We start from the raw sequence: 130,850 nt of genomic DNA on the forward strand, positions 1-130,850 counted from the left end.
ACTCTTTAGCACATGAACATAATAGAGGAGGAACCAAATTTGTGTCTAAAATCTAAATTGAATTGATTCAAATATAATTCTTTTACTCTTTGACTTCTATAATGTTCTGTACCTTAGTATTAATTGTAACTATTAATTCTTCATAGAATTGTCATTTGACCATGCCAGTCTGCATCTATTGTGCCTTAATATGAAAAACAAAGCAATTTTTTAAATTTATAAAAGGTTTTCCATTGTTACATTTCATATGCATGAAAACCCAAACAAATAATATTAGCTTATTTTACTATAAGAAGATGTCTATATTATTGATAACATGGACAAATTATTTTGCAAGGTTACATATGCTTTTAGGAAAGAAGTCTCCTTAGATAATGGTTTTGAAAGCATTGGAAAAATATTTTGTCTATAGAAAGTACCAGGTGGTTAACAAAATTGCAACATCAAAATGAGTTCCGTCTTGGGAAATACGATTTTTATGTCAATCAAAATTGACATATATGTGTGTATACATATATGTCTGTGTATACATATGTGTATGTATGTATATGTATACACACACACATAGATTTTTCCATGAAATCATCCAGAGGTGTTCAGGAACATTGTTGCATTAAAGCAATGACTTGTATTTTGTTGTCCTTAAAATAGGAAAATTGACACTTTTTTGGTCTTAAGTCAAAAGGCATTCTGAATATAGTAAAAGCCTCCCTAATTGTTTATAAAATTTTGGGTTTATATTTAGTGTAGCAGTAATACAGAAGGTATCTTTATGGTCAACTCTTAATAAGTGCTTATTGCACTATATCTTTGAAACATTTATTCCTAAATAATTGAAAAAAGTACTCTTCCGGTAAATTTAATTAGCCATATGACAGTGCTATGACATGGCATGTAGTTACCGAGATTTGTATGTCTGTGTGTACGTATTTCAGGTCCCCTAAATTTCAGGAAACACTGCAGTTAAAACCAGATATGACAGAGTTAACCGCTAAAATGAGCATCAGCCTTGTCCCCACATATGCCATTGAGAGAACATGGTCTCTCCATAAATGCTGGGCCAGAATCATCAGAGGTGTGAAGGGCTGAGCTGTTCATCTGTGTTATTACTTTACTTGGAAACCTAGAAAAATCACTTCTTTAGGCTTTTCAGGAAGATGATTCTCCAACTTGTAAGAAATACTGACTGTAGTAAACCCCAAAATTAGCATAAAAGGGGAAAAGCTTACTAATAATGCAAACAGTGTGTCACAGAGGCATCCGGTCCCTGATGAGTGTTGTGCCAATTGATTGAAAAGGTTGTGCTCCGAGAGGAGCTGCTGTTGCTCCTAGAAAAGCTCCTTGCTTCCTTCTGCCAAAGATTCTTTGTGAAGTAAATGGCCTTCTTAAGATACACCTGTAGTGTTGGCCTCTCTTAATACAACTCATCTTCCTGAAGCTCTTGAAGTTACCTACTTTGACCATACCTGCTACCTCCATTTATTTGCTCACTGTGAAGCATACGGTGTATTTCGTATTTTCCACTGCTCTCCAGAGGCCCCATGGGAGTCATGAGAACTTCCCATAGGCAGTGGTGAGTGATCAGCTTTTTCAGGAGATTGAACATACAGTCAGGAGAAGAATAAAGAAACATTTTGTATGACTCTCTACCCAAATTTAAATCCTTTTCTCTGGATCTTTTCCCCAGCTGAGGTTCCAAAGACTTGCTTCTATAGCCCCTTCCTAAGGAACTATATTTTATGGGTTAAAAATTAGTCTCATAATTTTCTACTTTAGATTTGTGCCAGTAGAGTGCAAGGTAACAGGGGTGCCTGGGTGGCTCAGTCGGTTGAGTGTCCGACTTCAGCTCGGGTCACGATCTCACAGTCTGTGGGTTCAAGCCCCGCGTCGGGCTCTGTATTAACAGCTCAGAGCCTGGAGCCTGCTTCGGATTCTGTCTCCCCCTCTCTCTGCCCTTCTCCTGCTCGCACTCTGTCTCTCTCTGTCTCTCTCAAAAATAAATAAATGTAAAAAAAAATTGTTTTTAAAAGAATGCAAGGTAACAGATGGGTAACGTGTAGCTGCTTAAGGTACGCATTTAAAGTATATACCCTTTACCTCAGATAAAACTAGATTGTACACTCACTCCCAAGAAGCCATCCTATTTTATGTGGGCCCTCTTTAATTTCTTTCACTAAATATTACCTGCCCCAAATGTGAAATTAAACACAGAAGTTTTTGGAGATAGAAATTCTAATAAAGCCAAGCCTTCAGCAATGCAGAACAACGAACAGAGTTTAGCTGGAGATTGGCATGTGTGTCTCAGGATCCAGCATTAGTAATGCTCATCTTGGAAGTCAGATGAGACTGTTAATGAGAGAGCGTAACAACATGACTAATTACAGTTGAAGAAAATTTTCCAAATGTGAATGTAAAATTATAAGAATGCATGAAAGATAATCCATCTTTCAAGATATCGGCCAACTCTGGTTTCCCTCCACTAAAATTCTGGGGAGTGGCAGCAACCAGTAGAAATTTTTCAATTGAGCTAAATGGTTTGCTAAACACCAGAACCAAATTGCAAGTGAGGCACAATTTTTCCTCTCCCACAACTCCCTATCAACAAGAAGGACGATGCCTGTTTTTTAAAAATGTTTTAAGTCTAGCTATTTATGGGGGTGGGCAGTATTCTTTCCGGGCCAATGTGTGATAATCACCGTTCGGAATGCATTCTTTCTGAGTGCATGTGATGTGTAGATATGTATCAGGCAAAGTGGTTGCTCTTTTCATTTCTGATGAGGAAAACATAAAGCAGATCCACCATTGCTACAGAATTGATGAGAGAAAACTTTTACCTGTCATGGTGAATTATGTTTAACTGTACCTTTTAAAATGATTTTTGCTCCTTCTCTGTTGATTTTGCGTTTTCAACAGTACCTGGCACAGGTGTTTTAATACGTGGTTGTTGAATTGAAAAAAAAAAAAAAAAACAACACGTTTTGAGCCCAACTATGGATAAGACATCGCTTTAATTTACTTATATACCCACAACCAGGCGATTAGACCCTCTAGGATGGCAGGAGACGCTGCATTACATCTTCAAAGCCATTGGACACGTGCTTTTCAAGGTTACTTTTTCGTGTTTGTGATAGGGTTCATAGCAGATTCAAAAGAATATTTTCCAGCTTGTTTGACATGAATTCTTCTAAGTGGATTGCCAACAGTACCTGTATTTCCTGGCATATTTAAATAAACAACATTAAAATCAGTCTGTGGTTATTAAACATTTGCGCGATGATCAGTGTTTCTAACATACGGAACTTGCACAGGGATCAGCAACAGTCTGAACACAGGTTCATCTACATGCCTGGTAAGTAGAATATTTAAAGCACGCAGTGTAGTGGCCGTAAATAAAAAATCGGAATGCCCTCCACTTCCAAAAGCCATTAGCAGTGCCTAAAATACCCGGGGCTTAGTTCGGTGTATCTGATACTGAATATGACTCAACTATTTTTAGATGTTGTTTCAGAAAGCAGCTGAGGCCTCGATTCTAACAGTGCTGAGATTTGGCAAATACACATAATTCGCAGTTTAGTTTCTGGAACTCTGATTGCAATGAAGCGTCCAAACTGGCTGACTTTCCAGGTCGCTCAGTTCTCATGTAAGGGACCAGTGGCAGCTAAGAAATGTATTCTCCCTCGGCCCACGAGTTCACTAGATGCTAGGTTTAGGCAAACATAGGGAGGGACTTCAGTGTTAACAAAAAAACAAAGGCAACAACCTATCTTACAATTAATTTTTGCCACCCTATTTGAGAATTAGAAGCTTTTCAGGTGAACAGCCTGTGGATTTGGTGCCGTTACATGCCACGCAATCGTAGATGGCAAAATAGGATCCTGTTTTACCTGCGGCCTAGCTCTGCTCCCCTCCTTCCACTCACTCCAATTATGTTAGCTGACCTGACCTAAACACTCTGCTCTTTCAGTAGAAACAACTGAGATGGAATCCCTTGAGTTAATTTGGAAAAAATAAAATCTAGCAAAACAGCTCTCATCCATGTAATTACCAAAGTCAGCTGCACACCATTCATGAATTTCCGTTATGCCCAGACTAAGAGGATCCAAGTTTCTGGAATAGGATTGAGAGAAGTAGAGAGATAAAAGCATTTTTCTTCCCATCCTGATCTGTCCTGGTGATGTCTCGCTTAGCCCATCACCCACTTTGAAAAGGATGGAGACAGCCCACTGAAGTGAGGGGGACTCGTAGAAGAGCATGGAGAGAATAAAATGGGGGAGAAGTCACGTGCAGCAGTTGCTACGTCATTACAGTTGTAAAAGCAGGACTCCACTCTCCTTGGAGTTGTGATCCGATATGAGAGCATTATTTTTCTAAAAACTCATTTGTGACCTTGAAATGTTTCTGGAAAGATATAGGAATGTTCTTCAGCTCTTCAAGTATCAGTACCCATTGTGTGTGTGTGTGTGTGTGTGTGTGTGTGTGTACACACACACACACACACATATATATGGACACTTTGCATCTGTTTCACTTCTGTCGAGTTGAGTCATGCTGAGTACCATGCCTCAAGGATATGAGTTAGACCTTTTAATGGACTGTTCTAATGTCTAGATATTACAAAGTGTGCTCTTAGAAATGGTAGTTCTACCAGGCCATTAGCAAAACAAAACCAAATAAGAGTGATGTGTGATCAAATAGAGTTTGGAAAACACTTCCCTGGGTACCTCTCCTCTTCACTGTTTACAATGAGTATTAGCATATTAAAGGCTCTGAGAAATCACAAGTTTAAAAGGAGGAATCTGTTAACATTGCTTTTCCAGACCCTATATAAACAAAGGCCTGTGTCCCCCACCCCCCATGAAACCCTTAACATTTTAGGAATCCTGCCTTGTAGGACAGGTCCCCTAATATTTTCCATCAGAGCCCTGACAGTAAAAACAAAATATGGACACTCAGTTAAGTTTGAATTTCAGATGAGCAATGAATAATTTTCAATGAAAGTATGTCCTCAACATGTCCCTGTAATTATTGGTTTTATTGGTTATATCTGTTTTTATTCACTAAATCTAGAACGTACTTTGTGGGCAGCGACTCAGCCCTGCTTTTGTCGCGTAAAAGCAGCCCATAGACATGGCATGCGGAACGGTCCTGGCTGTGTTCCAGTACAACTTTATTTATGAACATAGAAATCTGAACTTCATACAATGCTCGTGCATCAGAAAATACCATTTTTCTTCTGATACACTGTTTGAACCGTTTAAAAATGTGAAAGCCATTCTTAACTTGCAGGCTCTACAAAAACAGGGTGGGAGACTGATTATGGCTTATGGGCTCTAGGTTGCTATGCTAGGAACACTTTCTGAACTCCCAGGATTTCAACTAGGGGCTTGTTGTAATACAAGTATGCAAGTATGAGTATCTGCCTTAGGGCTGATTCCTTACCTGCTGCTAGAGAATTGAGCTTTGAGCTCTGCACTGGCCTTCACCTGTTGCAGACCCACCTCTTTAAAGATACATCAGAGCTGAAGTGGGTCCTGTAGTTGGGGTGGGGCGGGGGGAACCTGGCTTGGAAACGTCCCCAATGTGACCGGTACTCAGCGGACCGTGTGGTCCCTCCACCTACCCAGAGCATGCCGACACCAGCCTAATACACAGCTTTAGACTGAATGCCTAGACCAACATTTTCACTGTTTAAAAAAATTCTAAGGAACCAAGTAGCAGCAAAAGGTTCAGTTCACAGGTAAAAAGTTAAGAATAAAACCACAGTAACAAAGACTCACGTAAAACAGGAGCAACTCTTTCCCTTGAAATCATGGAATTATATTTGCACCGAGAGCCATGGGTCGGAAGGTGGTCAAGAGTAAGTTCTCCCACTGTTGGTTTGACCTCAAACCATTCTATGAAATAGGAACACAAAAACTGTTAGAAAATCACTACGGCCAGGGCCAGAATAAGACCCTGTAATTTAAAAATTAGGCAAATTCTTTAGACATCTGTTTTATCATATTCTTAAGAGTGGTGTGAATATGAAGATTAACCTTCTCCCCACATTTTTCACATCTTTGATGCACAAGATAGTGGCTTTAAAAAAGTTATTTCAAAAAAAAACCCCGTTATTTTAAAGACTATCTTTATGTTCTTAGTTTTTTTGATAAGTTTTTATTCAGTAATAATATGTATACAGAAAGGTAAATAAATTATGTGTTTACAGCTTGATGAATTTTTGGAATGAATACACTTGGGGTAGCCATCACCCAGGTCAAGAGATCATATATTACTAGTAAGTACCCCCCAAATCCCCTGCTTGTCTCTCCTACACAGTATCCTAAAAAGAAAATACTGTATTGACTTCTGTCATCACAGGTTAAATGATTTCTTAAATATTATTTATATTTCATATGAACAATATGCAGTATCTGTTTTGCAAACCTATTTATGCTTTAAAAATAGTGACTTAAAATTATTTCTTCGTTTCCCCTATCTCTCATTAACTAATTCTATCTATCACACTTGGATATCAACTTCCCTGTGCTTCTAAAGATCACTTACTGCTCCTCTGCAGCTTGAAGAAGAGTCTAAGGTTATTTCTACTTATCAGCCAGACCCTGTTCATGCTAAATACAGCTCTGGTCAGCAGCATCCTCAGAACTATAATTATCACAGTTCATGACTTTGAGCTTCAAATCAGCAGCCTCAAAGATCAAGATGGGTGATAACAGAATACTGCTGCAGAATCTGAAGGGTTGAGGTGATCCACGGCTAAAGAGAAAGTATGCTCCCGGGAGGACAAGAGAGGTACAGGTTAACTTTGTGCAAAGATGGACTTTTAATTAGAAGATTAAATAGAATACTTGTGTTTGGCTCTAGAAATCCCGGTGAGAACCAGTGAGTGACAGTGATGGTGAGACTAAATATAAGCAAACATTCTGTATGAAAAGTAATCATATCTGATTTATGGTGTTAGAAATAAGGTAACTTGACAAAACTAAAATGCTGAAGTGCGGTAAGGGGCTGACAAGGAGCCGTCAGTGTTTTAGGGTCCTTATAGTTGGAGAAAGAGTAAAGACATTAATTTTAGACGAGGCTAAGTCTGCATGGTAAAATTTCTAGAATGGCACTACAAAGAGTAGAAATTTAAAATTTTCCAAGTCCGTTTGGGGGGTGGGGGGAGACAGTCTTTACAAAAAACTCAATCCAATCATTGCAAAAGAAGAAAAGATAGGTGAAACAATAACAAGAAACAGAAAAAGAATAAAAAGCACAAAACACCACGATAGACGTGAATGCAAATATAGCAGTAGGCAGTACTACTGAATTCCTAACAGTAAAAGTCACGGTGAGTGAAATAAATAGGTCCATGCAACAGGATACTTCATAGAGGGAAGAATGGCAGGACTTGTTTACCAAGTGCCAACACTTGCTATAAAGCCATAGTAACCAAGATCGTACGGGTGATGAAGTTGCACACATTTAGACAAAATCAGCTAGGATATATATATATATATATATATATATATATATATATATATATATATATATATATATATATATATATATATATATATATAGGAAACAGGCCCAGATATACACAGAAACTTGGAAAGTTTGAGACATAAGGATACTACAAATCAGTGGGGAAAGAACAGACTATTCAAAAAATGGTTCTGAGACCATTGGTTCTCCATTTCAGTTGCAGACAAATTAAGATCTTTTTTTCTTTTTCAAATTAACATCTTAAAAGAGACTAACCCCTTATCAGATACATGCTTTGCAAACATTTTTTCCCCATTTTATAGTTCCCTTTTCACTCTTGTTTCCTTTGCTATGCAGGAAGCACTTTAGTTTGATACAACCCCATGTATTTATTTTTGCTTCTGTTGCCTGTGTTTTGGATGTCATTTCCAAAAATTCATTGCCAATACCGAGAAGCTTTTTCCCTGTGTTTTCTTCTGGCAGTTATATGGTTTCAGGTCTCATGTTTAAGTTTTTTAATCCATTTGGGTTTGATTTGGGGTGTGAGATTCTTCAAGTGGATATCCAATTTTCTCAGCATGATTATTGAGGAGATAGATTGTCCTTTCCCTATTGTGTGTTCTTGGCATCCTTATTCAAGATCAGGTGACTGTAAATGCATGGGTTTATTTCTGGGCTCACTGTTCTGTTTCATTGGTTTACATGTCTGTTTTTTATGCCAGTACTTTACTGTTTTAATCTAGTTTGAAATCAGCAAGTGTGATGCTTCCAGCTTTGTTCTTTCAGAGAATTGCTTTGGGTTTTCAGGTTCTTTTGTGATTCCATGTGAAGTCAGGATTGTTTTTTCTATTTCTGTAAAGACTGCCATTCAGTTTTGCGAGCTTGCATTGACTCTATGGATCAATTTGGTAGTATGGACATTTTAACAATATTAATTCTTCTAATCCATGAACATGGGATGTCTTTCCATTTATCTGTGTCTTCTTCATCAGTGTTTAATACTTTATAAAGAAGTAATATCCAAAACGTATAAGGAATTCATACAACTCAATACTGAACAAAGCAAATAACCCAATTAAAAATGGGGCAAAGGACCTAAGTAGATGTTTCTCAAAATAAATACAAATGGCAAACAAGTGTATGAAAGGTGCCCGACATCACTAATGATGACCAATAATCAGGGACATGCAACCAAAACCACAATAATATATCATCATACATCTGTCAAAATGGCTGTTATCAAAAAAGACAAAAGATAAAAAGTGTTCATGAGGATGTGAGAGAAAAGAGAACCCTTCTACACTGTTGCTGGAATGTAAATTGGTACAGCCATCATGGAAGCAATATGGAGATTCTCTCCCAAATTAACTACCGTATGATTCAGCAATCCCACTTCTAGGTATATGTCCCAAGGAAACAGAATCAGTATCTCAGAGAAATATCTGCATCCCCATGTTCACTGCAGCAATATTCACATTAGCCAAAGATACAGAAACAACCTAAATGTCCAAAAATGGATGACCGTATAGAGAATATGTACATGTATACATACACACATGCACACACTCAAAATGGAATATTAATCTGCCTTTAAAAAGAAGGAAATTTGGGGGGTGCCTGGATGGCTCAGTTTGTTAAGCTTCCAACTCTTGGTTTGGGCTCAGGTTATGATCTCACGGTTCATGGTTAGTGAGGAGCCTGTTTAGGATTCTCTCTCTCCCCCTCTCTCTGCCCCTGCCCACTGGCACAGTCTCTTTCTCAAAATGAATAAATAATAAATGAAAAGGAAAATTTATCATTTGCAACAACACAGATAAAACTAGAGGACGTTATGCTAAGAGAAATAAGCCAGACATGGAAAAGCAAATACTGCATTTCCACTTCTATGTGGAATGTAAAACAGGCTCTTCGAAGCAGAGAGTGAAATGGTAATTTCTAGGGATGGGGTGGAGGGCCACGTGAGGAGATGCAGATCAGAGGTGCAAAGTCTCAGTTATGCAGGATGGGTAAGTTCTGCAGGTCTAATGTGTGGCATGGTGACTGCATCTAATTGTGTATTGTGTACCTGAAATTTGCTATGAGGGTAGACCTTAAGTGTACTCACTACACAGAGCAAGCAAGCAAGGAAAAAAGAAAAAGGAAGAAAGAAAGAAAATGGCAACCTTGTGAGGAGATGGATATTTTAATGTTTATTTTTGAGAGCGAGAGAGCCTGAGCAGGGGAGGGGCAGAGCGAGGGGAGACAGAGGATCCAAAGCGGCCTCTGCGCTGACAGCAGCAAGCCCAATTCAGAGCTTGAACTCAGGAACCGTGAGATCATGGCCTGAGCCAAAGTCAAACACTCAACTGATTGAGCCACCCAGGCGCTCTGAACATGGATATGTTTGATTGCAGTGATCATTGAACAATGTATATGTATATCGAAACACCAAGTTTTACACCTTAAATATATGTAATTTCTGTTTGTCACTTATACCTCAGTAAAGTTGAAAAATTATTTTAAGTGAAAGGCTAACATAGCAACATTTTTCTAGGTATGTCTCCTGAGGCAAGGGAAATAAAAACAGAAACTCTTTGGACTACATCAAAATTAAAAGCTTCTGCACAGCAAAGGAAACAGTCCACAAAACTAAAAGGCAGCCTGCTGAATGAGAAAGGATATTTGCAAATGACATATCCATTAAAGGGTTAGTATTCAAAATATATAAAGAACTGATACAACTCAAACCCAAAAAACAATCCAATTAAAAAATGAGCAGAGACATGAACAGATGTTTCTTCAAAGAAGACATCCAGATGGCCAACGGACACATGAAAAGATGCTCAATACCACTCGTCACCAGGGAAATGCAAATCAAAACTACAATGAGATACCACCTCACACCTTTAGTCAGAATGGCTAAAATAAAAAACACAAGAAACAACAAGTGGTGGTGAGGATGTGGAGAAAAAGGAACCCTTTTGCACCGTTGGTAGAAAGGCAAACTGGTGCAGTCACTCTGGAAAATGATATGGAGGTTCCTCAAAAGGTGAGAAGTAGAACTGCCCTACAATCCAGTAATTGCATTACTGGATATTTACCCAAGGACTACAAAAATACTAATTCAAAGGGCTACATCACCCTGATGTTTATAGCAGCATTATTTACAATAGCCAAATGATGGAAGCAGCCAAAGCATCCATCTATGGATGAATGGATAAAGACGATATGGTGTGTATGTTTATATGTATATAAACATAACGTGTATATATACATATATAGGTATATATGTATATATAACGTGTATATATACATATGTAGGTATATATGTATATATACATACAATGAGTTATCATTCAGCCATAAGAAAGAACGAAATCCTACTGTTTGCAACATGGGTGGAGCTCGATAGTACAATGCTAAGCAAAATAAGTCACCCAGAGAAAGGCAAATAAATACTGTATGATTTCACTCATATGTGGAATTTAAAAAACAAAAAAAAAAAATGAGCAAAGGGGAAGAAAAGACAAAACAACCAAGAGACTCCTAACTACAAACAGATGGTCACCAGAAGGGAGGTGGGTGGAGGATGGGGAAATAGGTGATGCGGTTAAGGATGCACTTGCGATGAGCACTGGGCATTGTATGGAAGCAATCACTAAATCGTACACCTGAAACTAATAGAACGTTGTGTTAACTGGAATTAAAATTTAAAAAAAATGGAAAGGCTAAACCTTAGTCAAGGTAAGGATAGGATAATATTTTTATAACCTCATGATGCCAACAGTATTAATTATGAAGTTTGTTTTTCATTTCTGCCATAACAAATTACCATAAAGTTGGCGGCTTATGAACAATAGCCATCTTTACTCTCACAGTACAGAAGTCTATGGGCTTCTTTTTAGAGGCTCACCAGGCTGAAATCAAGATGTTAGCAGGGCCACATTCCTTCTGGAAGCTCTGGGGATGAATCCTCTCCCATGCTCATTCATGTTTTTGGCAGAATTTGGCTCCTTGCAATTCTAGGTCCAAAATCTGTCTTGTTGCTGGCTGTCCCTGAGAGTTGTTTGAGGCCATGCCCTCACTTTGTGCTCTGCAGGTGGCCTCTGTGGCAGGGGCAGGTTGAGGCTCTCCCACACTTCAAATCGTTCCTGCTTCTGCTGCACTCCTCTGAGTCCACTTGGAGAACGATCTCAGCTTTTAAGGGCTCGTGTGATTAGACTGGATCCGCCTGAATAATCCAGCATAAACTCCCTATTTCGAGGTCTGTGACTTCTGCAAAGCCTCTTTTGCCATGTAATACAACGTATTCACAGGTTCCAGGGATTGGGGCATGAACAACATGGGAGACATTCTACCTAGTACAGAGTTGGATAAAATCTTCTCAATTAAGAAATACATGTGAATGAAGTTAAGAAGAACGTAAGTTGTGCGCATAAACAAACTTTTTTAAATCAAGGCAATGACAAAGGCTGCAGGACAATGGTTACTCTCAGAGGCAAGTATGAAGAAGGCGGTAAGAGCAGGACACCAGGAGAATATAAAGCTATGGGTGATGTTCCACGTCATAGATTATGCAGTGATACACAAATATTTATTCATTGTCTTTTTAAAGTTGTACATCTACGTTATATGCATGCATGAATCACAGCAGAATTACAGTGTTTAAAAACCTACAAAAGAATTTGACTATATAATTCCACAACAGGATTAATGACCTCAGTTCTTTTCTACTCACAAATTCATGAGTAAGAGCAAAGAAGGAAGAGAAACAAAAAATGATAGGCAGTGGAAGATGAACAGAGCAACAGGATGAAAACCAAAATATCCAACTCACATTGTGAGGGGAAGTTACAGTTACTGCTCTCCTTCCTTCCAGAGACTAGAGAGAAAATGGCTCTTTTCTTCAGAAAGTGGGGGTTCAAATGAGGGAGAAATCCTGCTGACCTACAGCTGCCTCATTCTTGAATGGTTTTAGTGCCACGGTCATGATGAAGTCACTAAATGTCTGGAATCAAGGACTATAGAATTCTGAGACCAATGGTGTCAGAAGTTAAGTGTCAGTGAAGCAACAACAATGAAAGAAAGAAAGTTCACTTATTTTGTTTGTCATTTGTTGGGACTCTGATGGCAAATGCTTTGGATGCTTTGAGAATTATTTCAGTGATCTCTCTGGAAGATTGCCATGGGTTGCCTCCATCTGCCTTACCTTACGTACCCAGTCTACATACCGAGGCTACTACAGGACAACCATGACCATGGTCTGGAAATCATCTAGAGCAAATCATAGTAATCCAGGCTTTTCCTAAAGTACTTACATCCTGATGAAGTCTGAAATATTCTCATCCTCGTTAGTAACTTGATATTTGAACTTACTTCCCACAGAATTTTATGTGAACATAGTCACTCTTTTCTAAAAAGAAAAGTGTTAATATACTAAGTTAACCTATGCTTTCATTTAAAAAAAATATGCCGTAAACCACTCCAGTGATGATAAATCATTCCACTGCTAAGCATAAGAGAACCACTTTCCCTTTAAACCAGGGATAGAAAAAGCAGAGTTGGGACAGACAGTGGTCAACTTTTCTTTCATCTGTACTCAAGCATAGCCTCACTACGTTGGGAAGAATTCAGTTGACTATTTCCAAGGAAAACTTACTGGGATTCAATTTTCTCCTTAATTTTCTTTGCAACATTTGTAAAAGGAAGAGGAACTCTACTTTAAGTTCATTGCTGAGCGTGTTGGGATTGCTTTTTATCTCTGATGACCTAATGTTATCTTTAATCGACTTGGAAGCTGTGGAGCTAGGAACCAGGGGCAGACGCATCTGGTAACTGTAGTCTGTGAAATTCACGAGGTCATCCTGGATACTTTTAATTCTGGAAAGAAAAAAATATTGTTGACAAGCCATATTTTAGTAATGAGATTTATATTATCAAATTTTCATTTTAAGTTGTATCGCTAGAAGATTCCAAATGACTTACTCTCGATGCGTTAGCAAAGTATAAACCTCTTGTATTAGTATTTCAGGTACTCCAGCTTTGCAATGAATTGTTCCATGGATTAGCTCTTTAGGTAATTTAAGTCTTTTTCTTGCCAGGAACTTTAATAGTAGAAAGAAGGTATTTTCATTATAAGAAGTTACGTAAAAATCTTCAATTACTTTGTATTCACCTTAACCCCCTTTTTTTTGTCTGTCAACTAATAGTTTTTAATTTTAACATGTTAATTATTAAAAAATATCGTTCAGCAAGAAAAGCAACCATTCTATCCTACTCCAATTTGAAATGAGTTTCATAAGTGACTCCTGACAAACTTTAATAACATTCATTTTAATACACGGAAACAAGCTGCCAGCTTCGTGGCACAGCCACACGCACGTGTGTGTAGATATCCACGACATCAGGAGTACACCATTTAAAACACAAACTTCTTAAAGTCGATGACTGCTAATTTACCTTCTCCAACTGTGCCCAGTTATCCAACTTGACTTTCAAAGAAGTTCCATTTTCAAAGGATGACAATTTAAGGTCCCTGGGGTAATATATAGTGAATATTTCTGCAATCAGGAAGCCATTTGAAAAATCCCTGATCCATAATATTAAAGAAATGAAATAAAATGTGGTTACTTTTACAGTTTGTTTTATAATCAATTAACACCAATTTAATATTCCACACTGACAGCAAATAACTTATAAAATTAGTTTTGTTGGATCATTGCTCTAAGGAAGACCTGCTATGGAATAGAATTTTAATAAGATTAGATACACACTAAAGGCTTTCATGTTCTTTTTATGAACCCAAACTATTAATTTGTACTGAATCTTCATTTTAACAAGATCCCTAGGTGATTCCGATGCACATTGAAAATTTCAGGCATGTCTCTATTAAGGAATATTGAAATTAGTAAACCAGAGTCTGCAAAAAAGTCATCGTCTTCATATTTATGGAAATTAGTTCGCATTCCCAGAGCAGATATTAACCGCCCGTTACGTTCAGGGTGGCTGCAGCTCAGCAGCAACTTTTTTCCAGTCCCTGATTGGAAAAACTAGATGCCATCCAGAGGATAAACTGATCCCCACGATTATTAATGTCCGGTGTCTCTAAAGAAAGAGCCTTGACTATCAGTATTTTTTTGTAGTCACCGAGGCATTCTGTTTTAGCTTAAATCTAAAATGTGATGATTGAATGGGTAAATGAATAAGTGAGTGCTTCATCATGTATTTTCCAGGCCCGCTCCCTAAAGGAAGGGGTGTGTGTGTGTGCGCGTGCGCGCGCGCCGCGCGCTGAGCGGGTGGGGGTCGGGGTCTGAAACCTAAACCAGGGGAGTAGGCCGTCTGCGCCCAGTGCCGCGGCGGGGCAGGCGGGGCAGCCGAGTGGTCGGCGGGTCCCCGGGGTGCTCAGGCCCCGTCTAGGCGGCTTGCTCCTGCACCTGTTGACGTTCCTAGGAAAGAAGGTGAGATCCAGGCCCTGGAGCCAGCGCAGAACCGACGGGGACAGGCGGGAGCTCTTCGGTGGATGCGGATAGACCAGATATTTCTTAGGCTTCCCTCGGATGGGAGCTGCTGCCTGTAGCGAAAGTGACGGTGACTTGGGTAGGGCTGCCGCCGGTAGTGTCAAAAGCCTTCCTCCCAGGCCGGCGGCAGCCATGTCGCTTTCTGGGTTTCTATGGCAGCATCCGCGGCGGGGCGGGGCCTCGTGGGGGCGGGGTCTCCGCGCAGCTGGGCGGGGCCCGTGGGTGGGCGGGGCTTCGGCGGGGGCGGGGGCGGGCGCTGGGCCTGGCGCGATCTCCAGTTTGCAGAGCTGAGGCTCTGGTCTGGGGCGATTCCTGGCCCCAGTCTTGGTTGTAGTTAGCCTCTCTTCTCCCAACCCTTTGTCCTTCCAAATTTACTTTTTAGATATTGTGGATTCAGCCCAGCCAAAGGCCTATTGTCGGTCAAACATTTTGAGGATGGGAGAAGCTTCCAGAAGACAAGGTCAGTTTTTGTTTAGAAATCGGAAATGGTATAGTATTTGCTCCAAAACGCCAAAGAAAAAATTTTCCAAATTAAAGTGAATAAATGTCTAATATCTACAGATTTAACCTCTTTCCTTAATTATTATGTTGTTTATAAAAATTTGTAAGTTTTCCCATTTCACAAGGATGCCCTGGTATAGATGATTCATTCATTCAACAATTATTTGAGTCCCTAGTATGTGCCAGGCACTGACCTAGTTACCTGGGATTTATCAGTGAACAATGCAGAGGGGAAAAAAGCGTAGCATCGACAGTTATAAACTAAATACGCAACAGATTTGTTAAAATCCTTCAAAAAGTTTTGCAAAAAAACATCAGTGTGGCATGTAGATACATATTATGCAAGATAAAATATGGGATAGAGTTTGATAGTGAAGCTATATAATGTTTTGTGGCATGTTTATTCATATAGAGATTTATTAATAAAGCAAACCATGGGACGCCTGGGTGGCTCAGTTAAGCCTGGGACTTTGGCTCAGGTCATGATCTCGAGGTTCGTGGGTACGAGTCCCAAGTTGGGCTCTGTGCTGACAGCTCCGAGCCTGGAGCCTCTTTGGATTCTGTGTCTCCTCCTCTCTGCTTCTCCCTGCTCTGTCTCTCTCTCCCTCTCTCTTAAAAATAAATAAACATTAGGGGCACCTGGGTGGCTCAGCCGGTTAAGCATCCGACTTCAGCTCAGGTCATGATCTCACAGTTCATGCGTTTGAGCCCTGCATCAGGCTCTGTGCTGACAGCTCAGAGCTCAGAGCCTCGTTCGGATTCTTTATCTCCCTCTCTCTCTGCGCCTCCCCCGCTAATGCTCTGTCTCTCTCTCCTTCAAACACAAATAAAAAGCATTAATAAATAAATAAACATTAGAAAATTAATAATAAAGTCAGTGTGAGTCTGTATATGGTTTGAAAGAGAAGAACGAAGCTATGGAAGTATTTTCTCTTTGCCCAGTGAAGTTTTTCACGAATGACTAACTGTTCTGTCCTGTGTTACTCCATCTTCACAATCCAATATGGTGGCCCCTAGCCACCTGTGGCTATTTATATATAAATTTAAATAAAATAGAATAACATGAGTGACACTTGCTGTGTTTCATCTGTTCAATACCCACGTGTGGCTGCTGGCTGCCCATGTTGGACAGCACAGATACAATGCTGTCACCGCAGGGGGTTCTATTAGGCAGCTGGGCACTAGATTATTTATAGAAGGTGCACAGATATAAATACCAGTGAAAAGATCATGTACACTGAAAAGCTCCGCCATGGTAAAAATATATCAGGGAGGAAGCATGTAATTTGGATTGAGGGACTCTAGGAGTCTTTTCAGAGAAGGTGACATTTGATCTGGATTTTATGAGGCGATATTTTAAATTGTTTATGACAGGCATTGGAGGACCAGCTCTACTTTTTATTAGTTATGTGAGTTTGGGCAAGTTGTAAAATGTTTAAAAGGTGGAAATAAATAAGTTATACCCCACAGGGTTGTGTTAATGATTAAATAAAGTTAAATATGCAAAGAGCCTAGAAGGGTGTGCAGTACATAGTAAGATCTCAGTAAGAATAAGTTGTTTCTAAGACGATCATGGAAATCTGTGGGATGGGGGGGATGGGGACAATTCCACCCGGAATGACTAATGTGAACAAAAGTACAGATGATATAATCTGTGATATGTGAGGATTTTTAAGTTAAGTTTATTTATTTATTTTGAGAGAGAAAGCACAGGGGAGGGCAGAGAGAGGGAGGGAAAGAGAGAATCCCAAGCAGGCTCCACACTGGCTCAAACACAGGGCTCAAACCCACAAACCATGAGATCATGACCTGAGCCAAAATCAAGAGTCCGAGGCTTAACCGACTGAGCCACCCAGGCGTCCCGATATGTGAGTTTTTTATGAGTTTTGGGAAATAACGAAGTCATTAGGGTTAGAGAAAGAGTTTAGGTTTTAGCATGAGTGCTAACCCAAGATTTAGGTGGTAACAGCTAAGGAGCTAGATTAGGGCTACGGACTGGGGCTTAATTGAGCAAAGTTTTGCTAAGGGTTAAAGCCTTCCCATAATAAATGTTCTAGTTGATAAGCAGATACATCTCTGTTTCAAACACATTCTATATTTAGCCCGTCTTACCACCACAATGTGATTTCTCCTTTGCTGAAAGCTTTATTAAACTTTGCCAATAGGGGGAGCTAGAGGGAGGCCAGGAAGGAAAGGGAGGGGAAAAGGCGCTTGCTGTTTCCACATGAATTTGCAGGGGTGTTGCCGCAGCAACAAAGCATAACCTGGCAGGGGCAGGTGGTTGGATCTCCAACTTTCTTTGGCTCTCCTGGAGCAGATTTCATCTTAATGGTTCAGACGTTTACCAAGCCCTGAGAAGCGGCCCTCCTTAAAGAGTCCCGGATTTTACTCTGAGCTTCCGAAGCCTTGGCTCCAGCTGTGTACTCTCACCCTGCAAAAAGTCAGTCCATAGAAGTTTCCCTTCGAGTTCTCGGCTCTTACAGCCCGCACTTCTTAACTGTGTTCTCTAGCACGAGCAATTGCTTCCTGAATCGTCTATTTCTGTTAATTTGATGGCCCCATTTTAGTTTTTCAGTTCGCCGGCATCTGTTTAACCACTTCCTTAGATTAAGTTCTTGTTTAAATTGTGTAGTTACTTCCGTCTTCCCGACTGGATGCTGAGGGATCCGTTGCTTTATAGGTGGAGTGAGGTTTCCCTTTTCCACTAGTTGACCTGCTTCTTACTAAGGCGTCAAGATCCAGGTCCAGTCAGCATGGCATCATCCGTAGAGTGCACACGTGATGTTCTGTGGAACGTGAAGACGCTTAGAAACCTTGGCTCATCTTCCGGCAGAAAGCACGAAAACGGATTTGACCCTACGGCAAGATCGTGAGCGTGCATTATGGGTCCTGATAAATAAAAGCAAACTACTTTTGGTGGTTCTTGCAGATTGTGACAGAGGGGAAAGGTACTTTCCAGATGGGTAATGGCGTCACAGTTGCTAGGACTGTGGTGATTTATTCCAGTAAAGAGATGTCAAATGGTGGGGGGGGGGGAATGGCTATAATTGGAGTTACTGCCTGATGAAGTTTGCATTAATCCACAATCACCCTGTAAGATCCACCGAAGTTTTGTACCAGCCAGATAGCCATCAAAGTCGGTGGTGGTTTTTGATGGATCGCCTGCCGAGAGAAAATTCAGAGAGCTTTACTTCACAAGGATGTTTTGCTGAACAAGGAGCAAACCGTTCTCAAACGGAGATTACTTGCAACTCAAAGGGGAGGAGTAATTTTGTAGCCAGTGCGTGCCCGTATACAGCAATGACAGGATAGCAGGCGGAGCTTTCCAGGCAGAGGAACAGCAGGGGCAGGGGCAAGGAGGCAAGAGTACTTGAGGGAGAATCAAGTGTGCTTTCTGACTTTCCCACTGGGAGCTTCCCTGTAAAAGGCCCTTTGTGACGCAAACACTCGTTCCTCTGACACAGGAGTGTTCCTGGGGGCACACCCTGGCCAGTGAACACTCCCGCTGAAAAGTGGGTTTCACAGAATCTTTTGGAATTCAGATGCTACCCCAGAAAGAATGGGGAGGGAAGAAAAAAGACTGGCATTAACAGGCTCCATCTGAAGAGTGTAGCTGAGAGACTGAGAAAGCACTGAATTGAATGAGTTTACCCCAAAGTGGCCAGATTTCACTGGGTGAAACGGAAGCTCGCGATAAACGTGAAGTCCTACAAGAAGAATAAAGTTGGCTTTTATACGCCTGAATATGTGCTTTGTAAAATTTGTATCTATAAGGTAAGCCTCTTAGACACCAAAAATGTTTTGAAAAATGTATCTGAGGGGTGCCTACATGGCTCAGTCGGTTAAGCGTCTGACTTTGGCTCAGGTCATGATCTCACAGTGCCTGAGATTGAGCCCACATCACGCTCTGTACTGATAGCTCAGAGCCTGGAGCTTGCTGCAGCTTGTGTCTCCCTCACTCTCTCTCTCAAAAATAAATAAGCATTAAAAAAAATGTATCTGAATTTCAAAAGTTACTTATTAAAAGACTCCTTGAATTTGAGCATACTACTTAAAATGGGAAGATACCTATCATTTAAAAAAGGAGAAAACTGAGACCTCGAGAGCTGAAGTGAATTGTTTAAGGTCCTAGAGCAGATGGAGGGGTAGTAACTCAATTTTTTTTCCTTTTTTTTATTAAAAAAATTTTTTTAATGTTTATTTCAGAGACACAGCATGAGTGGGGGAGGGGCAGGGAGATAGGGAGACACAGAATCAGAAGCAGGTTCCAGGCTCTGAGCTGTCGGCACAGAGCCTGACGCGGGGCTCGAACTCAAAAACCGTGAGATCATGACCTGAGCTGAAGTCGGTTGCTCAGCCGACTGAGCCACCCAGGCTCCCCTTTTTTCCTTTTTTAAAAAATGTTTATTTATTTATTTTGAGAAGAGGGAGCATGCATGAGTAGGAGAGAGAGAGAGAGAGAGAGAGAATGCTAAGCAGACTCTGCACTGTCAGCACAGAGCCGGATGTGGGGCTCAATCCCATGAACCGTTGAGATCATGACCTGAACCAAAATCAGGAGTCTGACACTTAACCAACTGAGCCACCCAGGTGCCCTACACCTGAATTTTCTGAATAAATGTCCTGCCACCAACACTGAAAAATCTGATAACGATTGTTTAGGTTTTTAAGAGAGAAGGCAGGCCTTAAACTAATTATAAATGATAGTTAGAATAAGAAAGTTGAAAAATTAGAGTAAAAAAGTGAGACTAATCCGGGAGAGAGAATAATTTATAAAGTTATTTTGTAAACAGATAGCCACAGTCACTTGGGTTCAAGACCATCACAGAGCAATGAACACAGTACACTCAGACCTTCTTTTCCAAAGGGGCCATGTTTCACATAGTGTCTCTGTTCACTTCCTCGGAAACATCAAATATACTTTGTGGCTAAAACAAGAGTAGAAATTAAATACCTTTTCCTACAAAATAAATGTTTCAGCAGTGCCTTACTACAGTGATTAATTTCATGGTACTTTAATCTCATGTCAAATAGTTTGGTGTTGCTTGGTCTTTGCCTTTGTGGGATTTTGTCCTTAGATCTTTGTATGTGTGTGCGCGTGTGTGTGTGTGTGCGCACACAGTAAGATTTGGATTAGAAGGCCTTCAAAGTATCTGTTTCAGTCTGCACTACTCTCCTAATGCCCATAATACAGTGATTTGAAACTAGTGTTGAAAAAAATGAGGGCAACTGAATCTTATTCTCCATTACCTTCAATTATAAAACCAAATACTAATTAGAACAGAAAAAAAAAGTGTTTTATTCCAGTGATAATAGTCACACTTTAACATATTAACAAACACATGATACAGTTAAATTAGAACACTTCTTCGATAAGACAATCATACCCAAGCAAAGATAAAAGGTATCAGCATACTAAAATTTTAAAGTATCCGTTTTAATTTTAATATTGATGTGTACTTATTGGCACAAGCCCAGTGAAAAGGGACGGATTATATTACCTTACACCCTAAGCCTACATATGTCTAGCTCAGGGAAAATACTAGTCAACACCTGTTTTACTAAAAAAGCAGTCTGAATACCCAATTATATGTAATGAGGTTACTCTATAATTAAACAATTAAATGCACATTATTCATGAGGACATTATAAATTTGTTAGGCTGAGCTATTTAGTAGAATAGCCTCATTTAAAAGTCTCTAGGCACACAGAAGACATTTTTTTAACACACATGCTACAGCCTTATTTCTATTTTTGAAAATCTAAACACGACTTAACGACGTGATCTTAGTGACTTTGGGGTTACATTCAAGAATAGTTTATTTCCCATAGGTATCCAAAATTCAGCCAAGAACCGAGAAGAAAGGAAAAAATAGGCCCCTGGGCTTATTATTAAAATAGTGGTCAAAACACTTTATCAAACTTTGATAAATTTATAAAACTCATCAAAACATTTTCTACGTTACACTATAGTAAGTATCCTATCTTATTTCTCAGTCCACAATAGACTCAAACTTAGTCTAAATTACAAAGAAGACACAGTTTGTTTTATTATGTTTTATACCACGCTAAAGTATGTTTAAGGCAGAAGAAAATAAACACAGTAATAACCTTGCCGAAGACACTACTTTGTAATGCTATATACCCTCTTGCTAACACGGTCTAAGCCTCAACCGTTGCTTTGCAGAAGAAGGATTGGAAACAGCACTAGTAGGGTGTATGTATGGGGTAAATTTTGTAAGGTGTCTAAGTTTGCTAACTGGCGCAGCCTTTTTCTTTTCTTTGCACACCCCACAATCGAAGGAGATTTTATCTTCTGTTTTCCACAGCCTTGGACTTCCCTGATTCCTGAAGCATGGCCCAGGAAGGGCCTCTTTCGCAACTGGGTATGAAGTTCATGGTCTTCAGTCTGCAGGTACCACCAGCTAGTGACAGTTTCTGGATGGAAGAAGGCTGGAGTGCTTCGTACAAAAGCACTGTAGAGAGGCCTTATGAGGCTACCCTGGAGAAGGAGGAAGTCTTAAAATAGTCTTAGCAAAGGTGTAAGGTTCCAACCATCCCAGGAAGAGATGGAAGGAGCCATAACCTTAGTCCAACCCGTTTCTGGAATGGGGACATTTAAGGTGGCAAAGTGACTAGTGAGATCTTTGCAGGGAGGGGGCAGTTTATCTTTTCTTGATGAACTGATGATTATAATGACAAGTGCACATTCGACGCGGCGGGTTTCGTGAATGACAGCCATCTTTATTTCAAAAAGGGTAGTAGTTCTTTTCTAAACCATACTTGTATTTTGCATTAATATAAAAAATCCACAGAGATCACCAATTACAGCAGCTAAAATTTAAAAGTTAATGCATTATTGGCAGAATGGAGGCCTTTTAAAGTACGTAGTTTCAGTAAGAGTTCACATTTTTTTTCATAAAAAGAAACATTGAAATGAAAATTTCTCTTTTTTTCTACATCAAAAAGGGTACATGGGAATAGCTAACAATATATAGATATTTTAAATATGCTATAGTCCAAAAAAAAAAAACCAGTAAAAATGCATAAAACAGTAGTACTCACTAGTACACTTAAAATTTAAATTGACATTTCACTTCTTCCCCAGGGCCTCACAATCCCTTATATACTGTGTTTAGCATATTTTACTATGAAATATACACTATGCAGATGAGACAGAAATGTTTTGATTTCGCAAGTATTTAGCATTACTTCCCTGCCTTATCGGTACTGTAAGAAATTCTGCAACAACGTTGGCAGCTGGAGCTGGGGGATGAGGTGCAATCTCGGCCTCCCTATGTAGTTTCTGATACAGAGTCGGCAAAGTTGGCAAAGGCTGCTTGGAGTAGCTACAAAAGACAGGAAGGCATTTGTTAATTAAAATCCAAATGGATTTTTATATGTTGTAAGATGCACAAAACAAACCATAAGCTTCAGTGCTTTGAGGTAAATTAAATAGGGTAGTGCGACCGCTATGCTAGAGACATTTACATAAGCATTTCAGTGGCTTTTATTTATAAGCTCTTATTGTAATTGTGGTATATTCCATATGGGTTCTTTAAAACATTATAATCCTGAGGCTTATGAAATTGTTATTGCATGTAAAGCCTCAGAAATAAATTCTGCTTCTCAAAGAACATATAAATCAAAAGACCCAATAATGTTAGGCACTAAAGGGGGAAAGTTTTAAGTTGTATCTTTTTCTCAAATTAGGTCTACTAGTTAAGCCAAAACAAATTTTATTATAGTGTCTGAGCCATGCTTAAAAAATTCTGTTTTAAAATACCAAAAGTCTTGGGGAACCTGGGTGGCTCAGTCAGTTAGTTAAGCATCTGACTGTGGCTCACGACATGATCTCACAGCTCACGGGTTTGAGCCCCGTGTTGGGCTCTGTGCTCACAGCTCAGAGCCTGGAGCCTGCTTCAGATTCTGTGTCTCCCTCTCTCTCTCTCTCTCTCTGCCTCTCCCCTGCTCACATTCTATCTCTCTCTTTCTCTCAAAAAATAAACATTAACAATTTTTTTGAATAACAAAAGTCTTAGGTATGAAAGTATTTCCTGATTCTGTTTCTATAACATTATAGAAGCCATGTGCCCTTAGAAAAGGGGGCATGTTTCTAAATATTTATTACATTTTGCATATTGTCAAACAAACTGAATACATTTAACTTAACCAAACAAATACAGACTTTAGGTAAGATAAAAAAAAAAAAAAAGAAAATTGAGATCATTGCGCTATCTTCTTTACAGATAGAACCTAAGTTAAAAAATCATCTGCTTCAAAAAAATATTTTAAATGTTATGCCAGTATCATTTTACATGTCAACAAAAAGTCTTTACTTTGCATTGATTTCAGGCAAATGTATTTTTGTGGGTTTTTTTTTTCTTTTTGGTTGTTTTTTCTTTTATTTTTAGAGAGACAGCACAAGCTGGGGGTGGGGGCAGACGGAGAAAGAGAATGTTAACCAGGCTGCACCCTCAGCACAGAGCCCGATGCAGGGCTCTATCCCAAGACCCTGGGATCACGGCCTGAGCTGAAATCCAGAGTCAGAGGATCCACATACTGGCCACATAACTGGGCCACCCAGGCGCCCTGTGTTTTGAAGTGCCCACAAGTATTCCTACCTTCATGTTGAAGCAACAATCTTTCCACCAAACTGCTGGAAGTCGCTACATCTACAGGTCGAAGAAGCTCTGTATTTTTGGCATTGATATCCGCTCCAAATTCCAGCAGTAAGTTTACAACTTCCGTACTGGACTGCTGGGCAGCTGCATGCAGTGGGGTGTCCCAGTATTTGCCTTTTTGTACATCGGCACCTACGTGTAAATAAGGAATGATGAGAAATCTAAACAAAAACCCTTAGACCAGTCATTTACCTCGATGCACGCAGAAAAGGGTGATGCCAAATGGACCTCACCTCTGTCTGTAATGAGTTATTCCCCCCCCCTTACACACACACACTTCAAATGTACACATTAAAACTTGACACACATAGATGGAGAGTTCACGTTTGTTATGTTCTCTAATATTTTTCTCTACGCTTGAAAGAGCCCATAATACAAAATATTTTTAAATGCTTTAAAGCCCCCAAAGTAATCATATTAACTGGTATTACAAATAGAGCATGATGAGGCCCACTCATACCTGTTTTCATCATGATTGAGATTCCTTAGGATTATTCAAGAGTTTATTGCTCATATTCTTTTCATTTATTTTAAAGCAATAGAGCTCTTCGTGTTTCCTGGAAAACTCATGAATCTAGACGTGTGAGCTGTTTGGGGAAAATGTGTGCGGACTTCCTGTCACTTCTCTCTCATACAATGTAAGTCGATAAACATATAAAGGCATTGAGCCTCTTAAGTAGAAAGGCACATTGTATCTCCATGTGCAAAGTAAATTTTTTAAAAATCTTACATTAAAAAAAAAAACACCACCCTACCTATTAAATTATTTATTGCTTAGTTATTTTATCTGAGTACGAGTCATGGCACATGATGATCATTCAATACATGTGCAATGAATCAATACTGTGTAATACTGGAAAGAGCAATCTCATTTCCCAGTACCTAAGTGGTTATGACACCAAGAAATACCTATCGGTAAACATGTGTAAGTCCCTTTCAACTCTGCTTTCCGATACTATCAATAAAATGAACGATGTTTACGAGAAGCAGTACGTTTTAAGGGTCCCTTTAGGCCTTCCTGCTACTTTCACATTTCAATAAATGTAATTGTTTTCATATTCTTTCATCAAATACACAATGTTTAGTGAAAGAATGACAGTCCATGACAAAATCTCCATGGAGAAAGCATAAACTCTATTGGTCATGTTAGTTTTATGGGAGGACAGAGCCTGATAATAACAATCAGTCCACAATTACCAACAGCATTCTCTTTCTTACCCAATATAAAATGTCTGGTGGAAATAATAATATTCCTAGCAAAGTAAAAGAAAAGAAAAGAGAAGAAAAGAGGCAACAAAGAAGAAACTCTTCTAGTTCTATAAATTCGTGGGCGATCACAGCCAGAAAATAATAGTGTCTCAACGGTTATTAGCAGAAGTCATATTTAAGACTTAACAGATATGACGGGAGTGAACTAACGAAGCAGAAACTGCCTGCAAGAAGCTTATAATTTAGCTAAGATATTGTGAGTGTATCAGAGGCCAAATGATGGCAGAAACAGTAAAAAGCATGGAAATCCTTTTACTCATTTTACGTGTATTTTCAGCACCTACCACGTGGGAGGCGCTGTGGTAGGGAAAGGAGATGATGGGGAAAAAGACATAATCCACATCCTCAAAAGCTCCTGTTCCTGGGGTGCCTGGGTGGCTCAGTTAGTTAAGCATCTGACTTCGGCTCGGGTCATGATCTCACAGTCTGCGAGTTCGAGCCCTGCATCGGGCTCTGTGCTGACAGCTGAGCCTGGAGCCTGCTTCAGATTCTGTGTCTCCCTCTCTCTGACCCTCCCCCGTTCATGCTCTGTCTCTGTCTCAAAAACAAATAAACATTAAGAAAAAAAAATTTTTTTTAAAAAGCTCCTGTTCCTATAGGGGGAGACACCATTATGGTATCAAAAGATTAGGACAAGTTTTCAGGAGGCTAACACTGAACGCTGAGGCATAGGTTTGTTTCAAGTTAGAAGAAAAGGCCGTTAAGTCTTTGTAGATAAATGGGACAGGACAAAGTCGGGGCGAGCACATGAGCTCTTATGATTGGTAGAAGACAAGGTAGCTAAGCAGTTATTACCCCTCAAATTCCTTGTGATGGATTTATTCATGAAGAAATACATATTTGGCAACACTATATCAACCTTGAGGTTTACGCTGTATGATCTTTACAAGGGGGACTTTAGGACTTGAGAGATAAAGCTTGTGAATTATCAAGAATGCAATTCCTTTTTTTATGGGTTATGTACTTACATGCAACAATGCTTAGAATAAGAACATTTTTAGCAGGGAGATATCTTTACACAGTTTATTCAGAGAGATAAATATGGATCTGAATCGTTGCTTATGTGTACGGACAGAACGAGAGAGGTTTTAAAGAAAATTACCAGCATAAAGAAGCTTCCGGATGCAGTGGAACTGCTGTGACATACAAGCTACGTACAGAGGAGTTCCCAGATGAGGAATGTCTTGGTCAACGTCTATGCCCCAGGATATCAGTATCTCTAGGCACTCGTGATGGCCTGCCAACACAAAGTAGAGAGGAGCTTACTCTCGACACTGCCCACCTCCATGCGCCTCACCTCATGCTGTTCCCTGCAGTTACTCATTGAAAGCAAAATGCAGCACTCCACGTTGCTAAAGGGACTTCCTCCCCTTGTCACCTAATCCCATAACTAAGTCACCTTTGCTGGCGGCCTCATGTGTGGGAGAAGGAAGACAGGACTCCAGCTGGGGTTTGGCACCGTATTCCAGAAGAAGTTCTGTACAGCTGGCACTGCCTTGTGAGCACGCATTGAATAATGGAGTCACGCCATCTATCGTGATTGCGTTTACCTAAACCAAGCCAGAGTTCAGCAACGAGAGTCACAGAGCCGTACGAGATTAAACGCTAGGCGTTTCAAACAGTTCTACGACCCAACAGAAATCACTGGGATAATGTGTGCAGTAAATATGACAGAGGATATTTAGCTCATACGCATCAACAAGCAAAGCTTTTTTTTTATGTATTTTTTTCAATATATGAAATTTATTGTCAAATTGGTTTCCATACAACACCCAGTGCTCATCCCAAAAGGTGCCCTCCTCAATACCCATCACCCACCCTCCCCTCCCTCCCACCCCCCATGAACCCTCAGTTTGTTCTCAGTTTTTAAGAGTCTCTTATGCTTTGGCTCTCTCCCACTCTAACCTCTTTTTTTTTTTCCTTCCCCTCCCCCATGGGTTTCTGTTAAGTTTCTCAGGATCCACATAAGAGTGAAAACACATGGTATCTGTCTTTCTCTGTATGGCTTATTTCGCTTAGCATCACACTCTCCAGTTCCATCCACGTTGCTACAAAGGGCCATATTTCATTCTTTCTCATTGCCACGTAGTACTCCACTGTGTATATAAACCGCAATTTCTTTATCCATTCATCAGTTGATGGACATTGAGGCTCTTTCCATCATTTGGCTATTGTTGAGAGTGCTGCTATGAACATTGGGGTACAAGTGCCCCTATGCGTCATTACTCCTGTGTCCCTTGGGTAAATTCCTAGCAGTGCTACTGCTGGGTCATAGGGTAGGTCTATTTTTAGTTTTCTGAGGAGCCTCCACACTGCTTTCCAGAGCGGCTGCACCAATTAAGCAAAGCTTCTAAAAGTCAAGAGATAAACAGAAGTGTGATGTGGTAGATGAGTCAGTCACAGGAGTGGCCATGCAGCTAGTAAAAGCCATGGAAATCAACACATGCTCGCGAGTCAAACAAAAAGGAATTCAACGGTCAGGTGCCTTTCAACTAGGAAAAAAGTCCGGAAATGCGATGGTGACAAACGTTGTGGTGAGGCCACCTTGCTGGTGGTAAATCAGAGAAATGGGAAATTGTGTTTCTGAGAATTTATCTAAAGAAAAACATCCTGGGGCGCCTGGGTGGCTCAGTCAGTTGAGTGTCCGACTTCGACTCAGGTCAGCATGCTGACCGTTTTTGCAACGACTAGAAATCCTTCTTGGAGCTCACTGAGAACACTGAAGCAAAGTGATCTCTTACAATTCTGCAATTTTTGAAAACTACTAAGGAAAGAAACGCCACATGAGAACTTTGTGCGATTGTCTTAGTCAGTAGACGTGAAGTGATTAATGGTTTTAACCGGTACCTACATTAGCTCCAGCCTCCAGCAGAGTTCTGGCACATGCCACATGGTCTCCAAGGCAGGCTTCGTGCAGCGGGGTGATGTGGTCTATGGTAACTGCATTTACGTTGTAACCCTAAATACGACAGGGATGATTTGAAAAGGTGAGCAAGAAAGTATACGAAATCATCTTTATAAAGGTCATTAGCGAGTGATACAAAAGACCAAAGACTCAGGGAGGCAGGTATCAGTTCAGCAGGAAAGGCCAGTTCAAACACCATAGAGGCAGTCCGTTGCCAAAACTCGTCAATACTGTAACACCACCACCGTATCTAAACCCTGTAGCGGCTAAATTGTTTTGTTTAGTAGATTCTGAATATTTTCATAAAATTCCGCCTCCTTGACTTTCTGTGGTCTTTATGAATTGGTTTGATTACTATTATTGTTTTCTTTTTTACTTTGTAGAGGTGGAGACTGTTGATAGGCCGGGTCACTTGTTTCGATCTGGGGCTGTGAAATTACAGGTTAGCCCAGACCGGGGGGAAAATACTCTAAACTGTAGTGAGCCATGTTGTGAACTTTTGTCACTGGATAGGAGTGACTCGGTTCTATTCTTGTGGTTGACAGCTCTGATCATCAAGTCAGTCACACTTGGGCTTGAAGCCTTCTTCCAGAATGCAGTAATTATTTTAATTTGGGTGAGTACCTTAACCTCTAAGTTTTAGGGTCATCGTGAGGATTAAACAGCATCACGTATGTAAAGCAATCATTGTTACAGGGCCCCGCATATAGCAAGAGTTCCATCTTATTTTATTATCCAATCAAAACCAAGTACACACTTTAAAAATCAAATCAAAACCAATAAAACACTTTATTCCAGTTAAACTCATGATGTCGGACTGAACTAATTAAATATTAGGACACGAGATTCTGTGCTTTCCTGCTGTTTTTGGTAACTCACTGTCTATTGACCATCATACTAAACACTGTAAGAGGAAGATTTTCGTGGCCAAACCCCCATAACATGACGCACTGCCATGGCCTGGAATACTGGGATGAATCTTAAAATGAAGGCAAGAAAAGATTCACCCCCAATCTTTGTCGCTAGCAGGTGGCAACTTTTTAGATCCCTTAGGTTATCTTTTCACAGATTTCGAATTGTCTAGCCAGCAGTCAGACTTGAAGGAGCCAATTCCTTCCTAACTGCCACCCGCCGGGGTGACCAGGTGGCCGAGCGTCTGCAGAGGTCTGGATTCTGTTTCCCATCGGGCTCTGGGGGCAGCCTCGGACTCTTCCTGGCTGGCGTGTGGGTGGTATGAGATACATGTCGAAAAATATCCTGAGACTGCTCTCCTCTCAAAGAACTGCGTGAGGGTTTCTGTAGGTGGTTGGGGGGACCGAGTGGGTTACGTTTAGAAAATTACTGACTTTTCTGAGGGTGCGTTTTTTTTCCCCCCATCAAGTGATGAGCAAACAAAATGGTCACTCTGTTATCACAGGACAGCCCTACAAGAGCAGCTTGTCCTACATGTTCCCTTTATAGATGAAAAAAGGATGGTCAGGAAGGTTGTGATCCACTTTAAGAACCCGCCTGGCATGCAGGTGTCCTGAGTCCCAGGGCCATGTCCTGGAACCCGGGCATCACTGCCTTTCCTTCCCACACAGCCACCCGAGAGCATCCCTTTCTCCCGGATACCAGGAAGCACCAGGACAATGACTTCCAGATCTGGGTGTGCTTCTGAATCACGTCGTTCAATTTTAACAACGCACAGGCTAAACCAGAGTGCTCTGTGTTTCTGTAAGGAATCTATGCTTTTCATTTCTCCTCTGGTGAGTCTGAGGAGTGGGCAGGGAGAGAAGTGATCACTCTGTAGCATTCATGGGTAATTCGCCATCACAGAGGACAGATTAATGTAAAAAAGCTTGTTTGGGCATCTGCTCTGATTACCCCTTTTTGGATATTTTGTGACCAAACTTTCTCTGCAATTAGCTGCACACATTATATAGAGTAAAGCATAGTTGAAGTGCTAAATGAATAATACATACGTCCAGTGACTTCTTGCTGAAATATGTTTCAGTGAGCAAGTATACTGTATGAGAAACTCGGTATATTAAGACATAGGATTATACCCAAATATTTATAAAGAAATCTCAAAGCTAAATGCAAAGTAGAGAGCTGACTGATATAGGGGTTAAAACAAAAAAAAGACTGGTAGCATTTATTAAGCAGCTTTATTCTTTTTTCTTTGATTACTTTTGAAAGTTAATGTTCTGCGGTCATGGGACAGGGATGTATTTCCAGCCGTAGCTAATACGTCACCTGGGAGAGCAGTGTTCGCAGAGCAAGAAGACGACCTTGACTTGCTGCTTCATGTAGTGGTGACCGGTCTGCCCAGGAACCTGTTGGAAAAGAAGACGAGATCTGTGAGTAGAAGTGAACCCTGACGGACACACTCAGTTCCTGTGAAATACACACTCTTCAGAGTCTGTGTTCAACAAGGTGACTGAGACACCTGACCATATACCAGGAAGTCTGATTCTTGTCTAAAAGATCCAGCCTGGCAGTTTCAGAATGCCAAGGGCTATAAAGCATGTTCTGGAACTGACCAATCCCAGAACTACTGTACCTTTTGAACTGTCTTCCAAAGAAGGGGAGGATTAAGTTCCCTTAGATATGCCCCAAAAGTACCTGTTTCATGGTTTCTCAGAAGTCCAAAAAACTTTTTTTTTAATGTTTGTGTATTTTTGAGAGAGAGAAACAGTGCAAACAGGAGGGGGAGAGAGAGAGAGAGAGAGAGGGAGACACAGAATCCAAAGCAGGCTCCAGGCTCTGAGCTGTCAGCACAGAGCCCGATGTGGGGCTTGAACTCACCAGCCGTGAGATTGTGACCTGAGCCAAAGCCGGACGCTTAACAGACTGAGCCACCCGGGTGCCCCGCCCCCAAAAATCTTTTTTGGGCACTTTTAGGAAGGCTAGCAGCAGGAGCACCCCACCTCTCTACTTTCTACGCCCGCCCTGCCATGCCCCCCTCTCTCTGCACCCCCAGACTGTCCTCTCCTTACAGTTTGCCCTGAGGTGTAAAGGAGCTATGCCAGGTTGCCAAGGACAATGAGTAGCTGACCCCTACGTCCTGCGCCCTCGAACAAGCCCAGTGGGCCCTCGAAAGGGGTGTCGCGGTTTGGGAGGAGCAGACTATCATTGATGTTTGAAATGGTGCCGATAATGCCAAGGGCTCCCTCAGGGGTCGCGGATTCTCCACATACCAATGGTTGGCAACCCCTCCAACCCTACATCCTGAAGAAAAAGGCACTGACCCACCTTGTCCCCCAAGTTCCCCCTTCTTACATGCCTATGCGCCCCTCCCATTAGAAAATCAGTGCCCTCCCGTGTGGAAATCCCCATGTCCTTCTCTCCCCGAGAGCTATCTGGCATCCAACCACCCCTATCTCTCCAACCCTTGTGGTCCACCCAGGTGGTTCTATATGATACCGGCTTGGTGCCCGGTGATTTTCTTGTAATTTAAACAGGATCAGCATGGTTGATTCTATTTAATCTACACGAGAGATCACCTGTGGAGGTTTTTCAGTGATTAAACATGCAGACCGTGCCAATCAGGAAAACATTCCTTTAAGGGGTCTCATTGGCTGATAAGCTGAAGCACTGCTAGCTAGAGGGAGAGCCTTCCTGACGTAATGGGATTACGTTTGCTAGTATCTGTCTTCTTGTCTACTCCCTCTTCCTCCTTTCAAGGATCCACAGGACGCAATAAACAAAAATAATGTTTAAAAACCCTGCTGATCAGTCCTGGTACAATTTAAATAAAGTCACTTAGCTGTTAGAAACAGACATCTTATGAGAAGCATGTCTGAAGCTTTCTGAATAGGTCAGGAATGAGGGGAAATGCGGTAAGCTGTGGTACTTGAGAAACACGTCATTGCTCCTGTGGTTTCATACCTTTGGAGAAGTCTCACATGGACCCAGGCTTCCTCAATTATGGTCTCACAGAAGAACTCTGCCAGAACACCGTAAGGGAGGTCCAAACGATTTCACCGAATAAAATGTGGGCCACATATCGCAGGATTCATGAAATGACCGAGTGAACGTGGTAGAGAGGGCAGAAGGCAACTGCCCATCATCAGTCTTTTTTATATCCAGTGATATTATAGGATGTTGCGGAAGACACAAATCCCGAGGGCGAGGGGGCACAGCTTCTCTTCCCGTTACCCCTGATGTACCAGTAACGGTAATGGTGGCCGATGCCCAGCCTGCGCCGTGTGGGACATGCGGTGGGACATGGGACACCTGTGCCAGCACCGTGTGCATGATCCCCCTTCCTCCTCACACTCGCCGAGGCATAGACAACTATTCTAGTTTTTAAATTTTTCCTTTAAATTATTTATTTTTGAGAGAGAGAGAGTGCAAGTGGGGAAGGGGCAGAGAGAGACGGACAGCGAGAATCCCAAGCAGGCTCTGCGCTGACAGTGCAGAGCCCTACACAAGGCTCGATCTCATGAACGCCGAGATCATGACCTGAGCTGAAGCCAAGAGTCAGACGCTTAACTGAATGAGCCACCCACGCACCCCTATTTGTTCTATTTTAAAGCTGAGACATGAGAGCCAAGAGAAACATCATTTAAAGAGAGCTACATAATCTAACTGGAGTTGGTTATGACACTGCTCTGTTCTCCCTTTCCAGCCAGCATTATTTCTTGCTTATTCAGAAGATTAGCAAGCCAGACATCCAATTCTTTGAGCTGTCAACTGAAAGAAGATTTGCCGTTATTAGCTTTTGGGCATTCTTTCTTTCCCGTGTGCAACACTCCTATTATATGTTAAAAGTAGGATTGAAATGCACAGCAATAAATATTTGTTGATAGGACAATATTTGGCGACAAAGCAATCATTTCTAAGAAGTTAGAACGTTATGTTCTCGCTAAACAAAGTGCAAAGTCACCATCGTAAATAATATTATTTGGGGAAACGGCTATGTTTTGAGTTTCAGCTTCTGAGGTGAAACCTGATGCTTTAAAAATCATACACGTCAGAGCAGCTGGGTGGCTCAGTCCGTTAAGCATCCGACTCTTGATTTCAGCTCACGTCATGATCTCATGGTTCATTAGATCGAGCCCTGTATCGGGCTCTGTGCTGGCAATGAGAAGCCTGCTTGGGATTTCCTCTCTCCCTTGCCCTCTGCCCCTCCCCTGCTCAAAATAAATAAACTTTAAAAATAAAAATAAAAGTCATATACGTTTGTTTTATCATTAAAGTAAACTTGACTGCTGAGTGAAACTCTGGAGAACTTAAGAACACATATCAATTTCATTGTGAAGATTTAAATAAGGAAATTATAACAACTTTTCAAAGAGATCACATATGTGAAATCACTAAGTTCAGCTTGCTCAGAAGAGCAGTAGTAAATTAATAAAGTTTTAAGTAATCCTTGCTTAAATATATAAATTTAAATAATCATTTATAGTATTTATAATGATTGTAATGATCATGTTTTCTCTCCTGTATATTGGCTCAATAAATTCATTACCTTAATTTACCTCTAAAAGATATATGCTGAATTACATGATGCCGTTTCATTATTGCTGCCTATTCTTTCATTGTCACTAGCTAAATGGCAATTAACCAGATGTTGAGATTGGGAAAAGTTTAGAGAAATAGCCTTTTGGGTTCATTTTGGGCTCATTTCTATCTAGTATATTTATGAAGACCTTTAAGGGGCAGCAAAGCGAACAATATTTGTAGCTGGCGGCAATTTGATATCCCCCTTTTGCGAACTAATGTGTTTGCCCATCAAAATCGTTGTATTATACTTCTGAACAATTTCAGCATCGCTTGTTGGTGTTCATGAAAGAAGGCGGTGGGGGGAAGAAAGGAAAAGGATCATTTAGAAAACAGGCAACAGAAGGACCAAAATAAAGAGATGGAAGTATTTGAAGGTACCGCCCTGTACCCCAACCACCACTTGTTCCCCAGACTGTCACACAGCTTTCTGTGGCACCTTCAATTTCTTTTTCACCAAGACTTAGGTCTATTATGGTGGGGAGAGAAAAAGCTGAGCCAGGTTTTCCCTATGTGTCTTTGGTACTGTTTCTATTTACATGACCTCCAAAGGCATGACAATGGAATGAAACGTAATCTACAGGGCAGCGTGGTGGGAGGTCAGTTACAAAACCACTGGAAACATGCTGGATGAGGAATCTCTTGGCCCATCAGGCAGAGATCAAGCATGGGCCCCCTGCTGTCTGCCATTATTCCTACCAGAACTGGGTTGGGGATGGGGGAGTGGGTGGAAGGTTGGAGGAGGGGCTGGGAGCAGGAGAATTAAAGGAGACACAGATAAAGCTAGAGCACAGAAGCTCAGGAGGAAAGAGACGGAGGGGCCAGGCGGGCCACGATTCGCATCCCAGTTTAGGACAGTGGCTTCCATGAAGTCATCTAACTTTTCCAAGATTCGGTTTCCACCAAAAATGGGACAAGCACCAGCAACAGTCAGACAGGGTTGAGAGGGGGACTGGGAATGAGCAAGTACAGAGCCTGCTCTATAAGTAATAACCTGGTGGTCTTTGCTAAACAAACTGGTAAATAGGGGGGCTTCTAGTAGGAATTTTAGGGAAAAATACTTGTTTTCCAAAACTAGAGAAACTCGAACCATAAACAACAGCATTAAAATAATTTTCAGTGCTATCAGTTTAATAAACTAAAGCAACTGAATGATTTATAAATGTATTTAAGCCAACAAACAACACCTCATGCTACGTTTTTTTGAAGTGTAGGTATGTCCATCTACCGAAGGAGTGACCTATAGCACGTGCATGGGACTCGAGGCACCTTGTTTGTTTGAACTCTGCTTGCTTAACTCCCAAGCAACCCCACCTCATTCCCGGTAATGCTGGAGAGGAATCTCTGAAATGAATCCATAACGTGTGAGAATCACAGGTACGAGATCAAATTCCGGTTCCTGTTTTGACCTAAGCCTCCACCCCTCCGTATTTCCTGCCTTCACAATCTGAAATTCGGCAACTCCAAATTTCCATTCAGCTGTGTTGCCTATAAAATATCTTCCCTTTCAACATGGACATGCTATATTTATATTAGAACGGTTGACACACTTTCTCTCAAAACCAAGCAAAATTACACATAGCTTCATATACAACAGTTCAGGAACTTTACAATCTTGTCAGACTTTAACTGGGTAGCTAAGATTTTTTTAAGTGTCCACTTTAACTCTTTAGGATGAATTAGTGTGAAAATTAGTTTTACAAAACGCCTGTAACTTTCGCCAGGCTGATCGGGTGCCTTCTGTGAAGGCCGCGCTGTGCCACACGGAGGTAACTTGACTATATTTAGAAACAACACCAGTCCCCAGACATCTGGTATATAATTTACAGGCAGAGAGCCTACCCTGTTCTGTAAACATCGCATGGCTAGAGCAAAAACATTCTCTTTCTTAGATAAATACGGTTTGGTAAGAGTGTATACTGTACCTAAATCGCCATCTCCCCATGGCACTTCAAGCCAGCCACTGTTGAGGTAAATCCGACTCATATCTTTCTTTTATCAACATAAAAAAAAAACAAAACTCGCTTGTCGTTTGCTAGCTCTGTTCGGCCATCTTAAGGACCTCTAAGATCCTTGTAACATGACCTTTCACCACCCAAAACGAAACAGCTTTTAAAATCGGATTTATTTTTCAAAACTGCCTTTTCTTACCGATCATTCCTCTTTGACAAATTGCTTATCCTACCTAATTTTTTCTTTACAGTATGTGCCTTGCAATAAACTCCAAGCATTACAATGAGAGCTCTACCCATAGCGATGATGACACCAATCTGCTTCTTAAAGAGTCTGTGCCTGGCTCTCCTTAGTCCCACGTGCGGAAGTAGGATGTAGCCTCATTCCAGAGCTAACCTCGCACTGGCAGTGGTGCAGAGGGCTCTCTGTGTTTGGGTCACTCCCACTTTGCTCAGTTGGTCTCAAAATAGGAAAGTCAGGACACTTATCTCAAACAGGAAATTATAAGGACAGATGGGAAGCAATGACATCTTCCTATATGAATCGGTACCAAATGTTAATGCATTTTACAACTCCCTTTGCTATAAAGCATTAAATCAACTATCTTCTTCAAAATGGCAGTGGATTTACCATGAAGCCAGTGCAAACTTAAGTTCAGGACCCCTCCATTGCACAGACACTTTCTAAGACTCTGTAATTTTGTATTATTTTGTTTAAAGAAGATACCAAAATGCAGATAAGCTTCAGGCTCAACATCTGGCCCATCCCTCCTCACGGGTTTACAAAATAATTAAAAAATCACCAGGCATTTACTGACCTTGATGGTGTACTTTTCTGTTTAACCACATAAATAGAGCTACATAAACCCATGAGAACACGCCTGACAAGGAGGGAAGCATTACGCTGTTAAAACCAGTCCCTCCCAAGCTTGAGACCGTCCTCTTTTTCCATCACTGTTGCCTCTCTGAAATTTTCCTCAGAAAAATCTCATCCAGATCTGAAAACCACCAGCCACAGCTGTGCCTTGGAAACTTTAGGTCTAAGTGGTGAATTGCATGGGTATGCAACTTACTCTAATTGGTTTCTTGTTCACAGTCTAGGATCCCGTCATTATCTCCTAAGAAGACAGTGTCTGGTCCCGAACAGAAAAAGACAACAGGTAAATGAAAAAAGTGCTGGGGTTGAGCTCAAATTAAAAAAAAAAAAAAAAAAAAAAAAAAAAAGACTTGGGGCGCCTGGGTGGATCAGTCTGTTAAGCATCTGACTTCAGCTCAGGTCATGATCTTGTGGTTTGTGGGTTCAAGCCCCGCGTCGGACTCTGTGCTGACAGCTCAGAGCCTGGGGACTGCTTCAGATTCTGTGTCTGCCTCTCTCTCTGCCCCTCCACTGCCCCTCATGCTCTGTCTCTCTCTCAAAAAATAAGTAACATTAAAAAAAAAAGACTGGATTTCTAACAAAGTGAAGGCAGAGATTTCACTATGATATCCACGAATATCCAAAATCAAGAGAGAAAGAGACTGTAAGGCCTTGCTCAGGTAACAGTGCTGCTCTTGGAGGAGACTATCTAGTCGTTCCAATTACTTGTCACTGGTCACTGGGGCTGTGGGCAGAGCACGCCGGACATCTTCAGGTGGATCTGAGTTCAAATTCTGGCACAGATCCTACTTGTGAACTTGGTAGTAATTAACCTCTTGAACGTCAGTTTTCTCAACCATAATGGGAAGGATAAATCTCTATACATCACAGGGTTGGAGTCACTGCGAACTACTTAGCATAGTAGCAAACACATTTGAAATCTGTCAAAAACAATCCAAATTCCCTTTTCAACAATTATTTCCAAATATCTGCCCCATGAGCTTTTTGCGACCTGTTTTAAACAGGAGGGTAGAACAACTTAACTTACTTAAGGTTATGAAGCTTTAGCTCCTCTTACTTAGATATCTGTAGGGGGCTATAAATAGATAGAGAATGGTCAAAATTTAGGGACAATTATCTCCTAAGTCTCTTCCCTGGGCTTCCCAAAAATTTTTGTGCCAATTCTGAAATTTATTCCTGGATGTTCACCTAGGTCAATCATCTCGATACATTTCTAAAACTAAACTTGTCACCTTTCTCTCAAAATCAGTTATTTCTTTTTGCTTCTGTATGGTTTTAAACAATACCGTCCCCCCATCACCTGGCCCTAATAATATGGTCTTAAACGTAAGCACAACCATTTTTTGGGGCGCCTGGGTGGCGCAGTCGGTTAAGCGTCCGACTTCAGCCAGGTCACGATCTCGCGTTCTGTGAGTTCGAGCCCCGCGTCGGGCTCTGGGCTGATGGCTCAGAGCCTGGAGCCTGCTTCCGATTCTGTGTCTCCCTCTCTCTCTGCCCCTCCCCCGTTCATGCTCTGTCTCTCTCTGTCCCAAAAATAAATAAACGTTGAAAAAAAAATTTAAAAAACGTAAGCACAACCATTTTCAAGGAAACTTCATACATGGTCACTGTTTCATATGCTCCTCTGCAAGGAGGGAGTTAGTTATTATTGGCTTAGTACTTCTTTTTTTGTGAATTTTCTTCAACCCAAGCGGACTCCTAGCATCTGCCTACACTCGCTCTTAGGGGGAATCTCTTCTAGTCCCATCAGTATAAATATTATTCACGTGTTGATGAGCCCAAATTTGCATCTCCAGACCAGCTCTCGCCTCTAAATTCCAGACTTAAATTTCCAGCTGGCTCTTCCAACTTCTCCATTTGGGTATTTAAGTGGGCAATTCCACTTCACATGGAAAACTGAACTCGTGCCAGACTCCTGCTAGATCTCCTATCCACTTCCTGACAATGCCACTCATCCAGGTGCTGTGAGGCCAGAAGCTTCCGTGTAATCCTTCGTTTCTATTCCTGACATCCCACAGGCAGATACCAGTAAGTCTCCCGCCTCTCGCCTTCCAGTGTAAGCCAGACTTTGGCTGTTAGAACCCTCACTGCTGCTGCTCCACTACCGGCCACGATTTCCCTCACCTGATGTGCCGCAAAAGCCTGCTGACTGGTCTGTGTGCTTCTACTTGTGACCTTCCAATAGTCTGTTGTAACCACAGGAGCCAAAATGATTCTTCTTAAGTCACGGAGAATCCAGTGGCTTCCTTTCTTGCCCAAAGTAACATCTCATGTCGTCGTTGTGAGCCACCAGTGTCCCCAGGCTCCTCTCTGATCTCAGGTTCTACCTCTGACCCCTTCCATCGGCCACACTGGCCTCACTGTTTTTCCTCAAGCACACCTCATGGACTTCTGTTCACTCTGCCTGCCGTGCCTCTTTGTGAAATTTGCACATGGCTTTCTTTGTGACCTCTGTTCTGCCCTGGCACGTCACCTTCTCAGAGAGCCCTTCCTTGGCCATCTTCTAAGAAGTCCTGTTCTTCATTCTGTCTCTCTACCCTGCTTTATTTTTCTTCTTATAATTGCCGCTAGTATATAAGATCTTGGAAAGCAGGACTTGATGTATTTTATTCATTGCCATGCCCCCCAATACTTAGCCCATTAATAATGTTCGTTGATGAATAAATGTTCAAAATCACATGATGCTCTAGAGCTTGGGGGCCCTGACTCCTAAATTCATTGGTTCTTCCATTGCCCCAAGCCACTCCCCACCCCCCCATCAATGAGTCCTAAGAGTATTTCCTTAAGCAATAATCTTGCCCTTCACATTCACCCACTATTTGTTCATTTATTAAACGTTTATGGTGCTCTTCTAAGCAATTTTCACCCTTCTAGATGCCAGAGATACACAAAGATGAATTAAGTATGGCCCACTTCCTTTTGAATTCAGTTTGGATGGTCTTCCTGATGCCCATCTCTCTCCCACCATCCTTAATACTGTCATTGAATTAAACTTCCAAAAGCACCTAGAGTTCCAGCCAGCCCACAAGGTGCCTTGAGGAAAATTAGAAAAGGCCCCCGTTTCCATGGCAGTCACACCCCATGCTGGGCACACATGGTCGGGCTACACAACAGCGAGTGGCTGTTGTGAGCCCGAAAACACCTTTAGGACCGTGTTGCTCTCAGGCTCAAAACCTTGAATGGCTCGCCACTCACATGCCCATCCTAGAATAAAAGATTATCTGCCATGTGGATTAGGCTTTCTGTTTTTATCTTCTGTTACTTGCCTTCACATGCCCCATGCTTATGTTAAACTGGACTCTTGTACGCGTTCCCCCAATTTTTTCTTTTTTTGGATCATCTCCCCCAGCTCAATTTTCCTTCTTTTGTGGCTGTCTGTCTGCTTTGCTGGTCTGCCTGCTCTGATCCTTGGGGCTTAAGAAGTCCAAAAAGCAGAAGCGGTAGCTTCCCTTATGTGGAGAGTTAGACACTGGGTGGGGGAAGAGGGTAGAGGGTGGGGAGAGGGAGAAGAAGATAGCCAAGAGAAAGGAGGATAGAGAGGCAGGAGGGAGGTGTGAGAGGGGAGAGGCAAAGGAATGGAGGGAAGGAGAGGCAGAGAGCCACAGAGATGGTTTTTAATGCTGGTCCTGAGGCACCAGATGCCAGTGTCCAGGCCTTGGCCACACCCCTGAGAGGTGACAGGCAGAGGAAGAGAGGGGCCCTCGCCCTTGTGTCCCCACCTTCAGGACAAAGTTGCATGCTTTACATCTTAAGCTTTAAGATTTGCTGAACTTGTTTCAAGGGATTAATGGCTCAGCCAGCAGGCTCATCAGCAGGAAGCCTGGGGACTGGAGGCCAAGTGCACCTCCCTAGTGCACTGGCATTCAGCTCCCACCTCGGCACAAAGCCGAAGAAAAGGATGGGAGGGGACATTATTAAAATGATAAAGTTCTTGGGGTGCCTGGGGGGCTCAGTCGATTAAGCATCCGACCTCGACTCAGGTCATGATCTCACAGTTCGTGGGTTTGAGCCCCGCGTCAGGCTCTGTGCTCACAGCTCAGAGACTGGAGCCTGCTTTGGATCCTGTCTGTCTCTCCCCCACACCCCCCCCCCAACTCATATTCTGTCTCTTTCTCTCAAAAATAAGTAAACATAAAAAGGAAAGGAAAGGAAAGGAAAGGAAAGGAAAAGGAAAAGGAAAAGGAAAAGGAAAAGGAAAGGAAAAGATAAAGTTCCCATTCAGCCTGAGGGATGGGAGCTTGAGGCTAGGTTTAATGGGGAAGTTAAAGCAGGCTGTCGTCTTTTGACCATGCCAATTTTCAGAGTAAGGTTCTATCTCTCCAAACTAGACTGGTTTCTCCCTGACCTCCTCGCAGAGCCTGGCTCCACAGTTTTCTCCTCCAGAAAACCCTCGGAGTGCTCCAGCAGGAGTATAAGCCCTCTTTCTTCCACAGACCTCAGCTCCTTGAGAGTGAGCGTGAGTGGTGTGGCCATCCTGTGTTCCCAGCACCGACTCTGCACGTTTGCATTTTCTCAGTCTCCCTCGCCACTGCTCCACAGTGGGCTCTTCCTGCTTCCTCAGACACAGTCATGTTGATCTTCCTAAGAGCCCTGACAGGTCAGGTGGAGATGTGGAGGGGGCTTCAAACCGGGCTGTGGACGGAAGGTGTATCTACATTGGACATCTGACCATCATGTATTTGCTACTGCAAGTCGGTGAGTTTAAGTTGCTAAATTGGTTTCCTCATCTATAAAATGGGTGCAGCGGTATCTGCATTTTCCAGTTGTTATAAGGGTTAAATGGGCCTGTGTGAGAAGTGTTTGAACCTCAGTGTGTCTTTAATAGAACTCTGACTCTTATTTCCATTGTACTGAGATTCAGTGCTATGGACTGAATCGTGTCCTCCTAAAATTCGTATGTTGAAATCTGATGCCCAATGTGATGGTATTTGGAGGCGGGGCCTTTGAGAAATATTTAAGCCATAAGGGTGGAACCCTCATGAATTGGGGACTAGTACCCTTATAAAAATGGCTCCAGAGACATCTGAGCCCTTCTACCACAGGAGGACACAGTGAGAAGGTGCCAGCAATGAACCAGGAAGAGGGTCCTCATGTAACATGACTGTGCAGGCACCTTGATCTTGGACTTCCAGACTCCAGAGCTGTGAGAAATAAATTCTATTATAAGCTACTTAGTCTCTGGTATTTTTTTTTATAGCAGCACAAGTGGACTAAGACAGGATTATTTTGTCTGCCACCAAATTCCTACGCTGAAGCCCTAACACCCAATGTGGCTGACTATATTTGGAGATAGAGCTTTTAGGAAGGAATTAAGGGGAGGCAAGGTCATGAGGATGGGGCCCTAATCTGATAGGGTTGTTGGACTTATAAAAAGAGAGAGATCTTTCTCTCCACAAACATGCACCAAGAAAAGTCCATGTGAGCATATGGTGAGAAGGTGGCCAACTATAAGCTAGGAAGACAGTTCTCACCAAGACCTGATTATGTGGGCACTTTGAGCTTAGACTCTGAGCCTCCAGAACTATGAGAAACTTAATTTCTGTTGTTTAAGCCACCAGCCTGTGGTATTTTGTTACGGCAGCCCAAGAAGACTGAGACAGTGATTAAATGCTTTGCTTCAAGTTAAAATCAGTACCTGATCAATGCAGGAAGCAAACTCAGTCCTTTTGAATGTTCAGTGAAACTTTATCATATAATATTTTCTCTTCAACCACAGAGCATACAGTATACTTAGTAGGCTGTTAATCCATAATGGATCCATAATAAATACTACAAAACAAACTAATTAAACACACTAAGAAGTGTTACCTTCTAAAAATGAAAAAGAACGGTGGAATTGTTGTCTACATTCTCATATAATAATATGTATATTTGGAATAGTAGCAACAATAGCTGTACTCTCTTATTCAATTATAAAAGTGGGACATTAAATAAGACAATAAATACATTGTCAATCAAAATCAAAATACATTGTAATCAAAAACCAAAAATCACAATGCTGCTTTCCAAATATAACCAAACCTTTTGTTGTATATACTTCCTAATGTTTTTCTAAATGCATACTTTTTAATCAAGATGCAACCATACTGCTCAGATTATTTTTAACCTTTTGTTTTCACTTATAGATATAATTCTACAACATTTTAAATGGCTATAATGCATATGTCATTGTATAGGTATACCATTATTTATTTAGTTAATCTCCTACTGAATGTTTAGGTGGCTTTTAGTTTTGAGGAATTAATATTATTTCTCATTTTTGTGAATGTGTCTAATTATCTGCTTAGAGTGAATTCTTAAGATTCTGATATATGTCATCAAATTACCTTCAGCAAAATGGGCCTGTTTACATTCTCATTCACAGTGCTGGAAACATCTGAAGCTAAATTTAATGAAAGTTTGCCAAGACTTTTTTTTTTTTATTGAAGCATAGGACATTTCCTTTTTATTTTTAATATATTTAAACTATGTCAAGGAAAATTGTGTAAAACTCTATTTTCTCTACACGAAATTAGATTTTATTTTTTTATTTATTTTTTTTTTAATTTTTTTTTTTCCAACGTTTATTTATTTTTGGGACAGAGAGAGACAGAGCATGAACGGGGGAGGGGCAGAGAGAGAGGGAGACACAGAATCGGAAACAGGCTCCAGGCTCCGAGCCGTCAGCCCAGAGCCTGACGCGGGGCTCGAACTCAGGGACCGCGAGATCGTGACCTGGCTGAAGTCGGACGCTTAACCGACTGCGCCACCCAGGCGCCCCGAAATTAGATTTTAAAATATAATTTTACAGCTTATTTTCAACTTTCTCTGGAGTCTGTCTTAAGTGAAAATGTGTGAGACTCATCCAGTTGAATTAATATTTTTTGTTTGTTTTTAGCCACCTTGCTGAACTCTTGTATGCTGCTCGTACCTGTGGCCAAGTGCGTATTTAGGTAATTTAGTCTTCACTGAAGAAGGAACAAAATGCTCTTTATTCTACAATAATTGCCTAAATTCCTCCTGGATCTAAGGACCGTGCAAATGATGAGACTATTTATTACTGCTTTCCAACCTCTAACACAATGCCTAGCACACAGTAATCGCTCAATAAACACTTGCTCACTACTGTCTTCTTTGTAGTCAACTACTTTCTATTCATGCTAATCTATCCTTAATTTTTATTGATAATTGTACAGTTAAAAAAGTAACTGAAAGGCAATGTGTGCTGGGGAGGAAGCATTAGGGAGTTTTCTCAGTCTTTTAAAGAAGTGATAGTATTTCATCCTATTTAAAAGTATTCTTTTAGATTTTTAAAATTTGTAATACTTTATCAGTAATATTCTCAGATTTCATCTGTTACACAGTAAATGCAAGTCTTGCAGCGTTTTTGGAAATAGAGGTTTCCTGGAACAAGGGTCACCTTCGAGTCTGCATTCCCAACAGTTGGGTGTATTATTGACCATACTGGTGTTCCACTAAAATTTACATTTAGAGTATTCTTTTTAAAACTAATTTCCTCACAAAGCTCCCCTCTGGTACTGTGCTCATTCTCCTTTATACGTTTCACATTTTTTTATTCCTAAAATTAATGACTTTGTGTCAGCGTATTCTAAGGAACCCATTCTATTCATTTTCTTGCCTCCATCACCCTCCTACGTTCTGGTCCAATTTAAGTGATTCAAAATGTTCATCTTTGATGGCTTGTGAACAGTCTTTTCCTGCTTAACAGCATCTTTCTTTGTTTCCATACCAACTTGGAAGCACCTGCGGAAACAGAGAGGTAAACAACCCAGAGGCTAAGAGTTTACCGTTGTGTTTAATCTACAGTCATAGAAATGGGTCCACAGATGCATTCTCCATACACTAAAAAGTGAAAACAGTGCGGTCCTCTGCCATGCCATACATTTACATTTCAGAACCCGCGTTCTGGAAAGCACCCACAGCTTAAAGTTAGTATTTGCGAAAAACAGGTCAACATAGTTTACTGCAGGATACCAACGGATTTGCAATGGCCGCTATACTAACCTTGACTGGTCAGAATAGCCCAGCTAGCTTTTCGTTTAGTAGAACGTTCTTCTACACTCGCTAGCCTTCTTTTCGTGAGGATCTGCTGTACACAGTCCCTTTCAACAGCAATATCTGCGGGCATCGTGTCGTAGACGTTTCTGTCTGCGACAACCAGGTATCATAAGTGCAATTGCTCTAGGCAGAAGAAATACCAGCGACTGGATTTCTAACTACTTTTTCCTTCCCTTGAGACTTTCACAAAGATTCCTGTGTGCTAACTGGAGAATGGCCTGGATACTGAGCTCTATTCAGAAACACTTGGAGCGGGGTTAGTAAGGAGCAGGTGGGGGATGGGCCAGAAACGCAGTAGCATTTTCTATTTTTAAAGTGGAGACTCAGCAGTGGCCGGAAGTATTTAACTATTTGCACGATACAGAAAGGAAAAATGTGTAAAACTGCATTTCCTACTGGGAAACAGAACAGAAATGAATTCTACGTTTAAAATATGAAAGCCTATTTGAATTATTGACAGGTCAATCCCATGTAAAATTGCCCCTTGAAAACAGCTACAGACAGAACGGTAGAGCCAGAAAGCTCTGTTGTGATCCGTGAGTGGTTAGCCTTTCTTCTTCATCCTCGGGAGTAAACAGTGTTTGTGCATTAGGGTCAGCTGGTACATAGCTCATGTTCGTTTCGTAAGAATCTAACTTTAGAATTGGCTTTCCTACAAAATCACAGTCCTGTTATTATTTATATAGGCACAGCTCACTATTGTGATTTTTTTGGAGGTCATTTCTAGGCCAAAAGGCGTCAGCGGTCAATTTAAGTACAACAGATCTTTCACCCTAAAAGGCAGAGCAGAGCAGAGAGGAAAAACCGCACCTGTGCCTCGTATTTTTTGCTGGCATGTAAGTTAGAACAGGGTACGCTGTCCATGACTGAGTCAAGAGCAGCGACTGAACCATGGTTGGTCTCCAGGGATTAACTGAGCTGGCGGTCATGTTACACAGTATTAATATATTGAGATCTGTCTTGATGAAAAACGGTCATAGAGTCTGTTACCTACCTTTACTTTTTTATCACTATTTTTTAGACTCCACCTTCTGTTGGCATGTACAGAAAAAAAATTGTTGGGGTATTGCCTTTACATAACAAGCTGGGTAAGAACAAAAACATTTCATGCGTAAAATTATTTCCCATGCGCTACCCTGTTAATAGTTGCTGCCAGATTACCTTGCCAGTATTTACCTCCAAGTCATCACTAATAAACACCAATATCTTTCCCTTATCTTGAATTAAGCTTTAATCCTACGAACTATGTGATCTGAGGCAAGCAGCTTAATGATACTTCTTCTGTAAAATGAAGAACTTGGATAAGATGACCGTCTTCTGGCTCTAACATTCTTTGATCCCATTCTTTGATTGGGATTCTATGACTGACATACAAAGGGCAAGGGTATATGAGCTGGACGCATATTACATTACCACAAAGGAGGCCACACCTTCCCAGGAAAATGAGCTCAGGGCCAACTCAGCTGAGGCAGTCTGTATGGGGGGCACATTCCTAGGGGTCTGAGAAGGCTGAAGGGTGGTTGATGAAGGGGCTTATTCAGTCCGTTCTCTCTCCATGTCCAGTTGTCACTAACTGTAGGTTCTTTGTCCCCAGGTGGTGGCCACAGGGGAGTGTGCTGATCTATACAAGCCGCACGGTAAGAATAAATACTAATTTTTTGTTTAAAAAAAAATTCAGTTTTACGCTTTTGACTTTTTGGCTTTGTACTTTTATTGTTGCAAGATAAATATAGGAGGCTTTATTGTGAGAGTTGGGATAATTTTTGTTCTTGAAAAATTTTGGACACCAGATATTGTCATCATTTCCATGGCTGTCCCCTCTGGGTTGTGTGATCAGAGTGCATACCTCTGTTATTTCATAGACCTAGCACTGTACCTCTTGAACAGTGGGCTTGGTTCAAAGCAAACAAAAAAAGTTAAAGAGTGATTTGAATAATGGCATTCACAAGAATGCATCAGTACTTCAAGAAGGCTTTCTGTAGTCCGTGGGGGGTAATAAATTTCCAGTGCCGTGGGGAGAAAACAAGCCATCGGATCGCATCATAACTACACACGTTAACTCAGATGTGTGCTGGGCTGCAGAATACATATAATAATTCACACATATAATCAAATGGACTAAGGGAATAATAATCACTTCTTTCACAAATTTTCAGTGCATCCAAAGCGAAAGTAATTTTAAGAAATGACTGCAGGAGGGGCGCCTGGGTGGCTTGGTGGGTTAAGCGTCCGACTTCGGCTCAGGTCAGGATCTCACGGTCCGTGAGTTTGAGCCCCATGTCGGGCTCTGTGCTGACAGCTCAGAGCCTGGAGCCTGTTTCCGATTCTGTGTCTCCCTCTCTCTCTGCCCCTCCCCTGTTCATGCTCTGTCTCTCTCTGTCTCAAAAATAAATAAACGTTAAAAAAAAAAATTAAAAAAAAAAAAGAAAAAAAAAGAAATGACTGCAGGAAATGGAAGGAAAATGTTGTGACAATTAATTTAGTGGAAAAAATAAGGAACAAAATGCTAAATCTATGGAGTAGCTCAACTGTATGATTTCATTTAAAAAATGCACAGTGAAGTGAATGTGTTTCGGTCCAAATCACTTGAATGCTGGATGTCTGTCATTACATAAACATGAGCGCACTGTGAAATGTCTGGATATGTAGAAGAATCTAGCATCTTTCCTTGTGTCAGTGTAAAAGTGGACTGGATAGGCAGCAGGATATCATTGGGCAGAAGTTTTAAAGTAAACTAGTATTCGATACAACGCTGCTGGAAATAATAAAAATTACATTCCAAGTAAGATAACAGATTCTGCATTACTATGCCTCAGAAAAAGCATGTGAGTTCACTAGGGATCAGAGATGACATGCTATTACTCCCCACGAAGGCTAACGTAAAATTCTACATCTTTTAGGAAGGAGAAAGGAGACGAAACAGGGCCACTCTATTCCCATTTTAACCAACGCTGACGTGTCTGAAAAGTCGGGGACCTATGTTTGGGCTGGTTGCCAATCCTCAGTGAAAAAGTGCTGTGAAGATTGGAAAAATTTCAAAGAGCACTGGAAATCACCAAAAAGCTAAAGGCACTTCTACTGGAGAGCAATCTGAGTACCTTAGAAATTTCAAAATGAGAAGTTGAAATCTAAGAGGGATTATGCTAGAACTGTATACAATCATCCAAGACACCGTTGGGAGTGAATAAACTTTTTCAAGAAATTCTGAAAAACGAGATAGTGGGATCAACTTCTGACAGTTTTAAAATTCTATTTGGGACACAAATGGAAACTTTTTTTGGCTCGCACAACCAGTCACAAACTGCAGGACCTCACTGGTTCCAAAAGGCAGTGCTGGGCTACCACCTGAATCTTGGGAACAGACGCCCACTCGGATCCAGGTGGCAGTTTCCCCCACTTACGACTACGGAATATTTTAAACCCGGACGCTCTCCACCACCCGATTCAACAGTTAGCAACTCACAATTAGTCTTGTTCCTTCTGTCACCCATCCTACCCCACTCCTAGCATCACTTTGAAGCAAACCTCATTATACCATTTGATCCATAAATACTTCAGTCCACACCTCTAAAAGATGAAGACTCTTGGCGATCGATCAGAACTACAGCATCATAATCATACAAAACGCAGTCATGCTGATATATCATCAAATACATGTTGGCAATCTTTATTTTTCGAAGAACAGCTGAGTTCACAAATTGCCTTCTAGAATAATACCTAAATTGATCGTGTTTCCATCCTTTCTCTTAGGACAAAAGTCTGTGATCTCTCTGCTTTCTAAACGTCTTTTTAAAAACGTCCAGGTTCCCATCCCTGAAAAGAAAATGTTTGTCTTCTCTAAAGTACCAATGGCTTGTGAAGTACAAGAAAATATCTTCCTCTTAAATCATCACACAGATATGTTAGATTCCCTTGTACCTGTTACTGCCAAATTTCCACCCTTGCAAAGTTTCATCAGGAGCAGGGCATCGTTCAGTTCTGGGAGGCTGTTTTGCCAGGGGTGTCTTTGCCAGGCCACACGTACATGTGTCTCAGAAACATCGTCTCTGAGCCCCCCTCTTGTCGCTCCATTTTGTTTTCTCTTCTGTTTTACTGAAACATGAGTACCTAACCCTGTTGGCCTAGTGATGGGGAGTGAGGGCAGTTGAGGTCTGAGGGCAAACCTGACATGAGTGTCCTGGGGAAAAGCAGAGTGATTGTTATCTAACAGTTAACCTTTGTCCAAGGGTCATTCGCTGCTCCTCTAAAGGTTGCTGGGAGACCTAGAGTGACATCTTGTGGTCCAGGACAGCTCCTCTCTCAGTTGCAACTGAGTGGTTAGGTAAGGCCCCAGGGGTCTGAAAAATCGCAATTAGAGAATATACGGTTAGGACGGTGACACAGCCACACGTATAACACAGTGCCTAACCACAGTGGATACTTTATCAGCCTGGGTGTGCAAGACTTTGAGAATCAATATTATGGAAGGAGGTGTTTTCAACATTACCAACTTGTTTTGGTATGACTTTTTTTTAAAGTATAAGCGTAAATATAAAATCTGGTTAAATTATACCCTTGCGCAGAACATTTTATTGTAGATCCTGAAACAAAATGGAAGGGGCTTCTATTGAGGAAAATGTACCCGTCCCCAACGTCCAGGAAACTTAACAGTGAAGAGTAATTCTCTGTTAGCTGTCACTTACGGGTGATTTCTACCATACTCAAATGTTTATTAGTACTGAGAGTTAAAATCTTCTCAAAATATTTAAAATATCATTTTCAACATTCTAAAATAAAAGATGTCCCTGGATTTGGGATATTTTTCATTGTACCAAAAGATGTACATGATTTTCTTAAAGGCACAAGTAATCCCTATATGTGGAGAGAAAAAAGTAAAATTACAATTTAAATTCAAAATCCCTAAGATTTTAAACCATGAAAGGCTAGCATAAACTCAAACTAGTGAAGTATATTAATTTCTAGTTGCATAATGAAGGAGTAAGTTGATAAAATGTCATTCATTCATTCATTCATTCATTCATTCGCTCAGTATCTCCTAGGTGTCTACTAGATGCTGTATCCTGGGTACACAAAGATGAAAAGACAGTCGCCAACCGCTTGAACCTTAAACTCTAGATAGCATTTCAGAATTACATGAACCTCACTCACTGTCTAAGAAACCTCTGTATGTCCAGGAATCAAGGACTCCTAGAGTCATGACAATCTTGGAAGTTCCCATCTCTAGGTTGCAGTGATGCCCCTTAACTTCAAGAAGTGCCCACAAAATATCTGATTTGCATACAGTTTTCACTGAAGTTAAATAAATAGTAAGCGGTAGTGATTCCCAATAAAGAAGAAACGACATTACAGTAGAAGATGTCATTGAGAAAGGAAAAAAATAGAGAATCTAGCCAAAGACATCAATTCTGTCTTTGAAAACAGGATTCAATATTTCTCCAGACTTCTGTTGAACATATTTGTGCAAGAAGGTATATACACTTCTAATTTTGTTTTTCAGCCATAATAAACAGAACTAAAGTATTTAAAACTCCCACTGATGTAACTATTGTTTCCCATCTCCACATACGTCAGCAACGTATCTACACTTGGCTTAACAGATCTCAGGAGATCCACTTTCTAATAGAGCTATTCATTCCAACACAGAGCAGTAGTTAGGGGCCTCAATACTGCCCTCAAATGACCAAATCTGGGTCCATACCCCAGAGGGGGCAAACGATAAACGTGTTACCTTGAGAAAGTTACCTCATTTCTTTGTGCCTCAATTTCCTCATCTGGAAAATGGGATAACAGTCCTACCTCACAGGATTTCTGTAAGAATTAAATGAATTAATATATAAATCAGAACCATGCCTGGTATACACTTAGCCCTTAAATAATGTTAGTTTTTATGGTATCATCCTGGCTAATGTAGAATTTTACACATAAATGCATCATTCATGCCTTTTTCATCAAATCTTGCCTTTCCATTTAGTAGTAAAGTTAAAAAGCAAATTAAAAACTCACAATGCTCCAGCATTCACTTACTGGTAAACACCACAAATATTCACGGTAGACTAGTTGCTCAGTGTCTATGGTGTATACAAAACAGTTCTTGGTCTACTGGATATAACTTTGGTACTTTGTAAGCAAAACAAAATAAAACAACCAACCAAAGAAAATCAGCTAATAAAAATTAAGCAACAAAAAATGCAGACTAGAACAGCTGCGGACTCAAAAAATGTCTGTCCTGTGTCAGAGGTGAGTCTACTGGTCACAAAGAAAGAAATGCTGGTTGATATATAACTGATCAGCCATTTTCACATAAAAATTACAAAAAAATGAGAAAATACTTAAAATATTAGAAATGAGAAAATTTTTAAAAGAGAAGGAAAGAAGCCACAAATTTTGAAGTACAGTAAAACCTTGGATTGCAAGTAACTTGCTCTGCACGTGTTCCACAAGATGAGCAAACATTTCTAATTTTAACTTGATAAACAAGTGATGTCTTGCAATACGAGTAGTAAGTGACGCCCAATGTCACATGATCACAGCTGAGCCAATGGTCCTTGAAATTCGCTTTGATATAAGAGTGCTTTGAATTACAAGCATGTTTCTGGAACGAATTATGCCCGCAAACCAAGGTTTTACTGTAATTGCAAGCAGCATTATTCTGGAAACATAGAAGTCTCTCAAATATCCTTATCAACAGTCCTTAGGTTCTGGAAGGTTTTACCAGGGGTGATGAAGCTGGATGATTTGGACAGTCCCTGAGTACAGCTTTGTTCAGTTGAATTTTACTTCCTCTTTTCCCTAGGTAAGTGCCCGCTTAACGGACAAAGAAATGAATGACAATTCCTAGATGTGCAATAATGCATTTTAGTCTACACTGAAAATCCCTTGATAAAGTTAATTGCCATTAGCCCAGGGCATTCACATGCATAAGCTGATCCATTACTTCACCATGCCAAATTTCTTCCCCAGTTTCCTTTGATTATGTCCATATTCATTCATCTCCAATACCATCACCCTTGGGTCAAAGGCTTAGACCACGCTACTGGATATTCCTGTACTGTAACAGATACTAACTGTTCTCTCTACATCCATTCTGGCATCGTCCAATCTCTACTGATTAAGTGATATGTCTGGGTTTGCTTCAGAATAATCCCAGGGTGATTTTTGCAGGTTTGATTGTGTACTTCTGCCAAAGCAAGGTTGTATCTCGTAACAGGGTGTTATCTTTCCGCTCAATCTATGGGCCAGGATGTTATTTAAAACAGGCACCCTTATCATAAAAATTTCTTAGAAAGCTGATGCTTCATGCTAGATTTGGTTTGCTGATATTTATTTAAGATGTTTGCAGCTATGTTCATGAGTAAGATTGACTTCCTCTAATTTGCCTTTCCTTTACTGACTTTTTCAAGTTTGAGTAACGTATCCCTTAAACTCTGATCACTCGGAATGTTCTAGAATGAGGAATTTTTTGTAGCAGTTAGTTAACCTGCCTCTGTAGTTGCAGGTTAAGAATCTCTGTGAGGCTGCTGTCTTTGCAGGTGTGCTGGGCTTGAAGTTACCATAGGTTGTCTGGCTGACCATGGTAACAAGAGCCGAATGTGAAGTTGGGGAGAGCAAAGGTGTACTTGAAGCCTTGAGGAAAACCTGGAACAGAGTTTGTCTGTCTCTGGGGTAGACATCCCTGTCTCCTCAGGGATGTTGGTGCCCTGAGGAGAACTGGTGCCTTTCACCCCAGAACGCACACACAGCTGGCCTGGGACTCCGGAACCCAAGTGGACAACCTGGAGGGAGCTGAACTAGCTGTAGATCTGACATTGCCAGATGGCCAGTGACACGTACAAGCAGGGTGGCACAAACGTGGACTGTAAAAGCGGCAGCTCCTCTACTCTGCCATCCAATGTTCTACAAAGTTCTCCTCTGCCCAATCCCAACCCAGACCAACACTAGAAAGGGAATCCTGGGAAGCAGTTTTGGCATAACTAAGTTGACGTGGTACAAAGCCACTAGACGTAATGGTTACTAACTCCATGAAAGGAGCTGGGGACTTGTCCTTGGCTTTCTCTGCTGTCATGGTTCACCTACTAGAAATATTTCTACCTATAATGCTTGGTAGACATCCCAGGTTATATCCTCTGCTCTTGGATGTGTTTTGGAGGAAGTTTTTTTTTTGTTTAAGTTTAGTTTTGAGAGAGAGAGAGAGGGAGAGAAAGAGTGGGGGAGGGAAGATACAGAGAGCATGCAAGTAGAGAGGGGTAGAGAGACGGAGAGAGAGAATCCCAGCCTATCGGTGTGGAGCCTGATGTGGGGCTCAATCCCACGAAGATCCTGTGAGATCATGATCTGAGCCGCAATTAAGAGTCAGACGCTTAACCGACTGAGCCACCCAGGTGCCCCTGCCTGTAAGTCTTATCCCGCATTAATATGGTGATACACTTGCAGGTAATATTTCTCTTGGGTCTATTCAACTTTTCTGAATCCTTATTTTTTAGACGAGTCATTAAAAAATATATATTGCTGGCTATTACCTAAAAAATCTGAAAATGGTTATCTTTAAACAAGAGAACTCAACTTATTTATTTAAAATCATTATTTAAATTACTGATCCCTTTAGTTACTTATAGTTAGATTTATTTTTCCCATGTTAGTTCTGTACTTTGTCTTTTCCCCACCTTTTCTATGTTCCTTTGTTCTCTTTCTTTAGTTATTTTGGTTTGATTGATTTTATAATTCCATTTTCCCCTATTCTCCTCTGAAAGTTATATACTGTATTTTTTTTAACTCTGGGCCTATTATTTTATTCCAACTCCAACACTAAAGAAAGCTGCAATAAAATTATAGACCTAATCTTGTCTGCAGAAATGACATATTTCAAGTACAAGTTTGGAGGGACACATGTCTCATACCCCAAAGCACAAATTCCCTTGTTCCCTGGGGTACCAGCTGTAAACCACATGTACATCCATAGCTACTCACATCTGTAGCACAAAATACATACATTGCTAATCATTATCTGCCAATTATCACTCTACATTACTATATATGACTCATACCTAGAACCTCTCTTTAGAAACAAGACCTCATATCCAGTGCAGAGAAAAAGTCTTTCCCGAAAACTGGCTAGCTCTTTAATACACCTCAACCTTCTCTTGCTACCCAGTGAAAACAGCCAAACTGAACAGTCACTTCAGTGAAAATGACCCATGCCTCGCTTCAGCCACCACCCTCCTTATAGTTTGTCCTCTGAACCTGGCTTGTCAGGAGTTTCCAGATCACCTTAATTACTCCACAGTTCATTACCTGGAAGCAATAAGGCATATTAACAGAAAACTATGCAAACATAATAAAACACAGAAAGATCCCAAAGTTAACCTTGGCATAGATTTAATAAGGAGGGCACTTGTGACAGGCACTGAGTGTTGGATGTGAGTGATGAATCATTCAATTCTATACCTGAAACTAATATTACACGGTGTGTTAACTAACTTGGATTTAAATGAAAACTTGAAAAAGGAAAAAAAAATAATAATGGTTATTTAAACCTTTTATGGACACTTTGAAGACAGTTGATGGGCCAGGATGTAATAGGAGAAAGGAAGAATGATACTGCTAAATCAGGTTTTTCTGAGACAAGATTTTTAAAAGTTGAAAAAAACTCATCTTAAAAAAGAATAATTCTCCAGACCATCTAGCAGGCAGGTGCATTCCATGAGTCCAGGAAGTAAGGAATGGACGCTTTGAAAGATCAAATAGTTTAAACCAGTATGACTGCCCCAGACACAACCACAGAATGCCAGTGTGGGCAACACATGCCAGCGCATCACTTACGAGGTGAGTCTGGGCCCCGTGTACTGATAATTAGGCGAAAATGTGAACTCCATCATTGAGGATATGAGGAATGCTAAAAAAAAAAAAAAAAAAAAATGCATTTGCAGAAGTAAGTGCTCCTTAAGTAAACAGGATGCCCAGATGTATGCACAGTTAGAAACTGCTGGGTTAATAAAGACAGAACAACACTCAGCTAATGTAACAGAAATAATAAGGTACTTCCTTAAAAATGGTGAAGGTTGTCTACAAAACCAAAGAAACAAAAACCTTCAGGAAACATTATACTTAATGGCAAAATGTTGAAAACTTTCCCTCTGAATGGAAAAATTTAAAAACAGACACTAATTATCACTGCTCCGTCAAACACTGTACTGAAGGTTTTAATCCACAGAATAACTGAGGAAAAAGAAAGAATGGCGTAACAATTAGAAAGGAAGAAACACTACTGGCATTAGTCACAAATAATACGATTTTCTACCTAAAAAACCCCCACAGCACCTACAGACTCCTATTAGAATTAATGAAAGTTTGGCAGGTTCGCTGAGTATAAAATTAATATATCAAAATTAATTGTATTTCTCTACGCCTACAGTATAGAGATGGAAAATGAAACAATTTAACAAGACACTTTTCACAGTACCATAGAACAATTTAATACCCAGGAATGAATTCAACAAAAATATGTAAGACCTCCTCAGGGGATAATAATAAAACCTTACTGAGAGACATTAAAGAAAACCTGAATGAATGGGGAAATATATCATGTTTAGTCATTGGAAGGGCAAGTACTGCAAAGATATGAATATCCTTGTAATAAATGATTGACAGGTTAAATGAATCACAACAAAAAACCCGACAGGTGTTTTGTGAACCACAGAAGTTGCTTCTAAAATTTGGAATTACAAATTACTGAGGATGGTCAAAGCCACTGAGAAAACAGAACAAAACGGCGGGGGGAGAGGAAGGCTTGTCCAACCAGGTATCAAGGTATTTGAAAGCAGTAGAAACCAACGTAGTGTGGTTTAGGTCTGGAGAGATGTACCCAGGAAGAGAGCCCATAAACAGACCTTTGTATGAACAGACACTCTCCTTACACAGAAGGGCTGCGGCAGTGACCATGGTTGACAGAACGTGTGACTGACTTCCTACTAACTGGGAGGAATATAATTGGCTATCCACTTGGAAAAAAGGGGCTTACCACTCAAAAGGTCATTTGCAAATGGATAATTTGAAAGGAAAGCTTTAAGAAGAAAATACAGAAAAATACTTTCGGATGGCTCGGTTAAGTGTCGGGCTCTTGATTTCGGCTCGGGTCATGATCTCACGGTTCGTGGGATCGAGCCCCGTATGGATGCCCATGTCAGGCTCTGCACTGACAGTTCGGAGCCTACTTGGATTCTCTCTTCCTCTCTCTCTCTGTCCCTCCCCCATGCATGTGTGCATATGGGTGAGGGCACTCTCTCAAAAATAAATAAATTTAAAAGAAAAAAATATTTTCATTATCTTGAAGTATGGCAGGAATTTTCAAAGTAAATTACATAAAAAGTGTTAACCGAAATGGCAAATATTTATAAATTTGATTATTTAAAATTTTTTTTTAATGTTTTATGTTTATTTTTGAAAGAGACAGAACATGAGCAGGGAAGGGGCAGAGAGAGAGAGGGAGACTAAAGCAGGCTCCAGGCTCTGAGCTGTCAGCACGGAGCCCGACGCGGGGTTTGAACCTACAGACCGCGAGATTATGACATGAGCCGAAGTCAGACGCTCAGCCAACTGAGCCACCCAGGCACCCCTAAATTTGAGTATTTTTAAATAAAGAACATCTATTCACCAAAAGAAAAACCATAAAAAGTGGGAAGCTGAGCCACAAAAGATATTTGTAAGTAGTATCTTTAAGTTTTTTTCATTTTTGATTTAATTGTTAGAATATATAAATAACTTCTAAAATCCAAGAAAAACAGGGCAGAAGACCCAATAGAATAGATGGCAAAATATTTGGTACACACATCACAATAGTGGAAGCACAGATGGCCAATAAGCATATGAAAATGGCATTATTAGGGAAATGAAAATTAAGCCATACGGTTGCATTAGACCATACATAATCTGCGTGCCCGCTAGATTGGCAAAAATTAAGAATATGGACAGTACGACATGTTAACAGTAATGGGAGGGACTGTGAATTCTCATGCACTGCGGGTTTCACTGTAGATAAAATCACGTTGGAAAACAGTGTAACACCAACTAAAAAGCCAAAGTTATACATGCTGTATGACCTGGCGATTCTCCTCCTAGTGCTGCACAAACTTGCGTGTACTCGATGTTTATCTCCGTATGATTCCTAGTTAAGCCAAATTTGGAATTTACAGTGCTGAAGATGAATGAATTCCAGATACACATAGATAAATGCTTCTCTCATGCTGTTGGGTGAAGAAAGTAAATCAGGAACGTATATTTAGAGAATGGTTCAAATTTATATACAATTTAAAAGCAGGCTAAACCAAACTGTCTCTACTTGAAGTATATTCAGGGCAGTGAAGCCCTTAAAGAAAGACAAGAAGACGATCACCGGAAAAGTAGTCACCCTCTGTCCACCCACCCCCTGTCAGAATAAAACAGGATGTTCTGAATGGAAAGGGGACACCTGGATGCCTTCTGAGGTTCTAGGATGTTCTAGGATGTTCTATTTCTTGATGTAGATGGTGGTTAACAGGTGTCTACTAAACAATCTTTTACTTTTTTATTATTAAAAAATTTTTGTGAGAGCAAGAGAAAGAGAGAATCTTAGCACGTTCCATGCTCAGTGTGGAGCCTGATGCGGGGCTCGATCCCACGACTCAGAGATCATGCATGACCTGAGCAGAAATCAAGAGTTCGATGCTCAATTGCCTGGCCCACTCAGGTGCCCATCTGCTTTACAGTCATTTATAAATGTCTATAAATGTGTTCTCTTTCTTTTTTTTCCTGATGTAGTTTATTTTATGGTGACAAAAATACTAATCAACAAAAGGAGGCCAGCCAAAAGGATTTTAAGTAGAGGAGGGGGCTAGCAGCAAACCTAACGGTCCAATAAGAGAAAGGGTCGCACTTGGCTCCCGTCACTCTGAGCAGCAGGACCCGGGGGCCACCCCCTGCTCGCCCGCCTGCATGAATCTGCTCAGCGTCTGCTCCGTGCATGAGGCCAGTAAGGCTCTTCTCCCGTTTGTGCAGAAACGTTAGCCATTCGCCTCTCCGGGACAGAGTGCCCGAGATGACCCATGGGCTTTCTCTTCGAACCGCAAGTGTGCATGCCAGCCAGGGAGAGGAAGGGGACCACGGGACACAGCACTACCCCAGCGTGGCTGCAGAGGAAAGTCACTAACCATATGTTTCAGGGGACTTTGGGGGACCCCTGAAGTGACTCATTGAAAGCATGTCTGTCTGTAAGACCACAGGGACTGTTCTAAAATAATTGTCATTATGTGTTCTGTGGTGACTCATGACAGTTCTGAGCAGTTCAGTTGAGTACATTCTCCATGTTCTGGAATAGGGCAGGTGAGGTCACGGGTATGATAGATTCACAAAAGGTAACTCGGGTTCTCTGTGCTGAAAACTCCTCTGGTCAAAAATGATTCACCAACAGGCAAAATAACATGAAAGAATCATAGTGTTTCAGAGCGAAGAGAGGACTCAGATCCCACGGACTTCAGTGATTGACGGATGGTTTCAAAGGAGCCCCGTGAGGCCAGCAGACCCACCGTGGAGCATGCGGGCAAAGCCGGGGGCTCTGCCTTCAGACAGCACAGCGACCACTCTATCGGCTAAATTGAGCTTCTGGAGCATCAGAGAAAATGTCAGTGGCTTAAAAAAAAAAAAGCCTTCAAAACCCACTGATTTTGTCTAACTTCTTCATTTTGCAGGTATAGAAACCGAAGTTCAGAGAGGGTAGGTGCTGTCCTCAAGGTCATCCAGAACATTACCAGCGAAGCAAGACCGGAACCAGCCAGGATCGTCCGCTCCCCACCAGTGTTCTTTCCATCTGCCCTCGACATCGTGGGCACACACACTAAACCGGTGAGCGCAAAACCAGGAAGGCAAAAACAGATCTAACGACCTCTGGCCCCTACGCCGTAAGGTTTCTGTAAGGACTAAATGAGCTCATGATCGCAAGGGCTCCGGACAGCCCGTGGCGTCGGACGGAGACCGGAGTTGGTGTTTGCTCTCAGATTCTCATAAAACGACACTTTCCTCGTCCTTCCTTCTCTTTCCCCGCTTGGTTACAATGTTCTGTCCCTGCCGACTGCCAGCCTGAAATTTACACAGGTCCACAAACCCATACAAGGAATGAAATGGGCAACCCGTGTTCTCTAGTCTGAGCCCGACAGCTGCTGGGGAGAAAATCCGATATGCGCCACGGACAAGGACTTAACGTGAGAACAATTTTACACATAATCCTTCTCCTCCCCATAGTTCTAGCCACAAATGGTTTTACCCCCACGAACCGTGTGTTCACGGAAGGGTCAGGCGTCGGCAGCAGCTGCGGGTTTTACGTTGACATTGAAGGGAGAGGCGAGCTGACGTCCGTGTCTGCCATGTTGAACGTACTTGGAGGAGCAGGGCTTAGAGCAGGAAGCGCAGAAAGTCAGGAGTCCCAGGTGTGCTGGCCTCGGCTCGAGCTTGGTGTGAGCGGGCAGCCTCACATATGCTCGGGCTGGCCAGCTGCGGTGTCCCAGGGGCCGGTCTGTCCTTGTGTGTCTGTCCAATCTGTGTCTACCCCTGGCCGTAAGGGCCACTGCTCCGTTCTGCCCTTGTGCTTCCTTATCCTGACACCGACATAAACCAATCCCCCTGCCCCCTGCACTCCTTCAGCCGCCCCGGTACAAAGAAGCCACTCGCGTGATGGGCAAAAGCAAGATTTAAAAAAAAAAAAGTTTTATGTGTATCATTCCTACCACTTTGGTAACTAAAACAGACACGACAGAATTTGGGGCCCAGGCCTGAAGGGTGAAGAGCTAACATCCAGAGGTATTGTTTGCAGCACGTACTGATCTAAGTTTTATGTCAGCCAAACCCCTTCCCGTGATACCTTCTGACACTTGACAAGAGAAGACAAGAGAGTCATCTCCTCTCAGTTATAGTTCTGACGTATGGCGTTTCGGGTGTTTTCGGTTTGTGACACACGCTTCACGGTGCCCTAAGGAGCATCCGGTTTAAAATGAACAAAGGATGAACATTTAGTAACATTTGAAGTTTGGCTCAGAAAGTTAAAAATGTTAAGAATAAAAATGCATTCCCTGAAGGTGAAAAATCAAAGAGTAAACAGATAGCATCCCTCACCAGAAGGGAAGCGGTCTGGGTTCGTAGGCGATGATGAATAAGATACCTGAAGATAGGGACGCTGTACGAGTCAGTGAAAAAGAGACAAGGGAAAGGGTTTGTTTGGTTCAAGGAGGACAGTTGGTGGCAATCCAGGAGGTAAAAAGGAACCAGGGAAAAGGGACAGTAAGTCTGATTCAGCAGGACAAGGAGTGGAGGGCATTACTATAGATTTCGATTCTGCACAGTATTGATTTTCTGTCTTCATTTTTCCTTGAGAATTAACTCCCAGAGCCTCTCCACGAACATATACGTAGTGTCCATATGGGTCCACACCACTGGGCGAGGCCTGACAAGAACACGCAAAAGCCTGTGTGGAAAGCGGTAATAAAATCCATGGGCTTGAGTGATTGTGAATCCCCCTTTCTACCTTCCTTTTTGCCTCCTTCATTTGTTCCTTCCTTCCTTGATTATTTGAGTCCCTGCCACATGCTAGGCACTCTTCTGGGCTCCGAGGATGACACGAATCTGTGTCTCCAAGAGGCTTACAGGCTGGTAACGAACCGACCCGGTGGCAAAGTCAATGTTGAACCTGTTTAGGATATCCCATGGACGGTGAGGGCGGGGGCATGGTGGGGAGCAGCACAGGGCCCTAAGGGATTCTGTGTCTGGCCGGGATTATCTCAAAGACCCTGAAAGAGAAGCAGAGATAGTTCCGGAACAAGGACACCACTTGCTTCATACTATGAACCAAAGAAACAAAATCCCACAGAATGGTCAGGATGAGTGATGTCAGAAGCAACATCAAAATACCAGGGCTCGTGTTTTCACTTTCCTCTAACTAGATCAGGAACCTTGAGTGAGTTCCTCTACGCTTTCAACGGTTTCCTTCTTTGCAAAAGAAGCATTAACGCCATCGACTTTGTAGAGGACAGTTATGAGGATGACAAGGGATAGAATGTATGGAAAGACTTGGTGAATTACAAGAAAAATAGACCATATTATCATCAGAAAGTGTAAGACAGGTCACGCAGAGTCAAAGCTGGGAACAGAAAAGGTCAAGAGACGTGCTAACCACCCCTATTAGGTCCAATTACAGGGAATTTGAGAAACAAGAGATTCACTTTTTTTCCATTTCTCATCTTCTCCTCCTTCTCCAACATTAACCACATAATATCTACTAGGAAAGCATCTCAATTTAAGAAAATGTGGTATATGAAACATTTATACTTACAAAATAAATAGTTTCTTTCCAAAGGAACTCCTTTAAGTGACAAGTTTACATGGTGAGACAAAATCCAGTGATTTACTAAGAGCTGTTTTGTACCCAACTTATAAAGTACAACTGTGCCCCTCTCTCTCCCTCTCTCTTTATGTATACATATACATATACATATATACACACACACACACACACACATAAGTATATATATATATATCGGTATATATATATATATATATATATCGGTATATATATATATATATATATATCGGTATATATATATATATATATGTGTGTGTGTGTGTATATATATATATATATATATATCGATTGGTATTTTACCAAGTTTTAAAGCTTCAAAAGCACCTAGGATATGGCTATTAGGAAAAATAGCATGTGTGTTAGAACATTACAATTCTGTATTATAACATGGAACTGATGTCTATCGTCTCATGAAACAGAAGGCCAGTATCGTAGCAGTGTCATTATTCCTTAAACAGCCTACGGCAAACCAGGCTAGACTCAAGACACCTCATGAAAATGTCGGGGTCGTCAAACACTGCTTTGTTACTCAAAAACGCTGCTCTCCAGTTAGGGATATCGCGGTTAGACATTCCATTTTGAGAAAGTTCTTTGTCCATTATCATATTCCTGCCAAATTTCAGTAGCAAGGCCTCATTTCTGATTTGAGGTTGAGGTCCACACCGGGCCATGTACACTGTAGGTCCATGCCGGGCCATGTATATTGCAGGACAGCAACTGGTCCCTCAGAGCTTGCAACTAACAGCCTTCATATCCCTACGGCTTACATCACTACTTTGTTCCCAGGTTATAACGCATACAGTTTAATGGTCTCTTACTCAAGAGGCAAGACGAAATCATTATTTGTGATTTATTATTTTCTCAACAGAGGCATAGCCACCTTCAGATAACCTCTGCACTAACCTCATAAAGAAGCAAGTGTTCCAGGAAGCTCGTGGAGGGATATTTTGCAAACCTGTGCCCAGGGCCCCAGACAATCTAAAATACTGATAGGCTCTGAGCTTTTTCAGTGAGTCTATGAAATAATCCTGCATCCGTATTTCCAGTTATAATCTGCTTCGTTTTTTTTATAAAAGGGTTATTTTTCTCCCTTCTGATGAGAAAGAAAGAAAAACAAATGCTTTTTATAAGATATGTCCAGTGAAAACCTATGTTTTGCTAGCTTCCTGGAGAGGCTGGCTGGCAGAGAGAAACAGAAAATAAAGGAACAAAGCCGAATCCCTCCACAAACTGACTCAGCCCTTCACGGCTAGTGTTGTCATTATTGTTTTTTGTCTTCCCTTTTCAGCTGCCAGGGATTAAGAGGAAAGAAAATAAAAGGGCAAGAAAGTTTGGCAGAGAAAGTCAGTATCTGGTGCTGTGATACTTTGGAGGTGAAGCAGCTTCAGCTCCTTCCATGGCCCTCACTCCAGAAAAACAAAGAGAAATTTGTGATATGCCATTGTGCTTTTACAGCAATGCCTTTGCGGGAAAGGTGAGGTTTTCCTACAGCAGAGCCGTGAGCAGGTTGGCCCAGGAACATTCCCGTCTGAAGGATTTCTGTCAACAAGAGTTCCTTTGACAGAGTAAGATGGCAGAAGAAATGTCTGCAAGTAATTCATTTTTTTCATATTTATTCATTTTTGAGAGAGAGAGAGAGAGAGAGAGTGAGCGAGTGAGCGGAGGAGGGGCGGAAAGAGGCGGGGGCCAGAGGATCCAAAGCGGGTTCTGTGCTGATAGCAGTGAGTCCCATACAGGGCTCAAACTCATGAACTGTGAGGTCATGACCAGAGCTGAAATCAAGACCCGGATGCTTAACAGACTGAGCCACCCAGGCGCCCTTCAGTTGGTTATTCTTAAATAAACACGTGAATAAAGCCAACCACTTAAGTTTCTGAGACCATCTACCTGAAGAGCTAATGCGACGGTGGGCAGATTGCCCAAGCATTACTGTGTGCTTACCGCAACTGTTCAGCAAACACCATTTATTATAATTTCACCATGGGGCGCCCGGGTGACTCAGTTATTAAGCATCTGACTTCGGCTCAGGTCATAACCCACAGTCTGTGAGTTCAGGCCCAGCGTCAGGCTCTGTGCCGACAGCTCCGAGCCTGGAGCCTGCTTCGGATTCTGTGTCTCCCCCTCTCTCTGCCCCTCCCCTGTTCACACGGTCTCTCTCTCTCTCAAAAACAAATAAACATTAAAAAAATTTATAATTTCACTATCTTTTTTTATTGATGCCTCTCTGAGCTACTAAACTGTGGGCAGTTTTGTACCGTTTTTGAAGAACTGTAAAGTAGCGTACAAAGAGCTCACTGTTACAGAGTAACTATAGTCCACAACACTGTGACGAATGGTTTAAGTAATTAAAGTATATCTCATAGAAAATGTACAATAACCCTCTGAAATAAATATTATTCTGTCTGTTTTACTAATGAAGACACTGAGGCTGCAGACTTTAAACAACTTTCCTAAGATCTCACAGCTGGAAGGTGCTAGAACCATGACAGAATAATTTATGTATGGCTAAATCACTGTTATCTGTAATGGGATTTGAAACTCCATTTCCCCCTGATTTAAGGTATTTTCTTTATTCCATTAGTCTTTGCCGAGTTTCTTCAATAGCCAAGGCATTGTTTTTCTTATATGCCACTGGCTGTTATTTCAAAGACCAAGTGACTTTTCGCTTAATAAAGAAGTATAATTGCCTGCAGTATTTCCCTGCAGTCTTGTTATAATTCAGTATCCAAGTATTTGGCAAGAATCATGTTTGCCTCTTGAGCCTCAGGTTAATTACAAACTTCTTTCCTTTTCCTTCTAGTTAAATCCCTTGTCCTTCAAAACTCTAATTTTTTTTTTTAATAATCAAAATATTTTGTTACAATGCTGTAGGACCAGGTTTGTGGTCATTTGTGTGTGCTATTTAAAACGAACCTTGAAATGATTATAAAAATCTCTAATATTGCATCTAATTAATTTTCATAAATCAAAATTCCTTTAAAAAATATTATTACTTGGGGGCGCCTGGGTGGCGCAGTCGGTTAAGCGTCCGACTTCAGCCAGGTCACGATCTTGCGGTCTGTGAGTTCAAGCCCCGCGTCGGGCTCTGGGCTGATGGCTCAGAGCCTGGAGCCTGTTTCCGATTCTGTGTCTCCCTCTCTCTCTGCCCCTCCCCCGTTCATGCTCTGTCTCTCTCTGTCCCAAAAATAAATAAACGTTGAAAAAAAAAATTAAAAAAAAAATATTATTACTTCCAACGGGCCCTAAACATCGAGCGCATTTAGACAGATTCCCCTTTCCTCCACATTCCTAGACCATCACGCCAGTTAGGTATACAAGTATTTTTTCAGGACTTAATATTCTCTATACAGGAGATAGTCTCTCCAACCCAAATCACTCTTAGTTTGTTGCTTTCTTTGAGTGACTGTAAGTAGCCATAAAACTTGGCTTCTAGACTAGATTTTACCAGATGAGCAATTTCATCATAATGGCGGAATGGAGAGAACAAAGCTCACATTTTTGTTTAGCGTCCTTTTTCTTCTTGGACAGTCACTATGAAGAAATATTCATTCCTTCCCAGACTCAACAGCTGTGTGATCCTGTGGGTTTGAACTCTGAAGGAACTAGCACTTTTTCCTTTTCCTAATTCCCCATTCCGGATAGAGAGGGAAGTCAGACCCAAAGCTTCCAAATTCAGAGATTCATTTGGTGCTCCACACTGTGCTGAACGTTCTGTATTACTTGCCCTTGATGGATGATAGGAATCATCATTACTCTAGTGAATGAGGTGGTGTGGAAAACAGACGGAGCTCATCAGTCTCCTCAGTAGATCATCAGAGATGTGTTTGGTTGTTACGAAGGGGTTCCGTTCCCCCCAGACTCACAACTTACGTGCTCCTTATTGACTGCCGCTGTGGTGTGTTGGGATCTCTTTAGAATAGCTTCCTCCCACGCTTTGGTAGCAGTCGACTCTACCAACTGACAAGGAATTGCGCGGCATTATGAGGGCGCAGAGGCTCCGCGGGCCTTAACTTCCGTGGCTCTCACCGTCCGTCTTCATTTAAACCAAGCTGCACACTTGATGACTGAGACTAAGCCAGCGTTTCTATTTAAGAGCATGAATGGCACTTCGGTATCACGTTTCAGTTTGTTTGTCCTCTGCCCATAGTTTAAGACTCTCAGCCTTCTGGAAAGAGTGGCTGTGTTTCTGAATGTTTCTATTTTGCTCAGTAGGTAACGGTGGCATGGAAATTTTAGCTGCCCTCACGGAGACAGGATGGCTGCCTGCCACTTCCCATGCTTGCCCACATTCCTGACGCGCCCAAAATGTTTACCGTTGTTGTGATCCTTAGGAAAGAATGCTGAAAGGTTGCTCAGTTGTGACTCATTTTATGAGAGGGTTAGGTTCCCTGAAGATGAATGTGACCTACATCCTATTTTAAACAAGCGGACACCGTTTATTTGTAAACACCATTTTATCCTTTCTTTAAAGAAAAATTCCTCTGAAAGTCCACCTTCTGAAACTTCATAAAAGTAGGGCTGTCCCGTTTAGAAGAAGGGGCCCCCCCGGGAACCCTGTCCCTGCACGCTGACACAGCCTCTCCATCCCACAGGCTCTTCTGGAAAACTCCTAAATCTACTTAGAGGGCAGATTTTTTTTTTTTTTTTTTTAAATCTGTCCCACAGTAACTAATGGAGAATTAGAAGATTCAGAAAAAAAATCATTCTAATAGATGTTGTCCCCAAACCTAAATTTCACAGAGTGGACTGGTTTAATCACAGGCCACCTGGAAGGGTTGGCAATTTAATAATTTATGAGACTCTCCTTCCCTGATCTGCTATCCGGTGGGCATCTGCAGTCTTAAAAGCCAACGGTCTCCTTTGTAGCGCTGCTGAGAAAAGGCTGGAAAGAGTGAATGATTTGTTCTTCATGCAGCTGGTAGAGAAGAAATGCCAAAAGTTCTACGGACTCCATAAGCAAACTCTTCTTTAAAAAAAAAAAAAACTTTGTGAGGGTGGTTTCAAATGAAGAGGCTTTCCAAATACCCCACCTGCTCTCAATGCCATGGTTCATCTATCACTGGGGACAAACCTTCCTGTCTTCTCCCTAGGTTGGAAAATGAGCTTAATGTGCTAAATTGTTGCCGGAATCCACAGAACCGCCAGAGAGCCACTCCGAAGACGTGTCCTGCTGATTCCACGAGGAGGAGGTATTTTTGTCTTCTCCGAGATGGAGTTTGCGAAATACACATAGGGACGTATTAACTCATTACACCAAGGATTCTGTAAAATACTTCCGGTGGTAATTATTTCCATCCTTAGGGAACGGCTCTTTTTTGTGTAGCCTGACTCTAGTCAAGGCAGCAGAAAGCTCTTACTAGAACTATTTACTTGTGGCTGTCTGATTTGAGAAGACGTGCCTTTAGTGTTCACACTGGCACCAACCGCCCCTCTATGGATCCTTACCTAACATTTACCCATCAAGCTTTGCCCCAGATGAACCAGGCTTGCTTAGTTCCACATTCTAAACGTCCTCTCTGCGCTTATCTCCAGCTTGGTGTCATCGCCACTCGTGCATAACAAGATGCGGTCTGCCTCTGAAATTGACGCTCAAGCCCCACCTTCTTGATGAAGGGCCTGATACTCTCAGGGCACTTCCTTAGAAAACACTCATTACGGAACTGAACCGTTTTTATCTTAGCACCGTATGGATTTCTACTTACTTGCTGTTTGACTGTTATATATGTGCCGTTTGGCCCCACATCACCGAGTCTCCTTTTGCTCATAAGGGAAGTCATGCCGCACATGTGGTAAATATATAAATCTCTCTGTAGGTGCACATACCTAATATACAGACACATGTATTCATCTATGTGCGTGTAGCAAGGACACTGGGCTGGAAATAGGCGTCCAAGTACTTATCGAACTGATTTAAATTCACAACTGTTATCAGTTATGCCAATTAACAAGAAAAAACTTACTTCATTAACTTACTATCTTCTAAAAGACAGAGTAAATTCAAAGACAGAAGGTCCAGACCTACTTTTTATTCTTCAACTGTCCTTATTATATAAAAACTATAGAACTGGTTATAACAATGCCTCCTATCAATATATGCAAAATTCATTTTGAAATTTTTTACTAAAATACCCGTTATTTTTCAAAAGCCTTAGTGGATAAATAATAAACATACTTATTCTTGCCTAAAAACACATTGTATTTTTTATTTAAAAAAAAATTTTTTTTTTTAACATTTATTTTTGAGACAGAGAGCGAGCATGAACAGGGGAGGGGCAGAGAGAGAGGGAGACACAGAATCTGAAACAGGCTCCAGGCTCTGAGCTGTCAGCACAGAGCCCGACACGGGGCTCGAACTCACGGACCGTGAGATCATGACCTGAGCCGAAGTCGGACGCTTAACCGACCAAGCCACCCAGGCGCCCCAAAAACACATTCTTTTAACAAGAAAACTTCGGGCTTTTAGGTAAAAATTTAGGCAAGACACATGTGAGTCAGAAATAATAATAATAATAATAATAATAATAATAATAGACTGAAAGATGAAACAGTGAATGGGGGAGTGAAATTGGGGAATTTGGATGGTTTTGAGCATTAAAAATAAGGATACATGCACGATTATGGGAGAGAAAATGCGTGCTGTTAGTACAACTTTATGTAACTGACATGTCCCAGGCAGAACTATTCTTATCCCTACGCTCTTGCCTCTTTGCTCCCCAAGCTCTTCTTTAGCCTTGTAAAATAGCACATCCCACGTTTTTAAACTACTCGGTTATCAATCTGTCTCCCAGTAGACTACACACACCTTTAGGAAAGGGACCGTGGTGCGTTCGTACAGTCTGTCCTTAATGCCTAGCCCAGTAAACACGGTAAGTAATAAAGGAACAAGTAATCGAATGACCTAAGGAAGGGAGAGGGAAACAAAAGGTACGAGAAGAATATTCCTAGGAAAACCAACCCCTCGCGAAGTTATGAGTAGGCCAAGTTCTTTAATTCCAAAATTCCATTCGTTTCTCCAAATACAGAGGAAGAGCAAAGATACTAACATTAAAAACACGACACTCTTTGTGAACCTGGAACTTTGTTCCCAGATTCCGTTTTTAATTCACAGTATTATAATGGTCTCTTCCCAGAAAAGTGCTCTGACATTTCCAAAAAATAGTAGAGCTTGGGCAAAATGAAAATTGCTTCAAATTTTTTTGTAGCACTTTTGATTATAATGCCGTGTCTTTTGTCACAGATAACAGTTCTATTGATTCAAGTTATTCTTACCTGGAGCTCCATCTAAGTATAGAAAATGTGCCCAAAGCTGTCACATCTTCACGGTATTTTTACACCTTTATATAATGCACACCATGAAAGAAGTCATCCTACAGATTTGCCTCTTGAAATTTTTCACTGCTGAGATTCTGAGGAAGTTCCTAACAAAACTAACCCCACACACAATCCACACGGCAGCACCGAAAACTACATAGAATAAGTTGCTCCTTGAGTACAGGTAAGATGAACATTACTGCTGCTGGAGTTGTTGGCATCTGACATATAGTTAAATTCCTAAAGCTGTTTTTAAACCTAGGATGGACTTTTTGATGGAGGAAAACATGACATTACATTGCATAAAATTCTAGCTGCTTTTCCTACCCAGCTGACGTTGTTCTCCAAGATTCCCGGCACTTTTGCCATTTGGCCTTTGGTGGCACATGGACACTGGAGCCTATTTTCAACAATAGATACGTCAAAAAAAAAAAAAAAAAAAAAGGGTTGCATGCTTAATGGTCACCCTAAAGCCAAATTCACGAAATCATAAGAACACAAAGCAATCCCTGAAGAGTCTGCATGTCATGAGACTGTGTTCCAAGCAGCCTCACAGGGAGACATTACTTTGGTGAATTTTTCCACAGTGCAAAATCCGGTCCGTGGCTTTGCACCCTCAGCAGCCCGATCTATCAGCAAAGTGGGAGGAAATGCACACGCCGGAGGCGGGCTTAGAACTCAAAGAGCACAAAACGCTAAAGACTGCTGTCAAGATCCAAATATGTTAATTTACAACAAGAAGCAGAGTGTCAGAGCACAACACCCGTGGGGGCAAGCCGGCTCATTCTCTTTCTGTAGACACACCTCCCGGAAGAGCCAGATCATAATGGCAAGGTCACTTGGTGATGAAAAAATGGAACAGAAGTCTTACGTAACTCAAATGGAAGGCCAGGATTCAGACTCCAGTTCCACCACTTCCTGATTTACCCTGATGTCTCACAGGAGGGAGCAGTGGCCCCGCAGACTCACCTAGCAGCGAGGGGTCCACCCCCCAGCCCCCACCCCCCACCCCCCACCCCTGCAGTGGCTTTGGCTGGGAACTGCAGGCTCACCTCCGTGGCTCATCAGTCCCTCTGCTGAATGACAGACGTTTCCTTTAGATGTGTCCATGTCTAACTCTGGGAGACAAACAGTTACCCTAAAGGAACCTCTGCCCTCTCTGCCAGTGCCATTTAAAGGTGTCATCGGATTCGTTTCTTTTTTCTTCTTATTTATTTGTATCATCATTCTTCTTTTCTGTTCACGCCACCACCACCAGGCAAGTCTGGCCCCACATCTCCCCAAGGCAGGAGCCTAACTGGCTTACGTCCCTCAAGCCTGTCTCATTGTCCAACTCCAAAGATCGCTACTACATGCACACGTACTTCAGGTTAAGGTTCTATACATGTGTTTTCCCATTTCCCCCTTTCACTCATAGCAGAAACTCCCAGTGAGTCCTAGTGCCTTCAAAGTTAAGTCTGAACTGCTTAACCTGCCATTCACATTCTTTTGTATCTGTGGGGCACCTGGGTGGCTCAGTCAGTTAAGAGTCTGACTCTTGATTTCTGCTCAGGTCATGATCTCATGGTTTGCAAGTCTGAACCCCACATCAGGCTCTGTGCTGATGGTGCGGAGCCTGCTTGGGATTCTCTCTCTCTCTCTCTCTCTCTCTCCCCCCTTCTCTCTGCCCCTTGACCCCCCCATCCTCTCTCTCTCAAATAAATAAATTTTTTAAAAAATTTTAAAAAATTCTTTCATATCTGTGCCCAATTTATTATCACTTTCCTACTATATGAACCTTGGCTCTAGTTAAATCTACTGTTTCTTAATATTCTATGAGCACCCCTAATCCATGTTTCCGCTTGCTCCTGGGGTCAACTCAACATCAGCCTCCTCAATTAGAATAAACTACCAGCAGGTGGAGAAAATACATCTTGCATTTTTTTAAGTTTACTTATTTTGAGAGAGAGAGAGAGAATGTGTGCACACAAGTAGGGGTAGGGGCAGAGAGGGAGAGAGAATCCCAAGAAGGCTCCATGCTGTCAGCACAGAGCCTCACACAGGGCTTGATCCCACGAACTGTGAGATCACTACCTGAGCCAAAAGTAAGAGTTGGATGCTTAATTGACTGAGCCACCCAGGCGCCCCACATTTTGCCTTTTTTATATCTTGCTTTCTCAGTGCCTTGCTACCAAAGGTGTTCAAAAACAGGTGCTTAGAACTGGCCCTATCCGCTAGTAGGTAAAATCTCTGAACTTTCTTCAGAGCCTAAGATAGAATGTGAAAAGTATTACCCTTAACGGAAGAGAGATGCCGTCTCTTGACGTGTCCTTGGGGCATTCGTTAGTAGTTTATGGCTTCTTCTAGGCCCTTGGAGTGATTTCGTAAAATCACTGTGCTCCCCCACACCCTCATTGGCTGCATTGGCTGTCTGTATTGTTTAATACCATAGCTGAAAACATCTGTCAACTCCTGTTAGCCTCACTGTTAGTCTCAAAGTATAGGGCTAGCTTTAAAAATAGACTAGTAGTCTCGTATTTTAGAAATTGCAACCAGAACATTTAACAGCTACAATGATACGGGGGGGGGGGGTGGCTATATAGAAAAGTACAATAAATAGGTCCCTTCAATGCGATGACGGAGTTGATAAAAGTCTTCAGTACAAAAGATGAAGAGGCAGATTTGTAAATTTCATTGGCATCGCAAAGAGATCAAGAAGGAAATAATCTTAAGCTATTTCATCTGCCATTGAGCCTTCAGCATTCTCGTTGTGTAATCACACCCTGGTCCCAAGCCTGACTGGAAAGTACTTGAAGAAAAAACTCTACCCTGCATTGCTCAAATACAATGAGCTGATTTGCAACAGCATCTAGTAAGACACAAGTTTTTTACTTCATACCAAAGTACTATGGCTCGTGGGGAGGACATCCAGAATGTTGTCAACAGAGTCCTCTGTGGTTGTGAAAGACATGAAAATACATACATCATCTCGTGTTTCATGGAATTTGGCAACTCTCCATCAGAAATGTTGGGGAACAATCTGGCTAAGTCTTGAAAGTAGGAATGAGAAGCCTAATTCAAAGTGGAATGAAGGTGATAATCTTTCCTAGGCAGGAGGAAATTGCTAGATGAAATGAAGGTAATTAAGCTTGATTAGTTAATTATGAAAATACAAACAAAATGAAAATAGTCTGATTGTAGGAAATAAAAGGAGGAGCTATGTTAAAGAGGAGAAATAAATAATTTCCTAGGCAAAGAAAAATTAACTCTTAGAGGTAGGAGGTCAAGAGTTAAAAAAAAAAAAAAAGTTCATTAGGTACCTGCCTATCCTCCTAATATCACAGTAAAATTTGAGACGAATTATGCTTGCACTGAATAAAAATTATAATGATATATTCTATTGTTTATAGATTAATACAAGATATGAGAAAGAAGAATTTTGTTAAATCGACATAATATTAAAACAACACAAAGCACAATTTTTCAAAACCTTACGTTTCCAATTAATATTCCCAGGAAAAGATTTTCCATTAATGAGTGTTGATTTCTTTCTTTTTTTAAAAAAAGTTTATTCATTTTTGAGAGAGGGAGACAGAGAAGGAAGAAGGACAGAGAGAATGCCAAGCAGGCTCCGTGCTGTCAGAACTCACAGACCGTGAGATTCTGACCTGAGCTGAAATCAAGAGCTGGACACTTAACTGACTGAGCCACCCAGGCGCCCCTCTTTCTTTCTTTTTTAGGGACATGATCCTAGAGTTCTAATAGATCTTCACGCAGGCTCATAAAACTAGACGGGAACATGGAAGGCTTGTCCTATATTCCTGTGACCTTCTGGCATAAGCACACTGAGATCACATTAAAGAGGAGACAATTGTCTCCACTTATTTATGACTGTGGACAAAAAGGAGCTACCATAGCTTTCTCTACACATCTACACTTTTTGTCACTCCACAAAAAGTGTAGGTGTTTAGCCAATATTTCACGTTATGTTATGTTCGGCAATTCTCCTAAGAGGTAGACAAGATTTGACTAGGAAGTAATGGGCTCCAGGCCGCCATGAGAAGAACTTTTATCACCTTACGATCGTGTACGATCGATTTAATCTTGTATCTAGAAATGCGGTTTGTGTTTTCAAATCTAGTTTCCTATGTTTGCTGCTCTCTAAACAAAATATTCCGTTTACCAACACAGCGTGCGCCGCATTTAAATAGTTACAGCCGGTCCAAAGCTGGGCTGCTGGGCAAGGAATTACGTGCTGCTTGTTCCCTCTGGAGCCCATCTTCTTGTGTGAGTTTCATACTGGCGTTTAGATTTTCCACACTTTGAACTGAGTACATAAATTTCTCACTTTGCATAAGAACACTCTTTCCCGGGAAAAAAAAGACTTCGTATCCACCTCACATACCAAAAAAGATTTTCTACCTTTATTCAGCTTTCCACGTACCTACAGAGTAACCTAGATTCTAAAATGAAGTATTCCACAAATGGAAAAGGTAGAAAAGCAGATTTTAAGAAGGCAGACTTTCCATTCTAAGTGCTCTTTTTTAAAAAACTAAGTTTTCTCATTCCTTGATGGTACATTTGGATTCTGAAAATTTAAGCTACTTCAGAGGTATCTGGGGTCTAAAGTGTGCATACTTGCCTGATGATGTTCAAACCAGAAATTAATCAAAAGGCTGTAAGGAAATTAAAATGTCACCCCGAAGCTCACCATAACAACTGTTTCACTGTATAGGATATCAGTCCAATAGAATAGAAATGGTTTTACAACCTTTAAATTTAGTCTATGGTTAAAATGACTTTCTCGTTTGGTCTCATACTTCAGTTTCTTCCTGAGAAACATGGGTAGACGTCCTTGGCTACACACACACAAATTTGTTAATTCATGTTCCTATCCCCTTATAATCAAGTTTCTACACCCTGGGGCAAAGCAATGACAGCTCCTTCCAGAAAAACACACGCCGTAAATCCTAGTATTCCGCAGGCCGTGTTTTATTTTCTAATCTTGGCAAAGTAAACGCTGTGAAAAACAAATACAACCTTCACCTTTCCCTTTTTCACAATCGACTAAAGAGTTGATTTAAAAATCATAAAAATCCGGGGACGTGTTAAAGGACAACTGAAGTACGATCGGTAATGGAAGCCTCTAGAATTACAGCGCGGCCAATGCAATGTTTAAGGTTTTCAAGAGTTGGGTTTTTTTTCTTCTTTCTTTTTTTTTAACAGAGAAATATATCCTCCATGGTAGGTTTCCACTAATCTCTGTGGCCAGGATGCCCCGATTTTATGAACCCAGGCCTTTGCACGGCAAAATGATTTTCTTTTTCCTGGAGCCGTGAGGTTAAGGAATGTTTTCGTAAGGGGTCTGGGGGGAGGGGGGTTGAATTTAACGACACAGTGGGCTTTGAAGCGGCCCCTAAAGCAAACACGCGAGGTTTCCTCGGGCTGCGGCTGGAGCATAACTAGCCTCCGCTCCAGACGGCAGAGCGTTATCGTAAACATACCTTGGCCTTGGGTGACTCCATAAAACTCAGCTGCTATCCTGGCCGCTTCCTTGCGGTTGCCTTTGACGATGTAGAAGTGGCTGAGGATGGCGAGGCTGATCTTCACAAAGAGCTTGAAGCAGAAGAGCGAAAGTATGGTGAAGTAGACATTGGAGAGCTGCTGCGCAAACGGCCGGCTGTCTTCTAACAGCGACATCGCCGCACCTGAACCCTGCGGGGCCGTCGGCGGCGCTGCGAGTCTCAACCGTACCCGGCTCTCCTCCGGATGCTCCCGAACAGCTGGTCCTGAGGAAGGAAAGCGTCAGCTGGTCACGATGCCCCGAGCTCAAAATATTTATACCGTCCGTAAAAGTTCTCCGCACGCTGCGATTGGCCTGACGCTGCTCGGTGGAAGCCAGGGCACGCACCACGTGCTCCGCCCGCTCGCCCGGCTCCTGACTTTCCGTGCTCCGCGTGGCACGACCCCCCGCAGCCCTGCTCCGGATTTCAAAACCCAGGCGCCGAAATCCGCTTGCAGATGATTTCCTTTTTCGGCGTCGAATGGTCACGAACGCTCCGAAGACTTCGCGCGTGCGGTTCCCGTTGTTAACGTAGACGATTTTCATCATAGGAAGATGAAATTGAGTCCGTGAATTCCAGGCCGTGGCTGCGTGATCTCAAGGACTCCTCATCAATTAGCTAACCATGTCGCTTTCACTTTATCAGAAAAAATTTTTTTTCGTATCAATGGACAGATTGGAAGGCCATCGAGTCATAATTTTAGACTGTTCATTCGTCTCGAGAACACTTTTTAAGCACCTACTTAGGTGTCAGATATTTTGCTGGACGCTGGGGAGACAAAGAAGAATGTAATGATGGGGCCATAAGGATCAGTAGTCTAGAGGAGCACAGGGGTAGGGGATAAATATCACATCACGGGAGCCCAAAGAGGAAGGGCCTGATCCTCCTAGGGAAGAGTCAGAAGAGACTTCTTGGAGGAGGTGGCATATGAAGAGACCTATCAGATAAACATAAGCGTTTTATATAGTCCGAAAACAAAACCACATAGGTCTGTCTTTTTTTTTTTTTTTTTTTTTTTTTTTTGGCCTGTAATCTTTAACCCTAACTTGAGTTAATTTGTGAATGAATTGCAAGTAGCTCTAAGGGCATTCTTAGGCAGGCTATATTTTTGAAAGACAAATAGAATAAATTATTAAGAAGAATAATGTAGAGTGGCAACCTTTTGGCACCTAAGTCAAAAAGAAAACACCAAAATAAAAAATGACACATTACACAGGGAGTTTATTCATACTTAAAAAAAATTATTTATTTATTCTGAGAGAGAGAGAGAAAGAGAGAGTGAGCGAGCACGACTGGGAAGGGGCAGAGAGGGAGAGAGAATCCTAAGCACGCTCTGAGCTGTCAGCAGTAGTCCATCCGGGGGCTCCAACTCATGAACGGTGAGATCGTGACCCGAGCCGAAATCAACAGTCAGATGCTTACCTGCATGAGCCATATGGGCGCCCCTATTCATACATTTTTATGACCAGGTTTGGTCATTGTTCAGTGTCGTATGCGTCCCAATCCTTCTGAGAAGCTCCAGAATAACACGTATTAACATACAGACTGAATAGAAGTGGATCGATACGATAAAGGAGCACATGGATGCCTGCACATATTGGTAAGTGTTCCATGCTTATCTGCCTTCGTCTATGGTTTTTATGCTGGTTATCTTATCTGATTGGAGTTACTACCATGAAACATTCCTAAGACAGAGGAGACATTGCTGTAAAATAAAGGTGCCCAATGAAGCAGGCTTCTTTCCCCAGTGACCGAGTGGCTCCCAGAAAAATAAATTAGGTCAACACATTAGAAAGAAACGACTGAGCTCTCTCTGAGCTGGTATTGTTTTCACAGGCAGAGAACTAGACCGTTCTTGGCCGTTCCTTGGACCCGGTGTGCCCTTTCACGTGCACTTTGGGAATCAATGAAATTACACTTCGAGGTATGGAAGAGAAAGGAACCAAACGTTCCTCTCTCTCACTGGTAGTAAGACAGTGTCAGTTAAGTCATTACATGACGATCACCTTCCAGTTAGTTTTCCCTCTGGCATGGGGACTCATGCGTGACCGCACCCGGAGAGACGCGCCCACGGACAGCTGGGCCATCACAATGCTCTGAGTCACTGCACTGACTTCCACTGCGGTGCTTTAGAATCAGAAGTAAAACCCGCCTAAGCCACATCCAAGTGTGCATCTAAGGTTTCACTCCTTCCTCTTTACCAGTAAGTGCTATTATAAATAATTATCTCCACATCAGCTAATCAGGGGCCTGGATTCTTTCGGGTTGAGGAATACGTTTATTTAAATAAGGCTGCCCTCACTGGGGCACTGAATTTAGATTCCTATGGTTTTAGTAGGAGAAAAATATTACTGACCAGTATGTAGGATTTGTTGTCAAGATGCCAGGTTTTATTTTAATGAGTTTCTTGATCTCTACCTCTATTTTTTGCATTGGAATATGCTCTCCTTTGGAAATGTTTACCATCCCTAAGTAACCACCAAATAAAAATTAAGGCTAAATAAAAATAACTCACAGTAAGTGAACTCATCAAATAGAAACTAATGTTGTGTCTTTCACATTTTAGACCCTTTTATATAAACCATGAATAACTTTATTAATATTTGGAAGACACATGAAACGTATTGTGTGTCTAAATACTTTTGCTATTGACCATGTTGAGATGATGTGGTATTGAGATGATATTTGGTTGATTAGCCCAGTACATCCCGACTGTCTTCATCTTGTTTCAGTCAATCAATCAAACCAAAATTGAGCTAAACAGTTGTGTTTCTAGAATGGACGATACAAGAGATCATAAAAGTGCAGGCGGAAGTGATTTATTGAAAATCCAGTATATGCTACATGTTTTATATAAATCTTCTTGTTTACTATTTTATTCTCTCTCACACTCATTATTATTGTTATTTACATTTTAAAGATGAAGAAAATTGGAGGGCTCCTGGGTGGCTAAGTTGATTAAGCGCCTGACTCTTGATTTTAGCTCAGGTCATGATCTCACAGTTGTGAGTTTGAGCACCACAACAGGCTCCTTGCTGAGCTCAGAATCTGCTTAAGATTCTGTCTCCCTCCCTCTCTGTCCCACCCCACCTCTCTAAAATTTAAAAAAAAAAAAATTGTTTTTTAAGATAAAGAAACTTGGGTTCAGAGAGCTTCGGTGACCTGTACACATTCATTATGAGTAACAGCGCTGTTTGAACATAGATCTGACCCTAAACTATGTGCTCAAGTTACCACTCATATTTTCTGTTTTTAGGCGTTTCCAATCTGAAATGAGCCAATGCGACTTATGCACACAGAGACTGAGACAAAGTCACACGGATTCACACACACAGTGAAGAGATCAGTCTGTGATTGTATTTAATCAGGTGCTTAAATTAGTACCTGAGCTAGTAGGGCAGGGGATACATGTTCTGATGATTATATGAGACAGAATCTTGTGTGAGCTCAACAAACGTGAATAAAGGAAAGGGGAGAATGTGTCATGACTGGGCTAATATTGGGGGGATTATTCAAGGTGAAGAATTGGTTACAGGAACCAATAAAAATAACAGAGAAGTAGCAGAGAGAGAGGCCAAGGAGTAGGGTAGTGCAGAGTGAGTACATTAGAAACATCGAGTGTTCGGGGCCCCTGCGTGGCTCAGTCGGTTAAGTGTCCAACTCATGATTTAAGCTCAGGTCATGATCTCACGGTTCCTGGGTTTGAGCCCCGCTGTGAGCGCAGAGCCTGCTTGGGATTCTCTGTCTCCGTCACTCTCGGCCCCTTCCCTGTGCTCTCTCTCTCTCTTTCTCTCTAAGTAAATAAACTTAAAAAAAGAAATACTGAGTGTTCAAAACAGGGTCAAATGACTAAGAACGAAAAGAATGAGGCTTAAAAAAGGATCTTAGGTCTGGCCAAGAAGTTCACTGGAGACTTCGTACTCAGTGTTTCAACAAGGGTAATGGGCTGGGAATGGGGACCTCATGTTAAGGAGTAATCCTTAAAGCAACTTCCAAAGCAAAGCAGTCTCCTTGGCTTCCCCCTCTTGTCACCCTTCTAAGGCCCTGGCTCTCTGCCCCTCCCCCATGTAGGTATCTAAGGAGAGTCATCTCTGTGGCCTGCCCCTGGGACCCCCCCCCCCCCTCCTGTCATGTCTCCTGCTCCAACCCTTAGCATCTCAGGGAACTACGTGAATTGATATTTTTTTGGTGTGTTTCAGAGACTCAATTTCATGTCATTTGGATGCTGAATATGATAATGACTTTCAAATGTGACCACATTACCCTTTAAATTCTCATAGAACAATCTCATTTCCAGAGATTCTGGAACTAACCTCTTTTGACTTAGCTGCAGTATGATCCAAGTTATTAGATTGAAAATGTCATTGGGACGCACACACAAAAAGCCTCTTCCTAGTGCTTTCCAGTTGATAAACTTCAGCATAAATATTTTTATGTAGAAGAAATACAGTCATCCCATTGAAATGATCATTAATGTAAAAAAAAATCGGATCCCTTATTTTCTGGTAGAAATCTACAGGGATAAATTCAAACAGCGAGTTTGCTAATAGTCAGTGCAACAGCAAGGCACCTTCCCAGCCGCAGGAGAGGGTTTCTGAGGAGCATCTGTACATGTTACATGCAAACTGAGAAAAGTCTTTTGTCCATAGATGTGACAGTCAATGGTGGCTGATAAAACAAAAGGATCAAAGTATGCAAATTGATAATGGCGAGATAAAAGCTCCCTGGTGTGCTTAAAATACCATTGAAAATATAACCTTCGTTTTTTCATTTTTGTGAAATCTCATGAGAAAAAGTAAGGACAAATGAATCTCTTCGATGTTTAGAATACACTGGAGTTTTACATGTTTAGAATACATGGGAAATTGAAATAAAACCAGAAATGTTTACACTTTAAGTTGAAATCTTTTTTTGTTTTTGAGAGACAGAGAGGGAGAGAGAGAGGAGCAGAGGGGGGGAGAGAGAGGCATAGAGAGGGAGGGGCAGAGGGACACAGAGAGAGAGAGGGAGAGGGAGAATTTTAAGCAGCCTCCAAGCTCAGCACAGAACCCAACGTGGGGCTCGATCCCACGACCCTTGGGATCATGACCTGAGGGGAAATCGAGAGGCAGATGCTCAACCGTCTGAGTCATCCAGGCGCTCCAAGTTGAAATCCTTAAGGAGAACTGATACCTGCTTTTAGCTTTATCTCGCCTCAGTAGGTTCTGTTTAGTTAGCTGATCTTCAGTTACCCAAAAGCTGTACTCAGGGAAATAGACACTTTGCAAAGAAATATCAGTGAAGGATAAACTGTCATAAAGATTATAATTAGTGTACTAATTATTATTTATACTTTTAGTTGGGAACAGTTTAGTTGAGACCTATTATATGATTGTACTACTTAGGAATAAATTCTTGGTTTTGGCCCTGACCCACACTTCCAGGGTAATGGAACAAAAGAGTAATTTCTGTTAGCATTAAGATAATCCACACACACACACACACACACACAAAAACCCAAATATCATTCATCAAGTTATCATTGACTTAGATTTTACCCAGGTTTGTTGGGGAAAATTGGAACAGTCTCTATCCTAAAAATTGAGTCATGGTAAAGGTCACATATTGTGGTCACCTCGGATTAGAGGCTGCCTTAGGTCAAACAGATTCTAGTCGTGCATGTGTGTCCGTGGCCCTGCAAAACTTGGCCGGAAGCTGGTAGCTCTACATAGTGAGGGCTTAAAAGGTAGAGTCTATCGTTAAAGTACCGTACCCTTATTGATGCCTACTGTGTACTGTTCTAGATGTTTCATGTAGTCCAATGAAGTTTTCTTTGTTGTGTTTTGTTCGTTTGTTGTTTTTTGTAAACCCAGCATTCTTTAGAGGATCCGTCCATGCACTTAATATCCTGCTTCCAGAAAAGAACACTTGACTGAACTAAGCCAGTGAAGGGTATTTCTGGGACTTCTGCAGGGGCTTGGGGAGAGATAGCCAAACTCTGCAGGGTAAGTCAAGAGAGCAAGATCTAAACCTAAAGATGTTAGGGGATAGCACCTTGTTGGGAAGGAAGTGGCCTATCTAGGAAATAAACCAGTTCAAAGGAAAGCATTCTCCAGATTTGGAGAGGTGGTATCCTGGCACCTTCATTTGAATATGTACCTGGATCCAGCTGCACCGGAAGCCGCTGAATACGACGGTAATATGAACTAAATTGGTTGTTGTTAATTAAACCAATTTGAATTGAGGTTTCCCTCGCTTTTACTGAAAAAGTCCTGATACACTTCTATGTTCTGGAGGCATCGCAAAGAATGATGAGGCGTCGGTATCATTATTCCTTTTGTGCAACAAACGAAGACACAGAAACTTGAAGAGCCTAAGTAATTGGCACGAGATTACACCTCTTGAAGTGAAGTGTTGGGATTCCAACAGTGTTTCATTTTGTTTTGTTTTTGCTACGGTTCTTCTTGTGTCACTGTTCACAGGTTAGAGCTGAAACGTTCATGTCGTCCCATCAGCTCACTGTCCCCCCCCCCCCCCATCTATCCCATCTTGTGATTAACAGCACACATTTGTGCCATGTTTGGGTTATAAATAGTCTTTGGCTAAATACGTGCGTATTTCGCTGAGTTAGAGCTCATGGGCCTCACCCACGTCTTTGGTACTAAGATTTTGTTCTACCTGTCTCATGTGGACAAACCATCTATTTCAAGACCACTTAAAAAGAAGCCTTTCACCGTGGCCTCGTGGCCTCGTTTTGAAGAGCCAAAGCATGGGATACATTAGAAGTATGATGAGGTACCAGTGTTGCCTCAAGCATTTCTCTATATACAGAGAAATATATCTATCTATCTATCTATATATATTATAGATTATATTATATATTATAGATTATTATAATATATATATATTAATTGGGAATTAATAAGTATCATTTCTTCAAAGAGGTCAAGTGTATTGATTTCTCTGGGCTGTGGCCAATTTGGCTAATAAAATTGGAGTCTGTGGATGACACCCTTAGGATCCTAAGATTCCAGTTTCTTTGACCGCATAGGTACTGCCTTATCTGCTCTCTTTTCAAATCTGTTTTTTGCCTGCGGTTATGAGCCCCATTATAAAAGCATCTCTCTCATTTGATGTGTGGTTTAAATGCTGCATGATATGAGCTCAGCAAATATTAACTACATTATTATGATTTCTTTTATTTATTTACCTCTTTGTTTTTGAGAGAGGAAGTGGGGGGGGAGCATGAGCGGGGAGGGGCAGAGAGAGAGGGAGACAGAAGATCGAAAGCGGGCTCTGCGTTGACAGCAATGAGCCCAATGTGGGGCTTGAACTCACGAACCGCGAGATGATGAGCGGAGACGAAGTGGCCGCTCTTAATAGGCACTAAAATTTTGCTGTGTGCTTTTTAAACTGAATGTCCAGCTTCCAGTAGTACTATCCTGTCTACCAACAATAGACGTCTCCTTATACAAAATAAATCTAACAGATTCCCCCCAGTGTTAGACAGTGTGCCCTTTTCTGCAACCGGTATTCATAACCAATGTTAGATACAAAATAAAGGATACATTTTTGTTTCAAGGTATGAAGGATAGCTATAACTTCCGAAGAAATATGTTCATCACAAATATTTTGTAATAATTTATATATTTTCCCAGGCTCGTGACAAAGTTTTGATATACTGATGACATTTCTGGCTTTCTGTGGGATTTTATTTTTTGGTTTGAGTTTTCAAGGCGTAACGTAGACGTTCAAGTTACAAAATAACACGTCTCAAGACAATTAATATTACACTGAGGAAGTTGGAGGAAAAAAAAAAGTTTTGGATACACAGGGAAGAGAGCAGGTACTTTGAGTCTTAGAAATAAAGCTGATCTCCTATTGGAATCTATGGTTCCTGCGTGAAGAAACGAAGGTACCAGAAATGTAAACTCTTACCTGAAGATGTGATGTGATGGCAATGATAGTAAGAATAGTAAAGGCAAAACGTATTTTGTTATATGTTACTAGGACCCTGGACTGGCCCCACGAACTAACTAAAGTTGACCAAGTGGGGGTTTGAAAACAGTGGAAGCTTTCTGGCCAACTGAAAGCCATGTCATGTGATGAGTGTCTAACAGCTGACGTTATGTACGTCTGGGGATAAACCGGGCAAGGCGGTGGATGCAAAGTGCCAGGGCGAGGTCTGGGAAGGCCCGGCGGTTCTAGTCGCAAGCCGTCACGTTCGGGCAAGTTCCTTGACCCCCGAGCCTGTCCTCTTACCTGTAACACAGGACACTAGATCCGTCCCAGACCGGTCAAGGTGTATGAGGATTTTGATTTCCTTTGAAAGGCGACGTCTTACCTAGTGAGCCTCTGATTTCACTGCCTTTTCTAAGATAATAAACAAGCTCGCCCTCTGGCAAGAACTGAATTCCAATTTCCCACTGCTAAGTATCCACAGCCGCCTCCTCGGTTTTGCAAGGCAAGAAAAGCCTCTTTTGTTCAACCCCCGCCGCCTGGGCGTGCACTGGGCACCGGCCTCTGTTGGGCACTGGAACACAGTGCTGAACAGGGCAGATGAGGTCCTTGCTGTCACGCGTGAAACATTAGCTGACTCAGTCTGGACTTGGAACCGATTAGCTATCCAGTTTTTAACAATAGATTTTCTCGAAATTATGCAACTTGTTTTGTTCTTTTCTTTGTCAGATGCCCAGAATGTGAAATCATCAAAAAGTCAAGAGAAGCCTTCATTGGACCACCAACCTCAGCATTAATTCAGCGTTTTCTATTCCCTCCTTGTCTTGACCATTCTCAGGCCTCAGCTTTTCCTGACATTTTGGCTTCGTTTTCCTTGGAAATTGCCTCAGTTTGGCCTGGTGACCTTTCCACGTAGTGTGCTTTGGCGAGCTCCCCCACCTGGCCTTAGACGGTAATGTCTCCAAAGGCAGTAGGGGGCTCTGTAGGTATTTCGCAAAGATAAACAAACGTGAACATGCCTAACGCTGAGGTCCATGAAGCCAAGATGAGATTTTCCTTCATACGTATCTAGCACTCACTCAAAAATAGGAGAGCACGAAAAGATGTATGAATATGAATGGAAACCAGCACAAACAACAGACCCATAGGTATTCGAAGAGTGAAATTTCCAGAAACGTAGTATGTGTCAGGTATTATATTAAGCTGATAGAGATAGAAGTCAAACTTCAACATCTCAGCAAGAAACTGGGATCTTTAAAAAGGACATCACAGATTTAAAAAGAAAATAGAAAAAAATAGATGTCTTGGAACTAAAAAACACAGTACCTGAAATTAAGAACTCAATAGGTGGTGTTCCAGCAGATTAGATACAACCAAGAGAAAGTTAGCACATCTGAAGACAAGTCAGTACAAACCATCCAGGATGAAAGGGGCAAAAGAAAACACAAGACGAATGGAATTAGAAAATCTAACATATATTTAATCAAGGTGTTAGGAAAGAGAGAATGATCAGAAGCGAAATTTGGAACGATAACAGCTGAGAATATCCCAAAACTAATAAAAGATATCAATCCACAAATTCCAGAAGCCCGATGGCTCCCAAGCAGGCTAATTGAAAAAAACAAAAAATCCTCCTCATCCAGAACTATGAAGGATCTGAGATACTATTCGACTTGCCATGTAATAAGTAAGCCCACCATAGTTTCTTGGCTGCTGACATCACCACATGAGCCTCCTGGGTCAAAGACTGTATTTCAGGTCAGGGGACAAGAATAGAGTATTTGCATCAATTCCTCTTGCCTCCAAGGCCCTCAGGGACAACACAGAGGGGCCCAGGTATGCGCCGCACGTGTAGTGGATTTGTGTCACAGCTGAGGAACTCCAGGCTTTAGCAGTCCAAATCTTTTGTGATGGGCAGTAAGCCGGACTAAACTTCGCCCTGAAGAGAGACTATTATCATTATATCATGCTATGCACAAACTTGCCCTCTGCTCCAAAAAAAGACATTGATCTCTATTTCCCAAGGCTATTTACTATGCAAACGTCCTTTAAAGGAGAGTCTAGAGAAAAAGCAGCAAGTACCTCTGCTTGGAAGAAGAGCACAGACTCAAGAGACCCATGGAAAATTGTATGCCAACATCTTCACCCTTCATTTCTATGCCATCTTGGCTTCTGGCTGGTTCTCCCAAGAGTACATCACTCTTGCGGCCACTGTGACTGACCTGAAGACTCAACGGAAACCTTGACAAAGGCTGGGACCAAATCCATCCAATTTCTCTCACACAACATGTAAATAAGGCTACTATTTACAAGACCCCAAGCAGCGGGATGCGAAAAATCTTGCAGTACCGATGTCAACCATTCCCTCTAGAGTCCCGGACCCAAGCAGCTGAAAAACTCCTGTAAGCCATGAATGCCTGCCTTCTTGTGCAGAGGTAGTTTTGTTGATCGCTTTAGCTAAAGTTAGAGACAAATTTTGAACCATCTTTTTTCAAAGCAGTTGTAGGGAAAATTACCTTCAGACTATGCATGAATAAGGAGTCTCTCATTTTTGTGGGAGCATCTCCAGGTAATCAAGGGTAGCCCCATTTTGGAGAGATCTCTGCAGTCATCTTGTTACCCAAAACTGGGTTTGCCTCTTGGTGGCTGTCAAAGCAAAAGACACAACCAAGCCAAGAGTTGGAAAAAGAAGGGTTTTACTTGTAATAAGTAAAGGAGAACACTGGGAATATTTCCCAAAGCAGTGTTTCCTTAAACAATGAAACTGGGGAAATTTTAAGCTAACAGTACATGCATATTCACGAAGGGGCTTACATAATGGGGACTTCAGCATGGAATTGGGGCAAAAATCACCTATGGTGACAGAGTCCAGGTCTTAGCTGATGGGAGTTGTGAGGGTCAGCGAGGGTCAATATCAGTTCTCTGGCTCCAACTGGTCTGGTGTTTGAGTGCTCAAAGGGATTTAAATCCCTCAAAGAAAACTCAAGAATGTGCGTAAGGTCAATCTTTGCTTTTAAAACAGCAGTCGGAGTTTTACCACTGATTTATTGCCCCTGGTATGATTAGGTTATCTCCTGGCCTGATACTGGCTGTTTGTTCTTATATTCTTTCGTTCCCTTAAAATCATTAACTACTGAAATCTATTCCTCCACAATTTCCATGCAAGTCCCAGGAAGCTCTGTGAGAAACATGGCATGGGCATGTAGTGCCAGTCAGACTTAGATCACAAGATGGCCAGGGCCTGAAATGACTTTTCCTAAGTGAAGAAAGCTACATCTCATCTTGCTTTCTCCGGGGACCCCTAACCCATTCTGCTTATAATTTGAGGGCTATGTGATCCACTGGTGGTGTTTTCTAATTCATTCCTTAAGTGTGACCCATTCTGACTTGAGAAGGGAGCCAGGTGAATGCGTGGCTTCTACACTGATTGTACCATCCCGAGGATTCCCATGGTGCCCTTGGAAAGAAATCATTGTTTCTAATTGTTGGGCAGCCCCCGAGTGATCCCTACACTACTTGAGGGGAGGGGAACTCAGGTAGCCAGCGCCTTGAACATGGCCTCCCAATGGCTAGCAAGTCTTAGGGTTCCCAGTTTAGTTTGATAATTGAGTCTGGTCCTTCCTTTTGAGGAGACTGTCTGAGAATGATCAATGAAACCTGTCCGGTTTGTCCGTACCACAACCGCTAGCAATCACCCACTCCATGGAAAACTGAGTGATGGCCACGGGGCGTGGGAATACAAAAGACATCAGAGGTATTGACAGGGAGGTACAGGAGTCGAAGCCACCCCCCCTACTGCTTCCAGCAGACTTACGGTTAAGGGGATGGTGATCACACTGTGCTTAGAAACACGCGGCTGGAGGCACCAGACCAGCCATCCATGAAGCTGAAAGTGCCTTCAACAGTTTGGGAAAGTTGAAACAGGCCATTTTGATTTGTGAGGAAGGCTCTGGGGCAAAGATTACCAACGTCCTTCTCTTCCTGCACTTCCCAGGGTGTAAGGTGTTCCCCCTCCCCTGCCGTACCGATGGTCTGACTCCATTCTAATAGCTGAAACTTCACACCTTTTTTTTTTTTTCAATTATCCTCTGCTTACCCTCAGAGCTTCTGTCCAGAAGCATCAGATGCAATAAGGATGAGGGAGTTTTTGTAAAGCACAGAGTAACCTGTTCCGTCTCAAAGTGCAGCCTACGTGGGCCTTGTAGTGGGGACGTGGCGAGCACTGTCCACAACCAGTCATCCCCGTCCTCGTGATCTAGGGTCCTGTCACTCCACAAAATGAAATGCACGCGGGTGGCTCAACTGGAATTAAGTTCGAATATCCATGGGCCCGCTCTGGGTGGGCTGCCACCAGAAGGAAGTACTGTTGCAGGATTTTTTACCGCCATAGCCGGGATTCGTGGTCTCGCTGCTTCAAAGGATGAAGAGGTGGGCACAAAATGAGCAGCAGGCAGAAGTTTATTAGATAAGATCAGAAAGGAAGACTAGTGGGAACGCTCTCTTTACAGAGAGGGGGCATTCGAAAGTGAATGCGGTGAATGCCCGAGGGCTACAGGCAAGGGTCCTTGTTCTACAAGGTTCTGGTCGGCCCTCCCACTTCCCTTCCCCCTTGTTCCTGCTCACGTCCTACCCTTATTGGCTTGATAGCTCTGAGTGCTGGGTTGCCCATTCTGATCGGCTCGTTTCCATTGTATGAGGGGTGGTCTATGGCCGTACTTAGGTCTTTTGTCAAATTCCAGAGGGGAACCTGAGGGGGGAGTAGGTGGGGTCTGTTACAGTCTTAAGAGGAACCTTATGCCGGAGGGGACCTGCTGTGGTCAGACACTCCCAGCATTGTTTCAAAATAGGTGTTTTTCCCCACCCAGGGACCTCAAGCCCTAATCTTTCCCTCTCTGCCTACTGAATCCTGTCTTCTCCTCTCAGAGTACTCACCAGGCTGATCGCTAGTGGAGGGGAAGGTGCGTTATGCCTAGGAATGATCAGGGGGACATGTGTCTGTGTAACCACCAACTCCTTTCATTCTGGTTATTAGCCAGGAAGCAGCTGGGAGAGGATGGCCCTTTTCTGGAGACAGCCACATGCCGTGTGACCAGTCTGCCTCACCCAGGTGTGTGGATCAGGAAGAAGTGTGACAGGTAAAGTCAGAATTTTTTTAGTTTATTTATTTCTTTTTTAGATGTTTATTTATTTGTTTTGAGAGACAGAGGGAGAGAGAGAGAGAGAAGGAGCGGGGGAGTGGCAGAGAGGGACAGCTCTGTGCTGTCCCCATGGAGCCCGACATGGGGCTCGAACTCACCACCTGAGCCGATATTAAGACCACAGCCACCCAGGTGCCCCTTTATTAGTTTATTTCTGAGGAAGCTGTTCCAACAGGATCAGATGTGGGTAGATGGGGGAGGGGCATGGAAGCTTCATCCAATACTTCGACTGCGCATCTATTGTGGCGTAGCTTTTGTGATAAAAAGCACACCATTGAGAGACTGACTGAAAATGGCCCAGAAAGCCCAACACGTGGCTCAGAGGAGCTTCAAGAGCCACAGTCGTTAGCCGATCGGACCAGACAAACAGAGAATAACATCAACAGAAAAAAAAAATGTGACCAGTGGTGGAGCCCCCCTGATGGCTCCAGGAGGGGGTCAAAGCCCTAATGTGGTCAGTCTGGCGGGAGGGGGTGGGGCACGCCCCAGGCCATGCAGCCTCCCCACCTGGGGGACAAATGAGTGAACTTCGGACAGGAGTCACAAGTCCGATGGAAGGTCAGCCTCTGCAGAAAGACAAGAGTATTTCACTTTCACCCACTGTGTTATGGTCCACGTGTTGCCACGTTGGGGGCGATGACAGATCCGGGCAGCAGTGTTTGGAGACGGGCAGCCTGAGTGGGGCTCACCGGAATGAGCCCGTACGACGGGCATCTACATCCGTGATCCAGATGGTTCATTTACCAGCATGATTTGCTTCCATCATCTGCGGCCTCAAAGAGGAGCGTCAAATTTGCCAGGATGCCGGCCCGTAAGTGGCAGAACACATGGCTAGGCCAGTGGCCATGGCCCAAGAATCCATAAAGGAGCTAATGAGGCTCATCCAGGGGAGGGTTGGCCGGAACAACAAGAGTGGGATTGAATTGACCCACTGAGTGGAGAGACCACATCCATTTTGGCGTCTGCGATGGGCACACTGAGGCTGAACAGCTACAGCCACCCGATGGACACCATCTGGTTTCCGCTCAGTCAAATCATCAGTGAACCGGGCCTTTAGTACGTTATGAAAATAAACTGCAGTCTGTGCCTGTATTACTCCCACGAACATCACGTTGAGGTAGTGATTCCCTCTACCCCCAAAAACGCGCTGTATAATTTCGTTTATGGGAAGTTCACAAACAGGCAAAATTGACCATTGTTTTTAGGGATACACACTTAGGTCGTGAGCGTGTAATGAAGAATGGCCAGGCGGCGTTTACCAGGTTAGTAGTTAGCTTTGGGGCAGGGGGCTTGACAAAAAAATGTACATGGGAAGGGCAATGTCCTGTTTCTTGAATCTGGGTTACCACTTCATAACAATTTGTTAAGATGCACATTTGTTCGGCGCAGTTTTCAATACGTTGTTGGACTTTACAGGTTTTAAAAAGGGACTGGACCCGTTAGCATGTCCATGTAAAGGAGTTGGAGTCCAAAATTAAAATCATTAGCTCTTGTGACTTTCCAGTTCAAAGTAAAAAAGGAAGGAAGGAAAGAAGGAAGGAAGGAAGGAAGGAAGGAAGGAAGGAAGGAAGGAAGGAAGGAAGAAAGGGAAGGAAAGAAAGAAAGAAGAGAAAGAAAGATCTCAAGATAAATTAAGATCCGAACATGATTTTACTAATTTCTCATTCTGCTCAGCCCAGTCGGAGGAGTTGTCGGGAACGGGGTACAGCTGGAACTCCTGCGACAGCCCTGACCCGGGTCCTCCCTTGGAATACTTTCAGGGCATCAAAAGTCCCATGAGCTCAATGCCAAGTCCCTGATATTCCTCACGGATCAACAAGTTCAAAGAGATAGGGCGCGGATAAGATTATCAACAGTTCTAGCCCCATGCCCAGCAAAATGCAAAACACAAACCAATTCCCTGCTCCTGGCGATTATCCCGGGAAAAATTACGTGTCTAGAATCCAGTATCAGTATTGCCAAAAAGCCATGGCAGAAACTCAATCATATTTGAGCGTAGGAGAGTAGATGAAAAAAAAAAAAATCTGGGTTTTATCTTCACCAGATTGACTATCAAAAAATACCAATTGTACGGCACCCACAGCTGTGAACTTAAAGAGGTTTCTCAGTAGCAGCTCAACTTGGGTGCCATGAACCTAGGAACTTACTGTATCTGCAGGGAAAAGCCCACCCATGCATACCATCTCCTCTTCCAGAGAGGGGTACCTGTGACACTGAAGTTTCTCTGGAAGATTTGAAATTTGCAGCGGAGACAGCTCCAGCCATCGCGTCTTATTTGGGGTGCTTTTCTTCCCATCTCGTAGAACGCTAATGTGCGTTTCCCTTCACAGCGTCACATTTCTGGCCCTTAACGTGCTGTGTGTGAGCTCTCTGTGCTAATAGGGCCTCCAAGCTCCGTCGTAAGCAGGTATTTTCAGTCTTTCGCCTCAAAGGCTGCCGTCACTGTCTTTTCTTGCAGGATCGCCACAGTTTAAGAACCTTGTATCTCAAAGAAAGTAGTAATCAAGTTCTCTACATTTTGTTCCGACTGAAAAATCAATAAATCCCCAAACCGAAAGCTGCTTTTGGGATTTTTAATGCCTGTTCCCTGAGAGGCTTAGGGAGGCGTATATAAATTTCTCCAGATACTCTCTTTCCCCCACTTTGATTTCTACCACATTATTTTGAAGTTTATCCATTGATTCTTTGAATATTTTTATACTTGATCCTGTGGACAGGCCACATGAATTCAAGGTTACTGTTTCACAGTCCAGCTTGCACCAAAGTGGAGAATTTGGGGCATCCCTGGAGAAAGGGGAGCCCTCTTACACTGTTGGTGAGAATACAGACTGGGGCAGCCACTCTGGAAAACATGGTGGAGGGTCCTCAAAAAGTTAAAAATGGACCAGCCAAGAATCCAGCAATGGCACTACTAGGTATTTACCCAAATGTACAAAAATACTAATTTGAAGGGATACATGCACCCCGATATTTATGGCGGCATTATCAACAATTGCCAAATTATGGAAACAAGCCAAGTGTCCACTGACTGATGAATGGATAAAGGAGGTATGTCTGTCTGTCTGTATGTATACACACACACACACACACACACACACACACACAGGAATAGTACTTAGCCATCAAAAAGAATGAAATTTTGTCACTCCACATAGATGGAGCTAGAGAGTACGATGCGAAGCAAAATAAGTCAGAGAAAGACAAATACCATATGATTTCACTCATATGTGGAATTTAAGAAATAAAATAAACGAACATGGGGGGAACAGAAAGGAAACTGAGACACAAACTCTTACCTAGAAAGAACAAACTGATGGTTACCAGAGGGGAGGGGAGGGGGGGAAGGGGGATGGGTGAAATAGGTGATGGGGACTAAGGAGGCACTTGTGATGAGCACCAGGTGATGTATGGAAGTGTCGAATCACTAAATTCACCTGAAACTAATATTACATTGTATGTTAACTAATGGAATTTAAATAAAAACCTGAAAAAGAAAAAAAAGAATTAGGGGCATCCCAATTTTAATTCTAGAAGCTTACTAGTGTTTTGTGGGAGCAGAGCAGTCAGCTACCCTGCATTCAAAATGCAATAGATATATTCTGCCTTCTAAGATCTAAGAGGTCTATACGCAGGGGCACCTGGGTGGCTCAGTCGATTAAGTGTCTGACTCTTGATTTTGGCTCAGGTCATGATCTCATGGTTGGTGAGATACAGCCCCACGTGGGGTTCAGTACTGATAGTGCGGAGCCTGCTTGAGATTCTTTCTCTCTCTGTCTCTGCCCCTTCCCCAGTTGTGCACATACTCTCGAGTTCTCTCTCTCTCTCTCACAATAAATGAGCATTAGAAAGAGAAAAAATAATAAAATCAAAGGGCGGTACACAGTGAGATGTATTTCTCTATAATGAACCCTCATTCCAGCTCTTGGCCCCTTAGCAACCCCCGAGGCCCCACGCTCCACAAATGTACCTGCAAATGTACCTCCAGGGCGAGCTGTAGCAACCTCTACCCTGAGATGGCACCTTTGCCGATGGGCCTGTGCCGTTGCTTCAGAAAGACGCTGTGCGAGGGCTGTTTACTTAGAGCCTTGCACGCTCGCAAGTCTGCCTCTATTAGGGGCAGGCACCGATCCGTGGACAGAATAGAGAGGCCATACGCTGCACGTGCCAATCGGGGTAACCTCTCCACAGCCAGCTTGACTTCGGTCAGGGCAGGAAAAGCCGACGGCACCACTGGAGACGTCTGCCCAGCTTAATAAAATCTTCTCTGGTCCGTCAAGCTGGGCTGGATTATGCCTTTTGTGTGCCCTGGGCACTTTGCCTTCTGGGACCCCCTTCTATGAAATAAGAAAAAAATATTGTAAAATACCAAAAATTAGATTTTACGACTGCATTGGTATAAAGACAAGGTGGATTGTCTATTTTCTTTGGATTTTAAAAGAAATGAAAACATGTTCAAGTCCAAACCCCAAGCCCAGACTCTGATGACTCCATGTTAGGTTTTATTCCTTTTCACTTACTTCTCTGTGATTCTGGCTAATGTAACCAATGGTAAAGTCCTGAGGGGGTTCGATAATTAACACCTTTATCCCTCCCACAGGAAGACGACAAATGATAGCAAAGACGAGGTCAAAATATCACCTTTATTACCAGTAAAGCTTAGGTTGCAGAATACTAGCCATTTGAGTCTTGTCTCTACTATCAGAACTCGGAAAATGTATCCACCTAGTTGGTGGCAGTTCTGGACCGAAGCAGACTGCTCCCGAGGCAGGGAAGAGCTTGCTCCTGGGGGAATAGCAGAGACTGCCTCCTTCTGGTAGAAGGCTGGTTCCTAAGAGGTAGAAGAACATCGAATGGAGACGAGCATGTCCGGATTCTTCTCCCCACACTTGACAATCGGGTTAGTCACTCAGTGCAGGGATGGTAAAGAGGGGGAAGTCAGTAAAGCTTTGGAGAGAGAGATCCCTTGAGTCCCTGCACCTGGGAAAAAAGGCGTCAGGAGAAGTATTCCCTTCCAAAGATTCAATGTTAAACGTTAAGAACATTTAGGAGTTTTTAAAGGATTGGCAGGATAGCAGAGAAATTATGCCCAATATTTTCATTTTACTTTTTAAGGGCGTTCTCCAAACAGAATGAAACTATGAAGCAAAAGCCTTATGTGTCTCAATAAGCCAATAATACTTATTAAAATATTTATGCCTGGGGCGCCTGGGTGGCGCAGTCGGTTAAGCGTCCGACTTCAGCCAGGTCACGATCTCGCGCTCCGTGAGTTCGAGCCCCGCGTCGGGCTCTGGGCTGATGGCTCAGAGCCTGGAGCCTGTTTCCAATTCTGTGTCTCCCTCTCTCTCTGCCCCTCCCCCATTCATGCTCTGTCTCTCTCTGTCCCAAAAATAAATAAATGTTGAAAAAAAAAATAAAAAAAAAAAAATATTTATGACTGAGTCCTCTGACATAAAGTTAGTTAAAAATACTTGAGGCATTTTTTCCCCCAATAATCACTGAGAATACGGTGCTGAATAAGATGGTCTTTGCCCTCATGGAACCTACGTTCCTCTATCTTATGACAAAACACACTCAATAGGCTCAAACTACTCAATGGAAATGATGCCCCAATTTTGATTTATAGTTTCCTAAGGATAAACATAAAAATGAGCGTTATTTGAAGAAAGTCGAGAAGATGAAGAGTAGCCTTTGAATTCTTAAAACTGCTATGATTAGTAAAACCAAAAAAAAGATATTTATTGACTGGTTATGAGTCATAAAGACCATCGTCAGTTGCTGACCCATTTTTCTCTTTCACATCTGCATGTAGATCTAAAAATACATCCTCATAGATTGACAGCAAAGAATTACCATAATCAAGTCCCTCTGCCAAACAGGGAGCAACTTTACTCAATAGTTTAATTGTACTGAGCATTAATTAATTACCCCGCAACCCTCCATTTTAGAAACTGTCTTATATATAAAGTCTTGAGGCCTTTTACTTCTTCAGCTTTATCTCATGATGCTGACTTTATCAGTTAATGTCTAGCTGGGCCAAGATGCATTTAGTTTTAGTGGAGTGTTGATTTGTTTCATCAATAAATGTCTGGCGAAGTGTGATAATCAGATTTATGTTATAGGCCTTGGATAATTGTGTGAGGTGACCTTGTAATTATCATTTAAATTTCCTTCAGCCAAGTACGCTTTCCGGTAACTGCACACCTACATATCAGACTCTGTTTTTAATCTGTTTCTTTCATGTTTCTGTCCTGCCCTTGAACAACTCATTAATAGGGATAGCTCCATCGTTAATTTACTTATTGTTATAATTAATGGCAACAATATTGTGCATTTCTAGTAAGACAGTACTGTAATAATTCTTGTAATTTTAATAAAGTTGCTTTGATGTATTATTAGTGTTAATCATCGCTACAGCATCCCTGAAATGCATGTCATATCCCTGTCAGTACACATGCAAACACACACACACACACACACAGTCGATGGATGATAACTTGGAAAAGAATCTTGCCACAAACTCCTTAAACTCAATTGAGGCATAAAAGAAATAATGCCACAAACTACATTTTCTGGCAATCCAAATGCTAAAAATCATTGTTTGTTACAATCCAGCTTTGAGACAAAATTAGGCATTCTTGGAGTAATTTTGCAAATGTATTTCAGTTTACTTATTTTTGAGAGGGACAGAGACAGTGCAAGTGGGGGAAGGGCAGAGAAAGAGGGAGAGAGAGAATCCCAAGCAGGCTCCATGCTGCCAGCACAGAGCCTGACGTGGGGTTTGAACTCATGAAACTACGAGATCATGACTTGAGCCGAAACCAAGAGTCAGATGTTTAACCGACTGAACCACCCAGGTGCCCCTGCAAATGTATTTCACAAAGCAGGTTTTCTTTTTTCCTGTTGGAGTGATTCTTAGATATCAATGGGTTTTCTCAAGTTCCTTATTTTTTCCCATAGATTTTAGCATCAATGATGGGTTATGTCAAGCAGGCTCACTTTTGCCACATGATGGCATCTCATGAATAATTTTCTGTAACATACCCAGAGGTGTCATACCTAATGTGACCTCCCAGAGATAAAAATAGAATCTCATCACAAAGGGCAAAACTTGAGTTTATTGCTGCAAGCAGATTGTATAGACATTTTCTTTTGACATCATCTTCTTACCCTGTAAGACCAAAGCTGACCTTTGCCATCGTCTTTGGGCTGAACACGAACGTGTGACTTGCTTTGATCAGTGATATGTGAGCACATGTGTGTCCCTTCTAGCAAAAAGCCTGTGGCTGTGGTGCCCGTGCATCATTCAGCACATTCCCTCTTTCTTGCCTGGGCGAATACAGAAGCAAAGAAATAAGCCTCGTGTAGCCTGCGAACTTGAACGAAGACGATACAAAACGGACCTCCCATCTCCCCGGCAGGGACCAACAGGGCGAGCAGGAAACAATCCTTTGCAGTTTTAAGTCACTGACGTTTTAAAGTTGTTACCGCAGCTTTCAGCCTCTGACTGAGACACGCCAGCCAGTTTGATCAGTCTGCGCTAGGCGATCAGGAAGCTTCCCTAGTGCAAAAACGCGCTGAAGACTTATACTCATTCATTCAATAAAAACATATTAAGTGCCTGCTATGTGCCAGCACTATGTGACATATTAGCAAGACAGGTGTGAGCAAAACAGGTGTCCCTTTTGTCACGGAGCTTATACTCCTGGGGAGAAGCGGAATAATAACAATTTAAAAGACACTGTGATGAGTGCAATGTGGGACATAAATGCGACCAAAAAATAAATAACGGTGATAACGGGTGAGCCATAATTAGGGAAGGGAGGGGACAGCTGCTGGAGAGCCTGATAGAAGCGGAGACCCGGACAGGGAGAGAGCCGGCCACGTGGAGTCTTCCAGGCACAGGCGGGAAGGGACGGGTCCTGTGGCAACGAATATTGTGGCTTCTGGGACCTGTGCCTGCAGCCCGAGGGGAAGTCCGGCACGAGTTGGCACCAAGGCGGTGGGAGGGCCACTGGTTCCGCGCCGCGGACAGTGGGCGCGGCCACGTGCCATCGATTGCCCGTGGGGATCTCCGGGCGACCCCGCGGCCTGCTCACCACCTGCAGCCGTCAGTCCTCCCGACAGACACTTGCCCTGGAGCTCCCTCCTACCCCCGCCCCTGCTCCCAGACTCCTGCTCGAGGAGCCCCAAGTGCCACATCTTAGGGCGACGGAGCTTATTCTGAACTGGATGAAAAGTGCTAACCTGAAAAGAAAAACCGCCCCTTATCTTACCAGCAGAAGATGGGTTTATTCGGGAATAAAAGAGAATCGCATTCCCGGACAGACCAGCTGCGGCCAAACCCTAGCAAGTCGCGGGAACGAAGGAGAGGCGCGCCTTTTTAGGGAGAAAGGGGGCACACCGGGAAGGCTGTTAGGTGCCTCCCCAAGTCCGTGGCAGGAAACTACGGGGGGATCGAGGTGCCGTGGCTTCTCGTCGGCGGAGCTGTGGTCCTGCGGGGATCCCTCCGAGGGAGTGGAGTCGCCTCCGCGTGCAAGGTCACGTCTGTGGAAGGTGAAGTTCATCTCTTCCGGTTGGGTCTGCAGTGGACTTAGGGCGATGGGGCCTGAGAGCTCCCCCTGCCGAAACCTCCCGAGTCCGTCTTAGCGCGGTTTCCCATGACGGACGCTCACAAAAGCGATCCAGGGGCTTTAACAAAAGCAAGGGAGGGTAATTTCAGCCGGTGTGTATAGAGTCAGGGCAGGCGGGGAATCAGAGGGCAGTCCGGTGGAGATGGGGTTGGCCGTGGCGAGGGCAGTGGAAGGAAAAATTGAGAAAAGTCCATGAACGCCATAGGCTTTTGGGGGTAGAACTGAGAGAACTTGGTGATTAACTGGGTCAGGAGAGAAAAGAAGGCATCCAAAAGTAACACCAAAGCGATAGCAAAGCAAAATTTTGGATGTGCAGGAGCAGAAAATTCAGGGTACCGGAATTCAACACTGCCTCCCGAAGCTTGGATATAACTGTGTAAAACAAACAAATAAGTACTGAGAAAAAACTCCAGTGCTGAGCATCTTGCAAGATATTTGGGCATCATTTTAGAAAATTATCCCCATAGAAATATGTAATCCGTATACATTTAAAAACATGGCCCCAGATTATGATCTCCACATTCTAGTTCTGTTTATGATTTCCATATTCTAGTTCTGTATATTACATGGTATTTGCTTAATAAATTATTGGCAATTAGTTGCCATCTGGCACTTTGAAACTAAGCTGAGCTTCAATATTGTAAACTGAATTACCAGAAAGTAAGAAAACATGGCTCATGTTCATTATAATATACCAGGATAGGCCCAGAAGTCAATAACGGCTTGACATTCCAGCAAAAAATACTGGTATTGATAAACCTGATTCCACAAAATGACGTCTTTAAATAGGAATTATATGAGGTAAGCATTTGTGAGTGAATAGAAGAAAAGAAAGTAAAAATTAAAGAGCACAGGAAGAACCGTCAAGGGGGCAGCTGCCTTACCGAACCTCAGACCTATGCTGTTTCTACTGTGATCTAGAAGGTACTGCGGCCATCAGTGACCACCCAAAATTACGCTGTCTATGCTGTGATTCCAGAAGTGGCTTCACTCACCCTCAAACTCAGGGACACTCATGCCTGAAAGCATGGATGTCAGTTCCCTGTTTTCTTATGTAGCCAATCAAATCAGAGCTTCATTAAAACGTATCTGATTGGGGCTCCTGGGTGGCGCAGTCGGTTAAGCGTCCGACTTCAGCCAGGTCACGATCTCGCGGTCCGTTGAGTTCGAGCCCCGCGTCAGGCTCTGGGCTGATGGCTCGGAGCCTGGAGCCTGTTTCCGATTCTGTGTCTCCCTCTCTCTCTGCCCCTCCCCCATTCATGCTCTGTCTCTCTCTGTCCCAAAAAAAAAAAAAAAAAAAAAAAAAAAACGTTGAAAAAAAATTAAAAAAAAACACAACGTATCTGATTAATGAAATCTAAGTCACATGTCAGTACTCTGGCAACAAGGAGTGCCGGGAAACGTGGTTTCTTAGGTTTTGGACTGGGGAGGCAGAATTCACAATGTAGACAACTATCACCATTTGGAGAGAGCATTGACAAAAATTTAGGTAGACATCAGTGACAGATAACCACCATAATTAACACTACAAAATCTTCATTCAAGATTCCATCATCAACGTATTCAATTTTTCACTGCATAATAAATACTGACCACTAAACTAATAATAAAAAAAAAGGAACCAAAGAATTACAGATGCTTGTGATAGAATGTTCCTTATGAATAATGATTATTTGAGAATCTTCACTCCTATCTTCAGTAACGGACTAGCTGATAAATTGCCTTTTGGCAAGGTCATATATTAAAAAGTTACTTTCATTCAATAAAAGTATAATTGATCATTCAAGCTCACTGGAGAGCGTCTCTGCTCAAGAGATTTATTTATAGGGTGTCAGCTCTAAATATGACTGATAGTTTAGTGAAATGCTTCTTTTGTAATTCCTCTGGTCTTCAAATAATTTACTCGTAGTGAAATCAGGAACAGTGAGGTATTTTTCATGGGACGTTGGGGCACCACCCTTAGTAGGAAAGCTTGGCATATCTCTGTTATTAGAGATTCCTGTTTTCTTTGCTCTTAGAGTTCTCTGTGCATATGAATTTGCAGATGCAAACTGACTGGCGTCAGTCATTCTAGTATCTTCCAAAGCAGCTTTTGGGACGCCATCTACTATAGTTTCTGGTAGAAGGCTCTATGTGAGTCCTTTCAATTGTAATGGGGAATTTGCCTGCTATCTTTGTTACCAAACATTATTGTTTTAGGTAGCAATAACACATTAAAGCAAGTCTTCTATAGAGACTTCTATAGAGACAAAATCTCCCTGGCATAATAGTCAGATATTAAAAACACACACTCTTAATATGGTTGGTTTAACTGAAAAATTATTATGGTTTGTTTTGACCAGTCTAATAATATACAATTATGTTTAAGGAATAATAATTCTGTTAGCTTACATTTAGATAGATAGATATGTATTGCATTTGAATATATAGATATTATATATTTTATATACTAATATATTATATGTTATAACTATGTATACGTATATAATAGTTTCCAAATAATTTAAAGGCACATTATCTTATTTAATTCTCATAACACATTGACTGAACAAAGGCATTATGTAGGCTGAATGTAGGCTACAAATAAAAATGACAATTTAGCTATTCTTATACCACATTATCTAAAAAGTTGCCTTCCATCATTTGATATCATTAAATATTTTGATTTTACTTAGGCAACTATGACAGGCACTAAGAGGTATTTCTCATTTTGAGATCTATACTAAATATAGCTCTACTGAAAATAGTAGTGGTTAGTTCACATCTGAAAATGCATTATGAAAGTGAGCAGGAAAATGACTCATAAAATGGTAAACATTTGAAGCAGCCAAAAACTCTCTTAGAAGCCCGATAATAGCGTGCAACAAATTAGAGAATAAGCATCTATCCCCATTACCTCTTACTCATTCCAGAGTATTTTGGATCCCAAATAAATATTCCATATGGAGATTCTACAGTTTTACATTGCTGAACATGCTTTGATCATGGCTATTTTTCAGTGAGCTGCAACGCTGAGTGAGTGAGTGCCTACCTAATTTGTAGAGAAGTTTAGTGCGTGTGTCCAGCTATAGGTATAAACTCCAGCAATTTTAGCGTTTCAGGCACTGGGTTGGCTTTCATTGGGGTGCCTGGGTGGCTCAGTCGGTTAAGTGTCTGTCTTTGGCTTAGGCGATGGTCTCCTGGTTCATGTGTTTGAGCCCCACGTCGGGCTCTGTGCCGACTGCTCGGAGCCTGGAGTCTGCTTCAGATTCTGTCTCCCCCTCTCTCTGCCCCTCCCCCACTTGTGCTCTGTCTCTCTCTCTCTCTCTCTCTCTCTCTCTCTCTCAAAAATAAATATTTAAAAAAGTATAAACTGGAATTATGGTAGGATTCAAATTATTTTCCATGAAACACTTAGAAAACGCAAGAAAATCAGGAGTTACAACTCAATATGGTAGGTAGGGTATCACCTAACTCCTCACGCTGGGTCATGAGCTTTAGCTGTTAACAAAGCTAGGACCCTCCAACAGGCCTGGTTTGAGGGAGAGGTCTGCGGGATATCATCCTCAGAGATTTGATTCAGTGGGGCCCAGAGAACTATATTTAAACAGATATCTTGGATGATTCTTTTATATAGCCAATTCATGAAGCAACATTTGGGAACCATAGCTCTAGAATATCTTGGCTCTTATACTTTACATTGGAGGCACAAGATTATCTGCTCTAGCATTTGGAATGAATCTGCAATATATTTAATGGGAATTAAAATAGTATTTAACTACTTTGCAGGAAGTTACTATTTAAAACCCGGAGATGATGAATAAGATGAATATAGTTTATAATAAAATAGCAAAATTGCATATATCATAATTGTGTCAGCTCTTCCAAAGTCACAGATATAAAGTTAGGACCTTTTCCTTTTCTGAATCTACAGATCATGCCAATAATCCTGAGTGTTATTGCTGCTTGTATTGGATTATTATTTCAAGTCAAACTCAGTATGACTTGTGTCAAAGACACCGTTTCCTTCCCAGTTAATTTTGTATATATTGCTGTACTCTATGTTGGTTGCAATAAAGCAACTACCTCGTATTCGTATTCTAAGTTTTTGTTTTCCCCCAGACTGCATAACCTGCCAAATTTTACATGTCCGAATCATTGATTTGGATGAAGAACGACTCATCAAAGTCCGTTTGGTACATGATTATCCTAATGGCTAAGAGCTTGGACACAAGCTTGACACAAAGATTGAGTTGAGGAGATGGGCAGGGATGAAATGAAAAAGTTTAGTCCTAGGGGGGAAAAACCCAAATAATAACCATAATGGTAGCCGATAACATTTATTGAGCACTATAATTTAAATTTAGGATACATAGAGACCTCTATGGTTCTCTATATCCTAAAATATATCAAAATATAGAATATAAAACTTTATTCCAAGTATCTCATTTCATGCAGTATCTCATTTGTTACTCATAATAACCCTGTTATGAACTGAATTATGTCTCTCTCAAAATTCATATGTCAAAGCCCTAGCCCCCAATAGACTGTATTTGGAGAGATATGGCCTGTGAGGAGGTAACAAAGATTAATAGAGGTCACAAGGGGGAGGCCTTAGTCTGGTAAGAAGAGTGTCCTTACAAGGAGGGGAAGAGACATGATCTCTCTCGCTCTCTTGGCACACAGGGAAAGGCCATGGGAGGACACAGCAAAAAGGCAGCCTTCGGGGCACCTGTATGACTCCGTTGGTTGAGTGCCTGACTCTTGATTTCAGCTCAGGTCATGATCTCACGGTTTGCAAGACCAAGCCCTGTGTTGGGCTCCACATTGGGCATGGAGCCTGCTTGAGATTCTCTCTCTGCCTGTCTGTCTGCCCCTCCCCTGCTTGTGCTCTCTCACTCTCAAAAAAGAAATTTAAAAAAAAAAAAAAAAAAAAGGCAGCTATCTACATGCCAGGAAGAGAGGCCTTCCCAGAAACTAACCTTGACTACACATTGATCTTGGGCGTAAAGACGTCAGCACTGTGAGAAAATAAATGTGTGTTGTTTGAGCCACCCAGTTGGTTGTTTGAGAGACCTAGTTGCCATAAGAAAATACAGTTTTGTCATGGCAACCCTATAGGACTCATACAGCCCCTATCGGGTAACAGCTCCATTTTACAAGTAAATGTAGAAACAGATACAGAAGAGAGACTCAGGGAATGTATAATAACCTGTCCAAGGTCAAAAAGTAGACAGAAGAATTTTCAGCAGACTGGATGGCTACAAGATCAGTCTCAAGGTAAGAAGTGCCAGAGGCAAGAATATTTATTTATCATTATTTTTAAGTTAAAGTGTAGTTGACATTCAAGATCCTCCTAGTTTCAGGTGTACATCATAGTGATTAGATGTTTTTCTACGTTATGAAATGATCCCCATGACAAATCTAGTTACCATCTGTCGCCACACGTTATTAGAACATTATTGACTATATTCCCTGTGCTATGCATTACATCCCCCTGACTTACTCATTTCAGAAAAGCAAGTTTATGCTTCTCAATCCCTTTCACCTCTTTTGCACACCCCCCAACCCCTCCCCACTCTGGTAATCAGCAGTTTCCTGTATCTATGAATCTGTTTTCTGTTTTGTTTGTTTATCATTATGTTATTTATTTTTAATTTTTTAATGTTTATTTATTTTTGAGAGAGAGAGAGAGCGCACGCAAATGAGGGAGGGGCAGAGAGAGAAGGACACACAGAATCTAAAGCAGGGTCCAGGCCCTGAGCTGTCAGCACAGAGCCTGATGTGGGGCTCGAACTCACAAACCACGAGATCGTGACCTGAGCGGAAGTCAGACGCTTAACTGACTGAGCCACCCAGGCGCCCCTCATTATGTTTTTTAGATTCCACATATAAGTGAGATCTTACAGTATTTATCTTTTTCGGTCTGACTTATGTAACTTAGCTTACTACCCTCCAGTCCATCCTCGTTGTCACAAATGGCAAGATCTCACTCTTTTTTATGGCGGAGTAATATTCCATTGTATATACATACCACACCTTCTTTATGCCTTCATTTACTGAATGCACTTAGGTTGCATCCAGATCTTGGCTACTGTAAATAATGCTGCAATAAAGATAGGAGTGCACATTCTGGTATTTTTGTTTTCTTGGGATACATACCTAGAGCTGGAATTGCTAGACTGTTTGGTAGTGCCATTCTGATAAGCAAAAATATTTCAAACCTAGAAATAGGTTTTCCAACAACACAGTGAGATTCCTTATATAATAGTCGTATTGCTGGATTAGAAATCTAGGCTAAGATGGGGCACAAGGGTGGCTCAGTCGGTTGGGCATCTGGCTCTTGGTTTTGGCTCAGGTCACGATCCCAGGGTCGTGAGACGGGGGTCCGCATGGGGCTCTGTGCCGAGTGTGGTGCCTTCTTGGGATTCTCTCTCTCCCTCTCTCTCTGCCCCTCCCCTGTTCACACACACACTCTCTCTCTCTCTCTTTCAAAAATAAATAAATAAACTCTAAAAATTTATTAAAAAAAAAAGAAATCTAGGCTGAGAGAAGCAATCTTGTAGGAAATGTCACGTGGCTCAGAAGAGGCAGGGAGGGGCTTTTATCTGTTCTCTGAGGCTAGATGACCTTGGGAGCCAATTCGGGAAACATTTTCCAGCTTGACCTGGGGAGGAGCCAGAAGATAAAGTTTGGGACAGCTGTGAAAGCCTGATGTCTCTACTAAGACAGAACAAGGATAAAGACCACATCCCACTGTATTTAGAGTACAGTCCACGTTCTTTCACATGGGCTGTATCTACAGCATACTCTTGGGATTTATTACCCAAACCAGGACATTTTGGAAGGTGAAAGGAAATACTATTTCAATTTTTCTAGTACGACAGGTTAAGCCAGGACAGTCCTGGGCAAACGTGGATACAGCTTTGCAGTAGGGTCCTGCCTTGTCTTACGTCATTTCTCCCGTTCATGTATCATACTGACTTTCTTTCAGTTCTGTGAACACATCCACATCCAAGCCGATTCTTTTTCGGAGACCCCACACCTACTTTCACGCCGTGTGATCCAGCCCTTCTCTCTTGGCCTGGGTCACTAATCGGTAGTGGTCACTGTTGGTCAGTTGCTCAGCAATCTTCCCTGCTTCCTCCTTCCTAACCACTCTTTGATTTCATCCTGCCCCTACCTCATGAGACCCCTGCGCTCGGAAACTCTTGACCACATCCTTAGTCCGGGGAAGAGCACTGACTGAATGAGCCCATCAGCACACGGCATTGCTCTCTCTGGCCAGTGACTTAGGGACAGTGCATTCCCTGGGCGCTGCACGCAGGCAGCACAAAACATGCTCAGAGGTGGTTTGAGCAAGCTAAACAGTGAGGGGGTGGGGGGACGGTCACGGCCGCTACTGCCACGGGTGTCAGGCACTCAGGATGCACCCTGCCTGGTCATCTTCAACACGTGCCTGGAGATGCTCAGCCATCATATTCACATTGAAGCCACAGGAAGGAAGACAGGACCGGGAAAGGCGTACTCCCTCCCTGGAAGAGTAGATCTCAGAAATTACACAAATTACCCCCATTTACCTGCCATTGCTAAACCCTAGTCACAAGGCCACACAGTCACAAGGGAACATGAGAAACGTAATCTTTATTCCCGGTGGCCCGGTGCCCTGCCGAAACCTGAGCATGATGGATGTTGCTGGAAAACTAGCGGTCTTTCTACAAGGTGGCTCAGCCTGAAGGGCAGAAGTTAGTCTCTAAGCTTATTTTTCTTTTCCTCTCATGTCAAGGAAATGCAACTAATCCTCAAGTTGCAACCATCGCTAAATGAGAGAAAGATAGATTTCTATGTTGTGTGAGACATGATCCTAAGAAGAAGGAAACAGACACTTTGGGCAGCAGAGCAGAAAGAAGAACCAAGCTCCTGAGGACGCGGTTGGGCACCGAATCCCCCAGCATGAAGCTCTAACTCTTTGTGGGTTCGAAGGAGTTAGATGGGTCCGAGGAGAGATGTCCTTACTGTGAAACCACTCTGGTTCAGGGTCCCTTTCTTGTAGTTAAGGCAGCTTGAAAGCATTCCCTACAGGCCTTCCTAAACAGCCAGCTTCTTTTACAATCTCTCTCAGCAACCTCTTCTTTGCCTTCACGGCACTTACACTAATTTCCAATCATTTATTTGTTGTTTAAAGTCACTCTCCTCCGAGGGGCAGTAAGCCAGGAGCTATGGGACTGGAATTGTTTTGCTCTAGGAAATGAAGTGAAGTGGGTTAGCACAATGCTCGGCACACAATAGGCTTGTAAATAGATGTGCCATAAAGTGACACTAATGAGCCTCGTTCAGAGAGACGTTCAGAGAGTTTCTAAAGGTAGAGAGAGCTAGAGCCACGTGAAGTGATGCAGAAGGACAGCGTGGGGGAATCAGCCTTTCCTGTATTCTTAGGTTTTTTGCCATAAACCAGTTTTTCAGCTACAGCCAACATTTGTTTTGTAGGGTTGGCAGTGAATTGGTTGAACATTGAGCCTCCAGTGCATAAATGGGACCAGAGGGCTTCTAACCACCTCCGATGCTGTCACTTTGCAACCTTGAAGCAATGCCTTCCCAGGCGCCAGAGGGCAGGATGTCTTATCTGCAGGTGGCAGGGCTATTCACATCTAGCTCTTAGACCCAGGGCTTTGCCCCTGAGGGCGTGTTTCTGGCCGAGTTTTCTATTGCTTTCTCTTCCCCTCCTTCCCAAACCTTGTGTCATTCTTTTACTTCTGGTAATAGCAAATACATTAAACAATGAACTTGATATGTTTATATTTACAGGTGATCTCTGAAGTCACTTACATTCCACTCGGAAATGTAGGTCTAACATCCTTCTGTCTCGTACACTCATTGTTTCTTCATATAACCCGTGGCATTAATTTTTAAACAATATGTAACTCAAGGCTCTGTTCTAGTTAAATGTGATTATTACACCGAAGCTCGGGGAAAAAGTGTAACCACGACAACTGAAAGCAAGTAGTCTTTACTTTCAAAATCGATGTTTCGATGAAAATTGACTTTTAGCAGGGCCAATGCGAGTAGCTATCTTTTATGGAGTGCCTACGTGATTCAGGTGTTACGACGGGTAGTTTATACAATGCAAGCAGCAACATGTGTTTAATCCATGGGAAAAGATTGGTGCTACAGGCTGCTCTATGTTCTACAGAATGAGTAGTTGGAATCGTTCAATAATAGGAAATTATTTGAGTTTGAAAATTTTCAGAATTAACATTTGCATTAAGATAGTATTCACCATATGATTATGAGTAACTCATTACAGATGCAAATGAATTGAAAAGAAGTTTCAAACATTTGATAAAGTCCACAGAATAGTTGAGTTAAAAACAATTCTTTTTTAAAAATTTTTTAAATGTTTATTTATTTTTGAGAGAGAGAGAGAGAGCAGGGGAGGGGCAGAGAGAGAGGGAGACAGAATCCTAAGCAGGCTCCAGGCTCCCAGCTGTCAGCACAGAGCCTAACACGGGGCTCGAACTCATAAATCGAGAGATCATGACCTGAACAGTAGTCGAACGCTTATCTGACTGAGCCACCCGGGCGTCTAACACAACTCATCAAAAAAAATTTTTTTTTAATGTTTATTTATTTTGGAGGGGGGAGGGGCAGAGAGAGAGGGAGACAGAATCCTAAGCAGGCTCCAGGCTCCCAGCTGTCAGCACAGAGCCCGACGTAGTGCTCGAACCTACGAACTGTGAGATCATGACCTGAGCCGAAGTCAGACACTTAATCTCCTGAGCCACCCAGGCGCCCCCAGAACAACTCACTTTTTACCTGTAGGATTATTTTTTAGGTTTGTAATTATCCTTCTATAAAATTTTTGAGATGTGATTCATTTGCCTCACAGAATCGTGGATATTTTGTTTTAAAACAGAAAATAAAAACAGGCATTTAATATCAGCCCTCTGTCTCACCACATCTTCTCCCTCTGGTTTTCTGTTTCCGAGCTCCTTGAGGCTGGGACACGTGCCCCTCCCACCCACCTCCCTATAACCTACAGGGTCAACTCTGCAGGTGTTTAGACAATCCTGACGGCGGTAAGAAAGATTATCAGTGTATGAATACCCCTATGCCCTGGAGGGGGGCATAGTTAATGCAAGGTCCCCAACTGGGATCTGGGACCCAGCTATGGCAGCTTCGCTCCTTAGGCCCCCCTTAGTGGCTTCTCAGCCAGATGTAGCCTCAAATTACAATATCCCCTTTCCACTCTCGTCCCCATCCTAGACAGGATTGAGAGTCTCCATGGTCTCTACCTCTGAGTTCAGCCTGACTATCCAATTTACTACCTGGGAGTCTTGCCCTGAATACCTACGAACATTCTATAGCCTGCACGGACACACCTTGTTCAATTACCACTTACCTGCCCAGTGCCTGAGTTCTACCTCTATTATAAGTTCCCCAACAGGGGGTTCTTCTCTTACAATCAGAATCAAGCCTAATGAGTACATGTAATCTGTCAAGATTACGTGGCCAGAAAACCCAACTTTAGAGAAGAGATTTACCAAGAATTATTTCTGAAAGAATTAAGGTAAATGGTCAAGATAGATCCCCCAATATCTGTCATCTATGTTTTATTCCAGCAACTCTCCCCAAACTGTTAAATAACTGTTACAAGATGTTACACACATAATAATTCTTACTTTAAAAACATTGATTTTAGGCTTATAATTCTAGAAGAATTGTAAGTTCACCTTAAGCTGAAAGGAGGAAGGGGAAATGCAAGGTCAAGTACAGAGAGGGCTCTGTATCCACGTCCGTATCAAAAAGCTCAAGGAAGACAGAAAGTGAAGAAACACAGCTTGTAGCCTGGCTAAAGTTTTGGCTCTTTATCTTGTTCGAGAGAAGGAAGACACGATCTATTCACTGCTTCCTTCTAAGGATCTTTGTGTCAGGAATCACTTGGGATCTTTCCCAGGAAAACTGTCACAAAAATTACCGACTGTTAATTATCTAACTTAGAGTGAAGCATATCTTAAACAAATTAGCAACTTAAATGCAGAAAGACCCCCTAAGAGTTTATGTGTAACTCACATCTCCTATGCTGGTGTTTTCTGCATCACCACTGTCCTGGGAACACCCTTGGGGCACTGGGTTTTGCCTGCCTCTGCGGTAAAATCAGGGTAAATGGCAAGATGGTTTTCTCAGCATTTGTTAACAGATCTGAGGCTGGGTCATAAGTCTTTTGCTTCCCCATGTGCTCTCGAATACCAGTCACTTACGACTGACTCCTGCAATGTGACACATGATTAAGCCACAGAAGCAGAATTTGTGCTTCAAGAATTTCAGTTTTAGTAGTATATTCACATCGCTTGAATGGTACCTCTTACTTCCTTCCACTCGAAAGATTCACAGAAGTGTAAGAGTGCAAAAAATTTAAACATATTCCAGCATTCAGGAGCTAAAATCTAGTACATTCTCTTGAAATTTTTTTTCTTTCAGAATAGACCTTTCAAAGTAAGGATATGAAGAATTCAGATATTTTCTTACTCCTTTTTTGTAAGTTACTAAGATGGAATAATATTGTTGCATGTGGATGTTTAATTTATCAGGGATTCTCAGTAGTTAAGAGTCTGAGGGAAAAAAAGGTAATTTTAGGTATTACTCAGAGTTTTCTAACCTCTGCTATATATTGATTTAAAATTCTTTTCAGCTTACATACATAAATAAGGAGCATGAAAGTAACAGATCCACACAAAGAATATACTTGACTGAGATCATGGCTTTTGCCTGATTGGTTCCCCTTCTAGGGAGGCCAGCTGAGCTGATGAAGACACTGAATGGCTCAATGATTAAGAACAAGTAGTGAAAACATCTTCCCATCCGGTGCTGTGGACACGTGTAAAAGCAGAGGGTTGCGAAAATCAACATTAAGCGGGTAACTCAAGGTCAAGAGCTCAGAGAAACGTGTCCACATGAGTAAACAGAACAGGGCCTGCCACCAGCATTGGGGACAGAGGGGACAGAAGGGAGAAGGCAAGGAATCCAAAGGGCAGGCCGAATAAATGCAAGGTGCAATCCGTCAAAACATGTAGGCAGTTTAGCACCCCGAACTAAGGATGGAGCACGTTAGAAAGGCTTAGGATAAAAATAAAAAAAAAAATAATAATAAATAAATAAATAAAATTATGACTCTTTCCCTTACAGAATAGAATGGGGCTAAGTTTTCTTGGATTTTGGTAGAAATCCTTAAGAACATCCTTCATATGGAAATTTATGAAGCAGGAGATAGTCTTTGTGTTGGGGGTGTCCACGACCCCGTCAGGTTTGCCGACTTGCCGTAAGGACTCACAGGACTTACATAGTCCTACTCACAGCCAAAGACCATATTGCAGTAAAAGGATCACGCAGTAGAGACAAAAAAGGGAAAACGTGCATGGGGAGAAGTCCTCTTCCAGAGGAGTCACAGAGGATGTGCTTAACTCCTCCAGTAATGGGTTGGGACAGCACAGGCGAAATGTTGTCAACTAGGGAAGCATTAGACTCAGTGCCCAGGGTTTTCGCGTGGGGATGGTCATCTAGGCACCCTCTGCCCGGCATGTCCCAAAATTCCAGACTCCCCCAAATAAAGCAGGTGTTTGGCATCACCACATTGTTTCAACAGTTTATGTGCAGTGAGTCACTTATAATTTAGGGGAAGTTTTACATCAGTGCGGAGAATTGTTTGCCCGCCAATTTCCTCGATGCCAGCCCGGGGCCAAGCCCGCAGGCGGTACTTCTAAGGAGAGATGGCTCAGACCTGTTGTATTGACCCTTCCCATAACCATTCCCCACTTTTATTTCCATTCCAGATGTGGCTGGCTTTGTTTGCCAATGGTTATCTAGAAACCTGTCTGTGATAAAGGTGACTCAAATGAGTTAAAGAACCTTACCTTGCATGGTCTGAATTTTCAGCTCGTACTCTAGAGTCTCAAGGGTCTGAATATATTATAACAGGGTAATTCCCCAAAGCCGACCTTGAGGTGGACTGCTCAGCTGGGACTAGCACACCCTGGGAGGTGTGTGGGTTCTCCAGTGACCAGATGTACACCCTGGCATGTAAGAGACATAGTTTCAACAGTGCATTTCTGAGTGAAGTCAGAGGGGGCCAGAAAGAGAGAAAAGTTGATGAGGTTCTTCAACTAAGAAAATGCCACAGGCTTCACCAGCAGCCTCTCACTTTCCTGAAAGTGTAGTGTCTCTGGGACATGAGCAGAGAAGTTGGATATTAATTGCATAGACTATTCAATGACACCCAGCAAATTTGGATGTCTTTGACTGCCTAGGGAACATGGAAGGGCTTTTGGATCTTCATTTTCCTTGGGAGGGTGGGGTATGGATCCTCAGAAACCAACGTTCTGTGGTGTAATTTCCTTTTTTTTTTTATTTATTTATTTATTTTGAGGGGGAGAGAGAGAGAGTGCATGTGAGTGTGCATGGGAGGGGCTGAGAGAGAGGAAGAGAGAGAGAATCTCAAACAGTCTCGGACTATCAGTACTGAACCCCACGAGGGACTCGAACTCACCAACCATGAGATCATGATCTGAGCTGAAATCAAGAGTCAGACGCTGAAAGGTCTGAGCTCCCCAGGCGCCCCTGGTATAATTTCTGATAGCCCCTCAAGGATACTCAAGAAACTAGTCTGATATGTGAAGAGGAGCAGGCTGCTGTCAACAAATGAGCTAACGTGTCATGCAGGGATATAGTCCAGTGCACACAGGCAGACCAAACACAGTGGACTGAATGGCCAGATTCAAAAAGCAAGTGTGAGACAGGAGGGCCTGGGAATGAAGATCTGGAGTGCAGAGCCAAGACTCGGGGCCCTTACATATCCATGGCTTGCTAATTTAAAATATTTACACATTGAGGGGCGCCTGGGTGGCTCAGTCGCGTCAGACTTTGGCTCAGGTCATGATCCCGCAGTTCGTGGGTTCGGGCCCCACATCTGGCTCTGTGCTGACAGCTAGGAGCCTGGAGACTCCTTCAGATTCTGTATCTATCTCCTCTGCTCCTCCCCCGCTCGTGCTCTGTCTCTGTCTCTCTCTCTTTCTCCTCTCTCAAAAATAAATTAAAAAGCAAAATAAAATATTTATACATTGTGCTGTATGGCAATCCCACAGTAATTATCTCCTTTGATCTTAAGAACCCCGTGAGGTTATTCTTTTAGTTATGGGAAATGTCACGTTAAAATGCAAATATTTAAAATTGGTAGCAGCAGCTCTTAACCGTCAGAAATAGCTTTAGCTGCAGTTGTAAGGCAAAGCATTACTGGGAACTGGACTGAGGTTTGACGTGGAAAGTAAAGTAAAGGCACACTGCTTTGGGGAACCGGGCGGCCACTCTTTCTGTCCCATACCCTCCAAAAAACTGTTGTAACTTTGACCCGATGTGACAAAGGGTAAGAGTTTTGTAAAGTGCTGCTTCCAACGCGCAGCCTCAGAACACACTCCAACCGAACTTGTTCTGCTGCTGGTTTCAAGCGCAAATTAATGAAATACGGCACTCTGACCACCTCATCGATGGACCGGGAAAGAAGGGTGGGCGAGCCTAGCGGCCAAAGGAGAGGAAGCCAGGACAAGGGGCGGGTCTTCCGTGGCGAAACCCTTGCTCGTCGCTGATTGGTGGAGGCGATAGGCCGCGAGGGTGGGTGTGTCCCGGGAGGCGGGCGCGCGCGCGCCCGCGTCGGAGGACCGGAAAGGAGGCGGGGCCGCGGCGGCGCGCGCTCCCGGAACGCGCGCGGGCGCAGGCGGCGCGGATCGCAGGGAGCCGGTCCGCGGCCGGAACGGGGTCCCCCGTGTGCGTGTGGAACGGGGCTCGGGGCAGACGGTCGCGATGAACACGGTGCTGTCGCGGGCGAACTCGCTGTTCGCCTTCTCCCTGAGCGTGATGGCGGCGCTCACCTTCGGCTGCTTCATCACCACCGCCTTCAAAGACCGGAGCGTCCCGGTGCGGCTGCACGTCTCGCGGATCATGCTGTGAGTGCGGCCGAGGCCCGGCCGGCGGGGCGGGGCGCCTGGACCGGGCCGGGGTGGGCGTCGAGGCCGGGCCGCCGCGCCGGGGGCGGGGGGGCGCTGCGGGGCAGGGCGTCCTCGCCGCCCCGGGGCCGCCCCCACCCTCCCCGCTGCCGAGCGGCCGTCGCCGCCGAGGGCGGACGCCCGGGTGGACGTCGCGGGCTTCCCGGCTTCCCGTCGAGCTCCCACCCCTCCGCCGCAAATTCCCGGGCTTGCTCTTAAATTTTAATTTTGAGTGTTACTCAGGCCAGTGCCTCTGCTTCCTTCCTGTTCCTCACTTCCCCCCGCCCACGCCTGGCCAATGAGGGAGCAACACACCAGCAGAGCGGCGGCGCCGCCGCCGGCCGCGCGCAGCCCGCCCGGTGCGCCGCCCGCTCGCCGGGGCTCCGGTGCGGTCCGCCCCGCCGCTGGTGAGCGCGCGGGGCCGGCCCGCCGTCCCCCCGCCGCTTTTGTCCTTCCTGCCTCTGCCGGCGGCGCACGCCTGCTGCCGCTTTGAAGTTGGCAGGAGGGGTCGGGATGCGCCGAGCGCGGTCGCGGTGCCAGCTCCCCGATGCGGCGCGGTGGAGATGGTCTAAGTCCGCCGCGTGAATAAATCGGCGAAAATGCCAAAAATGGGATTCCAGAATGACGTTGTCATTTCGTGAATGCTTTTGGGTTTTTTTCCTTCATAATGTTGGTTCTCTGGCACTTTTTTCTTGGGTACGTTGCTTTTTCCCCTCCTGGTTCTCACCTCTTCTCTGTTCCATCTTGCATCAAGTTCACTCTCGTTCTTCAACGTCAGTTTCCTTGATTTCTTTGTCGGAGTGGCAGGCAAGCCAGTCCTCTAATCGCCGACTCCACCCCCCGCCACCACCCCCTTTTTTTTTCTCTATTGCAGTTTATTAGATACTGTGTTTTAGATTCAAATAGACACAGGAACTGTTAGCTGGTGTTAATCTTGAGCAAGTTTCGTACCGTCCTGGACCTTAATTTCCTTTTGTCTAGAATGGAAATAATACCCAACTTGTAGGCTTGTTGCGCGAGGATTGAGATCGTAAAGAAAATACATTCTTCACCTGGCCCAGACACATAATAAGCACTCAATAAACAACAGTGGTTATCACTTTATCTTAGCTTCTTCCACACCACCTGTAGTCATCTGGAACCTTCTACCCATGCTATCAAAGTGCTTTACAGCAAGTGTTTACATTTTGAGCAGTTTTTACACCCCGCTAGGGATTCTTTGTTAAGGTATATGAATATAGCGAAAGACCTCATTTTGCATCAGATTAACATTTTTATCCTGTTTTCACACTTACAGGTTTTTCTGATTTTTACTTGTTTCTCTCTGGGATTGCTGTTCCACCTGTGCGTCCAGCTTTATGGAATTATGTGAATTGTATGTGCTGTTGTATTTCAAGGATGATAATACTTTTGTCTTTATTTTTAGAAAAAATGTAGAAGACTTCACTGGACCTAGAGAAAGAAGTGATCTGGGATTCATTACATTTGATATAACGGCTGATATCCTTTAAGAAAATGTTTTATTGCTTTCTCTATAGTTGTATAATGATACACATGTTGCTTAGTGATTTTTGACTATCTCCTGAATTAGCCATACTTTAGTTTCTTTTTTTAAAAATATAATTTATTCTCAAACTGGCTCCCATACACCACCCAGTGCTCATCCCAACAAGTGCCCTCCTCAATGCCCATCACCCATTGTCCCCTCTCCCCCACCCCCCATCAACCTTCAGTTTGTTCTCTGTATTTAAGAGTCTCTAATGGTTTGCCTCCCTCCCTCTCTGTAACTTTTTTTCCCCCCTTCCCTTCCCCCATGGTCTTTTCCTGTTAAGTTTCTCAAGATAAACATCTGCACCCTTTAGTTTCCATACCTATGTTTCTATTAGTAAGAGTTTTCATACCTTTTCGTTCACACTTTGAAAAAAATTATTTTTGGATTCTTCAGTTATCATTTTATGAACCTACGTTAAATTGTTTACAGAAACATTAACTAGATTGAAAGCTGTAAGAGAGTTTGAATCTATTTCAGAAAGAAAAAACCAGGTTGTTTGGATTACAGAAAGAAAGATGTTACCAGTGCTCAGCCTATGTAGATGGAATCTTTCGCGTACAATCCCAAGTATAGATCCATATTTTACGATAGCAGATATACGTAGATGGAATATTTTATGTACAGTCCCAAGTAAAATATCCATATTTTACAGTAGCAGAGAGAAACCTAGGTTAAAAAAGTGAATTGGCATCTCTTAAGGTTTAGAAGATCATTATCAGAATGGTCATTGGTAAACTGTATGAGCATTTTGCCATTATCATTTTTTTATAAGTACTTTTATCATAGGAGTCAGAAAAACCTTAATATTTAAAGGAGTTAATTTAAAATGAGGATGATTTAATATTTTCTCTTTATCTTGAGTTTCTACCTTTGGAAACTGTTCATTTTGGCCAATCCAATCTTCTAGGGTCTTGGTAGCATTGTTCCCTGCCCCTTCCAGTGCAGTCACCTGGCTCTTTAAGACCTCAGTATTAAAATTGGTTCTGGTGATGGCACTGTCTGAACTTGGGTAAAGCACCTGTCTGTCGAAGCAGATAACATTCCCGGAGAGTTTACCTGATACGGCTCTTTACTGCCATGGAATTACTTTAACTGGACTTTTTAGAAATAAAATGTTGAGTTTAGAAAGAGACTAAGAATTCGCTCTCTAGACACTTTTTCAGGAAATAGAGTGCACCGTGACAACAGTCCCATGGTAAACTTTGTATGTCTGCTTTTGAGTCTTCACGTCATTTTAAAACTAGTAAGGAGCTTGGATCTCTTGTGAAAGTAGTAGCTTTGTGTACCTGGAGAATTACAGTGAAATTTCCTGATCTCTCAACAACTGTACATACTCAGTCTCATTTGTAGTTAAGTCAGTTTCTCTTAATGCTGCTGCTAAACTTGAAATTGTGCCCTTTCTTCTAAAGAGCTATCCCAGACTTCTCCATTCTTCAGTAGTGTGATTCTTAGCGGATACACATGTCTAAACGTGGAATGAAATAGATGTGTTGCTGTCGGTATGAAAATGCACATAATGAAAAGACTTCACCATTTACATATAATACTTAATAAAAATGCAAACATTAACTCCGTTCATTTCCCAGTGACACAGCTCTTGTGTTGAATCCTCATTAATTTTTTTTCCTTCACTCTGATAGGCTGATGAAATCAAATTGGTATTCAACTGCATGTTCTTACCAAGCACTTCATGGATTGAGACATTTTGATCTCTGCTGGCATGTGTCCAAAAGCAACGTGGACAATTTATTATACTTCGTGTAATTAACATGAGCTAGTTCATGTTTGCTTATCAGTAAATTTAAATGGCGAGGCTGGTTATCCTTTAGAACATCCATGGAATCGAAAGTGCTTGAAGGATTAAATCCTCTTTCTTTTAGACTTAGTCGATGTCACAGAAAGCTAAATTTTGTATTGCTCTGTTATTATTAACCAAAGAATCTCAGCTAGTAATGCCTAGAGGTATGAGGTGATAATGCTAATAATCTTGCTGATATATTTTTCTTTGAAATGAGCTAGATTTTATGGTATATATATATATATATGTATGTATATATATATGTACGTATATATATATATGTATGTGTATATATATATGTATGTGTATATATATATATGTATGTATATATATATATATCATGTACTTTTACTAAATTAGTGTCTCACTATGTTTCTGGCCCACCTCTCCTTTTTTTCTATTTTAGTATTAGTATTGTTGTGGATAATTATGAACAAGAGTGGTTTAAAAGTGGTATGCTGCCTCATGATTTATATATTCCTTAATTTATTTACATCTAGAGAACATATTTGATTGGAATGTTAAGCAATTGTTTCTTTATTTATCAGCAGAATATTCAACAAAAAATAATGTAAGTATATATATATATATACACACATGTCTAAGTTTTAATAGGTCTTTAAAACCTCATTAGTTAATAGATCATTAAAACCTCATTTTATTTATTTATTAATTTATTTTAAATGTTTATTTATTTTGAGAGAGAGAGTGTGTGTGCTCGTGAGCACATGGGAGAGGGGCAGAGAGGAGAGAGAGAATCCCTAGAATCCTGTGAAAAGGGAGATCATGACCTGAGCTGAAATCAAGAGTGGGACGCCCAACTGACTGAGCCACCCAGGTGCTCCAAGAATATAAATTTTATATATTCATAGTATCTGACCTGAGGAGTTTGGTAAAAATCACAGGCCTCCGGAGAGGTGATTCTACTAAGAAAACATCTCCTTTGGTAGCCTCTGTCTTTTTTCTGCTTCTGTAGCTCTCTAGTATTGTCCCCTGATTGGGGTGCAGACGGGGCAATCCATAAGAAAAACCGTTCAGAGCTATTTTTTCCTCTCTTACGGATCTAGGAAGAGTTGTCAGTTTTTCAGTTCATTAGCTTTTTACTGGCTGTTAGGATGGAGTGGCCACTTCCAAGCTCCTCACGCGCCATACTGGAAAGAAGTTGATCTGTATGTTTTTCTGTTTAAAATAAAAGGGAAAGAAGCTTTACTAATACTTGCAATACGGGCTGACGTTAATATTCACACTCAGTCCCTAAGTCAGGTGATTACATGGCTCCTACAACATGCAGCGTCCCTGGAGGAAGAGGAGGAATTCAGCGGGCAGGAGGTTGACCACACTGCCTGCATTTCTTCATTCATTCATTTTCAGCATTTTGTAAGGTTGTGCAGTATAATCCAATTAAGTGGGTGATATTACCTATTTCTTTTAAGTTTACTTTTATTTTGAGAGAGAGCGTGCAGGGGAGGAGCAGAAAGAGGGAGGGAGGGAGAAAGAGAGAGAGAGAGACTGAGAGACTCCCAAGCAAGCTCCATGCTATCAGTACAGAGCCCAACATGGGGCTTGAGCCCACGAACCGTGAGATCATGACCTGAGCCAAGATCAAGAGTTGGCCACTTAACCCACTGAGCCGCCAAGGTGCCTCTGATGTTACCTATTTTTAAATAAACGAATCCTCACAAAATGGAAAAAATGGTTGAAAAGATTCCTGCAAAGGAATCACAGGTTGAAAATGCGAATGGTTCAACCACATGTAAGCAACAGGAAAGGGGCAGAGCTGGTGGGTTTCTTTCTCTTTGGAGCTGCTTAGCCACAGTGGATTAAAAAAAGAGAGAGCTGAGATCTAATAAAAAAGTTGGCTGAGAAAATTCAACATTGGTCAGGAATACTATTTGAAATGCAAATTTGCCTTGACTATCAGTGATGATATCGTCCGAAAGTAGTAACGTGTACTGTGCACGTCATTTGTAAATAAAAATGCATCTTTTGGGGTTTGTGCTCAAAATAATTTGTGATCGAAAATCTTTGGAGACCATTTCCAATGATAAGGTCAGAAAGGATGTTGCCGAATGCTGGGTGTACGAGGAAATGGGGGTGAGGCATTGCTGCTCGGGTGTCGCACTCTTCAGGCCAAAGTTTTCTTTCCGCAGCTTTGACTGGAGAAAGGTATGTGAATCAGCAAACTCTGTGAGCTGTGTTTACAGCTCTCACTACCCATGGATGGAATTAAAAACTGTAAAGGTGACAAATGTTTGAATCATGTCAGATTAGTTTAAAATCCATCTAAATATTTCTATTTTTCTTCTCATGTGAACTATTTTGATAGTCTTACCAAGCCGTATCTCTCCAGTTAACATTTGTCTGCTGGGAAATATTTTCCTTTGCTTTGGAGTTGTATGGGATTCACCAATTATTTACTTAAAAGTAGTCTTTCTAATCATAAACTAGACTTTATCAGAAGTTTTGTAATGAAAAGCTACTAAACTATTAGGTTAAAACACTACTAAAATTGTTAATTTGTAGATTGAAACTTACCGGTCCATTTTGATTTAGAGCTTTTTTTGCAGATAAGAGTAAGGGTTGAGATATTTGTATGGAATGTCACTAAAACAGAAATCCCCTGAAAGTGTCAAGTGAATGATTGTGATAAATGAATTAAAGTACAAAAGTGAAATCCATGGAATTAAAATGTGCTTCTTTGTTATTTCACCTAAGTCACTCTCGTGTTTCTTACCATACAGTCTGGAGGTAATTCGTATTTAGAGATGAGTCTACTTCTGTATGTTATTTGGACTATATTTCCTTTCAAGGGATGAAAAATTAATCAACTTTATCTGTTGATTGGTTTGATTAGTTAACTGCAATTTTTAGTATTTCAATTCATTTTACATTTATTTTGAGCATACCTTTTATACCACAAAATTTGTTAGGCACTTGGATTATTGGGTTGGAGGAGTTTTGGTCCTTGTCCTTGAGAATCAACAAAATGTTAGAAGGGTCATTTAGAAAAACTTACTCTGAAGGTAAGAGTAATGACTGTATACACACATACTATTCTACAGGTCTCAACAGATTATCCAAATTTCTGTGTCACCTTGGCGACAGGTGTACCTAAATCATATTCATAATTCTGGTTTACCCCAGTGTGACTAGTAAGTTAATACAACTTGGAACTTTGACACATCATTGCTTTGGTGAATGGATAAATGTATAGAAGATGTCATTTCACTTCGGCATATCTTTGTATGTTCTTCAGTCTCGATGTTTCTGTTTAATCTTCGCGGTTTTATGGTGAAGATTTGAAACCTCTTAGAAATTACTTCCACATTCCTTTTTAGTGAGCACAGTCCCCACATGCTAGCAGTTGGCCTCCCAGGCTAATAATGCATAATAGCTTTATAAGAACAGATGTCTTGGGATTTAGTAGTGATCACAAATGTGTTTTGTCTTCATTTTATGCCCCTCATTTTCCAAACAGAACTTGCTTTTGATATGTCAAAATAGCGGTTTCAAAGAATTGGCTTCTAGAATGTTGCCATAAATGAAACAATGATGTGCCTATGGTTAATTTAAGGGAAAAATATTTAGAAGGCTTCATTTCTTTAGTGATTCTTCGATAATTTAAAGACCTTGGAGATACGTAAATACTCATGATCTAATCTGGCTGCAGTGACCCCTGTTAACGGTGTGACGGACCAGGAATAGTTGCCTCAGTTTCCCTGACACTATGCAGAGTCCACACTGAGCTGGGCAGGAGAGGTGATTTACGAGAATGCTTTCCTTCCAGGGATTCTAATAATCCCTTCTGTGTCTCCAAGGGCCTCTCTCTGGAGAGCGAGTAGGTCTACACCCTCGGAGTAAGCTGTGGGGGCCCTAAATGACAGTTGCCTTAGCAAAAGCAGTGATTTCCTGGGAGATCATCTTTTGTCCCAGCAAAGCTCGACTTCTTATGTGTATCCTCTTGTTATTGTTTTGTGTGCTTTAAGATTTTAGCAATTCCCTCAAAAGTTGCATTATTAATATAAATTAAACTATTTGCTTAGCACTGCTTTGAATTTGAAGTGACAGAGATGAATTTCTGATGAGCTGTCTAATTCATTTTCATTTTAATGTAGGCTCTCAACCAAGTAGTCCTTTGGGACAAGATTGTTCTGCGAGGTGATAATCCAAAGCTGCTGTTGAAAGATATGAAAACAAAATATTTTTTCTTTGACGATGGAAATGGCCTCAAGTGAGCAATTCTTTGTCCTTCTTTACTTGTAATTATGTGGGGGAGAGAACGATGTATTTTTTATTTTAAAGAAAAAGATTAGAGGGTACAAAGAGGACAGTTGAGAAAGAAGAAACGTATACGGATCCAAACCAGAGGATTGGGTAGAAATACTGTCATAGTAACTGGGGTTTAGGAAAAGCACACAGTTTCTTGCAGTATGTGAACCCCAGTCACGCTCAGAAAGCCCTCAGATGCTTCTAGTCCCAAGTGCGCAGGGGGTCTGGGCTGTCCCACCTGCGGTAGGACTGTGGTTGGCAGGGGGCTCCTTAGGGAACATGGGGAGGGAAGTTCTCGGGGACGCTTAAGGGAGAAATAGTGCATTCATCCAGGAGGTGACACTGAGGGCTCTTGCTGTGCTTCTCTGAACTCCCCTGAACCTCAGTTTCCTTTCACACCCAGTGAAGGAATTAGAATGGCTGGTCTTTTGGGGTCATTTTTAGCTCTTAAGCTCTGCGACTAAACATTGGAAAGGATTTTAGGGGAGAGCTGTTTTAACCAAAGCTCTGGTTTTGCAGACGAAAAATTGCCAGCCGTGAGAAATTGTGATGTGTTCACAATCTAGATAAGGATAGAATTAGATTGCAAATCATTGCCTGCTGGCATCTAGCTCAAATCTCTTTATATTCTCTGTGTTTTACTCATTTAAGCTTTTTGGCTGGTGGTTCTAATAACTGTAACTGAGTGAATTTAGGTAGGTCATCATGGGATGCCTGCAGATAGAATGCGGGTCCCTGGGATTTCAGAAGACGAGAAAACTTCTGTTGATAGATGAGGGTTCCAGTTACAAATAGCTAGTTCTATAGTATTTGAGCCTCAGTGCTTGAATTAAAATGTTTTCTTTGAACTAAAAATGTTTCTGCTGACATCCGTTTATTATTATATCTTTTTATAGGGGAAACAGGAATGTCACTTTAACCCTGTCTTGGAACGTTGTACCAAATGCTGGAATTCTACCTCTTGTGACAGGATCAGGTCATGTATCTGTCCCATTTCCAGATACATATGAAATAACGAAGAGTTATTAAATTATTCTGAATTTGAAGCAACATATTTTTATACTTAATCATATCTCATTTTTCTCTTCCCTTGTATCTTCATTTGTTTTTTGGTTGTTACTTTTTTTGGGGGGGGCATAAGACTAACATCAAAAGGCATATTTGAAAGGTTAATGTGCTATTTAGACTCAATTTTACAAACAAAACACACACAAAAGAAGGCCACCAGAGTGGAGTATTATAAAAATAAGACAACTACATAATAAAGATTTGTAACAAATTTATCTTGGAGATATTCCCTGTATGTCCATGATTCTTTATGGAATAGAAAGTGAGCATGAAGAGTTATTAAAACTTTTAGGCGCCTGTGGAGTTATGAGAATGCCTTGCATTCATGCAGGTTCACATCGGATGTGATTCAGAAGCAGACATTGTCTTTGAGGGTGTGTCTCATTACTGGAAGCATTAAGATGGTTATTTGTGAGACACTGGTTTATAAAACAGCCAAGAGGGACAGGATTTTGTTCCATTTGTCTTAGGAATGCCCCATGATGCTTGGTTTTCTTACAGGTGACGAGCAACCTTCTCCACTTAAAGACTAAATACCTCTTTATAAGCTGGAAATCATTCTAACTCACTTTAAAGTCTCTTAAGTCAACCAAATATGTGTGTCTCAGTGCTTTCTCTAAAATTGTTCCTTTGTATTATATCTTTGTGTGAATTTTTAGCATTGCCATTGAAAGTTGAGAACGTTTGCATGGTTTACCTTCTGAGTTAAGTTTATTTTCGTGAGCATGCCTCGTGCCACTGAGTGGTAATTATTTAAAATTTTTTGTAGGTCCCCATTTTAATAATTATTGCGGTAATAATAATCAGTATTTGTTGGTGTGCTTTTCCACTTAGAAGCACTCTCATATGTTTTACTATGTGTTCTCCTCGATAATCTAATGAGGTAAGTAGTTCGAATGTGAAGTCTTTGCAGATGAAGAAACTGACACCCGGAAGTTTATTGAATTGCTTTGCGGTTACCTAGCAAGGAAGGGAGTTAAAAGTTCCCTCAGATTAATTCTCTAAGCCTGTCCTTTCTCCTGTAGCTCTGATTACCGGCTAATCAGAATTCACTTACAATTTTCATTATGTTTTCTGTGACCCTGGACCCTCTTTCGGCCTCTCCTTAAAGCGGTTTCCCATCCTGTATGGAAGTGACTAATGTTCAGGCTGCCAACAACTTCTACAGAGAGGATCTCTCGTTTCATTCTCTGCATAAATTAATTTTACTTTGTGAAAAGAAGAATCCAAATGTATATAGAAATAATTTAAATGCAGAATAATACACGGTTGAATATATGACCATATTTAACATGATTTTTTCTTACTGTGAACAAATAAATGTCCTCAAGGAATCAAGTACAAATCAATTACCCTTAAAAGCAAGACCAGACACTGTAGTTACACTCTCAGCAGTAACCAAAAAGGGCTAGTGTTTTCTAAGAATAGGTTTCAGCTAACAGTTGTTGCATTTACCTCCTATGAAACACCTCCCCGTTTCCTTACATTGGTTTTAGCGGTCACTGTGTGTGATCCCGTGGTTTGTGTCAAAGGTTGCAGGTGTCTGATCACCAATACCAGAGTGGGTGTGGCCCCCAGCTTCTTCATTCAGCTGTTCAGGGTCTCGGTTTCTTTATCTGTAAGACGGAGTTGGAGAGTCCTTAACTTAAACAGTGGTTCTTTTATAACCACAGGAGTCTGAAATGCGTTTTATCTGTTCAGCAGAGACTGAACAGAAAAGCCCTTTAGTAATGTGACGACAAGAAGGCGACCAGAAGACCAACACACAACTGTTCCTCCTCATTTGACTTTATTTCTGTTAGATTTTATACCCAGAAAATTTAACTTTCTATAGTTTGTACAGATATTACACGTGGAAGCGTAGTATCCGTAGGTGTCTCGGCTGAACCTCAGGGTGCATCCGTGAAGGCGGGCACCACAATAAGCCTGCGGTTCCAACCAGGTGCAGGCGCCCGTGTGGTGGTTCCCTACACCTCTGTGATGGCGCATGTGTTAGGTTGCCGGAGATGAATGTTGAAGTTCACTTGAGTTGAAGTTTATTTGACCGTTCGCCTGCTTCTTTGGAGTTGGGTGAGGAAGAGGAGCAGAAAGATCCCAGTAGCACAATGGTTAGGTTTTGGTTTTTACTGAACTTCGGGCAACTGCTCAGGACAAGAATGCTCCAACGTGGGAATAAGAAACCTCTGTCTCAGGAACTCATTTTTGGGTCGCACGGCTTTGTTGGTTGACCGTGATTCTTCATGAAAACAGATGGCCTTGTGTTCAGTTTGATCAGCATATCATCTACCTTAGTGTCTGTGTTTTCAAGAAGTCTTACGAAGTCCAAGGCTTCAGATTGAACAGAAACCTAAGTGTTAGAAATGTCTGAGTCCAGAGAGGATCTTGGGAAAGGAGAACGATTGCAAGAAACGTACCTAAAAGAATTTCTGGTTAGAAGCCAAGTAATTTGCAGTTCGCTCACATCGTCCTTTTCTGTAGCAGGTTAGCCTGGAGAAGCTCTGTCAGTGCTTTTTTATTTCCCCAGTTGATTACATTTGGTTTCTTGATGCTTAAAGGAAAATAACAGAAAACTGACACTTCAGAAATTCCTAAGGGTGTAATGGGAAAGTGGGTGACTGTAAATTTCCTATTTTGGAATTGTTTTACAGTTCTTTGGTGGGTCTGGCCGGCTTAGTAAGTAATAGCACGAAGATGGGTCTTTAAGGTTGTATCAGACATTTTCCCCCCAATATTCTATCTAAAGCTTCGTGATTGAAAGCTTTGGGTCTTTGAGGTATAGGTTACTGGAGGTGCTATTTTATAACATTTTGAATTGACGTGAGATGAGTGTAGGGAGAAAAACCGTAAGCTGTGAACTTTGGTAGTAAAACAACACCTATTTGTTTCAGACACTTTGCTTTTAGTAGAGAGCCCGTGTATGTTCTGTGTGACTGCCAGTGGGTTAAAAGAGGTCTCTTTCAAAAGTTGCACGTTTTGAAGCGATTTAGGAAATTGTTTACAAATTACAGATTCGTAAGAAAAAAATTCATGAAAATACTGGAGATGTGTTTGAGGATTTTCGTAATTGCAATAAACAGCCTTTTTTTCTAATGAAGATGAATTTTGTTTACGAGTAAAGGTGTGCATTTTAAAAGACTTTCAGATACATGCTTTTTATGTCAAGCTGCTGAACTAGAAGAAAATGAAGCCAAGTCGAGTAAACTTAAGTTCTTTCTTATTTTTTTTTTTCTTTTTGTGGGGTGGGTGGTGGGGGGAGGTTATTTACATCTAAAATATCTTCTCCAGACACTGTGTGCTCCTTTCCTAGACTGTAAGCTCTTTGAGGGCAGTCCTGTCGGATTTGTCTTTGTATCTTTCCCCGCGCCTAGCACAGTGCCTTGCACGGAACAGGCGCCTAATAAATACGGATGATGAATGAAGTCCTTTGTCTTTGTGGCCAAACCGCGGGGGCCGCTTTGTTGCCGACACTCTCCCTGCCTGGTGAGTGCCGCCGGCTTCCGTTCTTGAGCTCGCGGTGACGTGGGGTGAGTCTTGTTTCCTTGCAGCCCCGTTAGGCTGCTGAGTGGAGGCCAGGATGCTGCTCCTCCTGCTTCTGTGACCAGTGTTCTCCCAGCCCTCACTTTTGATCGTGAGCGAGCCAAGGGGTAGTGAGTGAAGGAGGAGTGATCTGGAAAGTGCTTTACTCTAGTACGAGAAAACCACAACCTAGACCCGACTCAAAATCTGCAAGATGCGTGCTTAGCTCCTGAAGAAATTGCTGGGAAATGCGGGTGCCTCCGTGTCAAGCTCTGGTTTGCCGAGCCTGCACGGGTTTGGCCCCCAGCCCTCACACGTCTGGCTCACGGGGCTGCACTGAACCTATGCATTTCCAGAAAATTCCACCTTTTACCTATCCTTTATCTACCTCAGAAGAGAGAGGAGTTTCGAAGAAAACAGAACGTTTCCCAGGGAACTCAGCCAAAGCAACTCCCTCAAGGATAGAAAATCAGCTGACTTCAGTGGGGACTTGTGTTTTAAAGCCTAAGCGTATGTTATTTGGGAGGATACGAGAGGTCAGGCCAGCTTTTGGCTTTGTTTTCTTCAAACCTGGGCAACCCCGCATCAGAACTTCAGTGCTTAGATCTGTGTTGTACTCGCCAGGCCATAGGTTAAAGCAAGAGTCCGGGGCTCAGTAAACCGTTGCCTGATTCCTGAGTTCTTCCTGCAGAGAGAAGAGTGCATAGCTTTGGCAGGTGTGCCCTGTTCTACCTGAAGAGACCTGGAGCACAAAGTAGCTTCCCAGCTGGGCCTTCCCCTCCCCCATGAGAGTAGCAACGAGGCATCTCCTTTCTGGAACGTGGGTGCTTCCCGCTCGTCCCGCTGGTGCATCTGTTGAGTGTAGCCGGCAGCAGGCGTCTGGGAGGAGAAAGTAAGCGTGCTGATTGGCAGGGGATCCGTGAGACAAAGCCTCTGCTCTTTTCTTCTAAGGGCCACCACTTCGGCGCCCCTCGCCCCGCTCCCTTGCAGGCTCCGGAGGGCTGTAACCTGCCTGGGAGAGGAGGGGAGTACAAATCTGAAGCGTGGGAGTTGGAGGAGTGGGGAGGAGGAGGGTTCTGAGATGCGAATCCGGAAACAAGGGCATTGGGCGTAGAGGGCACTGCATCCCGTTAGAAGAGCCCCCCACGTTTGTTTGAGAACTTGGGGGCCTGTCCCATTGCTGCAGCCCCTGCTGCTAAGACCCCCGCTGTTGTATTACCCTGTCTGCCGAGACCAGGAGGGCCTGAGATCCTCTGGGAATCACGTTCACCTCTAAGTAATGTGTTACCAACGCTATGATGTTGGGAGAGACTGATGGCTACCTGCTCGCTGCTCTCAGCATTCGAGAGCTCAAATACTCTGCGTTAATTCAGGTCCCACTAACTGCTGTCATAGAGAAACCTCAAAATTTGAGTAGTTCATTTCCTGCCTTAAGGAAGCTAAAGTGGGAAGGAGGTGAGGTGGTCAGGCAGTTTTCCAGAAGGTGTGATTGAAGGGCCCAGGTGTGTCCCATCTCATGACGGCCATCCCGGGGTGGGGGGAGGGAGGGAGGCCCACAGCCCTTCCACCTGGCTGGCTGGGGTGGGGGAAACTGCAGAAATCTTGCTGCTTAATTAGCTTGGCCCAGAAGCGTCACATAACGTTTTAGCGTTTTCTGTGTTTTTTTTTTTTGTTTAAATTGTGTAGGCATTCAGAGTTTTCTGAGAGTGAGCATATTAGGTTTTAAGAGTTAGGTTTTAAAACACTTATCGGGCATTAGAATTCCCTGACAAATGTAATCTTTCTACCTAGTACTCCCTCCTTAGAGGGATTTTTATTTTTTAAGTTTCGGTGAAGGGGTACCCAGTTTTTACTGATTTCCCTCTTCCCTGGTTGCTGCTGTTCGCATCACTCAATGCTGTTCGAATACACAAAGGATCTCTTAGTGAATGCTATTCACAGCTCTTGCCCAACTTTGATCTCGTGTTCTCCATGCCTTTAGGACTTGGAAGAGATTCCTGGGAGTCAGACTTTTAAGTGCGGGTAACTCTGAACACTTGAGAGCCCATCAAAGCTGCTGGGACTCCATGGCTTCCATACAAGGAGCCTAAGCAAACGTTGTTTCACTGAAAGCACTCCAGCATATAACACATCTACACACACAGCCACCATTGACCACCTTGATCTTTCGGTTTGCCAAGCAGGCTCGCGTTGCACGAACTTCTCAGTACCTCCTGGAGCCTCTGATTGAATGTGACAAGCCTCGTGTCTAGTCATTTCATCAGCTCAGGCACGTCACATGGCAAAGCCTTTGACCCAAAGTCAAAAGGGTGGAAATGTAAAATCGATCAGGAAGTAATGCAAGTCTCAAGAAGCACTCTGTAATCCTCTTAAGAGGAAGGGGGAGGGAATTCTTGGGAGTAATGACATAATTTATCACACATCCCTAAGCGACATAATTTAGTTTTGCTTGGCTATGAGCATAAGTGAATGTTATCATAGGAATTTTTTTTTTTTTTTTTTTTTGTCTTGCTGCTTTGGCTCAGTAAATTTGGGAGATTCATTAATGTTTTTGTGGGAAGCTATAGTTTATGCTGAATTTCCATTGTGTAATAATAATTGTAATATAGTAATGCATAGCATTCCGTAGTCTGCATAATTTCTTCACCTGTTCTATTGATGGACAGTTGTGAGTATTCTCACACAGGTAGCCTGGTGGGTTTGTGTTTCTCTAGGAAAGAGATCTTCAGACATTTTTGGTTGCACATCAAAGATTTATGGGGTGAAAAAAAGAATTGCTAATATTATTAAACATCTAAAATTTTTCGTCTTGTGAAAATAGTATAAAGGTTGTAATTTTTGGCATCGTGTAAATATTAAAACTTTAAAGTACAAACTGGTGTATTACTGTAAGGCATGTAGCTAAATGTATCAAATGGAATAGAAATATGATTGATAGTCACATTTATTTTATTTCTAATGAACAAGTTCTTCTTAATGGTAAAATGTTTATTCTTTTTTCTTCTGCTTAAAATCATACTTACATTCATTTTCCCCAATAAAATTTATCATAATGGGTATCGGTACAGATAGCAATATTTTCAAAAATCTTTGGTAACTGTACCACGCTTCTTCGTAGTCAAAATATGTACATAAAATTTTCTGTAACCCCATTGTTCTAAGTGTGTGTTTGTTTATTGATTTATTCACTGATAACATTTATTCACCTTTGAGAGACAGACAGAGAGCGCGAGTGGGGAAGGCGCATAGAGTGAGGGAGGCAGAATCCGAAGCAGGCTCCAGGCTCTGAGCTGTCAGCACAGAGCCCAACGTGGGGCTCGAACCCATGAACCACAAGATCGTGACCTGAGCCTAAGTTGGACGCTTAACCAACTGAGCCATCCAGGTGCCCCCTAAGTGTTTAAAAGCTATTCCATCTACCAACAGTACACAATCAAAATATAGATATATTAGAAATTTTGATAAATCGTTACTAAATAATTATAACTCAGTGAAATCGGCTCAGATGGGGGCGTCATGATTGATGGTGCTTTTATTAAAAGAGTTGTCAGATTCTCTCTCTTTCCCCCAGGGTTTTATACCTTGCAGCAATACACCACAGTAAGATTCTGGGTAAAGTCCATGTTTCCTCTGTGAAGGGAAGCTGGTCAAGGAGGACCTCAAGGTCAGGCCCATGGTCAGCCGGGTCAGGTTAGAAAAGTGCAAAGCTGATGATTTGCATGGAGCAGTCTGTCCTGTGCAGAGTTTCATGTTCCTTCCAATTGAAGACCACTGCTCTAACATTTATGCCTAAGACTGGGATGTTCTCAGTCTTGGGGGATTCACATCCTCGTCTCTCCTACCTCTTCCCCAGCTTTCCCCAGATGGTTTTTTCAAGCGTGAAACCCCTTTGCTTACACTTCGCCTACATTTGGTCTTACAGATTTTGGTGCTTGCCGGGCTGACGGATGTCCAGTGGTGCCTCACTTGGGTTTTGATTTCTGTTTTCCTGATTATGAAAGTGTAATCGTTTTGAATTTCTTCTCACATATTTATTGCTCACTTGGATGTGTTTTGTACAGTGCCTGTTCAAACCTTACCTCTCTTCTGGTCTGTCTTCATTGACTTAAAAGAGTTCTTTAGATATTCTCCGTCCCAGTCTCTTGTTACTCACATGTATTTCACTCTGGCTTCTCCTCTCACTCCTTGCATGGTGTCTCTTGATGAATAAAAACTCTTAATATAGTCGGATCTTTGAGTGTTTCTTTTATTCCTTCAGACTCTTTCCAAGCATTCTGTCAGCTTTGGCAGAGTGCCGTGTAACAAAGAGTTCCCAGCTTTGAAGTCAGAAGTATCTGGGTTTGGATTCGGGTTCTGTCACTTTCTAGCTCTGCTGACTGGGGCAAGTCATAATTAGTTTTGTAACAGAGCAACTTGCCCACGCAGAATGCTTGGTATTGACCGAGCTATAGGTGCCTGGCATTAGTATGTGTGCTTCGCATATAGTTCTTGTTAAATGAGCTCACAACAACCCCACGAGGGATTATCGTTCCCAGTTTAAGGACAAGGAAACTGAGAGATAGGCGAGCAGCCTGCCCGAGGCCATGAGGGTCTTTGGTGGTAGAGCCAATATTCACACCCTGGCATCTACACTAGAGCTTGAATCATCTTCCACGAAGGCTGAGCTGTTTCCTCAGAAACACGGGAATGATCGAACCTTCTTTCAGACTTGCTGTGAGAAATAACTATGTGTGGAAAAGAACCTTCTAGCGTTTGGAGCGTATAGCAGGATTTTAGTATTTCTATGAAATGGGCATGTGGGGGAGTTGAACGGACAGAATCGAACAGTTTACAGGCTTTAAAGTCTCTCAGCAAAGACGTAGTTTTTTTTCTCTCTCTCGTACATGTAATTGCAGAACAAGTTATGTCGTTATTTCACTTGATGCAAAACGGTGAGTCTTGCTTCGGTGTTTTTCTAGTAAAGATGGAAAAAGACCAATTTCTTCAGTCAGATTAGCTTATTAGTGGTCATGAAAAGTATGGAAACATTTACCCTCATTTTAACCATGCGAAATAAGAAGGACCAGCTTAAAAAAAAAAAAAAAATCAAGGAATAAACCTTTGGCTGGAAGGAGGTGTGCAAGACAAAATGTGCCAGACAATGAAGGAGATGATGTTCTCCCGGCCATTGCGATTGGGAGAACATTCGTTTCTGCACGAGGATGTTTCAAAGAGGAAGAAGACTTGGCATTTTATAGAGGTAAACAAGGCAATCAAGAGGCAGCCTTGGGTTCTCGGAGTGTGTGGGGAGGTGATCCCTGGAAGTGAGTTGCTTCTCGGACCTTCCAAGGTAGCGAAATGTCTCAACCACTGCCTCCTCCTGGGAGCACAGGGCTCAGAAAATTTTAACAGCGTCCTTGCTACCAGGACCGCTACGAAAACCGCAGAATCGTCTGGCAACACCATAGGTAGGTATCCGGGAAGTGGTCATCGTCAAGGCAATGCGTTGCAAACCTCATCAGGAGACTAAGATTAGCATGAAACTCTTCTATGCCACATGGTTTGTCACTTAAAAAATTTTCTTTAACGTCTACTTATTTTTGAGAGAGAGAGAGAGAGAGACAGAGACAGACTGTTAGCAGGGGAGGGGCAGAGAGAGAGAGGGAGACACAGAATCCGAAGCAGGCTCCAGGCTCTGAGCGGCCGGCACAGAGCCCGACACGGGGCTGGAACCCACGAACTGTGAGATCACGACCTGAGCTGAAGTCGGACGCTTCAATGATTGAGCCACCCAGGCGCCCCAGATTTATAGTTTTTAACTTAAAGATTGACAGTTCACAAACCACCAGTCTTCACCCTGGATTATAGCACAGCAATAACAAATTCAATGAAACCAGTATTAACATACTTTCCATCAGGTTCTGAATATTTTTATTTAAGTCAGGGCCTCATGGTGTTTCTCTCCACCTGCCATGTAGCTACTCAAAATCCTCGATGACCTTTCTGATCGGTAATGACCTATACCGGCAGCAACACTATTAACAGGTTGTGAAAGCGCCCCCGGGGTGCTCACCCTTACTAATTAGGAAATCCGAACCCTCCCCTTGGCAGCGGGGGGAGGAGGAGGGAGGGGACCCTGGTCTTAAGGCAGAGGCTCCGCCTTCTCGCCGAGCGTCAGGACGTCAGTCTTACGTCAAGCGCTGTCGTCACTCCCTCCCTTCTTGCCGGCGTGTTGTATCCCGCAGCTGGCGTGAGCGGAGTAAGATATTTGGAGAGTGCGAGAAAGAGGTCATGGTCCCATAGCTTTTACAGGATGGTTCTCGTTGTCCTGTGTGATCATTAGCTATTGTCCTTAGTCTCTTACTGTGCGTAATGTATAAAGTACCCTCCCCTCTCGGGTGTGCATGTACTGGGGAGGACTGAGTACACTGGGCCGGGTGCCAGCACAACGAGGTCCCCTGTACGGTCCCCGGGGCCGGGTTTGCCTCCTGGTAACATCTTCCACAACTGGCAGTGGGAGGAACCCAGGCCCAACAAGCTCTAGGAAGTTTAATGGGAGAAAGAAGCAATGTATCCCTGCCTCGCGGCTTCAGTGAATTCTTTAAGTGAGGCGGCACAGGCGGAGAATTTTCTACGTAAGTGAAACGGTTTTTATTCATTTGAACCTGTAAAACCACTAGCGAGGGAAGTCATCTTCACCAAGGCGCTTTTCCGAGTTTCTTGGTTTTAAAATTTAACTTCTCTGCCGGAAAATGTTGTAGGGCCAAATCATTCCGCAAAGAGCCTTCAGGGCACTGGGCTCGGTGCCGTCTCTGCGCCTTGATGCCCTGGCATTTCATATGACTCTCATGAAGTGGAAGTTCTTCACCTTGCGCAGCTGTGTTCAGGTGCAAGGCTGTGGAAAAATCGAATCCTTGCGATGGTCCTGTTCGCAAAGGCTAGTCTTCTGCTGATTGCTGGAGCTTTGGTGCCCTCTGGTGGTGTCATTGGGGAAAGCAAGCGCGCTGTATGGGATCTGTGTCAGGTTCACAGTTGCGCAAGGTTCAAGTTTGTAAAGAAAAATTACCTGTAGAAAGGGCACTTGTCAGTGCATTTAGTTTTCCCTCACATGGAAATTGATAAAGCCTTTGAGAGTGTTGAGGTAAGGGAAAGCAGTATCTAATCTCATGAACTGAGCCCAGACTCAAAAACCAGTGTCAAAGAAAAGAATTATCCATCTTTCAGAGGGGCTAACAGAAATAAATCTGTTTTTATCTCATGTGTGTGCACCTTGCCACTAAATCCCCTCTCGCTGAAACAAGACAAGGAAGTTTTGTTTATTTTCTTTTGTTTATTCTTCTTTAAGACAAGGAAGTTTTAAGATGTCACTGAAAATCCGAGTAAAAACAGACCCACTAACAGTATGAAAAACACGGTATTTTCTGGGCAGCCTGAACAACAAACTTAGAACAGTGGATGGTGTGGCCCTACAGTAAATAGCATGCAAGCATTTTACTTTCATCCTTTTTGGGTCCTGATGTTTTAGAGAGATCTCTTCAAAAAATTTTTGTTTTTACATTTATTTATTTTTGAGAGACAGAGACAGAGCACAACTGGGGGAGGGTAGAGAATGAGACACAGAATCCAAAGCAGACGTCAGGCTCTGAGCTGTCAGCACAGAGCCCGGCGTGGGGCTCGAACTCACAAACTGTGAGATCATGACCTGAGCCAAAGTCAGACGCTTAACCAACTGAGCCACCCAGGTGCTAAATAGATTAAGACGGGTTTTAAAATCCAATTTTCATTGGTCATTATATGAATGTCAGTGTATTTGGACTTGTTCTCTCCTCTTTGTACTGTAAGTACAATCTATTTCTTTGCTTATTTTTTCCCTTGTGTTATTTTGAATTGATTGAGCCTTTTTCTTGTATTTAATTTTTATTTAATTTTTAATTCATTGATTTTTTTTTTTAAAGTTTATTTT

General features: G+C 42.3%; 3 protein-coding genes and 3 long non-coding RNA genes across 10 annotated transcripts; 4 read left to right on the top strand and 2 right to left on the bottom strand.

The window, feature by feature from the left end:
- Positions 1–2,989: 2,989 nt before the first annotated feature.
- Positions 2,990–15,136, bottom strand: SPATA4 (spermatogenesis associated 4). Its single transcript, XM_086703129.1, has 6 exons — positions 14,883–15,136; positions 13,909–14,038; positions 13,435–13,553; positions 13,109–13,329; positions 5,778–5,894; positions 2,990–3,215 (listed from the first exon to the last, which is right to left on the bottom strand). The coding sequence occupies exons 1-6, from the start codon at positions 15,098–15,100 to the stop codon at positions 3,109–3,111; spliced, it is 912 nt and encodes a 303-aa protein (XP_086559255.1). The 5' UTR covers positions 15,101–15,136; the 3' UTR covers positions 2,990–3,108.
- A 2,453-nt stretch (positions 15,137–17,589) lies between these two features.
- On the bottom strand, positions 17,590–74,190 carry ASB5 (ankyrin repeat and SOCS box containing 5). 5 transcript variants are annotated; one of them, XR_015249914.1, is made up of 8 exons: positions 73,872–74,190; positions 30,564–30,643; positions 28,272–28,379; positions 26,820–26,970; positions 26,523–26,657; positions 24,092–24,283; positions 18,558–22,816; positions 17,590–18,253 (listed from the first exon to the last, which is right to left on the bottom strand). XR_015249914.1 is itself a non-coding variant. In XM_025933072.2 (7 exons), the coding sequence occupies exons 1-7, from the start codon at positions 74,065–74,067 to the stop codon at positions 22,689–22,691; spliced, it is 990 nt and encodes a 329-aa protein (XP_025788857.1). In that variant the 5' UTR covers positions 74,068–74,190; the 3' UTR covers positions 17,590–22,688. The 5 variants fall into 5 exon arrangements, 4 of the variants coding, with proteins under 4 accessions (XP_025788857.1, XP_086559258.1, XP_086559256.1 ...); XM_025933072.2 differs by having other exon boundaries at positions 17,590–22,816; XM_086703132.1 differs by lacking the exon at positions 73,872–74,190 and adding an exon at positions 48,621–48,999 and having other exon boundaries at positions 17,590–22,816.
- Positions 30,485–41,814, top strand: LOC147581452 (uncharacterized). Its single transcript, XR_015249915.1, has 6 exons — positions 30,485–30,667; positions 35,030–35,192; positions 36,864–36,927; positions 38,604–38,672; positions 41,078–41,339; positions 41,687–41,814. It is a non-coding gene; the product is annotated as an uncharacterized LOC147581452 (long non-coding RNA).
- LOC147581453 (uncharacterized) lies at positions 62,231–73,741 on the top strand. The gene is made up of 3 exons (XR_015249917.1): positions 62,231–62,669; positions 66,168–66,266; positions 68,315–73,741. It is a non-coding gene; the product is annotated as an uncharacterized LOC147581453 (long non-coding RNA).
- Positions 74,191–74,967: 777 nt separating the features above from the next.
- On the top strand, positions 74,968–88,626 carry LOC147581454 (uncharacterized). Its single transcript, XR_015249916.1, has 3 exons — positions 74,968–76,134; positions 82,599–84,271; positions 86,902–88,626. It is a non-coding gene; the product is annotated as an uncharacterized LOC147581454 (long non-coding RNA).
- Positions 88,627–110,388: 21,762 nt separating this feature from the next.
- Positions 110,389–122,809, top strand: SPCS3 (signal peptidase complex subunit 3). Its single transcript, XM_086703133.1, has 5 exons — positions 110,389–110,666; positions 112,132–112,205; positions 114,550–114,626; positions 118,171–118,286; positions 119,221–122,809. The coding sequence occupies exons 1-5, from the start codon at positions 110,524–110,526 to the stop codon at positions 119,351–119,353; spliced, it is 543 nt and encodes a 180-aa protein (XP_086559259.1). The 5' UTR covers positions 110,389–110,523; the 3' UTR covers positions 119,354–122,809.
- The last annotated feature ends 8,041 nt before the right edge of the window (positions 122,810–130,850 follow it).

This window comes from Puma concolor, chromosome B1 (genome assembly GCF_028749965.1).
Source record: "Puma concolor isolate L17-30 chromosome B1, mPumCon1.1.hap2, whole genome shotgun sequence".
Taxonomy (NCBI): Eukaryota; Metazoa; Chordata; class Mammalia; order Carnivora; family Felidae; genus Puma; species Puma concolor.

Bases quoted from the DNA above. Each gene is read 5' to 3' on its own strand.
- SPATA4 (XM_086703129.1), bottom strand. From the start codon at position 15,100: ATGGCTGCCGCCGGCCTGGGAGGAAGGCTTTTGACACTACCGGCGGCA. The intron at 13,330-13,434 runs GTAAGTCATTTG...TTTTCTTTCCAG, and splicing joins ACTTTGCTAACGCATCGAGA to AATTAAAAGTATCCAGGATG. The intron at 3,216-5,777 runs GTGAGTCTTTGT...TAAATATGCCAG, and splicing joins AAGAGTTGCTCCTGTTTTAC to GAAATACAGGTACTGTTGGC.
- ASB5 (XM_025933072.2), bottom strand. From the start codon at position 74,067: ATGTCGCTGTTAGAAGACAGCCGGCCGTTTGCGCAGCAGCTCTCCAAT. The intron at 26,971-28,271 runs GTAGGTACCGGT...GGCTTGGTTTAG, and splicing joins TGCTGGAGGCTGGAGCTAAT to GTAAACGCAATCACGATAGA. The intron at 26,658-26,819 runs GTGACTTAGTTA...TTGTGTTGGCAG, and splicing joins ACATGAGGCCGCCAGCAAAG to GCCATCACGAGTGCCTAGAG.
- SPCS3 (XM_086703133.1), top strand. From the start codon at position 110,524: ATGAACACGGTGCTGTCGCGGGCGAACTCGCTGTTCGCCTTCTCCCTG. The intron at 110,667-112,131 runs GTGAGTGCGGCC...CTTTATTTTTAG, and splicing joins CACGTCTCGCGGATCATGCT to AAAAAATGTAGAAGACTTCA. The intron at 118,287-119,220 runs GTGAGCAATTCT...ATCTTTTTATAG, and splicing joins GACGATGGAAATGGCCTCAA to GGGAAACAGGAATGTCACTT.